Here is a 144,179-nt window from a genome sequence, read left to right as displayed (position 1 = left end):
TCTTACTCAGGTGCATGCCTCATCCCAGCTACCTGTTCCCCCCGGAAGGCGCCTTCACTGACCACACTGATCCGAATCAGGTTTCCCTCCCGGATACTCCCACAGCACCTTTTCATTCCTCAATAGTCACACTCAGTCACATCATGCCATAGCTGCTGATTTTCAGTGGATCCTAGAACTTATCACAGAGCAAGAAGACAGGAGAAATGGATTCAGGTGAATTGTGCTCATACATGACATGTAGACACTATAGTCTCCGGATAGCATTCTCCTTGGCCGGTTCTTTCGGATTTGTCCAGGATGGCTGCCAAGGCTACAGGACACGCAAAGACACTTTCCATCCATGGCCTTGCCTCACCCGACCCCCCACCTCATCATCATTTCCTTTCACAGAGAGGAAAAGGCGGAACAAATCTATGCAACTGGTCCTTCCCAGGGTCCTTCTTGATATTAAAGTGGAGGATTCCTGTGGACAGTTCAAAATAACACGCGACGCAGAGAATCAGTTTTCCCTGGCAATCTAAATAAAGCCTTGGATAATTTCATAATTTCCTCATTATATTCAATTCATGGCGTTTCAGTGAGATTTACGTGCCATTTGCAGAATACAAACTCTGAACCACCTAAATAAATGTTCCAAAAATGAACATGTCTTTTTTAATTTTCAAAACAAAAATAAATTTATAGCACTTTTCCCATTGGAAACTAAAATGTGCTCATTACACGTGTTCAAAAAAAAAAAAATACAGATTTATGCCTAAAAAAGAAAGTCAATAAAACTCAAAATTTCAAACTTCAAGCCAGGCTGAGCTTTGTTCAGTTCCTCCCATCAGGGTTTCTCTCAGACCTTTCCAAAAACAGTCCCTTTATCTAAAAGAAATGTTTGGTCCTTCTAACCCCCTGCCTTTGACCTTCCATGGTCCTAGCTTAGACATCATTATTGTTATTCATTATAATTAATTTTTAATTAATGATGTCATTGATGATGTGACATCGTGCAATGAAATACAGCAAATATAGTGCACCACAGTGCAATATAATCTAATAATTATTGGATGTCATATCCTCCAGGAAGTGCTCCTTGACTTCCCAGGGCAAGGGTAGTTGGCCCTCCCTTGTGCTCTCCTAGCACCAGCCCCAGTACAACTCACCCTGAAATAGTGCAATCACGATTGACTCTTCTCTTTCTCCCACGACTGTAGGCTCCACAGGGGAGGGGCCACTTCTATCTAATTCACTGCTATAATAAGTGCCCAGGGCACATCCACTACCTCTCTGACCAAGGGACAACTGTACATGCTGTTCCATAAACTGCCTTATTCCTTGACTGTAGATAGTGGATATATTTCTGTGTTAATCAAGATAGAGCTATCTCACTCTAAATGACTGCCTTCCATTGCTTGGAAATCACAACTTCTTTAGCCAGGCCTGTATTGACTGCTGCTATAACACTCATAACACTCTTTCAGAACTTTGGGTACAACAGGAATCACTGGACTGTGAATAAGAATCTAAGGAACTCAGGTATGAGGAAATTTTTTGAGAGAGAGGGTGCAAGTGGTACAAGTGAGTGGGGGGGAGGGGGGAGAGGGGGAGAGGGGGAGAGGGGGAGAGGGGAGAGAGAGAGAGAGAGAGAGAGAGAGAGAGAGAGAGAGAGAGAGAGAGAATGAATATCCCATGAGGGGCAGAAAGAGAGGGAGAGAGTGAAGCAGGACTCACCTGAAGTGGGGGCTGGAGCTCACCTGATGTGGGAACCGAACTCACGAACGGTGACATCATCACCTGAGCGGAAGTCAGAAGCTTAATGACTGAGCCACCCACGTGCTCCAGATGTGAGGACATTTAAAGCAAGAGTTTCCTTACTCTTTCCATCTGCTCCAGAGGTCTTTTGTTGTTTACTCCCTGGGTCTTAGCTACATTTTCATGGTTGATGTTGCCAGATCCATGACCTTCAGCTAAGTGTTGCAACACTGTTTCCAAACACTTGGTATTTTCTGAGCATCTGTACTCTGCTATTTTGTGATGTCAGCCTAGGAGAAAGATGCCATCCTGAGATAAACACTTTGTCTAAAAGAGACCATGAAATCCACATGCTGACAAAGTAAAATTGACCTTTTTGGTACATTACCCAAAATCCTCTAGGTCTTGAGCACATTCCCGCCCCGAAATAAAACAGTCCACCTATTTCCTATTACATTGGGTTTACAGAGCTCACCTTGGAGACCCAGGACCATGCTAGGTACTGCAAAGATGTTAAGTCATACTTGTAGCTCTGGGTAAGTTTACAGTCTCTTTTAATGACAAGATGTTTATATCGTAAGTTCCGGATGCCCAAAATTCAATGCACAGCCCCACAGATATACAAACACACTTGCATTTAAGAACAGACATGACCCACCTTCTCCTGGGAAAGGAGATGAGCCAGTATAATGAATGGCTCTCTGAAAAATAATTCAAGGACTTAGGGAAAAGTCACTAACTGTTGAGGACGGGGTCTTCAGGGCTACTCAGCCAAGACACGAGGAAGCTGAGCTGTAAGTATCGTCACTTTTTGCCATGTCAGGATGTAGACACACAGCTGAGTAGCGACTGGAGCTTCCAGGGCCATCAAACAGCTTGGCAATGTCAATACAAGTGGCAACTGGTGTTCCATCTTTGTAGTAGAGACCATGGGAGTCCAATAAGATTGGAAGCAAAAGTTGAACATGTAACCAACATGCATGTCTGACCCAACACGCTTTTTCCTCTGAACTCCGCTTACATTTTCTGCTTCTACTTCTGGTTTAGTTGCCTGCTGTGGCGAAAATAATTCGCGCTCACAAAATTCTCTATGTGTCCCCCAACTCTTCCCAGACTCCCTTAGAGTTGGGTCAGGACCGACTAAGTAGTCCCAGTCAGTAGACAATGAGCGGAGGCAAAGTGTGTCACTTCCGGGTCGAGGGAGTTACAAACAAACGCCTCTGCCATCACTCTTTCCCTTGTTGTATCAAGCCGGGAAGCCATGTGGTGAGATAGGGGCCTCACAAGATGGAGGGACAAGGGAGCATGGATCCAAGTCGCCAGATGGAGAACTCCACTTAACCTGTGTCAGACTCTGATTGTGAAGTCAACTTTTGTTGTGCCAAAGCCACCGGGAGGCTGGAGTTTCCTTGTCACCATAGCACAGCCCATCCTCTCCTGCCAGGTACTATCCACCAGCCACTTCTATCCCCTCCTTCCATCCTGGCAAAGTCTCAACATTATCCATGGTTCAGTCTCCATGGCCACATGATCAGAGTAAGTGGCTGCCTCTCCAGCCCCAGGAGGGTGAGTCATCCATTGATCTCAGCAGATTACAATGGTTACATTTACCTTGCCAGAGACTGATTTAGGCTTGGGCATGTGACACTGTTCTGGACCAGGAATTATAAGGGAAATCTCCCAGGAAATTCTGAGAAAGGCATTATTCACACATCTTTATGTCTCAAGATGCAACAAGAGTGATAAGGAGGTAATGCATGGCACCACTGCTGCCATTTTGCAACCATGAGGCAGAGGCCAAAACCAACATGGCGAAGATGGCAGAGAAGAAATGTGAAAATAACGCGGGTTCTTGCAATAACTGAGCCATATATTGACCAACTGTACAACCACTCTCTCCTTTTTATTATTTGAGATGTGAAAACCACCTGCCCCTCAAGTCAGCAGTTCTCAACCTGAAAAAGATGAGGAACATTTAAAACATTCCAATGCCCCATTTCCACGCCCAGAGATTCTGGCTTCATCAGACTATGGTGGAGCCCAGACATTGCTTTTTTAAGCTCTCAGGTGATTCTAATATTCAGTCAGAGTGACAGAACACTGCAGGAGTTTAACCTTCCTGAGGATAGGAACTACGTCTTTCTGATCGCTGATGTCCCTGTAAGCAGCAAACGTAAGGCCTGGTGTGCAAACAGGCTCTTCGGTAATTGAAAACAATAATCTATAAAGAGGACGACATGGGCTCATCTCTGCGGAGGTACGTTTCCTCACAAAGGAAAAACCGAGCTGCATCTTGGAAGGAGAGTAGCTGTGACTGGTCACAGGGGCCTGGGAACAGGGGTCAGGAGCGGCTGTCTGCTGTCTGTGTCCTTCACTTCCTGGCGCCCGCCTTGCTTCTCTGTGCCTTCAGTGTCCACTGCTCACACTTCCCCGGCCCGGACTGTTATCCTGATCAAGTCTGACTGGGTCTTTTCTACGTGTGTTTAAAGCCTGAGAGAATGAGGTTCGCCCATATTCCCACCATCCAACACAGAATCAACACCAATCTGGTGTTCCTTTCCTTTGAAGTATCCAGTTCCATAAAATAAATTATTACTTTACTTGATGCTAAGCGTTCAAAACCTGTACATCAAGTGAAGGCAGAGTCTGGAGACACCTGGGTGGCTCAGTCAGTTAAGCTTCCAACTTTGGCTCAGGTCATGATCTCACAGTTCGTGAGTTCAAGCCCCGCATTAGGCTCTGCGCTGACAGCTCAGAGCCTGGAGCCTGCTTGGGATTCTGTGTCTCCTTCTCTCTCTGCCCCTCCCTCTCTCTCTCTCTCAAAAGTACATAAACATTAAGAAAAATGAGAGGAAAAAAGAAAAGAAAAGAAACGAAAAGCAAAGCAGAGTCTGGGCTGCAGAGAGCAAAGAGCCACCCCGCTGGGCAGGCTTCCCTCCAAAGAGAGCTTCCTCCTTCCCTCTTCTACTTTCTCAGAAATGGGAGAGAAAGCCCTGCCTTCCATCCACCTACCCATATTTCCTCTCCCTCACAGAGGAGCCTAGAGGCTGAAACTCTCTACAGCTGTCTACCCATTACTGGCATACTCGCACAGAAGCACCCCTGCCCGTAAGAATAGCGACTGACGCCTATCACCACTTAGCATGCACAAGGCACTGGGTAAGAGCTTCACGAGCGTTGCTCTGAGATAACATTACAACACCCATTTTGCAGTCAAGGGAACAGGTACAGAAAAAATTAAGCAACATGTCCGTGATCTTGTCACTAATACAGCTGTTCGCTATGGCTGTTACAAAAAGCCCCAAAACTCCTTCAAAATTTAAGCAAGGCTCAACTATGCATTTCTTCCCCTCTTGGCTATGTTCCTTCCTCTTTGCCATCTACTATGTGGTGATGCTTCTGGATGTTTCTAGGTATCTCTGTTCCGGGCGGTAGGCTGGCTGTTGGCTAAGGAGCCTCCACTAGCCTCCACGTGGTCTCCCGTGCTCCAGCAGGCTGGCTCTGGCCTGCTCGCAGGGCAGACGCAGTGCTCCAAGTAAAAGTGGAAGTATGTAGGAACTCTTCCGGCCTAGCCTTGGAATTGACACAATAGCACTTTCCCTGCATTCTGTTGACTGGAACAGGTCACAGGCTAGCCCAGATTCATGGGGCAGGAGACAGACTCTGCTCCTCAACCAGAAGAGCTTAGACACATTGCAGAGGGCACAGATTTGGGGAAGCCATTAATCTACCACAGCTAACGGTGCTGGGACTGGATTGGAGCCCAGGAAGGGTGGATTGGAGCCCTGAGTTCTAACCACTGCATACTCAGGTAGCCGTTCACACTCCCAGATGTCCAGATTCTGTGGTTCTGGTTTGAGCTCCCCCGGTATTTTCCTTCCAAGTTAAACCTCCTGGTTAGTATGCAAACATATGTTCAATGCCACATCGATAAGCAATCATTTACAGCTTCGTCAGCTATTCCAAAAGCTGGAGCCAGTAGAAGGGGGAAGCCAGCCTCACTTCTACCTAAGGAAACACTGTCATTGTGAAAGCTCGGGCCCCAACACTCTGACAAACAACATCCACGGGATTATGTGCTATGGTAAAAAAGAAAAAGTGCTAAAAATTAAAGTGCCCACTTACATAGAAGCCCCTGAATGACGAAGAATCTTTAGAACAGCTGCTGTCCCCCTGGGGCGCTGCGAGTTCATCCGCAGCGGAGGACCCAGTCCCTGGACTGACAGCTCAGGACTCAGACTGTAATTTCCAAGAGAAATTTCACCCCAAACTCCATCATATAAAGACTGTTTGATGTTCTTGAACTCTCAGCACAAGAGAGCACACTTCATTTTTCTTCAAATTACCTCCAAACAATTACATTTGTATTGCGCTCATGTCCTGTCATCCAAACCCCATTCCTTCAAATTGTCTGCAATAAGAAACATGACTAACTCCTTCCCTGGGAGAATAGGGTTTTGTTTTTTTTGTTTTGTTTAGTGTTGGTGGTTTTTTTTTTTCTTTCTTTCTTTTTTTTTTTTTTTTTTCTGGACATGTGTGTTGACATCTTTTAAGCAGATTCTTACAAATTGAACTTGTTACACAGTCTGTAAATGCTACTTGGAATGTGTGAAGAAATCCTCCCTGCATCAACCCTGCCACTCCCGGAGAACATGAGCTCTTGCCCCTACCCTGCCCACTCCCCTCTTGGACCATATGGAAGTTCCCAGGTAAAGCTGGACATGCCCAGAGCACCTGTGCACACCCCTGTGTCTACTGTCCCTGCCCTGAGGGGTCCAGCTCCAGCAGATCGCTATTTGGTGAGCAGTTCTTAGACTTCTCAAGGTTTTCAAGGTAGAGGGAAATTTTGCCTGTTGCAAAAACACTTAGATCACCTTTCTCCCATCTTCCTTCTCTTTCCCCTAAATAAAAATATTAGAAAAAGGCTGGAAGCCTTATTTCATTGAGGGAGAAACAGGGAGGGAGGGAGATGACAATCGAGAACCCCTCCACCTGGGTGGCTCAATCGGTTAAGTGTCTGACTTCGGTTCAGGTCATGATCTCACAGTTCGTGAGTTCGAGCCCCATGTCAGGCTCTGTGCTGACAGCTCAGAGCCAGGAGCGTGCTTCGGATTCTGTGTCTCCCTCTCTCTGCCCCTCCCCTGCTTGCTTGCTCTCTCTCTCTCTTGCTCTCTCTCTCTCTCTCTCAAAAATAAAGATTAAAATTTAAAAAAAATGATAACCCCTCTTGGCGACCAAATGGATTTTAGTAACAAAGGATTTGAGTTATCTGGTGCTACAGATATTGTCCCTGATCTAAACACTCCCTTCAGCCCTTCCCTATTTCAGGCAGGTCATATGCTCCTAGCTCCATAGACCACCACCCATTTCCTCCCACTGTGCCTTTTTACAGAATGTTGGCCCATCCTGCAGCCTTCAGGAAGCCCCCACACACATACACCCCAAACCCTGACTCTTTGGCATGAAGCCTGACTCCCAGCTACCCACCGATGCTAAAGCGGCTTAGCTGCTCAAGTCCTGGCTACAGGCAAGGCCTGTGCTTCAGGGGAGCATCTCTCACACGCAGAGGATCTTCGGCACCTCTGAGGAAGCCCCTCAGATTTTCAGATTCCTGTCCTGACTCCGAATCTCCATGGCAGAGGGCTAGGCATATCTACCTCTAGAAGGCTCTCCTATCATTTTTTAAAAATTTTTTTAATGTTTATTTATTTTTGAAAGACAGAGAGCAGACCACGAGTGGGGGGGTGGGTGGACAGAGAGAGAGGGAGACACAGAATCTGAGGCAGGCTCCAGGCTCTGAGCTGTCAGCACAGAGCCCAATGTGGGGCTCGAACTCACAAACCATGATATCATGACCTGAGAGGAAGTTGGACGCTGAACCAACTGAGCCCCCAGGTGCCCCATCTCCTATCATTTTGTTGACTGGCCAAGTTTGAAATCAGTTAAGCAGAAAACCTTTGAGGAACCAGACTTTGCCAAAAAGACAGGAAGCAAGGACTTTGTCTTGGGAGGGCTCAGAGGGGCCTGCTTCCCTCAGGCACACACCACTGCCCAGACTTCATTATGAGGACCCTCATGGTCCACAAAAATGAGTCACTATCAATTGCCATCACTCTCTTTTTTTTTTTTTTTTTCATCTTAAATCCAAAATTTCCAGGGGCACATAGAAGAAAGCCCTCCAGTAGGACTCCACATTTTCAAATTGTTCTTTTTTTCTTTCTTTCTTTTTCTCGCTTATCAGTTTGTTATGACCTGAGAAATGACAAAGTTCCTCCTTCCCAGCAGCTCAAAGAATGACAGGGAAGTGTGATGGAGTTCACCACCATAGGTAGTCATGGTAACTTTTGATCCTGGTCTCTCTGCCTCCGTTGCCTAGAACGATGAAGGTTCGTTTGTGACGCCAGGAGACATGTGGCAGTGTCTGTAGACATTTTTGTTTGGCACAACTGGGGAGGTTCTACTGCTATCTAGTGGGTAGAGGCCAGGGATGCTGTTCAATATCTTCCATGCACGGGACAGCCCCCAGAACAAATTATCCAACCCAAAATGTCAAGAGCACCCAGACTGGGAAACCCTGGCTTAAAACAATGTTCTGAATAGTACTTAATCAGCAACTAATCAACCTCATTTAGTTCTAATTTTTTTTAATGTTCATTTATTTTTGAGAGAGAGAGAGAGAGAGAGAGGCAAAGAGAGAGGGAGACACAGAACCCAAAGCAGGCTCTAGTCTCCAAGGTGTCAGCACAGAGCCCAACACAGGGCTCAAACTCATGAACCGCGAGATCATGACCTGAGCTGAAGTCTGATGCTTAAGTGACTGAGCCACTCAGGTGCCCCAACTTCATTTAGTTCTAAATGAATGAATCCGTTTCTATCCTGATGGTGAAATAGTCAATATGACAGATGAAGAATACTGTAAACCTTATATTCGTTCACTCAGGGACTGTCTTAAGCAACCATTATATGTAAGCATTATGCTGGAAAGACAGTTCTAGAGCAAAGAAAACATGGTCCTGCCCTCATGGAGCTTACCTTCCACAGGCATAGTCTTCTGCTGACTCACCCCATTATGGCCATTGTTGGGGAGAGGGGCACGAGGCAGAGAATCACCTCAACCACAACTGTAAGCTATAAGGAAGTGAGAGAGTGAGCAAGTGCGGGGAAAGGGCTTGCCTGAGGAAATGTGGTTGGGCTGAGATCTGCAGGATGCATAGGAGTCCACGAGGGCCAGGGAGGTGAAAAGAGCTTTTTCCAGCAAAGGGAAGAGGATATCCGAAGGTCATAGAAGGAAGGAGTCAGGTGCATACCAGAGGCTAAGATATGTACACAGGAAATGAGAGGCTACAGTAGGAATGCAGAGCCCAAATCCTAAGAAACTTTCATTTAGGAGACATTAAAGGGGTTGGACTATATAAGTCTTTTAAACTGGAGCTTGGGGTTTATGAAGTGTTGAAGTACCTCCTAGTCCACTGGCCCCCAACTCTGTTTGCACATGAGAATTGCCTGGAGAAATTTTTAAAAATACATATCTTCAGGCCCCACCTCAAAACAATGAATCAGAATTTCTAGCGATGTTTCCCAGGCATTAGCAATTATTTAAAAGCTTGAGAAACAGTGTCCTAAACCATCACAAAACTCCAAATCCACATATACCTCTATAGCCTGTAATTTAGTCCATAAATCTATAATGTAGGATGAGTAAAGATTAAGTTACCCAGAGGCAGCTGGAAAATTCCATGATTGAGAAGTGATTCCACGCTAATGTTTGGGGGTTAGTCAAGCGTATTTATTAGCAAAGGGCCTCTCTCTAGCTTACCAGCCTATGATAGACACAATTCTAATTCTTATTTCTATAAAAGTACAAATAACTACAGTTGCTTTAGAATATAGTCAATCCCATGAGTTTGGAAATCTGCAAATGCCAAGGATCTGCTGTAATCAAAGGATGGAAATGCTAAGGCAGAAACCAGATTTACATGACACAGTGAAGCCATGGTAAAAGAAGGAAAAAGAAAAATTGAACCAAACAGCAGGCTCTGGTCACGTGCAGAGACGCTAGCTTTTCAAGTAATTTCCAGGGGAACAGGAATGGAGTTCATTTCTGAAGTGCGTAGTTTCAATGTTCACAAATAATTTATGAAGTTTAACGCGAGCTTACTCAACGTAGGACCCCCAAGCAAAGGGCGTAGTCTTCTGCTGACTCACCCCATTATGGACCAAAAAAGGCGCTTAAGTCTAACGGAACACGACAGAGATAATTGCACATCATATTAACATCTATCTTAAGCACCACCCTCATTAAAACCCACAAATTTTAAACTAAAAAAGACAAAGAAGTGGGAAGAATTTCAACACAACTTACTATGCCAAACAAGACAGATAACTCAATAAAACAACAGTGGTTCCATGCCATCGGCTTTGTGCCAGCAGATAAATTCATTTGCTTCAGTTCACCACGCATGCAGCACTATTTACTAGAGACACCTGGGAAATACAGCATGTCTCAGTAGAATTCATGATTGTTGCACCTTGTCAAGGCCACAGGCAGAATGAGTGAGAGGTTACCAATAATCCCTTTGGGATTGCTTATAGAAGAAAGGCGTGGGAAGGGGCAAAGGAAAGGAAGAAAATAATGCATTTGGCTACCCAGACCAAAGTCAGGCCCAAGTATCTCCAACTTTGTACACAGAAGATTAAAATAAACTGTGAATCCTTCCAGAAGATCCTATCTGAGGATGATCTCAAAGTAGTATGCTGAGCTAATATTCTATGATTCTGCAACACCGGAAATCTAAGATTAATGGAAACAAATAGAGCAACAGATAGTACCCAAGCCATGGAGACACTAAGAAATTTGGAATATTTTCACCAAAAGAAAGACTAATTTCTCGTTTCTAATTCCAATTCTTTGTAAAACCAAAAACAATGTGAAGCCCTTAGCAATCCAGTGATCTATACTCTCTCAAAGGCCAAACACCTCTAGTGAAATAAATTTCGCTGCCCATCTTTTCCATTCAGATGACACACGCTTGAGAACTAAAAAGGGTCAAACCACTGTTAGGATCATAGATTATAACATCACAACTTAAATGCTAAAAATTTCTCCAGGCAAGAGAACACATAATAAATATTTCATAGGAACTGTTCCTTTATTATTTTTTTTAACCGATTAATTGATTAATAGTGAGTGGTACCCAAGGCATTTTGGACTAAATGGCAAATTGTGACTTACAGCACTAATCAGGAAAACTCCATTTAATTATGGATATCTGCAAGATGTGCATTTGCACTGTTTGATTTACCTTTAAAACACATTCCTCTAAACTCAAAGATAGATGTGGATGGCATTTACAGAAGGTACACATTATTATTTCCAGACAGTGAAGTATTTTGTCTTTTTCGGATCAGATTTACAACTCCATCAGAAAATGGATAGATGGTGGGGTCATTTTGTTTTCAGTTTATTTATAGCTAAATGAAGCAAATAACTGGTAATGTTCCTAGAAGGGGGCCTATTTCCAACCAAACAGGCCAATGTCCTTTATATGTAGGAAAGCTTTTGCTCTGGACAAGAACAATTACCCCAAGAAACAGCAAGTCAAATAATAACCTTTTAATAAAACAACAAGCCTGCATACTCTGTATATGCTTCCTGAACAAAAAACTTTTAATCACTAACAGAACAGCATTGGGGATGGGAAAGAGAGGATAAATTCAGTGAAATATATAGAGTCTTGGTGAATAAGAATGTGATTGCTTAGCCCTGGGCAGAGGGAGGGGAGGGGACTGAATGATGCTGTTTACCAGGCTACACAGTATAGAAGGAGAAGAGAGGTGATAAGTTCATTTTCAGATATTTTAAACATCAGATTTCTACGGGACTTCTAAGTAGAGACATATGCAATAGGCTGACGGATGTAAGGTCAGAAGCGCTTACAACATGCACTTTTAAGAACAATAAAGGTAATAAACAATGGGAAAGGACACCTTGGGCTCTCTGATGGGCCAGTGTGGACGGCGCTACACGCCTGAAGAATGGGAGGCAGCCGCAGAAGGCGCATTCTCTACTTTCACCACATGGGGGCAGCACAGAGACTCCTCCTCCTTGGGGACCCGTTCTCCTCTGGCTTCCCGGTGGAGTTCAGTGCCTGATTGGTGGTGGCCCAGGATACACACGGTTTCCTGCAAGATGGTTTCCAAGGAGGCCCTAGCCATTTGCCCTTCCCTTCTTCAACAAGGAGACAGGCTGGCATAAGCAGTTTTCCTTTGAGCAAATTAGTCCTGACCATCTGAGCCCTGGTGACGGGTAAGTAAACTAGTTTCTCCTCTGTCTAAACACATCCGCTTATAGAGACCTAAAGTGTGCCAGAGGTGAAGTTTTCAAGGATGCCACGTGGACACTCAGTCATCAATAATTCTACATGCCCCTGCATGTTTTTGCCTTAAAGTATTTCACAGTTTATAATTTCATCTGTATGTGATTATTTGATTAACGTGTCCCTTGCTATTTCTGTAAGGGCCTGTATCTGTGTTGTCCATTGTATTCTTGTTAACATTTAGCATTCAAGAAAATAATATTAAATGCCTACTGTGTGCCAGAGGCAATGCTGGGTCCTATGGATATCCACTTGGCCGGGACCCAGTTTGTAATTTCAAGTTGCTTATAGCCAACTGTGACTCCAGTATTGTCCTCTTGGTTAGCCAAGAACATGGATTCTGACTCTGGTGAAAAAAAAAACCCTCTAGCCTCCCTGCACCAGCCCCTGAAGTGCCCCCTCTAGATCTGTCCCTAACGTTAAATCCAAAGACAGCACAGCGTGGGGAGAACAGAGCTCCCATAAGTCATCACACTAGGAGAAACCTGAGATGAATAAAACACTTCGGATTGCTCTTATAAATATAACATTTCCATCCTTAAGTGAGAGAGAAATTGTACTTGTTTCAAGAGTCTCATTTGTCCCCTTTCATTTGGAACTGTGAGATGCTTCCCCATTACCTCATAATCAGAAGGCGCTGTCCATTTCCCATGGCAAACATGGTCTCATACACCAACCCCCTCAAAGGTAGGATTTACAAATTTGTCCTCAAAATTAAGAATTTTCGATCTTTCTGCTCAATAACAGGAATTGTCCTGAATTAATATAAGGAATTAGAGACCGAACACATGATCTGAAGTGATTAGTCTGGCTTATGGGGAGAAAGACATTCTACCATTATTACTTTAATACTGAATATCTTCTTTGGCTACTTTCTACTCCTATCAGAGAATTCTGTCATTAGAACGCCCTTGATGTCAGATTCAGCTAGTTTTTCTGTCTGACTCTGTGTGTGTGTGTGTGTGTGTGTGTGTGTGTGTGTGTATACATATATATATATATATATACACCCATATATAACATACATGTATACACACACACATATAATTGTATATAATTGTATTATATATACATATATCATCATATTTTATATATTTACATATATAATTGTATGTTATATGCATATATAACTATATTATATATACATACATATATATGTTTGAGGTATAATTTACATATCATACAATTCACCCATTTAAAATGTGCAATTCAATGGTTTTTGGTATGCTCCCTAACTTGTGCAACTACCACCATTATCCAGTACATTTCATCACGCCACAAGGAAACCTCACAGAAATGAAATTATACAATATATAGTCTTTTGTGACAAGCTTCTCTCACTTAGCATAATCTTTTTAAGGTTAATCCACATTTTGTTTACCCATTTATAGTTGATAGACGTTTGGGTCCTTTCCAGTTTTTGCCTATTATGAATAAAGTTGTTATGAATATTCACACACAAATACTTGTGTAGACATGTGTTTATTTCTTTTTCATGTATATACCTAGGAGTAGAATTGCTGAGCCACGTGGAAACTCTACGTTTTGCCTTTCGAGGAAGAGCAAGACTGTTTTCCAAATCATTGCACCATGTTACATTCCCACCAGACGTGTTGGAGGGTTCTCCTTTCTCTGCACCCTCACCAACACTTGTTATGTCCGTTTTTCTTACTGTGGCCATCCTAGTGATTATTAAGTGGCATCTCATTGTGGTTTTATATTTCCCTTGTGGCTAACGAGGTCCATGGCTTTTTGAAGCTTAAAGTTGTGGAATGTGATTCAGACATCTCTGCCCCCAACATCAAAATAAAACCTATATTCTGAGGACATAAACAACTATATAAAGTCAAGGGATCTAGAAGGTCCCTATATTATTAATAGGACCTGAAAGTACCATCAGTGATTTCAGGGGAGACATTGGAAGATGTAATCAAGATGAATAGTGAATGGAAAATTATGTCCTTGGGCTTCCAGAAAGAAGGGAATCAAGAGCCCCATTCTAGTTCCAGCAAGAAAGGAGACACCAGCTGAGGATTTGCCAAGTAGGCACCGTCCCCATTTGTTCAATTCATGCCCTCATGTGGATGATCTCATGAGGAAAAACATCGTAACCTGATAAGATAAGTGGGAATTTGGTCTTGCTGACTTGCCTCGCGGTGAGATCTGGTTGGAGTTTGAGAGAGGCTTACACAAAGCCCCTTTATGATCTTGCTTTGATCCTGAAGGGGCTTTGGACCAACGATTGGACCACAAGAAGATGGTCCAAGGATGTAAATCAATGTGGGAAGGCTGTCCTGAGCCTTTCAGTCAGAAACATCTTGGACCCCAAACCAATTCTCACCACAGCTGTGGTCTTGGCCACTATTAAATACAGTACATGTCAGCGTGCTCCCCTCCCCTCCCCATCTCTCACTGGTGGCCTCACTGCAGGGAAGGAGGCACCGCAAAGCAGAAGGCAGAAGGTCAAGGTGGGCCTTCAAGTCCCTGAGGTTTGTGTGAGGCAGCTTGTGTTACGGGAAATCGCAGGAACCGCTGGGTTGGGTGACGGAAGGTTTAGAAGATACGCCAAGACCTGCTCTTGCTTTAAGAAGCTTAGATGTTAGAGGCGCTTGGGTGGCTCAGTCGGTTAAGCATCCGACTGCAGCACAGGTCACAATCTCGCGGTCTGTGAGTTCGAGCCCCGTGTTGGACTCTGTGCTGACAGCTCAGAGCCTGGAGCCTGCATCGGATTCTGTAACCGCCTTCCCACCCCTCCCCCACTCATGCTCTGTCTCTCAAAAGGAAACATTAAAAAAATTTTTTTCTAAGAAGCTTAGACATTAAAAAAGAAAGAAAAAAAGTGATGTTTTATGCTCATCTCTAGGACTTCATGTGGTATTTATCAGTAAATTCAACCCTGGAGTTTACTATTTTTTTAATCAGAAATCACCAGTTAGGATGTGATGACTATCAGTGAAATCAAATGGCCAGCCAAGCTTATTATAGAACAGATGGGAAATTAGGGGGGCAGGAATGCTTTGTGTGACCCCCCCCCCGATCAGCAAGCTTGTGGCTGTTCCGTGTGGAACAGCTCTCACTGTTCCATGTGGAACGAAAGAGATCAAGTTGCGCATCTGAATCCATCAAGAGCCTGTGAGGTTACCCCCCCCTCACCCCGCTTTGAGTGAGGCCCCTCCCTTACTCCCGGGCCATGCAGTTTGGGTGGGCCTGGCCTACACCTCCCGTTTGAGGGAAGCCTGGAACCCAGGACTGGCCCCTGAGACTCAAGTCAGGGCATAGGCTTGGACCGATGAGAAAGAGAAGACTTTTCATTCTTAGGACTTGAAGCAAGGCGCACTGGGCCCATCCTGCAGAGAACCCACCTCTGGGAGCGGCCAACAGAGGAAAGTATTGTCAAGAGAAACAGAGCCCTACTCCTATCCTTTGAGCTTCTTGACATTCTGTGCCTGAAATAAATTACCTCCGAATTTTCCATTAGGTTACTTAATGACCTTCACATACTCACTCTTGTTTTCTGCTTTGTTTTTTGTTTTGCTTAAATCAGTTTAAATTGAATTTTATGTTACTTACAAACAAAAGTCCCGATGGGTGCATGACTTAGAATTGTTTTTCCACAATCACCATCCAATCCGCATGGACCTCCTTCAGTACCAGGCTACTCTCTGAATATCCCTGTTTGTGCCTTGACCACACTTTTCTGATGTATGGATGAGGCAAATCACTGTCATGTTCCACTAAATATGCCAACTGTCTTCCCCACTGACTTGTCTTTTTTTTTTTTTTAATGTTTATTTATTTTTGAGAGAGAGACAGAGTGTGAGTGGGGAGGGGCAGAGAGAGAGGGAGACACAGAATCTGAAGCAAGCTCCAGGCTCTGAGCTGTCAGCACAGAGCCCGGCGCGGGGCTCCAACTAACGCACCATGAGATCATGACCCGAACTGAAGTTGGACACTTAAACAACTGAGCCAGCCAGGTGCCCCCACTGACTTGCCCTTAATGATGGATGCCACCCTCTTCTCTCTTGTGACAATTTGTAACCTGCCCACGACAGCACACGTCCCAAGCACTCACCATCCTGCTCCTTTACCATGATCTACTCAAGTGCACCTTCAGCTACCACACAATAACCTTGACACACCGATCATAGTGTGGCAGCATCTCATAAGGCATCCCTAGCTCATGGGCGCTCTGCAGGTACACTGGTCTCCTACTCCACTTCTCCTTGCATTTCTCTATTTCCAACCCACATCTAAATTAAGGGGTTTTTAACTACTCTAGCAGTGTGCTCATTAGCAGAAGCAAAACCATTCTAAATGATGCCTTTGCTTTTCCCCTACTTGCTAATCTTCAGGGAATAAAGCCAGGCACAGTGGGAGCCCTCCCAGCACCGTCCAACCCAAAGCTCCTATTATCCCATGGGGCTTGCTGGGGGTGTTTGTAAAAATTCACAAAGAGCTTTGCCAAAAACCTCCCAGTGGGGAAGGTGGGTCTATGTCTGAGCCCCATTCAGTGTCCTCTGGCCCTCGTCTTCACCACCACTTCCCCTGCTGCTCTTCTGTACTCCCTGGCACTCCAAAACTTTTTGAATAGGTGGGAACATGGACAAAGGAAGTGTCTGACCACACACCCTGGGTGGGACTTCATTCTTGTGCTGCTCCCAGAAGGCTGAGGTATCCTGGTCCTCCATCAGGGAGGCTTAGCTCAAAAAGCACCCCAATGTTTATAGCGGCACTATCAACAATAGCCAAAGTATGGAAAGAGCCCAAATATCCATCGATGGATGAATAAAGAAGATGTGGTGTGTGTGTGTGTGTGTGTGTGTGTGTGTATATATATATATATATATATATATATATATATATATAATGGAATATTACTCAGCAATCAAAAAGAATGAAATCTTGCCATTTGCAAGTACGTGGACAGAACTAGAGGGTATTATCCTAAGAGAAATTAGTCAGAGAAAGACAAATATCATATGACTTCACTCATATGAGGACTTTAAGATACTAAACAGAGGAACATAAGGGAAGGGAAGCAAAAATAATATAAAAACAGGGAGGGGGACAAAACAGAAGAGACTCTTAAATATGGAGAACAAACAGAGGGTGACTGGAGGGGTCGTGGGAGGGGGGATGAGATAAATGGGTAAGGGGCACCAAGGAATCTACTCCTGAAATCATTGTTGCACTATATGCTAACTAACTTGGATGTAAATTTAAAAAATAAATAAATAAAAATAAATAAAATAAATAAAAGCATCCCTTAATGCTTACTATAATTTGTTTTCACCTAAAATAGTATTTCCCTGGCATTTGGGCAAGGACTGGGGTGTATTTTTCAGGAAATGAGAAGAAACACGTATATATATGCAGCACAGTGATTTATAATGGGGTCTCTGGAGCCAGATTGTCCACGTTTAAATCCCAGGCCAACCGTTTGGACACAGGATTTAACACACACTTTTCTTGTTTGTTTCATAGGGATGATAACAGAAGCCACATCATAACGCTGCTGGGAATATCAAAAATGATCATCTATGCAAAGAACTCAGCACAGCGTTCTGCATAAAGCAAGAGCTCAATAAACATTCATTATTAAGAATGCTGACTTCCCAACACGACAAACCAGTCTGGTGGATCCTAGCTCCTCATGTCCAAATGGCTTCTCAGGAGTTGAGGGAACTTGGTGGACCTCCCTGTCCCGTGAGGGTGTGAGTTATGTGCTGCTGTGATGCTCCCCAACCTCCCACTCGAGAGACTTGCGTCTCTCTCAGGCTATTGCCAGGCTCAAAAGTCACCCAGCCATGGCTTCATTTAGAGGCATCTCTGCCTCAGTGGTGATGTGAACCCCTCTCTTCTAATGACCTCTTTGTGTTGATCGAAGCATGTGACTGCAAGCCCCGAGTGGAAGCACTGTCTATGGCAGTGGTTCTCAACCAGGGACAATTTTGCCCCGGGGGAAAATTGACAGCGTCTGGAGGCATTTCTGATTGTGCCAAGTGGGAGTTGGGGGCTGCTGCCAGGAGCACTGACGTGCTGCAAATCTCAGGGCCTCAAGGATGCCCGCGTCCCCTGCCCTCCCCTCCACAGTGATCTCCCCCCGTTCCTTCAGTGGGGGGGCCTTCACTGTGCACCAGGCCTAGAGCCGCGATTACACTGTAGCCACCCCTGTGGAAGGGAACATTTGGACTGAAACGTGTTCCCCTTAAGAAGAAGAAAGCACGTTTCACTCCACATTCACGTTCTGCAGAAGTGGATTCACAGGAATAATTTCCCTGCCGCTGGGGGAACGTGGCTCCGCCCAGCTGACTGGTGGAGGCCACACTGGGCGGGTACCCAGGAGATCACACGGCAGTCCTCGCGGTGCTGTTTGTGTCTCCCCCCTCTCTCTCCCTCTCCCCTGCTCGCCCTCTGTGTCTCTGTCTTTCAAAAATAAATTAAAAAATTTAAAAATTAAAAAAACAAAGACACTGAATCCTGGGATTTGGTGTTGGGACCTCTGAGAAGGAAAAAACTTGCTCGCTCTCTCTCTCTCTGTTACTATATTTGAAACTGAGAGGACATATACCTGAAGCTGCTGGGGCTAGCGCACCAAGAAAGCCCACCAACACAACAGAAAACACGACCAAGAGAATGAGTGGAGGCCTGACTGATGACATCGTTAAGACCCTAGATGCAGCTGGGTCTGAGGCCTTAGAATTTCTTATATAAATAAATTCCTCTCTATTTGCCTACACCAACCGGACCTGGATTCTTAACATTAGCAACCACAAGTCCTCAGTAATACACTCACTCGCCAAGCCTCTGTTTCTTCATATTACAGTGGAGATGGTATATATCAGTGCTTAGCCTCATATGGTTACGGTGAGGTTTAATTAAGAAACGGCAACAAGTATACAAGTGTTGGCCTTAATGCCAATTTCTCCTAAGGTAAAAAACTCGACTAGATTAAATGGTTGTGGCAGAACCGACCATGCTCCCCAAATACTCCATGTACTCTCAGCCTTTTTGCTTGTAAGAGAGGCTGTATGACCAGTCCTTGCCGATATAACTGACATAGAAGAGCCAATAATTGACCCTCCATCTGCCGTCTCCGGCCACTGTGACCGAGAAGCTTTATGAGGAGCTGATGGCACCGCAAGATCAAAGCAGCCAGAATTGCTGAGTTACTACATAAGGCACAACTGCACCAGGGAGTTGCGGGACCCACCTCCGCCGTGTTAAGTCATTGCGATTCAGGGGGAATGTTACTGTAGCATAGCCTATCCCATGTTAACGAACAGAAATTTCTTCTGAAGAAAGACCTCCACAGCCAGACAGATGAATGTAGTGAGCATCTGAGCCTGCATGAGGGGAACGAACCATCCAAGGAGGTGGACACTCCACCCCGAGACAAACTTCACACATGGCCTAATTTTGCAGGCTGTCTTTTCATTTTCCAAGTGTGAACTTTCATGGCATGTCCTACAGGAGTCTTCTTGACCTCTCTACTGAAAGCAAGTCCCCTCAGTATTGTCCCTCTCTGCTTCCTGTTTTTTTTTTCTCCTCCCCCCCCTCCCCCATACCTTCTTCTTCCTCTTCTTCTCCATCAACATAACTCACACTGACTGGTTGTTTTCTATGTGTTGCGAAGAAGTGTAAGCTCTCTGCATGGATTGTGTCATTGAACCCAGCCGCAACCCTCTGTATCCATCAGGAATCTTGAGTTCACGCAACAGAAATCAAGCCTATTTAAGCAGAAAATGCATTTACTGAAAGGGTATTGAGTAGCTCACAAAAGCAATACTGGATGGCCAGAATCCCGGCTCTGGTCAAACCACAGGCCAGGAACAACCACTGCCACTGCTGAATGTGGGTCACCATTGTTGTCACCACCAGCCCCACACCTGGGCACCCTCACGCTAGTTAGTCAACTCTAACTGCTCTTGTGTCTTTGAGCCACAACCTTACTCGAGTCAAAGCCTGAGGCAGAAGCACCCAATTTTCCAAGCCAAGGCCAAGCAAGGTCCTCCTCGCTGGGCTACTCCATCAGTTTCCATGAATGGCTGCCTAGTGAGATGCACAGTGGATCGCTCCCAAAGAACAAGAAGAAGATTTGGATGCTGTCTGGCTCTAAAAGCAAGTTCCCCACGTTCCTTGGGGCAGACAGAACATTCCAGTCACAATTTTTAAAACCCCTTGCTAACACCAATGCCACCCCCACTCCAAAAACAAACGAAAAAAAATGTTGAACAACTATTTAAAGACCATCCATTTGAAGAGGGGACGAATTATTAGCTTGACGAGGGCACCCACACTTTCCTGTCTCATTCTGCTGGTGAGGATGAGGAGAGAAGTTTCCCAGGTGACTTCTTATAACCTTAGTCTCTCACAGATTTGTAACTTCCCACAGCAGAGCCAGGCCTCTAAGCCTTCCAAGTCCTGCTACACAAAGTGTGGCCCTGGAACCGGACAGCGCGTATCACCTGGGAGCTTATTAGCCCCAGGCCCCACCACCGTCCTACTGAATCAAAACCTGCATTTTCTCAAAGTCCCCAGTGATTCACGTCTGCGTGAAAGTTTGAGATGTCCTATTCTTACGCAGTGATTCTCAACCTCACCCACACAAGGAAATCACATGGGCAAGTTTTACAAAGTACTGAGGCCTCATCTCATCCCCAGAGATTCTGCCGTAATTGTTCTGAGGTGTGGTCTGTGCACTGAAATGTTGAAAATCTCCCCAGATAACTCCGAGGAAAAGCCAAGGTCAAGAACGACTTAGAAAGACGTGATTAATCCAATCCAGAGCACCCTCAGAATGAAAAATTATTCTCATGAAAGCTGTGTCAGTCCAGGATCATTTCCCAACATTTCCCTCAGAGAGGGTCCCAGAGTGTCGTCACTCACTAAAGTTGATTCCTGGAGAAGTGATTTTTGAAACCACTGCCATTCTGAGCTTCTTACTCTAGATCTCAGTGGGTTTTTTTTCCTATAAGAGTTGAAGCTCTAAAAAGCATTTTTACCCGAGAGGTCAGACGGTCTAATGCTCTCATGTTACAGTTGAGGAAACTGAGGCACAGAGAGAGGAACTGAGCTTTCAGGCACAACCAAGGACCTTAACTCCGACCTTCCAATGTCAAGGGCAGTCCCTTTCTGCCACATGCACCGTGTGCTTCTCCAGGAAAGCATGCTTATGAGGAAAGATGTTCAATGAGGGCATGGTCAAAAGTTCATCGCCAAAATGTTTATTATTAATAATGAGGCTACAAGCTTTGAAGCCAATCCCGTGCCAGTAGCTCCCACAAAAGCCATTTTTTCAGTTTGCTCTCATCTAATTACCGGTAGGTACAGTAATTGGAAACAGGCTATCTCCGATGGGCAGGGTTTCAGGAAATGGAACCCTCTAATACAATTCTGCCTGGGAAGAGTCTGCGTCCACCGTCACGTGCAGCTGGGACTCTCGCAAGGCCCGCCCTGGGGAGAAGGAAAGAGGACACGTTCCAGGAGGAGTGGGGAAAACAGGACTAAAAGACCAGATTACCGAGGTCTGGGAGAGTGACAGTCTCACGAGGAAGGCAAGCACCTGGCCCCTGCGCTGTGGGGACTCTGTGCTGTGCCAGTGCCCGAGGGGCCGTTATGTGTCATGGGCCACGCAAGCCTGGCATGAGGATGGTTGGTTGTAGTCTCCAAGTTATACTTACTGGATAGGTACCCCTAGTCTCACAGGTCGGGGCGGAGCCAGGATTGGGGTCCAAGGTCATCTGACCCCAGGGCTCCGGTACCCACTGTGCTCCACCATCCAGCCCTGCTGCTTGCAGCAGCCTCCATTCTTCATCGCGACCAGCCGGACCCTTAGAGAGGGAACTAAGCACAAGCACTCGTGCCGCCAGAGCAGAGGGGCAGAGGCTGGCCAGAGGAGAGTGGCCATCGGAAGGAAGAAAATGGCATTCACGTAGTGAACAGATGCACCTCTCAAATGCTCTGGGAGTGCCAGCAACATGAGTCCAGCTGACCCAGGAGCTGCCCACGCAGGCCGGGGCCGCGGGACCACCACCCCCATTTGCGCCATCTGGGCTTCCAGGGGCAGAGATGCTGCCACCGTCTGCAGCCGAGTGTAAGATGATCAGGTCTCCAGTGAATACCACTTAACAAGTTGATGGCTCAGTGGCTCCCAAGATGGATTACCCGAAGCCCCTTGCTTCAGAAGCCAGATTTTCCGCAAAGCCGGCTGCAGGTGGTTTCTCATGGTTGCCATCAGCCTTGTTAACAGCACCTGATCTGCACATCATCGTTTCCCCATCTGCTGCCTACCAGCTGGGCTGCTGGCGGCTGGGGGATTGATTTTTCAATCCCTCTCCCTGCTTCCTCGCTTTCCCTCTCTCCCCTTCCTCTCTGCACTTCTATCCCAAGCCAAACTTTTCATTGGTTTAAAACCCCATATCCTATTTTGTCCCCATTTTCAAGCCCAACTTCAAATTTGTATCAGCGAGGTGAGGGGAGAGACACTCTTTTTTGCCTGGTTATGGTGGTGGAATAACACCGGCCAATCCAGGCCTACCCTCCTCTCGCCATGAGGTTGCCCAGGAGTTCCAGGAGGGCCGATGCAATGCTGAGGTGGGGGAGGGAGAAGGATTTTGACATCATCTCCCCTTGCCAGGTTGCTACCGTCATCCCCATTCTTGCCCCTGAGGTCCCTGTTGCCCTTGACCCTTCTGGAATAATCTGTTCTTTTTTTCACTTTAGGTCGGATAAAGGAGGCAATTCAGGGGCGCCTGGGTGGCGCAGTCGGTTAAGCGCCCGACTTCAGCCAGGTCACGATCTCGCGGTCCGTGAGTTCGAGCCCCGCGTCAGGCTCTGGGCTGATGGCTCGGAGCCAGGAGCCTGTTTCTGATTCTGTGTCTCCCTCTCTCTCTGCCCCTCCCCCGTTCATGCTCTGTCTCTCTCTGTCCCAAAAATAAATAAACGTTGAAAAAAAAAAAAAATTAAGGAGGCAATTCAGTGAATTCTTTATCAAGACTCATTAGGGTGTCCTTTCCCCCTGAGGCCATGCTGCCTCTGTGGAAGACAGACACAAGTCTCCTCTGCCCTCAGGCACATCTGGCAAGGTGGCTCCTTCTCCAGGGCTCAGCCTGGGGAGCAGGAAGCCAAGCCCTGGTGAGGTCTCTCCGTGTCTACTCCTCCCCTACCTCCCTTCCAAGTTGCCTCCCCACCTGCAGCCCAGAGACTCTTTCTGGTCAGAGACGGGGGTGGGAAGAGGGTCTTGCTCTCGTGTATCTTGTTTCCTCTGACATGAGTCCTTTCTAGGCTACTGAAACTCAAAAGCCAGGAAGAGAGAATTTTCCCTTCTCCTTTCTGCTCTCGCGGGAAGGCATATGGAGAAAGACAGGACTCCCACTAATGGATGGAAGGAAGAGACGGGAAGGAAAAAGAAATAACCAGTTAATATTTTTTAAGTATCCCACCACAGATTAAGAGACAGGCTCAGAGACGTGCAGCATCTTGCCCAAAGACACCAAGCAAATGCTTATGGGAAAACCTGAACCAGGAGTTCGTAGCACGAATAGGAGACATAGAGGAGCGCCAGGGTGGCTCGGTCGGTTAAGCGTCCAACTCTTGGTTTTGACACAGGTCATGATCTCACAGGTCATGAGGTGGAGCCCCACATCGGGCTTGGTGCTGAAATCACAGAGACTGCTTTGAATTTATCTTGCTTGCCTCTCTCTCTGTCTCTCTCTCTCTCTCTGCTCCTCCCCAGCTCACTTGCTCTTTCTCTCAAAAAATAAACATTCATTTTTTTTTTTTTTTAAAGGATAGGAGATACAGGAGAAAATCCAAACTCCTTTTAATTCAGTGGGTCAGGCTAGGAGTCAAAACAACCTGGTCACACATGGGGAATCTGACTCTAACATGAGAGCTCCAGGAAATTAAAGAGTTATCTGTACTCTTCAGAAACCATTTTCCAGATGAAGACACCATGGCCCAGAATAGGTAACTGATAATCTACCTACTTGCAAAGAAATTGAGGCCGTCCACAACAAGTTCATGGCATCAAGACTAGAACATGATGCTGGGCCCAGTTTCCTTCTTCCAGAAACCAGCCCATTGTCTATCCTCCATCCTGTTTACTCCTGGGAAAGAAAACATTTTATCCATAGATATAGATATAGATATAGATATAGATATAGATATAGATATAGATATAGATATAGATATAGATATAGATATAGATATAGATATAGATATAGATATACACATATATATATTTTACCATTTGTAATCAATTTATTCCCAAAAATTATCTAGAAGGCCAATCAGGTTGGGAGAGAAAGGGAAGAGTCTGTGCTCAGGTGTGACTGCCGTGAGCAAGAGGGCTATTAGTACGTACTCAGCACTCAGTTGTCCCACCCAGGGGGTGTGTACACGTGTTTGGAGCAAGTGGGCTCAACAAAATCTGAAAATACTAATCTGACCGGTAATTAATTACTAGATCAGTCCTAAGAAATATTGGACAACATCATAATTCTTTCGGTCAAATAATAATTGAATGCCTCCTGTGCGCCCATCCCCATGCTCAGACAGGGCACGGAGGTATCATCTATCTCATATAATGTCCCTACACTCGGGGAATTTACACTTTTATAGGGAGATAGGCCGAAACAAAAGTAAACATGAAAATAGGTAAAGTGATTCTTTTATGTGAAAAATGGCAACATTATGTGAAAAAGCTTAGGCTGGGCTAAAACAGGAGTCGGTAAGTTTTTTTTGTTTTTTTTTTTCTAAAAAGGGCCAGATGGTAAATATTTTTATGCTTTGTGAACCATACAGCCTGTGTCTCCACCTCTCGGCTCTGCCCTTACAACCCCAAGGCAGCCGAACAGGTAAAGGAACAGGTGCGGCTGTGTTCCAATAAACTTCATTTATGAAATCAGGCTGCAGTCAGATTTGGCCCACGAGCTTGGTGACCCCTGAGCATGATGCATGGGGGCAGGAAGGTCGAGGGGATGTCCCGAAGAGGGTAATGTGTAAGCCAAGTCTTGAAGGGGCAGAAAGAGGACAGAGCCTCCCCGCACAGGGAACCCAGGGCAGGGGCGGGCTGTGAGCGAGCGTGGAGACAACAGAACAGTGGAGAGAGGAGGTGCGGGGCTAAAGGGGCTGTTGGCACCAGCAGGGGGCACCCACGTGGGCGGGCCCTCCCTGTGGGCCCTACAAAGGGTCAGAATTTTACTCCAAGCGCAACAGAAAGCCACTGACAGTTTTTTTTTTTTTTTTTCAACGTTTATTTATTTTTGGGACAGAGAGAGACAGAGCATGAATGGGCGAGGGGCAGAGAGAGAGGGAGACACAGAATCGGAAACAGGCTCCAGGCTCCGAGCCATCAGCCCAGAGCCCGACGCGGGGCTCGAACTCCCGGACCGCGAGATGGTGACCTGGCTGAAGTTGGACGCTTAACCGACTGCGCCACCCAGGCGCCCCGCCACTGACAGTTTTAAGCAGAGGGTTAACACGATTTGAGTGTGTTTTGTCTTAAAGCATGGCCCCTCGTAAAGCTGCTTTGTGAAACATGAAGTACATGGGAGGCAAGGGTGGCAGCGGGGACGGGGGGTGGGGGGAAGGGCGTCTTTCGGGAGCTGGGTGGGGATGGCCATGGTAATGGAGAGCAGGGGGGCATTTGAGACACACTGGAGTGATCGAGCCCACAGCTCTTACAGGTGGAGGCCATGCAGAGGGGAGCAAAGGAAAGACTCAAGAATGACTAACAGGTTTCTGATCGGAGCAGGTGGGTGGAAAGGGCCCCCAGGCCCTCTTAGCTCTGAGAGGCTCCATTTCTCTAAGTGGGGAGACGGCGATAATGCAGAGGAGGGGGCAGATCACAAAAAGGATCACCTGGCCTGCAGGTACTCGTGCCATCCCTGGCTGTTCGTTGCATCCATCCACCTTAATTAGGCACCACTGTGTGCCCAACACAAAGCCAGGTTTGCAGGTCCCACCTGGATGCAGTTGGCAGTCTCATGAGAAATGAGGACAGGTGAATGAGGTCGCAGGCCTCCTCTGTGCCGGTGACACTCGGCCCCCCTCCACCCACGTCTGTCTCCAGTTCCCAGGCATCAAAGAATCAAAAGGGCAGCGGAGGCTGAGGAAGAGCATCTGTGACCTATCAGCACCCGCTCCACTGGCGGAAAACTGAGAAGTTTTAAAAAGCTTAACTTTTTTTTATTTATTTATTTATTTATTTATTTATTTATTTATTTATTTATTTATTTTTCAACGTTTTTTATTTATTTTTGGGACAGAGAGAGACAGAGCATGAACGGGGGAGGGGCAGAGAGAGAGGGAGACACAGAATCGGAAACAGGCTCCAGGCTCTGAGCCATCAGCCCAGAGCCCGACGCGGGGCTCGAACTCATGGACCGCGAGATCGTGACCTGGCTGAAGTCGGACGCTTAACCGACTGCGCCACCCAGGCGCCCCAAAAAGCTTAACTTTTAAATGAAATAAAACTGTCACCTTTATTACCTGTAGGCAAAAGCTGGGCCAGATGAAGTGATTGAAATGCCAGCCTCCCAGCGAGCATGGGGGATGGGGATGGTTTTCTACTTGGTTTTGACTGGTTTCCTGAGGAAAGTCCCCAGGGGAGTCCGGGATAGTCCAAGGACAGCTGGATTCCAGTCCTGCCCTGCCCCAGGGAGGATGCCCGTATTTGACCCCGAGCAAGTCATGTGCCTTCCCAGGGCCTCAGTGGACCCACCTGTGAACTTGGGGCAGATGCTCTTGGAGGCTCTGGTGTCTTGCCTGGGCCATAAATCTCCTCTGCTGGGTGATGTAATTCACCATAGGCACTGCCCCAAAGGGTCTGTGGCTCCTGTAAATCATGATCACCTGCCCTCTGCCTGGGCCCCATAAATCACAGCACACGGGGCTGAAAGGCCTTCCCTGCTCAGACTCAGGGCTCTCCTCACCAGCCAGCAGGGCCAAGTTCTGTCCATTTGGCAGAGGAGTCTGGCACATCGTGACAAGCATGTGGCACCCCAGAGTTCACAAGGAAACATAGATGCTGGCACTGACCCACCTTCATCAATATGTCCTACCCAGGGCCTGTGGATTGGGTCATTCCTGACCTCCCCCAGACTCGCAGCCACCACCCCCCCCCCCCCCCCGCCCCCGGCCTCACTGACTGGTTCTCCACCTAGCCTCATCCCATGAAATATTTTCACTTGTGTACATTGGGTTCTTTTACTCCACAAATATTTGCAAAGCCCTTACAAGGTATCAGGCCCAGTATGAAGAGCTAGGGATACAGGACAAAAAGACAGACACGCATGTTTGTCGATCTGGTCGGGAAACGGCATCACAGTCTATTTAAATTATAACTTGCGGGGCGCCTGGGTGGCTCAGTGGGTTAAGCACCTGACTTCGGCTCAGGTCATGATCTCATGGTTCGTGGGTTCAAGCCCAGTGCTGACAGCTCAGAGCCTGGAGTCTGCTTTCGATTCTGTGTCTCCTTCTCTCTCTGTCCCTCCCCCACTCGTGCTCTGTCTCTCTTTCTCTCTCTCAAATGTGAATAAACATTAAAAAAATTTTAAGTAAATTATAACTTGTAATAAGTGCTAAGAAGGAAGTTACAACAGAAAGATATGAGACAGACAGACAGGTGCTAATGTTGGTTAGCGCAGGGTCAGGGGGAGGAGGCTGTTCTGGAAAGGCCACTCTGGGAAACGACACTTGAAGGGAAGCCTATTCCACTTGTCAGGAGGAGCACGGGCCTGGCGGCAGGACAGGATGGGCCACCTTATTCTAGGTGATTTCGAAAGCCATTTCTTAAGGGTTTGTATTAGTTGCCTGGGGCCATCATAACAAAGTACCACAAACTGGCTTAAAACAGCTGACCTGTTTCCTTTCACAGTCCTAGAGGCTACAATCCTGAACTCTAGGAGTGGGCAGGGCCATGCTCCCTCTGAAAGCTCCAGGGAAGAATCCTTCCATGCTTTTTCCCGGCTTCTGGTGTGGCCGGCAATCTTTGCTATTTGTTGGCTTGTAGACATCACTCCAGTCCACCTGCCTTCTCCACAGAGAAGACCTCTCCTCTTCTTTTAAGGATGCCAGTCATTGGGTTTATGGCCCACCTTCAACCAGGAAGACCTTATTTAAACCACATATGCAACAAATCTATTTCCAAATAAGGTCACATTCTGAGGTCCCAGGTAGACGCGAGTTTTAGGGAAACCAGTCAACCCACTACAAGATTTGAGGCAGGGGACAGGTATGATGGGATCTGTATTTCAAACCTATGGCTCTGGCTGCCATCTGAGGAATGGACTAGGGTGGGAAAGTAAGAGTCTGAGGAGCAGAGGGGAGATGAGGGAGGTGGGGGCTGGGCTGGGGGAGATTGGAGAGAAGACGACAAATTCTACATCTGTTTTGGAGGTTGAGTTGACACCGTTGGCCATGGATGATGGGATGTGAGAGACAAAGGAGAGGGATCAAGAATGCCTCCCCATGGTTTGGCCACGGGACCAAACACACTTTGAAGGTATAAAAAGATACTTTCTTCCCCCCTGGGTATTTCTTCCCAAATACCCGTGTGTTGGTGGATGGTTCAGTTCTGTTCCCAGGACAGAAATCCTAGGAGGTGAGCACCAGGCCTCTTCCTCCACTTTGCAGCTGTCCCCTCCAGGCACTGTCTTCGGCTTACGTGAGGGTTTCCATCCCGTAGGAGAGAGAGTAGACCCGTGCTCCCTGATCTACCCTCCTGCCCTCCTCCTGTTTCCAGGGCACCCTGGGTGTTGGGGTGATCACTGTCACTTCAGCTTTCACGCCATCTCTGCCACATCAGCCCATGAGACCTTTGGGCCAGAAGCAGAGGCTCACATCTAACTTCTCAACTTTGGCAAAGAGTCAGCACTGAATAATGGGGGTGGGGAGGGGGAGGAGAAAGCTGGGTTCTCAGAACTTTCAGGGTCCCTGACAGGAAGGACCCTACGTCAAAATATGAGCCACAAAATGAGGCAACAGGAGCAGACCAGAGTGCAGACATCACAAAGAATTGTGTCCCCCCGAAGAAGGCTTTTTCGAGGTAGCATCCCAGGGACCGACTTTGAGAAAGGGGATATTTTCTACAGTTCCTGGCCTTCATTTTGGCAAGTAGCCTTGAAGCAGCTTTGCAATCTTGAGAGAAGCCTGGGAACATCAGAAAACAGTGGCTTCTGGGAAGTGGCCAAAGGGGGAAGAAAGTAGCCCATAGGTAAATGCACATGTGTGTGCACACACTGGAAAACACACACACATTGCTCAACAGGCTGCCTTTCGATTTTGTGCTTTAAGAAAGCCAGAGACACAGGCGTGCCTGGGTGGCTCAGTCGGTTTAGCACCCAACTTCCACTCAGGTCATGATCTCACAGCTCAAGGGTTCGAGCCCTGCATGGGGTTCTGCACTGACAGCTCAAAGCCTGCTTCAGATTCCCTATCTCCGTCTCTCTCTGCCCCTCCTCTGTTCACACTCTCTCTCTCAAAAATAAACATTAAAATTAAAACAAAAAGAATGCCAGAGACACAAAAATTGCACCTGAATAGGATCAAGCTCCAGATCCAAGTTCCAGATTTCCAGATTACAGGCAATACAGAGGACAGAGGAACATGTTATACAGGACATCGAGGATGCCAATGACAAGAACCAGGTGTGGGAAACCACGGAGTAACGCACCCGGTGTCTTAACACATTCATTGCGAGGAGGAAAAAACGAGAGAGAAAAAGTACAGCTCAAAAGAAACTTAAAAGACCTCATTGCTTGCCGTGTGTGGCTCCTACTTGGATCCTGACTTGAACAAACAAGCTGTTAAAAAAAAAAAAATTGAGGTAATTGAACATCGAACACCAACTAGAATGACTGCTGTTTTTAGGTGCGATCATGCTATTGTGATTATGTTTTTAAAGAGTCATTATCCTTTAGAGCTGCCTGCTGAAATATTTATGGAGAAAATGATCCGATGTCAGGGATTTGCTTTGAAATAATCCAGAGGTGGGGGAGCAGGAAGAAAACAGATGAAACGGAATTGGCCCGAAGTTGGCGGTGGTTGAAGCTGGCTGATGTAAGCGTGGGGTTTTGTGGCACGAGTCTCTCCACTGTCGTATGTGTTTGAAATTTTCCATGATGAACAGGAATTTTTTTTTTTTTTTAAAGGAAAGAAAAAGTCCCCTGTTCAGCAGACTCCCAGCCTCCACTGACCAGCTGGGGGCCCCTGGCCGCTCCCAGCCAGTCCCCTCAGGGTATGGATTCCTGCTTTGCAGGACCAGCGTCTAAGAACTCCATCTAGTCAGTTATCTCTGCTACGTATTTGTCTTTTTGTTAGTGTGTCCTCTCTGATTCTCTTGGGACATTCTCAATGGGGTGTCTAATTCCTGGATTATCCTCCAACAGAGCTCCACTATCTTTCACTTCCTCTAAGAAGTCTGGCTTGGTCCCCAACTCAGCCAAGGTGAGTCCTTCCTCTGAGTCACCCTGACACCCTGCCGGGCCTTCCCACACAGTGTACCCATCATCCTTATGTGGTAATGGCCCATCCACTTGTCCTCATCCCCCATCAGACCCTGAGCTAGCCTCAACAACTAGCATGCAGGGGGGGCTTGAAGATTATTTGACCAACTGAATACACGAAACCAACCACCTTTCCGTGTCTCATTTTGCAGAAAGAACTCCGAAGCTCTAGAGGCAGAAGAAATCTGCCTTCTGAGCCTTGCTCTGTCTCTGCTTTGCTGTGTGGCCCTTGGCAGGAATCTAAGCCTCTCTGAGCCTCTCCTCTAATAAAGTCACACTACGATCACGTTGCAACACAGAATGAATGGAAATCTGGCCGCGGCTCACTGCCGCCTGGTTTCTGGCGAACCCGCGTTGGTAACACAACCCCTGTATCCGTCCATCTTTGCCTTCAGAAGCAACACCACCACCTCCAACCCACTGGCCCTCCCTTCATCAGACTCCATCCTGTTCCACCCCGGCTCCCCAAGAGTCCTCAGGCTCTGGACAATTTCCGTCGCTAAGGCTCTCTTTAGGATGGAAATCATCTACCAATGACATTTAAAACCAAATATATGAATATTTCAGACAAGCCCTAGACACAAAGAGGGTTTATTTTCAGACCCAAGAAATGGCTGCTGGAGATTGACAAACGAGCAATGTCCTCCAGCTGCCAGCGCGGAAGCTGTATCCGCTGGGGGAAGAGAAGGCCACCTGCCCAGGGTGTCTACAGCCCACACCGCGAAGGCGGCAGACCCAAGAACTTGAGGCAGCGTCACACGCGGTCGGTGATGTTCGGAGATGCCGGCAGCAAGACTCGCCAACCGAAACCGCTGCAAACAAGACACCTGTGCCCGCAGCTGTCAGGGCCTCAGTGGCCCCCGGGGAGCACAAAGGCAGCCTTGGATGGTGGGTCTCCCCGGGTCCTCCAGAGAGCTGGGCCCTGTGCTTAAAGGGAAACATCCCTGCGCCCCAGCGCAGAGCAGCCTGGAGGAGACAGCTTTGGGGGTAGAAGCAGAGCTGGCTTAATGGGTTGCTTCTCGAACAGTGACAGGCCACGGTGGCCACCGGGCCAAACCTTCTCTGGATATAGATCCTCCCTGCCTGTCTGAGCCCTCCTCCGCCCTCCCCTGCCTCCTCCTACCCCACTTCCTCCTCTAGGTGCTGTGGTCCCACCTCCCCCCTCCTTCCGGCTCAGCCCTCCTCCCTCACTCAGTGTCCCCTCACCCCGCAGGCAGGACCCGCGGAGCCCCAGCCTCCTCACCCCCTCGTTGCTTCCCAAGGCATTGCCTCCGCCCCAGCCAGCAGTGTGCAGGAGCGGACCCGTGTAGACACACAGGTCTAGTGCATTTGATGAGCTCCTATTGAGTGCCACAGCCAGCCAGGCCTGAAGGGCGGGGGGGGGGGGGGGGGGGGGGGGACAGTGACAGGCCCACGGCAGGTTCTCCCCCAGGAAACTCACCCCGTAGGGAGGAGGCTGGAGGCCCTCACAGGTTCCTGGACAGGAAGACCCATCTACACACACTGGACCCAACTCGGGGAGCCCTTCTAATGTTCACCACAGCGTCCCAAAGCCCCGAGGGCCCTGGCCAGAAGTCCCCACTCCCAGGGCTCCCATGGCCAGTTGTGGGGCCACAGCTGGTCTGCAACAGGCCCAAGGAAGCAGCAGCCATGTCTGAGCACCAGAGTGGAGGAGGGAGCCCAGAGGATGCGAGACAGCAGTTCCAGGCACTACAGTATTTCCATATGAGGTCCCCGAGACACCCCTGAATTCTCCCACCAGCGGCTTTCAAGCCTACAGACAACTCCGGGCCACACTGACGGGGGCTGGCGCCCTCTAGCGGTGGAAGTGCCGAAGGTCCTATTCCGCAGCGCCTGCCGTCTCCAGGGGCAGGAGCTGCTTCTCTCTGGGCGGGAGGGCGGTTCACGTTCGGGGTCCCAGAGGGGCACGACCAGAGCAAAACTGGGAAGCGCGGCGCACCAGCCGTCAGGCCCGAGTCCCTCCCTCCGCCCCTCCTCAGCGTTTGCCCATCTTCCCGCAGGTCCCGGACCCAAAGTCACACTTCCTCGCTAGCCCCTTACAGCTTGCTCTGAAAAGTTCACTAAAGGTGCAAAATTTACACTGTAAAGGAGACCTAATAGGGTAGCCTTCTCAGGAGGAAGGAGTTTAGAGCCAGCGAAATCTTCGTTAGGAGTGAAGTTCTGACACGATTCAGACATCCAGGATGTGTTTCTGGGTGGCATGGGAGGGACACCCACTGTCCCTTCTGCAGGCCCATCTATCTGCTCTGCAGGACTCCTGAGGCACCCCACTTTCCGGAGGTGAAGAAGCATGCAGGTGGGCCACAACGGAGAACAGGAGGGATCTGGAGCTGTCTGCTTAAGCAATAGCCGTGAGGGCCTAGTGGGCTCAGAGGCCCCTGGCACAGAGCAAAGGGGACAAGAGACAGCCCAGCCTGGCCCCTCACTGTCTGCAGCCATTACAAGCATTCCTCGGCCAGCCAGTGGCAAGAAGAGATGGGGGGACCCTGCTTCAGCCCTGTTGGCACCCGTATCCCCAATGGTTTCAAATATTTATGCTTGTTTTGCCAAACGGAGCCCCCCCCCCCCCAGGAAACGCTTTTGGGGACACAACTATTAATCAAGCACAGTTCCTGCCTTCCTGAAGTTTTGAGTCTATGCATCAAATGTCACATCATCCTTCCAGGCCACACTGCCCTCCTGCACTCCCCCCAGGGCTGGCTGCAACCCGCGTCGGGTTCTGTGCTGACATCCCAGAGCCTGGAGCCTGCTTCGGATTCTGTATCTCCCTCTCTCTCTGCCCCTCCCCCACGCGTGCTCGGTTTCTCTCTGTCTCTCAAAAATAAATCAATGTTAATTAAAAAAAAAAAAGTCTTAAACCTTGGGGGCGCCTGAGTGGCTCAGTTGGTTAAGCTTCTGACTTCGGCCCAAGTCATGATCCCACAGTTTGTGAGTTAGAGCCCCGTGTCCAGCTGTCGGCTGTCAGCACAGAACCTGCTTCAGATCCTCTGTGTCCCCCTCTCTCTCTGCCCCTGACTGGCTCGCGCTCTCTGTGTGTGTGTGTGTGTGTGTGTGTGTGTGTGTGTCTCAAATAAATAAACATTTAAAAAAAGAACCAGAGGAAAAGTCTTAAACCCTGTGGATTTCCCTTCCATGGCTTCCTACCTTGTGCTCTGGTGCTGGGTTCCAGCCTTCTTCCAGCTTCTCTACAGCCCAGTATCTTCCCATCCCAGCACCCTACTTGTGCTGTCCCCTAGGCAGGAACGACCCACTCCTGAGCCCCTTGCAAAGCTGGCTCTTTGTCAGACTTAAGTCTCTCAGCTTAACTGTCAACTTGCTCAGAGAAGTCTCCCCCAGTCCACACCCCACAGTTACACTCTCTCACAGCACAGCACCCCATTAGCTTCGTTCACTGTGCTCATCCTAGTCTACACTCCCATTTACTCCTTCCCGACCTATCTCACAGACTGGAATGCAAGCTCCCTGAGGGCCGGCATGTCATTACCGTTCACCATTGCATCCCCAGCACCTTGTTGCATGTAGTAGGTGCCGGAGAACACCGGGATGAAAGGATCAAAGAGTCCAGGGCCACGGGAGGGATGCAATGAGGCTTCAGAAGAAGGAACAATCACAAGACAAAAGGGAGACAAGAGACCCAGGGTTGCACGAACCACACCCAGTGCTGCTCCTTATATCCCACCCCTCTCCATTTCTGTCCCTTCCCTTCCCTTTCCTCCACCTGGAGGCTCCATCCTGAGGTCTCATCTGTGACAGTCATTGCTAAAGTGCATAAGGAGCCTTCTCCAAGCCCTCCTGGAAGCACATGCTATAGTCCTGAGGTCTGGGCGGTGGCCGGACTTTTTTTCAGTGCCGGGTCTGGGAGCCCTAGATGAAGTTCTAGCACCACCTAGTGGACAGAGCTAGAATGCGCGGCATGGCCCCAGCCTGCATCAGATTCAAGCAAACTGGCCTCTGAGACTTCATCAGGAAGGCTAAGGAGGCTAGGGAAACACTACTCCCGAACACGGGTGTCCCAGCGTGTGGCTGGCATAGCCTTTTCAGAGTATCCCGGAGATCGCTGGCGGAGGGAGAGAGTGGGCAGGTGGAAGTAGAAAAAGCAGAGGGTCCGCGGGAAGGTTTCTGAGTCATCTGGAAAGGGACAGACCCTTTACAGAGCTAACACTTATAACGCATTTTCCATATGCCAGACCTGATGCTAAGTGCTTCCTAAACATTTGTTATTTCATTATATCCCCGATGGGTGGAGGAGGTTAATCAAGAAATAACTGCAAGGTCTCTGGGCTGGTGAGTAGGGAGCTGGGATTTGAACCCAGGTAAGCCTAGGCAGATTCTAGGCATGGATTGAATCACAAAGCTATGAATGCTTCAACAGCAGTCACGTCACGAAGACAGTTAACCCAGAAGCCCCCAGATTCCCACAGGGGACTCTACCTGCTCAAAACTATGTTGGCAGTTCACGGCTCTGTACCCAAAGAAAGCCACGAAAAGGGAGTCACCTGTGACTTCCTGGTCATGGCCTTCTTTTTCCTCATCCAGAGGCCCCAGACTTGGGATTGACCCGTCTGTCAATGGGTCAACACCAGCCCTCACGTCCCCCCCCCCCCCCCCCCAGCAACAGCAGCAGCCTCTCTGTCCCTGAGTGGGCGAATTTAACCCCTGAGGCAGACGTGCAGGTCCTGGGAGCAGGACTTCAAATCATAGGGGTGACCCTAAGACCCCACCTCCAGGTGCGTCACCCTTCTCTCCCTCCCACTACCCCCAGCCCTACCACACCCCCGAATGTGGTGACAGACTTACCACACCCAGATCCTGACATTCAAACACTCAGGAAGAAGCTCATGGTCAAGGAAACCCTGGCACTCGGTGGAAAGAGCAGAGGTTTGAGGACCAGGCTGACCACGCTTCCCTGAAGAAACTTGAGGCGTTTCCCAAGATGTTCACGCCTCCACTTCTTCATCTGTAAAATGGGGAGTGGCTGGCTGTGCCTGTGAATCTGTTAGCTCAGCGACTGGCAATTAGTTTGCGCTCAATATGTACCACGTTTTCTCCCCTGAAAATAACAAATTTCCCATCTGCACACTCAGATGGCTTTCTTTTTTGTCATTTTAAGCACAAACACGCATTTAGAGACATTGCTGTCTATTTGGGGGGAAAAAGAAGAAACTGCAAGCCCGGTGGTTCAGTGACCCCTGACCCTGAGGCGGATGCCACAGGATAATCCGGTGGGGGGGGGCGGGGCGCAGAGAGCTGTAGCAAACTAAAAGGCACACGCCTCATCTAAATAACCTCTACTGATTATCAACCCCCTGTTCCTGGTAGAATGCAGGCCCACGGCTGCCAGATCTTCTAGTAATCCTAACAAAAGCTAGAATTTTACTCGAACTTCAGAATTTAGAAAACTTTTGATAATCTTAAACACTGACTCCATTTGTCTGGCATTTCAAGTTACCAAACGAGGCAGGTCTGTGGGCTGAATTAAGCCTACAGGGCACACGTGTGCACGGGTCTGCACATGCGCACTTCATAGTTCAGTGAAATTTGGGGCACCTGGGTGGTTCAGGCGGTTAAGCATCCGACTTTGGCTCAGGGCACGAGCTAGCAGTTCGTGAGTTCGAGCCTCACATCGGGCTCTCTGCTGTCAGTGCAGAGGCCGCTTTGGATCCTCTGGCCTCCTGTCTCTGCCCCTGCCCAACTTGCACTCTCTCTCTCAAAAATAAATAAACAATGAGGCACCTGGGTGGCTCGGTCTGTTAAACGTCTGACTTCGGCTCAGGTCATGATCTCAGGGTCTGTGGGTTTGAGCCCCACGTCCGGCTCTGTGCTGACAGCTCAGAGCCTGGGGCCTGCTTTGGATTCTGTGTCTCCCTCTCTCTCTGCCCCTCCCCTGCTCATGCTCTGTCTCTGTCTCTCTCTCTCTCTCTCTCAAAAATAAGCATTAAAAAAAAAAAATAAGTAAATAAATAAACATTTTTTTTTTTTAAAATAGTTTGATAAAATTTAATTATCAAGTGAGATTTTGTAAGGATTCCTGTCCCCACCATCCGGTTCTCACCCTTCCTTCCAGGTCCAACTGAAGACTGATTGCCATGTATCCCCCTCAGTCACCACCCGATCTCCCACAGCCATTTCTGTATTTGCCTCCAGGTGACTTTTGTTGGGAAAAGTCCTGCGTCCCCTAGGAGACAGACACCATACTTTATGCTTTGTATCCTTTCTCCTGCCTATTAAACTCTGTCAGTGGTGGCTACTGATAACAGTAACACTCCCTCAGCATTTACCACCCTGAATTCTAATCTCTCCAAACACCGTGTTGATCTCTCTCACTGGCAACCAGCAAAAGAGGCAGGGCGATGTTTATAGATGGTTCCTCATCGCCATCATTGAGCGTGGATCTCAAACTGGGAATTAGAGATGTCGGGTTCTCTCTTTCTCTCTCTCTAATTGTTCGGCTGGCTAGTATGTCAGTGCACTGGTAGGTCCAATTTCACAGTCTTTGGAAACACTCTTAACATCGCTTGTAGCTCAGCATCTAGTCAATGAATAGTCATGAGGGTTGTCTTAGTTTGGGTTCCCCTAAAAGCAGCTCGTGAGACAAGAATTTGCCTTCAAGTCATTTATGTGTGAGCTGACGCCAGGAAGCAGGGATGACCAAAGGGACACAGTCGGAAGAGGGAAAGCCAAGAAAAAAGTATAATGAGTGGGTGACTGCCATGGCCAGTTGGAGCTTAATCCCATTGGGGATCATCTGAACTGTGCCAACGAGGGGCAAAAAAGCCAACTATTTATCTCCTGGGTCCAACCCCTTCTTGGTTGACTCATGGGATGTTAGCACCCCAGCGCTTCTGGCTTGCTCTGTGGTCCCCCCATGCTTCCCAGTCAGAGAAAGCCCTCAGCAGGGAGATCTAGGTAGACAAGGGGTGCAGGAATGTCCTTGGGTGACCCCCAGGTGGCCACGAGAGTATAGGCAGAGTCCTAGAGAATCTACTGCAAGGACTCTGCCTCCAGAAAACACAGTTCCATGACCCTAAGAGAATAAATTATACTTTCAAAGCATCGCCCACAGGCTCATTTTGGTTTCCTGTGATAGGTTTCATTTCTCGGTGCTGTCATTTACAAAGGGGAGAAATCAAGCGTTTGCCCAGATGAATATAAACAGTAACTGACTCTAATTTGCAGACTTGATGAACTTTCTATCACTAAAGACCTTGCCAGGAGATTACTTTACATAGAAAAGCATTTCATCCTTCCAAACTATTTTATAACTTTTAGAGTTGATTTTCTCACATCTTTTCAGGAATTTGTCTGGTTCTCGGTGTCATCTGTCTTTGTGTGCTTGTGGGTCGTCTCTGCTACAGGAACCCCCATATTCAGTGTCTGCCGTATCCTGGCCCCTTCCAGTGTCATGAGACCCGGATGCCCTTTCTGACAAATACTCTTTCAATCTCTACATTTCCTCTTTATTTATGTAAAGCTATTTTCTGGGTACTGACAGAATTCTATTGTTAATAAAACTGAATTAAAACAGTGACCATGGACACACCATTCTGCTGATGCTCCCGGTACAACAGACTAGAGAGCACAGTGAATTTTCATCGAGGATGGCCTCAAATGGAAGGTTGTTGCCAATAAAAATTAAGCTTCGTCCTGATCAAAGACAATGGCTGTGTTCCACCGCCCATTTGAAACATTCTTTCCAAATTAATTTCCTGCTCTGTGCTTACGGGGAGAGGGCACTTCAGTGGGGACAGTTAATGAGGCTGGAAGGCCCCTACAAAACAGATTCTGTAAAACTTCCCAATCCAGAGATAGAGACAAACTTTCTATAAAAACTGACTAGCGGTTTTGAGCCTTACACCATTAGGTAGCTATGACCCTGTTAATATCATTACTGACCCAGGAGTGCAGGTTCAGAAGTGTTTTACTCGGTGCTTTGTAGGGGAGGGGGTATCTCCTGACCCCAGATGGAGGGGCCAGGACTGCAGACTGCAGCGGGGGAGGACAGGTGGAAATACCACCTCTTCCCTCCACATGAGACAGTGACTTTTCCAACCCAGTGAACACAGTGGAAGACTTCAGAGTGAGCCCAACCAAAGTCTGCCTTGTGCTCAAAACACCTCCCAGATAAATGCAATCTGCAGATTCTGTTTCAGTGTTATTTGTTCTCTCTTCCAGACACGGACCCACCAGGGAGGCGGAGTGCCTCCACTGAGCATTTGTAAAACACAGTGCTGAAGATCGAGTCTGAAAACGAGCCCCACAGCCTGCGAGAAACATGACCTTGAGTAATTGCTTACATTCAGTTTCCCCTTAGGGTCTTTTGGACTACCACCAAGGGATCCGCGTGGTTCTGGACATGCGTGATAATCAAAAGGCTATCGTATGATCAGTTCACAAACTGGCCCTTGTACACGAAGGGCAGGAGACACCAAAGAAAGAGGCAGACCACTCCAGATTGGTAGGTGGTGGACTTAAATAAGCAAGGGAACTTACGAGGCTTATCCTGGGCAGCTGCAAGACAGGGAGATCTCTGCACCCGCGTGTCGGGATCTTAAAAGTTCACAGACAGACCCTAACTGGGATCAGTGCCAGAAATTGGTCTGAACAACACCTTCCTCTGCCAACACTTCCATCCCTCAAATGGCTGTTAGCGCGGGAATAATGGGCGAAATGTACATTCCACGGACAGGGGAGAGGGTGAGGACCTCCCACCGCCCCGGTTCAGCTTGCGGGTCAAGTGGAGGTCACATTCTCTCGATAACCTCCTCCAACACATGCGGTTAATCATTGCCGAGTTTTGGCTCTGTCTTGTATCAAATAATAAATGGTAGCCAGTTCTGGCCATCTCACAACCTCAAAAGCTCTCCTCCTGCTCAACTCTGTTGCAAACAGCACAGTGGAAACAGGGCTTCTGCAAAATCCTCTGAGCAAGTCACAGCACCTCAGGGAGCATGGCTGTCCTCTCTATTGTGTGAGGGTGACCTCACAATGGATCCTCGAAGAAGCAATTCATTGGAATGAATGTGGAAGTGCTTTGTAAATTTTAAAGGCTTGCAATTGGGTGGTATTTGCTGTTCCATACATCCACTTTAGGACAGAAGGTTTGGCTCTGAAAGGGAAATTAGGCGTCACCTAGCATCCGGCCGCCAAGCGTTACAGAGGAGAAAATTGCCCGCGTTCACACAGTTAAGTCGATGACAGGATCTAGAACAGAAGCGTCGTTGTTTGACCACCGGCCAAACGGAGTGCAAACGAGTAAGTAAAATGATCAAACTGCCACGCAGCGATGTAGAGACAATTTACCCATTTAGTGCGGAACTTAGAAAATTACATGAAGATGTGAAACTACAAGAAAGTTGATTGGCTCCAGCAAAACAATGTGTTAGACATTTATTAAAAATAATTTTTATGACAAATAATAAAAACTGGGACAGCTGGCTGGCTCAGTCGGTTAAGCATCCAACTTCGGCTCAGGTCATGATTTCTCAGTGTGCGAATCGAGCCCCATGTCAGGCTCTGTGCTGACAGCTCAGAGCCTGGAACCTGCTTCGGATTCTGTGTCTCCCTCTCTCTCTGCCCCTGCCCCACTTGTGCTCTGTGTCTGTCTCTCAAAAATAAATAAAAGTTAAAAAAAATTAAAAAAAATAATGACAAACATTGATTTCAAGGGCTCTATAAAATTCACACACAGAACAACACTTGGGCATGCCTTTCTTTTCATAAATTGAGTGCTGAGAACCACCCAGGTGACAAGTCACACAAGGCAGGAGGTATGCCTGTCCTCATCTAGAGACCGCTAAGCGATGACCAGCCTCACTATTACCGTTTCCCAATGCAGATGTGCCTCAACATGCATAGAGTCCAAGCTCTGTCATCCCATAGCCCAATTCAGTCAAGTTTACTTGATGGCTTTCATACTTTCCCGAGAAGAAGGCTTTTGGAAAGGGTATTTATTACCAATCTCTGTCCCCTCGTTTCCACTTCCTGATTAAAATGTGCACAAGTGTGACACTTCAATTTTTGCCAAGGCAGTGTGTCTGGAGCTTCTCAAAGGTCTCCAAAAGAGCTTCTCAGACCAATGAGGGTTTGTTAAAACACCGCTGGGCACTGGGGTGCGGCCAAAAGTATTTGCTTTTCCAACAAGTTCCCAAGTGGTGCTGATGTTGCTTGTCTGGCGATCACCCTAGAGAACCACCAATCAACAGAGAGCAACCGTATTCATTCCCTCCTTGAAATCCTGATCCTGGGCCCCATGCCGCTGTGGTTTTCCTTATTAGGTGAAGGGAGACAGGTAGCTCTCTTCCCCACCATGCACACCTAGAGTCATACAAAGAGAAGCAGGGTATTTTGCTCACCATTTTAACAGTGGTATTTAACAGGGAAATGACAAAGCATGCAGATTTGGCCTCAAACCCTCCAAAAGTACTAACAGAGATGCACTTTGGGGGATCCTGAAAAACGGAAAGATTAGAGAGCATCGGCGTTGTGTCTCTGCTGTCCCCCCATAAGTGCTCAGATTCGCTCAAGAGGCGGCAGTTAGATGTTTATAAACATTTCCTTACAAGCAAATTTGAAGTTGGTAAAGTTCTCAAATGGTAAACATCTGAGTATATTTAAAAAAAAAAAAATGTAGTCAAGTCCAAACTATAACAGCCGGAGTCATGGCAGGACAGCCATTTAGAAAGTCTCAGAAAGTCTCTTCCCTTGAGGACGCCTGGGTGGCTCAGTTGGTTGAGCTTTGACTCTTGATTTCAGCTCACGTCATGATCCCAGTGTCGTGGGATCGAGCCCTGCCTAGAGCTCCACACTGAGCATGGAGCCTGCTTAAGGTTCTCTCTCCTTCTCCCTCTCCTCGTCTCGTGCTCTCTTTAAAATAAAATGTAAAAAACTTTTTAGAAAAGAGTTTTTTCCCCTCTCTGACGGAGTTTTAGTTGAAAAGAGAGCAGCCAAAACTGTAACAGAGACATCATGCTTCCGAAAAAGTCTCAAGGAACAATACTGCAAGCAACAGTGGTAGCAATACCACCGGAGTGGATCAGACTCTAAAAGCAAAGGGTGGAGAGATTCCCCGTGAACACTGGAGATAGTTCTTCTCCTAGAATATGGAGGCACCAAAGTAGTTCAGATGACACGGATTATTTGAGAGATGGTGACAATATCGGAGAGGACGCAGACTGAAAGAAATCATTATTGAAACAGCATCAAGCAAAGCTGCCCATTCCAGTGAAATCGTCCACCATGCAAATAACGTCCATGTCTTTTATAATAAACTAATGGTATCCCAACAAAGTAGCTTCTTTCTCCGGGCTAGCAGGAGGATCCTCTCTGTCACTGACCGGCAGATGTGTATCCCCATGGATACAGTGACCACATGACCTATGATCTGCACCTAGTCTCTTCTGAGAGCCAAAAGGGCATTATTCATAGTTAGGAAGGGACCACAGCAGGCAAACGGGGGTCTAGGTATAGGATCAGCTCACCAACGAAGAACCCCAGAGGAGGTCTTTGCTGTATGCGGGCACCTCACTGAGTTCTCTACCTTGGCTACGCAACTTGAGGACTTTCGGCAGGTGTTTGACAGAGTATCTGTACGGATTCTTTGCCTTCTAATTTCCAACTGACCTGCAATGCGAAGGTGGCAAGACGTCTTCCCAGAAGGCTGGAAATTGAGCTTGTGAATTTATTCTAATCACTTCCTGTCAGAAGCAGCTTTTGCACTAACACCAAAGCCAACGCCTGTGGCAACACTGACTTGTTTGGACGTGCACTTTCCTCGACGTGGGCATGGAAATGAGCCCAACATCAAAGGCCGACTCAGAGGCCCATTGCCTGCCTGGTTAAACACTAGCCAGTGGTCATCATCAAAGCCTTGGTTTGAGACTTCATCCCTGCCGAACTCAGAGGAGCAAGGTCAACCTTCTCCCAACAATGGATCGCCCTCTGGCTCTTGGAAGGGGCCTCTGGAACTGGTGCTTTCGTAACTGCTTTCGGCCAGGCCAGAAGGCGTGAACTGGCAGCTGCCAAGATCTACGCGGTCCTGGGAAGCCGTGTACACCATCCACACAGTTTGTCGCACCACCATGTAAAAACCAGGTGCTTTCATATTAAAAAAAACAAATAAAAATTTCGGACAAAATTCACTTTTTTTTTTTTTAACTCAGAGGTTCCCGAAACAATACCAGGACCATCTGATAAAGGGTGGGGGGCAAGGAAGAGGTGAAGGGTGGAATCCTGAAGAGACAGAAGACCAGAGGGCCATGGAAACTGGAAGAACAAGAGAGCATCTCAGTGAGAAGACAGGCTGTGGCAGGGACAACACCACAGATGCTGTGGACAAGTAGGAAAATGACTTTGTATTCATCAAGGAGGGACATTAGAATTTTACTAGATAGGTGTGAGGACTGCAAGGTGTGAAAAGGGGGAATAAACAGGACTAAAATGAGTGAGCACAGAATTGAACTTTAAGAGATGAGACTTCAAAATCAATTAACATCCATTTAGAGTAAGTGGTTGTAAAAAATGGAACTTTGTATGATAAGGGGAAGGTCACGTTGGGCGGCAGCAAGAAAGTCGCCAATGCAAAGAATGAACGCACCAGAAGGCAAGGATATAGTCCTGGCAAGAACCTTCCAGAGCAAATCAGAGGGGACAAGGTACCAAGTTCAGATAGAGGGTCTGGTGGAGAGCAGGGTTCGTGGTCTGGGGTGCCAGGGTCACAGACACGTCATGTACCCGAAGGGCATGGCTGCATGGTCCAGGCACGTGGTCGCCACCCTTTGTGGAGGGCACACTCTCGAGAAGGCTGCATTTGAAGGCTTTCGAAGGATCCACAGAAAATAGTGCTCTAAGAAAATACTTGCCTTGTCAAAAAAGTAATTTCTGAGCAACTATTATGAACTAGTGGAAAAAACCTAACACTTCAGTATAGAAAGATATGACAGAAGCACCAGGTTTAAAGGAATCTTTACAGAAACTCAAAGTAGATCTCTGTGATACGAATATTTATTAAGGAGATAAAAAGCTTGATCAAATTTGAAGAGGTCTGGGTCAGTGATAAAAACCATCCACTGGGGGTCCATAAATTTATGCAAGGCTATTTCCTATGAACATTTTATTAAAGTCCTATGTAAAGTCCAACAAGAGCAATGGTATAATAACCTATTAGGGAACTTTCAACTACGAATTTGAGATATCAAGAATATATTCATTTTTTGGTTTATTAAAACAAAACTACACTTCTGTGCTTCTGACAATACATTAACAGGCATAAAAATCAATCAACGTTTCCAAATAAGTTTCGTTCACAAAATCACATAGTATTATTTCACAGTACTTTATAGTAAGCCTCTTTACAACAATTTAACATTTCTTTGTACAACAGGAAAATAACACCTTCCATCAAGGCATTTCAGAGCTTTAGATGTTTAGAAATAAAGACAAAATTCTTCCAAATGCGATCATTAGTTTGTATTAAACTAGAATGCCAGATGCCAAGTCTCAAGTTCCTAAAAAGAGTGTTTTAAAAAACAGATTTACATCCAAATTAGGTCTTATAAACTTCAGTGATAGGTCTTATCATTTCTAAACACTAGAACTATCTGTGGATAAAAATCTGCATTCAGTTGTGCAATATTTTCCTCTAGATCTGAATTAAAATCTTCATTATTTACCCCAGTTAATCCTTGTGTTAATTTTGCTACTTTCAGGGAAAAACCCAGGATCATTGACAGCTGATCTTTCCATCAAAGGAAAGATATCGGACTACCTATATTACAGTTTTCTGTGCTTACTGTCTCCAGGGGAGGAAATGTACACCCATTAACTAGAACATTAGATTATACAAAATGCGTGCAAATTCTGCCTCCCTGCTGTTACTGTTTAACGTAGTGCTTCTCAAAATGTTTTCCATGGCTTCGTGGAGGTTCGTAGGGGTGTAAAGGGGTTTTGAAAAAGATCCTGGGGTCACAATAGTTTGGAAATGCTGGGTTAAACAGGCTTGGGACCGGCACACCCTGAGCCCTTGCTACACTAGAGCAAACCATGAGTTTCTAAAAAAAGAGGATTCGCGTACACTTTTATTTTACCCAGCAACACTTCTACAAAACACCAATGAGCATCTCACAGCGCACTCAGATTACATGGAGAACCACGGGATGTGCTTTTCCCCTTTGGGGGACCGCAAGTTCCACAATCTGAGTTTACATTCATTGCAATCCGCTCACCTCTCTGACTTCCAGAGACGACAAATCCGAGAAGGAAGATTCGGAATACTTTCTGTTACTAGTGCTACACGGTTCACACTAGTGCCTTCCCTTTGTTTTTCTTCAAAGCTAAGCGAGCAGAAATTCCTTCCCCTTTTCTGAAATCACTTAGGACATTGGTAATTTGAAAGCGTGCAGTTTCGTATTGCTTGTTATTGGATTTTGTTTTTTAATTTGACTCACAGTCTTCCCCTGGAGGGCATGCATTTCAGGTTTACAGAAATGCAATAGAGTAAACTGTAATAAATTATTTACAAGCACCTAGTTTGTTTATTCTTACATGGAAGCCATTCGCTTTTGGAAAACAGTGAGAATAAATCTTTAAGCAAAACAGTGCTATCTGGAAGCCTTACTGTGATGATGTATGTTGTTTTCAGTAATGAGGCACTGAAGAATGAGTTGTGCTAAAATTAACTCAGGGTCAGCTTGTGTGGATGAGCATAACTTTGGTTGAGATTTTTCTTCCTTAAAAAAGGTTTTCAAAGCACCAGTTAATTACAAAAAGCATGCATATTTATTCTCACAGTGAGTTAAGTTGCAAGAGAGCTAGCAAATCATACGTTGCATTCCCCAAAGCATCTGATTAGATTTCTAGAAGACAAACCAACTGAAAAGGGAAATGAAGCCAGAGAAGCCATTGTTTCCTGCTTGGGCGGGCATGGCGGGAGCTCTTAGCAGAAGTCACAGGCAGTGCAGCCGATTCCACTCATGGTCAGTCCCAGCCTTGACCCTCCAGGTAAGTAAGAGAGAGCCTGAGTAATCCTTGATCTATAATTTAGAAGGGGAATGAGAGAGATGAGTGCAATGACTGCCTGCCTAGAAAAGGGCCACTCACGGGGAATAAGACAGCCTCCGTGGGTGTTCCCCATGTGCACAGCTCCAGCCAAAAGAAGACACGTCCCTCTCTCCCGGTTAGCAAAATGGAGTGCTACAAGGTGAAGAGCCCACTCCGCACCAGAGCCGCTACAACACTGACGATGGCTTAAGGGTACATGAGTTCTGACAAAGAACGAACATATTTTAAACGTGGAATTTGAGAAGACTGGAAAAAGATCGCAACGGCACAGCGTTATTGCTAGGAGTTTCAAACGAGCTATTTCACACACTGTGAAATACCAACCAGTACCCTTCCCTCTCCCGACACGCACGGGATATTTATGAGATACTATTAGTGTTTAAAGTCCAAGCTTATAAAAGTACAAACTTAATTCTCAGTACCTTTAAATTCAAAGACTATATGCCATATTCATCAGGAAAAATTCCTAATTCCATAATACCGTGAACAGAAAGAACAATAAGCTGTTAGAAAATGTTTTAATATCACATGATCTTTATGAAATCCACACCATCACTACAACAAATAATTATGCTCCTGCTCATAAAAAGGCACCTACCCATTACGAGCAATTTTTCATCATAGTTTGCCACTATGTGGCCTCAGGGTTTCGGCACATTAGCCCATACACGTTTTTAAAAACCCATCGTTTTTCCTCGCAGCTAAAACTCCATAAATGCCTTCAATCATTTGCCTGTCGAGGGGGCCACCACATGCTGTATACCACACAGCCTGAGTGGGTACCAGTCACCTGGACTGGGGCAGTGCACAACCTGTACGCAGTACATGAGAGCCCCGGGTCGGCAGCCTAGAGCCCCGATACTTAACACTATCACAGTCCATCAGGCCAAGCTAATCAAGTTAGGCCAGGTGCTATTTAGCGGAAAGATCTCTAAGAAGTAGCTGCACCTGTTGAGAGGCAGGTGCCAAGAGGGGTGGGAGACAGTGCAGAAATAAAACAGGACTTGTTCCTAAATACTTGCTGGTCATTTAAAACTCAATGGCACTTTTTATATGGGCAGAAGTGTTCAAAGTCAGTGCTCTGGCAAAGTTTACCTTGAATTTTGCCAGCCAAATTTACTTCCTGATGTTAACTGTTTGATCACATTAGCTCTATTTCTGACCTAACCTCATGTTTTCATGTAGTTCTTAAAACACTTTCTAAATCTGACTGCAAAGGACAGCACAGTGATACCTGGGTGTGATACTGATCAGCCCGTTCATTTGTAAAGCACTTTGGGATGAAAGGTGTCCCCTTTAAAATTTAGCTACTATTGACAAATATAAAACTGGAAAAAAACAAAACAAACAAACAAAAAAAAAAACCACACACAGTGAATGGATGACCCGATCATGTTTAAAGGAAGCATTAACTGTTAATCAGAAAATATACCGACGAATTATCCAACAGTATTAGGTACACTATACAAGATTCGGTTCTAGAATGAATCTATGTTTTTGTGCCCATCACAGGAATTAGTTCTTAACAGTTATGCTTAAAGATGAATCTCTAATAGACTCCAAGATGATTTTTTGATATCTCATTGTGTCATCTACCGACGATTTGCAAGCGGAGGCAGAGGCCCCAGTGTCACCTGCACGGGGGCTGCTGTGTCATCTCAGGGTGGGAGAAGCACAGGCCCTCGGAGGGGAAGGCACTTGTGTTCCTGCAGGTCACATCAGGACAGGTCAGGCCTGACCACACGCCGGCGCCTTCAACTCTCGAGCCAGAGGCTGGAGCCCACGAGGGACATGCCCCACTCCCTTCACTCGCCACGGGGCCAGGAGTCACCTACAGCACCACGAAGCTCAGAATGTATTCTAGGAGTTTTTGCCGGTTGCACTGAGGTAGAAACGTGCTGCTGAGTTCTAAAACAGACACTCTCTTTTGTTTGGTCTCTTTGAAAACCTAGAGAGAAAGTTGAAATTAAAGACAAACCGAAGAAAGGAGACATTTCTGGCACCAACCCTGACCTGTGTCCTAGACCCCGAGAGGCAGGAAGGCACATAAAATCATATCCTGGCTTTAAGCAAATGTGCATGTGGGTGTTTACGAGTACGGGGGGTGGGGAGGTTATGGACGTGGGTGTGGTGTTCTTGGGCAGAGTCCAATCAGTATACTTTAAAATTTGTGTTAGAATGAAGTCACAAATAAGTCCCTTACAAAGGCTATCAGTACCTCCATGGAACTCATGTCCCACAGCAAGGTAAAGTACACTGGACAATACTTCTGGCAATACCAGCAAAAACACAACAACTGAAAATCATATGGCTTCATTAACATCCCTACCAAAACTGTATTAGCAGCTTGAAACACCCCAACACCTGTTGTATGTGAACGGTTTGGGGATGAAGAAGAAAATCAGCAAAGTTCTGGAACATCCAAATAAGTCTGTACCGATGGGCCTCACCTGCAGCATAACCCGCCCTCTCTCAATCCCCAGAAACGCTGTCATGATTCGTCCAGCAGAAACTGCTTTTCTCAGGGCCCACCCCAAACATAGGTGGCTCAGATAGACTAGATCTGGGCGGAAAGAGAACAGAAGACACAACTTTGTACTGTAAGTGGTGGGCACTCACCCCAATATCCTTGAACATTTTCACAGCATTCTTCACAAGGCAGTAAGTGGCACTCTCAGCTGTAGAGACAGGATAAGACCTTGTCAAAAAGTTCAGCAAACACAAAAATGCCAACATCCACAGTAAGAAAGTGTGGGAGGTGCTGGAGGCCTTGCGCACATCAGCAGACTGGGGCCAAGCTCCATTTCTGCTACTGCAACCCGTGAGGTCTCAAAGGATCTGCTGTTTCCTTAAACTTGCTCTGTCATCTTTTAAGGAAAAAACAGCAAGAAGACAGAAAGAGAGAGGGAGGGAGGAAACGAGAGAGAAAACGAAAAGAAGAAGAAACACCAACAACCATCTTGAAAGGTTCTTGAGAGAGGCAACCAAGACAGGGTGTAGAAATTCTGTTAAACCGCACAGTGACGCACAGACGATGCTCACATCAGTGGAACCAGAATGGGCACAAATCTAGAGGTTAGAAGAAGAGAATTCTGGACCCGGGTTTGCCCATTAACTAGCTATGTGATCTACGATAGTTTCCTCATCTATTAAGTGGGTGGCTCTATCTCTAGATATTCATCTATATGGATATGGAGAGACAGAGAGAGATGCCTAGAGAGAAATTATCTCTAGATCCCTTCCGGCTCTAGAAAATATCGATTCCAAGCAGTGTCAGTCCTAAGCCGTTAACTATATAAAACACTATTCACACCAGATCACACTTCTTATACAGCGAATGCCAGCCGGGTGTGGAGCACTGGAAACACGCGGCTGCTGGAGTGCAAATGGGCACGACCACCCAGGAATCACCTGGAGTGCTTACTGAAGCTGCCAGACGACTGCTAGATGCACCTAGTGTACAAGTGGGCATGTGTTTGCCCAGGACGTAGGACACATTCACAGTGGCGCCTGTCAGAGTAGCTCCGAAGTGCAGACAACCCAACTATCCATCGGTGATGGATAGAAATTATATGCAAGAAGTATTTATATGGTGGAGTACTATAAGGCAACAGAAGGAACAACCGCCCACATGCACTAACATGTACGAACCTCACTTACGATGTTAGGTGAAAAAAGCCGGACATAAGACTGTGTAACTGTATCATTCCGTTTATATAACGTACAAAAACAGACACTAACAGGAGTCTATGAAGTCGGAGGTCAGGTGAAGTGTGCAATTTTTCCTAACTGTCTACAATTAGCAGATTCCTATAATCGAAAGAGGCACAGCTTTTAAAAGAAGCCACGGTGGCGACACACGTACCATACACAGCGACGCTTCTTTCTGTCCTGGCGATCAGGTATTTGTGCAACTTCTGCAGATACTCTGGTTCCGGAACCGGGCCGGCGAAGTTGTGGATGAAGATGGCGGCGGAGCTGTAGGCCTCCAGCAGGGGCCCCAGGAGCCTCTGCAGGAAGGTGATGAACTGCTGGTGCTCCTTGGACTGGCTCACCTGGGAGTGCGAGAGCGGGCCATGCTGTCACCCGGCGGGAGAGAAGAAGCAAGCGCGCGGACACAGGGGCCTCCCGAGAGGCGGCAACTGAGACGGCGGCCTCTCACTAGTCACCCCCCAGAAGCAGCCTGCCACTCCGGGGGCACAGACCCTCTGCCGGAAAGGACTCTGGATGTGAAATGAGTTCTTCACGACAGTCCTCTTTCCTGCAGTACTTTAGATTTACATTCACTTCTGCCTGGAAGAACCAGTCATACTTAAATGACAGAATTATGACATTTTGCCATCACTGAAAATAGCGGGTCCCAAAGCTGGGCCCTCCAGGGTTCAAAGCCCAGCTCCACAGCACTCGAGTGTGAAAGAAGGCACCTGGCAAGACCACCAAGGTCACCTCGGTCCTTCCCAGCCTGCACTGGCTGCCACCACTAAGTGGCCTCGGGCCCACATGGTAACACAGTGGGGATGACAGTAGTGGTGACGAGGTGCGTGTGGCAGATGTGGCTCTCACTGCACCCACCCCTAACAGGCCAGCTCGGACAAGCCCCTGGCAGTGCCGAGGTAAGACCACTCCCCCTCTTAAAACCATGAACACTCAAAATGGAAAAACTTCTAAAGGTCATTTCGACTCTCCAAAAGCTACACCTCCTGAGTCTGTGTGGTGTGTGTGTGTGTGTGTGTGTGTGTGTGTGTGTAAATTGGAGGTACATACCACTGCAAAAAGAGTAAACTACTTAGTGCCAGGCCACCTGGGTGGCTCAGCTGGTTACGCAGCTGACTCTGGCTCAGGTCATGATCTTGCAGTTCATGAGTTCGAGCCCTGCGTTGGGCTCTGTGCTGACAGCTCAGAGCCTGGGGCCTGCTTTGGATTCTGTGTCTCCCCCTCTCTCTGCCCCTCCTCTGTTCACGTTCAGTCTCTCTCTCTCTCTCTTTCAAGAATAAACATTAAAAAAATTTTTTTAAAGAGTAATCCACTTAAAATACTCAGAAAAACATGGGTCATCAACTTATAAAATTACAAACCAGAGACAATCAATCTCTTAGAAATCTAAATTTTCTCCTCTGATGATCCGGATTTGTTTTAACTGAAGGCAAAGACCTCAATGTATGAAATTCTGGGAGGGTTGGCAAGACTGAGAATGACTCAGAAAGAGTCACCGGCCAGTGACAGCCGAATAGAAATCCCTCCCCAACTCTGGGCACTGCCTGGCTTTACTGATGACTGAAAGTCCTCCCTCTTCAGGAGTGAGCGTAAGTGTAGGGAAACACATTTGCACCTGTGCATTCTGATGACAGAGCTGTGACAGGTCTCCTTCCCGACGTTCATCTTCCTGAATTTGCACTTCTGTGTCCTTTTCCATTGCCTACACCCAAACTGAACCACTGGGGGGGTATTCATTCACCTCAAACATTTGAGTATCTTTACCAGGCAGAAAGCACTGTGGCTGGTTTATGGGTGCTAGAGATAGGAATAAGCCACCCGAGTCCCGTTTATAAGAACCTCACTACCTAAGGGCAACATAAACCCCAACTCTTCAGTGTAACATCCACCAGAATTCTTCACCGAAGTACCTTCAGGTAGCAATCTCGCTGCTCCTCACCAAAATCACTGTCTTCATCTTCTTCATCGCTTCTCCAAGACAAAGTCTCTGGAAGCTTCTTGTCCCACTGCTGCTCAGCGAGACCAGGACTAGTATCTTCTTGGTCATCTTGCTATGCCAAAGAGACGACCAACAGGAAATAAATACGTGCAGGCACACAAGACATCTGCCTGGCTGGACAGCAGACAAAGTATCCTCTCTCACTGCCCTCCCCTACTCCTGTTAGCCATCCACAGCATCCACAGAGCACCTCCCTCTCCAAACTCAGAATCACTTGGGAGACAGCAGGGAAGGAAACAAGAAAGACACAGCGGGGAAGCTACCAGACAGAGCAAATAATAACACCCCCACCTCCTCTAAATTGGTATCTACTTTCCCAGGCCGTACTTGCTGTCCTAAATCTACAAAACTTAAAATCTCAAAAGAGAAAAACGCGTGTGTGCAAACCACAAGCACTGATATGTAAAACATCTCATCTTGGAATGAAAACTTCTGGGTATCACAGAATCAAGTCACGATGGGTTCTGGACAAGACCAGTGACACAAAAGAAACCAAAGTATTAAAAACAATCCCCAAAGACATTTACTCTCCCTATCCTTACTTTTCTTTTCATGTGGGCTTGACTATATACCAAATGTGATTACTGGCTGAAATAACTGCCTGTAACATTAGTTAAAATAATCGGGAGGAAAGAGAAGGAAGAGTGAGAACCTAAGCAAAGGCGAATAAAGCAAAGCCACCTCTCACCTCTGCCACTGTGAGAATGCCATACTGGATAAACCTTCCTACTGTCTCGTGGCAAATTTGGTAAAATGTCTGGCAGGGCTGAAAAGAAAAGGCATTTAAATATAAATGTCGCCGACTTTTCTAAAGACAGAAACACGGTACAAGGTGACTGCCAAATGCTTCCGTATCAACCCCCTCACGCCACTGGGAAGCCTTAAGATCCCCGTTGCCCACCCTCTCGCTAAATGCCTGGTCAAAGGCAAAGCCCATGAAGAGCCCTCGTTCTGTCAGAGCACCCAGGGTGCCACCACGTGCAAAGGGTGCCACCACGTGCAAAGGGTGCCCCGAGCTCAGCGTCTCCCGCAGGGGAGCAAGTCCTCATCAGGACTGCCTGTCGGGCCCTACCACCTATTTCTTTTTCTTTCTGAGACAATTTCTCTGCAAATGCTACCTCACAGTAAATATTGTACATAAAAGTGGTAGATGAGGAAAGACAATACTCAAATAGCTCAAAAATGACTCAGGAAAAGGACAAGGTCAATCCTGGGAGCTTTACCTACCCCATTCCATCCTGCTGTCCAAAGTTCATGCAAAACAGATTCCCCAACGGGACGACAATATACCACACACAAATAATGCTGCTATGGAGGAGGGCTGTACTCACAATACATGTACTCATAAATGTTCCAGGACACGTTCAAATGAGTGGGAAAGAGTATTAGACTTTAAATAGAATACGAGTTCTTTTTGTTGATGATTTTGAGGAAACAGAATCTATTGCCTAATATGTATGTCTCATTGTGAATGTCTAGAAGTGCCTGAATAGAACATAAATGTTCATCAGTACTGCTGGGTCTTAGTTTTCCCATTCGTAAAATGATAAGGGCTTGCAAAGATGATTTTTAAGACTGTTTCTAGCTCTTATCTTCTGGGCATGTTAATAATTTACAAACCTATGACCCAGTGTCTTATGTACAATAAGAGCTCAGTAACTTTGGATCTGACTGATGGAGAACGTTGAGCCATCTGTCCCATCACGCCTCCCAGCTGCATGAAAGGTTCACTGGAGCAGTGACCCCAACAGCAAACAAAGATAGTACACAACATGTTGACCGGATGGTCACTGAGACCCAGGAGTAGAGCGTACAACTTTAAAAACAGACCAAACAGCCTCTGAGACAAAAACACAAAGGTGGCTCGTGTTTTCACAAAAATGCTCGAGAAAAAGAACAGGCAACACGAAGGACTGTTCACTTACGAGAGCTATGATGCCTTCATTAGAGAGCAGATAGCACAGGCTGGCGGCCTTCCGCACAAGCTGCTCCTGGCTGATCAAGTTAGGGGACGTTCCCGCAGACCCTCCGGAGCCCCTCTTGTGCAGAACCGCATAAAGGCTGCAGGCTAAGGAAAGAGATGCGTCAATGAAGCCAACAGCCTTACAGCTCCAAGAATTTCCATAAATCCCTTCAGGATCCAGGGCTCATGATTCCATGGGATCCCAACTCCATCAAACACGTTCCTCAGGCACTTCCGACCCTCCTGCTCTCCTTCTCCTCTGCCCCCTCTTGATCGCAACTGAGCGCCCTACACTCATTTTACTGCTATGTGTAGTGCTGTCTCAGTCACGTTTCCAGCTCCTGAGAGCAAAACATGTTCCCTCTCCTCCTCAGTAATAAGTATACTATGCAAACAGTAATTCAGTAACTACTTGCTGATAAATGTATGAATAAGCTATAGTGATAGAGATTCTATTTTTATTTGAAAACTGAAAATACAGCAACACATTCCCTTAAACAAGGGGCTACCATCCAAATCAACACCACTCTGTGCTTTAGGCCCTTTTCCTGCCCATGAGGGTACCCCGGGGCAGGCCATACCTATGATGGCCTCCATGATGAAGACGTGGAGTACCCCGTTGCTGTAGAAGTTGAGTTCAAAGACTGACGGGACAGTTGTGCTAGGAGTAATAAAAAACTCATCGTTCCTGCTGGTGTGAGTGATCGTGACACAATTTCCCAGCAGCTGGATGGCGTGCATAACTACGTCTTCGGAGTTTCCTGAGAACCCCAGGTCAAAATCTCGAGCCAGGACTTCCTCCTTCATCACAAAGAAGTCCTCCACCAATGTGGAGAGATCAATTCCCTAGAGAAACAGACAGAAATGGTCTCACGACAGTGGAAAACCTACGTCCCAAAAGGCCATGAGGCCATTCCGAGGAGTTTTCTCCTTGCCTTGGCTTTCCTGCAGCCTGCTGTTGGCACATACAGGAAAAGGGCCAGAATATCAGTGCACAGGTGGTCAGAAAACTGGTGAAAAGGCCGGTCCTCCAGAAAGCCAAGATATTCACATCCAGAGAACACTCTGGCCACCACACGTGATAGGAGCATATAAGGTGACAAAGGGAAGCAGCAGCCATCTAAAAGTAAGAAGTGCTTATTTCTTAGCAGTAATTTCCCTCATTTTAAATATTTATCTGACAACTACTTATTTGGTGCATATGTATACACACACACACACACACACACACACACACACAGGCACTATGTTTGGTGTTGAGAAATGACTGTGAATGGGACAGACACACTCTCCTGTCACAGGGCTTAGACAGACGCATTAAGGGAAGATGGTCCTAAATACAAATCAAATAGCTTGGAAACCGTCAGCTGTCAGAACACTTACTGCACATCAATGCGATATGCCTTATTTACGTGAACTGTATTACTCAAGGCATGTCTTACTGCCACATATATCATGCAGTCTCTGAGGTTTCTTTTCACATGGACTTTCTCCATCAGAGTTGTAAGCTCCTGTGGGCAGGCTGCTTAGCTTATTTTACTGCGTATCTCATGAGCACAAGCCGGAACTGGGCCAGACTTATTAGCGAGCGAGTATCTGGACAGCTGCCCAAGCCTTCTCGTGCTTTCTCAACTCCAGTAACACTGCAGACATACCTGCCTGTGTCTGTAGAGGAGCAGGCAGGCCACGATGTGTGTTGACATAATGGCACAGGACTTGCTAGCAGCTGGAAGGCAAACACAAAGCTTTAGGTTCCCTTCTCTTTTAATATAGCTGGAAGTTTCTAAAAGTACCTAAATCTTTTATTTATTTTCAAAGAGAGAGAGAGAGAAAGAGTATGAGCGAGCAGGGGAGGGGCAGAGAGAGAGAGGGAGAGAAGGAATCCCAAGCAGGCTCTGCACTGTCAGCATGGAGCCTGACACGGGGCTCGATCCCACAAACCATGAGATCATAACCCGAGCTGTAATCAAGAGTCGGGCACTTAACCAACTAAGCCACCCCGGTGCCCCTCAAAGTACCTAAACCTCGAACAGGAGTATTTAAAACTCTAAATACCTCCACATCTACCACATTTCCCGTAACTATGATTTATTGAAGGGAAATTACAACATTATACCATGTTCTGGGCCCACAGAACCTCACTAGAGATCACTATTATAACAGAAACTAGCCTAAGATGGCTCCACCTTCCAAACAGGCCAGTGGAACTTTGTTACTGAATGACTGAGAGACACCTTTAGGGAAATACCAAGACCCAAATTATACGCCTGTTCTGGTGGTTCTATGGGGCATCACACTTGCGTGTTTCTGGACTTGTTCCCAGCTGCAGTCCACAAGAACTGTGCCTCCTGCTCTCCTGGTGCAGGCAGATTCACCATCACAGTAAAAGAAAGGTGTAGTGGGAGAAGAGGGTAGTAGGCTTGAAGTCAGAAAATTTGGACTCAAATCCTAATTCCTACACTAATTTCATAACTTGGGGGAAATCGCTTCCACCCCCATGCCACAGCTTCCGCACTGCTAAGATGAAATGTGCCGCGTGCACTGGACTGAGGGTGCATGATCAACCTTCCAGGTCAGAGGGAGGGAGGGAGAGGACAGAAGTGTATCTGAGAGTTACTATGGCCCCTAACCCAGTACTCTGAGTTCGTAGAAAATTATCATCATATAAGTCAAATAAGTATCTATGGAATATTCCGAAATAAACACACCGCTTGTGAACATTCTGAGATAACGAATTCATGAATACTCCACTCACAGTGTTATCTCCAGTGTTTGAAAAACAAAGTACCAAGTACCATATTTATTGCCATTAAAAAGAATATTTGTCAAGAGTTTTTTAAAAACACAAATATGTGTGTTACAACTGGAAAACAGCACTATATAAACCTGTAAAAAATACTTTTTTTTTTTTTTTTTAATTTTTTTTTTTCAACGTTTATTTATTTTTGGGACAGAGAGAGACAGAGCATGAATGGGGGAGGGGCAGAGAGAGAGGGAGACACAGAATCGGAAACAGGCTCCAGGCTCTGAGCCATCAGCCCAGAGCCCGATGCGGGGCTCGAACTCACGGACCGCGAGATCGTGACCTGGCTGAAGTCGGACGCTTAACCGACTGCGCCACCCAGGCGCCCCTAAAAAATACTTTTAAAGACCAGATGGCAACATCCCTGGTTATCTGGGCAGTGGGTTTTATCTTTATCTCCCAACTTCCCAACATTATGCACGTATTATTTTGAGCACACGGAACTTAAGCAGGAGAGAGACACAGACGGGAGCTTAAGAAAGGAGACTCCGCCCTCTTGTGAAGCAGGAGGGCAGGAGCGAGGCTGGGCGAGGAAGCCCCCACGGTGGCGCCACCAGGAGGGGCTGAGAGTCTGGCCTGACTCACGGTGAGGCTCGGGGAAGGGCAGGGACAGCCCACCTGGGCTGTGCACTAAGGGACCACAGCACTGCCTGCCACAGGACGGCCAAGCAGATTCTACAACATGACACACGTTGCCACTTGGGACTTAGAGGAGGCGGATTCTGTACCCCCACTCTCTCTACCCCGGCTCAGTCCCACTTGAATTATTTGTGCACAACTGTGCCACCAGGAGCAGCACAAGCTCGTACAGAACTGCTAATTATTCAGTTTGTATTCCCCACAGCGAAAACAAAGCTTTACACATACATGATGGCCCCTCGATATCTGCTGGGTGAAAATAAGCATGGGGTCAGCAGGCAAAGGGACACGCGACTCTAAAATTAGATGCCATACTGCTAGTTAGTTCAAACAAACAAGTTCGTGAGCAAAAGAGGCAACAGATCATCCTGACGGTACTACTTTTTAGAAAGCAGAAGACCTACCACATGAGCACCTAATTACCAGGCGCTGTGCGTGAGGTTTTCCTCGATCCGTTCAGATGCCCACAGCATCCCCTTTCTAATAACATGCCATCACCACCCCTGTAGCAGGTGATGCCACCAGAGGTACAGATGTCTCCAAAACCAGTGTGGTCTGCCCTGCATGTGCTGAGTCTGCAAGGCAGGATTATAAAGAGTCTGGCGTTGGACTTACTGAAGAGGATGTGCTCGGCCAGATTGGCAATTAATCTTCTTCGGAAGGATTCACCTGTTGCATTTCTGGGCTCGGTAACGGATGTGTCTGCACCTTCATCAGCAGCATCACTGGGTCTGAAAAGATTTTTTTTTAATTAGACTCTACAACCACACTCTTTTATAAGCAAACCATCTAGAACTAAGGTGTAAATGTATCAGACACTTCCAACCACTACACAGTCTACATTTAAACCACCAACAGATTATTTCTGTGCATTGTCTTCCTCCATAATATACTTTATTGGGTTTAACACACTCTCCTGACCAAAAGACTTTTATCGAGTTAGGACTAGTCTATTGGTACATCACCCCCAAAACCCACTGGCTGGTCAAAAAAACTGCATAAAGCAAGATATCTCATTTCATTATCATTATTTTTTTTTTTGAGAGAGAGAGAAAGAGCACAAGTGGGGGAGGGGGAGGGAGAATTCCAAGCAGGCTCCGTACTGAGCACGGAGCCTCATGCGGGCTTCATCCCATGATCATGTGAGATCATGACCTGGGCCAAAATCAAGAGTCAGACGCTTAACTGACTGGGCCACCCAGGTGCACTGATACCTCATTTTATTTTTGATTTTTTTTTAATCTTTTAAAAATGTTTATTTATTTTGAGAGAGAGAGAGCGAGAGAGCGTGTGCGCACAAGTGGGGGAGGTAGGAAGAGAGAGAGAATCTCAAGCAGGCTCCATGCTATCAGAGCAGATCCCAACGCGGGGCTCAATCTCACAGACCATGAGATCGTGACCCAAGCCGAAATCAAGAGTCTGCTGCTTAACCGACTAAGCCACCTAGGTGCCCCCCGATACCTCATTTTGAAACATTTCTAAAATTTCAACACTTGAACACATTAAGGGAAGGGCTTAATATTTAATTTCTCTAAGTTACAATTCAATTTGAGTTCTGGAAAACTGACATAGGAAAACTCTTTCATGCTCTGCACTAACAATATACATAACCTAAGCTACTACCAAAAGGAATTCAGTTCCCACATTCAAAAGCATAAATCAAATAAGAACTCTTACCCGATTCATACATTCAAAAAGATTTTATAAGGCAAATAATCAGAAACCTCCAGACTAATATGAAAACCCATCACTTCACTATCCTTTATCAAACCAAGAGAAAAGTTCCTCAAAGTGAGGAAGTGAAAACGAGAACATGCACATTCTTCAGAAAAGTAACCTATTTTTCTATGCCGTGGAGGGAACAACAGATACTTGTTGGTTTCGTTAGTATACCACATTTCCCCAAATCTTACCTTGGAGGAAGGATGGCTGGTAGCAATGCCTGCTCCAGGGAGAGTGGAGCAGATGCGGGTTTCTGACTCTGGCTTTCCAAATATTCCTGGAGCCATGGGGGAATACAACACAATCATTAACTCTCATTGTCTTGCTTACATAAACATACATAAAATACAATTTGCTCTTCAAAAAGTAAAAAGGGAATAGTTTATAAAATGAGCCACGCTACAGGGCAGAAGTACCACACTCAAGGAACTTCAGAAGCGCGGACTCACCCCAGAATGCTGGCAAGCGCAAAATCGAAAGACTGATTATAGAAAGGATGGGACAGTGATGCTTAAGCTCAATTATTTAAAAGTTAAAGGAATGAGAAAGAATGAAATATGGCCTTTTGTAGCAACGTGGATGGAACTGGAGAGTGTCATGCTAAGTGAAATAAGTCATACAGAGAAAGACAGATACCATATGTGTTCACTCTTATGTGGATCCTGAGAAACTTAACAGAAGACCATGGGGGAGGGGAAAAGAAAAAAAAAAAAAAAAAAAGAGAGGGAGAGAGCCAAACCATAAGAGACTCTTAAAAACTGAGAACAAACTGAGGGTTGATGGGGGGGGGGGGGGGGGGGGGGGGGAGGAGTGGGTGATGGGCATTGAGAAGGGTACCTGTTGGGATGAGCACTGGGCGTTGTATGGAAACCAATTTGACAATAAATTTCATATTAAAAAAATAAAATAAAAATAAATAAAAGTTAAAGGAAAACTCATAACTTCTCTCACATCTACATGAAATTATTTGACATTCCCAATTATTACTATTAGTGATAATCAACACAACCATGCTTTTTAAAGGAAATCTGACAACCTGAGGGTTACGTAATAGTCAAAAGAACCTCCATCCAAAAGCAAATCCTAACAATACAGGGAAGATGTGCAATGGTTTTGAAAAAGACAAAATGGAAAGAAATGGCAAGGCTCCTAGAAGGTGAAAGCGTGTAAGGCCAGGAAGCGTCCAGCCCGGCAGTTAGAATCTTTAAAGTAAAGGTATGAAAAAGGAAAAAGCAGGACTTCTGCTCCCTACCCCTGGGCTCCCAATTTCCATACTCATCCTTCTCCTTCTTTACCAACTTGAAAATCTTAGGAATTTAAAACTGCCAGGACCCCAGGGACCCACCAGCCCCAGGCTCCTCCATAAGAACAGCACTATCCCTTTGAATGTGCGGGTGTGAGATTCCACTCAGTAGAACAGAACATCATCCTGGACTGTCAACTGTACCCTACTTTAGGGGCTAGGTTTTGAAATTTTTCCATAAAGGCAATTTTAGAACATAATATAAAATAGCAACATATATTATGAAGCAACATGCAAAATTCCCGCGAACTAAAAAAAATAATAAATACGGACCCCGCTACTTCCCAAAGATAGACATTTAGTATCATGCCAACAGGCATACTTTGGTGGGATAATTTAGGAAATGCCATTCTTGACATAGTCCTCATTTTACAAGAGAAGAAACTGAGGTCACACATACAGGAGGCAACAGAGGCAGGGGCAGAGGCCACATCTTCTGACTCGGAGCTACGCCAAGGCTTTAACAGAGCCTCATTCCAACACTCACCTTTAAGGAAAATGGTTGTGCAAAATCCACTCTGACACATCCGTAGTTTTTTCGTAACATTCTGATAACGCCTCTAGCTACGCTCCAAAGGCTCTCGTTCTTCTTAGGTTTTCCCTAAATTCCAATTTTCAAAAGAATAGTGTGGATAAGAGATAAAGCTAACAGGTATTCTGCTATACAAAAACTACCAGTTATTTTTATGGAAACTGGAGGTTTGTATTGAAAAGGACAACACTGAATAAAGAGGGAAAGTACGTATTCATTGACTGAGACCTGTCAGAAAATGGTCAGCATGCAAGATGCTACAAGATGTAATCCTTTCATTAGGGGAGGCAGTTTGGTCAACGAAAAACAGAACACTTAACGCTAATTCATTTAGTACACTTCACACCATTCACAAAAACACCACTACAAACTATGGTGCTGGCACAAAAATAAAAACATAGATCAATGGAACAGAGTACAAAGTCCAGAAATAAACCCACAATTATATGGTCAATTAATCTTTGACAAAGGAGGAAAGAATATGCAATAGGAAAAAGACAGCCTCTTCAACAAACAGCGTTGGGAAAACTGGACAGCAGCAAGCAAAGAATGAAAAACGGACCACATTCTTTCACCACACACAAACATAAACTTGAAATGGATTAAAAACCTAAATGTGAGACCTGAAACCATAAAAATCCCTGAAGAGAGCACAAGTAGTAATTTCTCTGACATCAGCCATAGCAACATTTTTCTAGATAGGTCTCCTGGGGCGAGGGCAAAAAAGCAAAAATAAACTATTGGGACTACATCAAAATAAAAAGTTTTTGCATAACAAAAGAAACATTTAACAAAACTAAAAGACGTCCTACTGAATGGGAGAAGATATTTGCGAACAAAATATGTGAAAAAGGTTAGTGTTAAAATATACAAAGAAGTGATACAACTTAACACCAGAAAAAACAAATAATCCAATTAAAAAATGGGCAGAAGACATGAACAGAGAAGTCTCCAAAGAAGACTTACAGATGGCCAATACATGAAAAAATGCTGAACATCACTCATCAACAGGGAAATGCAAATCAAAACTACAATGAGATATCACCTCACATCTGTCAGAATGGCTAAAATCAAAAACACAAGAAATAACAAGTGTTGGCGACGATGTGGAGAAAAAGAATCCCTCTCGTGCACTGCTGGTGGGAATGCAAACTGGTGCAGCCACTGTGGCAAACGGTATGGAGGTTCCTCAAAAAGTCAAAAACAGAACTACCCTATGATCCAGGAATCGCACTACTGGGTATTTACCCAAAAATCAAAAAAAAAAAAAAAAGGCTTTAAAGGGATACACGCACCCCTATTTTATTGCAGTATTTACAACAGCCAAATTATGGAAGGAGCCCAAGTGTCCATTGACAGATGAATGGATACAGATGTGGTGCATACATACACAATGGAATATTACTCGGCCACAAAAAGTATGAAATCTTGCCATTTGCGGTGACAGAGAGAGAACTAGAGAGTATAATGCTGAGCAAAATAAACCCACTCAGAGAAACACAAATACCATATGATTTCACTTATATGTGGAATTCAAGAAACAAAACAAATAACAAAGGAAAAGAGAGAGAAACCAAGAAACAGACTCAAAACTATAGAGAACAAACAGATGGATACCAGAGGGGGTAACCTGGTAACCTGGGGGTGTAGGAAACAGGTGAAGGGGGTGAAGACTGCACTTGCAATGAGCACTGAGTAATGTAGAGAATTGTTGAGTCACTATCTTGTACACCTGAAACTAACATAACACTGTTTAACTGTACTGGAACTAAAATTTAAAGCTTGAAAAAGAAAAAAAAAATACCACTGCAAATCAACGAAAGATAAAACTGGTGCAACAGGAAGGAGAACGGTTTGCAGTTCTGAGAAAAATAAGATGTCAAAGAAGCCACTTAATATGAAGTCTGATGATCACCAGTGTCCAAATATCTAACATTAGGCAACTGAACGCCAAATCCAGCCCCACGGTGGCCTTTAACCCTATTATTCATTTAGTAACATTTCCTGAACATTAATTTACATAAGGCACAATGACAGGCATATAAGGGACACAGGACTCTGATATGGCCTCATGAGACAGGGTGAGTGGTGCACACCTTCAAGACAGACAAATATACACAAGGAGGGGTCTCCTAAGAGAAACTCAGGTAACAGTTCAGCTCATCACTTCATTCGTAAATTATCCATTCATTCTAATTATCCAGTGTCCTTCAGCTTCTGGCATGCTTCCACACTAAACAAGAGCAAAACAAAATCTCTCTGGAACTCTCACAATGCAGGTAGGAATGGGAAGTTGGTAAGAGCACTCTCGAAAACTCAGTATCTACTAAAGCTGAACATATGTATACTTTATGACCCAACCATTTCCACTCCTAGGTACATACCTAACAAAATGCATACCTGTGTTCATCAAGATAAATATACAAGATTGACCATAGTCAAAAAACTAGAAACCAAACTGTTTTCAACTGAATAAACCATAGTACACGCATACACTGGAATACTACATGACTATGAGAATGAACACACTCTAACTATATGCAGCATGGATGAATCCCACCAACACCTACTTGAGCAAGGAAAACCAGAAGACCACACACTACACAATTTCATTTAGGTAAGAGTCCAAAAATAGGCAAAACCAATCTATTCTGTAAGAAGTCAAGATAAACAGTTACCCTTGAGGGGACAGTGAAGAAAGGGGCACAAGGGGGGCTCCTAGGGGCTAATAATATTGTCCCTTGCTGTGCGTGATTCCTCGGGCATGTTCACTTTGGGATAGGATAATTCAAGCTACAGGCTTATGATCTGTGCATTCTTCTGCAACTTACTATACTCACTTCAATAAAAAGTTTACTAAGAAGTTACTGCCACCTACCAAGTTAATTTATTCTAAATTGCTTTATCAACATGATCTCAGCATTTCGTCAGGCTGAACTTACAATTTATACACAAACTACAACCCCGGGGAAAACGACATATATATAACCCTCCAGGCAGAGATGGCAACATGGGGCCAAGTGTTCTCCCATTTCCCGATCCCACGATCGAGGCCAGCACTGAAGAATCTAGCCACACCACTCCCTCCGAGAGCAGGGAAGCGCCACATTAGCACTACCCATCAGGCGGGCACAAAAGATGAAAACTACTCACCATGCCCATTCTACATGTATCCTGTTTTAAACAGTACCAGAAACCCTCCTCATTCCAAAAGCACTTCTCTAAAAGCAAAAGACTTGAAAGTGAAGAAGACTTTTGGGTGGGCAATCCTCTTACCAGTTGTTCGCCATTGTAGTGACCTTCAATAATGCGATCGTAGGAGATTCCAACAGGTATGATCAAGATGTCTGGGATGGTATTGGTAGACAGCGTATCAACCACAACTGACAAAAGTCCTGCCCGAGCACAGGAGGTTTTCCCACTCCTAGAGCGTGTGCCTTCCAGAAAAATCTCTAAGAATTGCTGCTGTCGAAGTAGTTCAACTATATGCTGGAACAGGAGGAGAATGTAAACATGAAATCAAGCCCGCTCCACTTAGAACAAGCTCAGCCAAGTTAAATCTTCCAACAAATGAAAACCTAGAACTTCACTACTGACAAAGTGTTTCACTCACGTAAATAATAGCAAGACAGCTCCTCCAAGCTCTATTTTGGTGATTACAAAAATAATCATCAAACCCATACCCAAACAATACCACTCAAATAATTACACAGACAACATTCTTTTTTTTTTTTTTTTAAATCTCAAAGTCTCTTTTTCTTCTACTGTGGAATAACGACTATAACTGCTTTAAGGACACTGAGACAGCATACATACCCCGTGGAGCAAAGCTCTATAGAGAATATCCTTCCGCCCATCTGGCGTTTCATCTAGCTTTCGTCGGATGAAAAAGCCCCCAAGCTTATGGATCAAGGTACTAGATATTGAAGAATGCGTTAGTTATTTACATAGAAAAATATACGAATACTTAAATTCCAACTTACTTCAAAACATACACCATATGAATATAAACCATGTGTCGTTTGAGCTGCTGACATTTTTCCACTTTCCATATTACTGATGTTTCAGTCGCTTACATCATTCATCAGCCTTCAGAACATCACTTTGTGTACTGAAGCCCTATTAATGTCTGTTCACAACCAAAAGAAGTGTGTACGATATCCCTGCAAAGGTGGTGTTACAGATTTTAAGAGGATTATGAAATACTGCTAAATTTTAAAACCCTGTCAAGGGTCTCAGGGCACCAACCATTAGACATCCTGAAATGTGCTTCTGGCACATGAACTACAAAATGAATATGAGGTTACAAAAGCTCCTATGGGGACATTTTTTCAAGAAAGTACGGCTTAGAGAGTATCTCTGTGAGCCCATAATTTTATCAAACCCAAACCAAGCATAACCAATTTTCTAAAACGTGAAACAAGAATGTGCTTCATGTACACTTACACAGGGATAAAGCGATTCTTTTCTCAATCTCTTGTTTCTTTCTACAACATTGATGGATTTTTATATTACGATGAAATTTTATAATATGCAAGTCAACCTTTCCAAACGCAGAGCCTCTTCCTAATTCTTCTCTAATAGAGTGATATTAAAATAGCAATATCAACACATATTTCCAGTATCTTCTGTAGTCAGGATAAGGAGGCAACAGTAAGATGTCCCCAGAGCTAAATATCACTCTCTGAGAACAAGACTGCAGAGAAGTTCATAGCGAATGTGAGATGAGGCACCCACGGAACAACCCACCCCAGAAAGTGACTTGTGAATGTATAGGTTGGCACGTAACAAAAGAAAGCTGCAAATCAACAGGTAAGGTCACTGACTGGCTGTCACGTATGAAGGAAAGACGAGCTAAGCAACGACTGGCATAGAGTTCATGAAAAGAAAAGTTGGATTATGTGAAATTATCAATTTTTAACATGCATTTCCATGGGATCCTTCCAGGAGCACTTCCAAGCTGAGAACCTGGAGGGAATGATTACAGGAGTTATTCTCATTGTAGGAAAGGCAAACTGTACAGGGCAGGGCCTCCCTAGAGCCCGAAGGGAACACTCCTCTTGGCTCTAAATCTATGCCGGCCAACAACTTTCTGATGACACTCTTCCCCTCCAGTGGGCTTCATGCCCAGTGCGAAGCCCAACATGGGGCTTGAACTCACAACCCTAAGATCAAGACCTGAGCTGAGATCAAGAGTTGGACGCTTAACTGACTGAGCTGCCCAGACACCCCAACTTTCTGGTGACTTTCTAATGCAACTTCCCAGGTTCCTCAATACTGGGAAGAGGTGTGCAGAAGAGTAAACAGATGTTCTAGTCCCTAGAAAAGCATGTCTGCCCCGTACGGGTATATCACATTGTATTAGAGCTATTTGTCCACATTCCCCAGTAGATTACGAGCAATTTGAAGGAAAGGACACAGCACTTCTTCACTCTTGTCTAAAGTATAGCTGGGTAAGAATCAGCTGACTGAATGAATGAATGGCTCCGCTCATTCACATGAGTCTGGTTAGCCACAGACCCATTCACATGAATCTGGTTAGCCACAGAACTCTGAGCCCAGCAATTAGGAAGGAGCTCCTTGGACTGTGAGACTGAGGAAAGGGAGATGACTGCCACTTTGTGAGACCCTGTGTGCACAACCCACAAGCCCACTTCCCGTCCTGTTACTGTAAGTCTATCCTCCTCATACTCCCTACTGCTTGCTCAGAGCTGACCTCAGGGGTGCTCTATGCTTTGAAATTTGAGCCTTCAATATCCCAAACCAACTAAACCTACTCCTTGTTCATTCCCCATTGGTGCTCAGCTCCACTATGTACCTAGTACCCTGGCGGTAAAGATCAAGGAGTGTCCCTCCCTCATCAACCTCTCCCACTCTGGACTAGCATTTGGTCTTATAAATTCACCTTACTAAATACTTTTCAAATCTATGCCCTCCTCACCAAGAGCACCACTACAAATTTTAATCTAAGCCTTCGTTATCTTTTGCCTGAACTCTTACAATACAGTCAGAATGGTTCTAACTCCCTCTAATCGAGAGTGACTTTTCAAAATGCAAATCTGACCACTTCTCAACTACAGGATACACTCTAAACTCTCGGCTTAAAAATTGTTCTGACCCAGCTCTCACTCCCTACGCAATGGCCACCTCTGGCCTCTGACCCTTCCCACCGTATCCTGCACTCTAACCCTAACCCTATTGAACTGTCTGCCGCTTCCTAACCGTACGACACACTTGAAACTTTCTGCATCTTCACATGCTATTTCCTCTGAACGGAACCCACCGCATCCTCTGAAAACTTCTAAAATACACCTTTTGCGTCATGCTGAAATCATTACATGTTTCTAGTGTTACTAAATTACGAGGTCAAAGTTAACAGGTGTGGTTCTTCTCACCTACTTTGTACCAACACCACCGTCCACCCCCACCCCCATCTTCCCTACTGCCAACCCTGATACAGTAATTTGCTATGTGGTCTAATTGCCTTTCAGCCATTTGATAAATATTGCCCATGAAGTTGAGGTATTCACAGTTCACCAAGCATTCCATACAGAACACAGGAAGAACGGTGATAGTCTTATAGCTTTTTTGTACTTTTCAACTTTTCCACAATAAATTTTTATAATGAAAGTAAAGCAGCTCATGTCATCTTTACAGTAACGTGGTTCAAACCATAAAAGGAAAAAAAAGAAAAATTTAAGATACAATCTTTTCCATACCTTACATTTCAAAACAAGCTGATCTTACCTGAAGATGGGAATGTTGAGATTGTTGCCGGAAGCGATGTATGGCGCCTTGATGTTATGGCAGAAGAGAATGAACGTGAGCAGCAGATAATCAATGTGTGATCTGTGAACTGGTAGAAACAGAAGTGGCAAATTCATCTAGTAAAAGAAAAAAATGCCAAAGTTCAAACTCAAACGCGAACTTGGATCACACTCTGCAACTTCATATTTGGTCAGAATCACTCAAACACAGGCTGATCAACGACTCGTTCTTGAAAAACATTTTCCGGTAACATGCATTGTAATACTTCCGCGGCTGAAAACCACCAGAGCCACAATAAAAAGGAGCTGGGGAAGGAGAAGCACAATGGAGAGTTCAAGTGGACTCTCTCTGTCTTCTGAGAGGCAGCCCTGATTATGTTTAAAAAAAAAAAAAAAAAAGAAAAGAAAAAAGGCAAAGGGTTGAGAGGCAAGCCTGGTTTGGCTTGAAATCACAGGCGATCATTTACCAGCCAGGACTGGAAAATCTTAATCTGTCTGTGCTTTATATTTCCTCATTTATAAATAGGGATTATTCCACCTGCTCTCAGAGTTGTTGCAAAGCAACCCACCCAAGGAATCCTGCACAGCTGGCAGGTCCCCCTTCACCCACCTCTCAGCCCCTCACCAAATGCCACTGCGGTACATCTCTCAGGGGGGGCATCTGCTGAACGGGCAGGAATGCACACAGCACACAAAAGAACATTTCCATACAGAAGAGCTCTAACATCATCCACAAACATGGGGAAAATGGAATGACAGATCACAGAAACTCTTGCCTCAGTTGCAGCTTTAACCATCTCAAGTTGGCCTTTGTGAATCTGAATATTCCAAAAGAAGCTGTTGAACAGTTTGAGCAACACCCATCCCGTCAGTCTAAGGGGGAGGGGGGAGAGAAGAAAAGGAATTTAAATGCATCTACATACATTTATATAGACGTTGACTTTTATCTATTCAAGTTTCTGAACCTACAACCTAAAAGTGCTTTCAAGTGACTTAGTGTCTGTATCTGCATCTGAACTTTTACATATAGACTCATAGATACAGATTACTTATTACAGACTAAAATCTTCCATTTTTATTTTACAGACTAAAATCTTCATTTCACTCAAAGAGCAGACTTTACACATCAGAAACAAATGATCAAATGAACATTTAGGTGAGCAGAATGCCATATAAAACCACTCCCTTTAAGATATGGGTGTGTGAACCCTGGCTCACAAGTCTAGAGAGAGGTCAGCAGTAATTCAGTGGCTGTTATTAGTTAACAAAGATTAAGGAACCTTAAAATCTACCACAGTGCTACTTCCCACATAATTTGAATACAAATATAAAAATAAAAAGGAGTTAGTTTTCCCATCAGATTATGTCCAATTTCTTTTGGACCAAAACCACTGTGCTAGGAAAGCCCAATGGTTCAGTCCCTGTTTGCTCAAAACAGCTCTCATTGAAAGCTCTTTGCTTTGCCTTTTAATACCTGATCATCGTTGGTGAGACAGTGGCAACCATTTCTTGAAGGATCCTTTTGGCTTTCTTTTTCACTTTATTGACGGCTTTTGACTGCTGCTGGGCAGAACCATCAGGATTTAATTCAGCAGCCACTTCTGCAATTGCCTCCTGTACTCTGAATTGAAAGCAGAAAGACAATGTAACTGTTTCTATGTGACATCCTGCATTCAGTATTTTCTAAATCATAGATATAAATCACAAAACAAAACTTATCTTCTCTTTAATATGTGATTAACACAATAAGCTCAAGTTAGATGTGTTTTGTTTGGCTGCCTACTGAATATTAGGGATATTATATTCCCGAATCAATGAATCCCTGAGGAATCTGGAAGGCAGATTTAAGAATTTAACTCAAATTCAATGGGTAACAACGACATCAATTGAAACGTTCCAGATATGCTGTGAGGGACACAAAGTTGCACTCTAGCAGAGGGGAGAGAAAGAAAGGTTATCCCTTTAGGCATATAGTTCAGAGGTATCCAAAGCTCACTGCCAAAGTAACATGAGATTTTTCTTTTGAAGATCTAATTTATTACTCATTTATACTGTGACTTTATTAGAACTATATGTAAAACTCTCTAGGAGGGATCAAAGAGGGGCATAGATATTTACAAGCGTTTTCCATTTTAAACCAGTAATGTAAGAAAGGCGCCACTCAAGATTAAAACAACACACAACAATAAACAGTGAAGTTAAGAGAGAAGATTTAATCCAGTTTGGTAAATCTTCCACGTGACTTGGGGAAGAACATACGAGATTAAACCTCCTTAAATCACTTTTAATATTCTAGTTACTAGTCAAAACACCTGGGTGGGATAAAACATACTTGGAGGTTTTTACCTAGAAAATAGAATATATAATAACCCAAAGGAGTTTCAAATAATTCCTTTTTCTCCCACTGTTGCCACTGATTTTAGACCAGCACGGAGCAAAGCTCCACATAGCCCCATAACTCATCAATACAAAAGACCAATTCCACAGGACACTGATGCCTTTAATACCTTTATTTCAATCTGGCCAGGAATGTTTTTACAAGTAATTGACAAGATAATTAAATCTCCATTATCAACTATTTACTCATTCATTCAATAAATACTTACTGAGTACCTACCATGGGCCACCACTGTTCAGGTCTTCATAGCCACACTACAGGATCTGCATTTCTTTTATTTTTTTTAAATTTTTTTAATGTTTATTTATTTTTGAGACAGGGAGAGACAGAGCATGAACGGGGGAGGGTCAGAGAGAGGGAGAAACAGAATCTGAAGCACGCTCCAGGCTCTGAGCTGTCAGCACAGAGCCCGATGCAGGGCTCGAACTCACAAACCGTGAGATCATGACCTGAGCCGAAGTCAGACACTTAACCCACTGAGCCACCCAGGCGTCCCCAGATCTACATTTCTAAGCAGTCTTTTCAAACCACTGCAGTCTCTGGCTCCCCAAATCAAGGTAGATGTCCACCACAGGCCACACCAATGAGGCAGAGTAGAGACTGATCTTCATGCAAACTCCCATATTCTAATGCCTAAACTTGAGAATGACTTCTTTCCCTGTTCGATCTGATTTCAAGCCAGTCTCTGCTATTTTCTAAGCAAGTTCCTCTGAGAGCAAGGACAGGCATATAGTTCAGAGGTATCTTATTCTCTTAAAATTTCTAGTAATGATTTTCTAGTACAAGAATTTGTGCCTACATCCTCAAAAATTATTTGACAGAAATATCAAACATGCTTCTCTTTTGGTTATAAAATAGGAAACACAAGGGGCACCTGGGTGGCTCAGTCGGTTAAGCACCTGACTTCGGCTCAGGTCATGGTCTCATGGTTCATGAGTTCGAGCCCAGCATCGGGCTCTGTGCAGACAGCTCCGAGCCTGGAGCCTGCTTCCGATTCTGGGTCTCCGTCTCTCTCTGCCCCACCCCCACTTGCACTCTGTGTCTCTCTCTCTCAAAAATTAATAAACATTAAAAAAATTTTTTATGAAGTAGCAAGTTTAAAAAACAAGTAACAAATAAAACAGGAAAACACAAGGTCCCAAACATTTATATTACAGAAAACAGAGAACTGGAAATATGTGCATCTCTGAATTCCAACTCTCCTTTCATATATTAGAAACCCATTCATTCAATCGTTAATGCATAAAACAAGACTGCTATTCCCACATGGCACTGCTCACCAAAACCATCTGTTCTCCTGCCTTTCCTTGCTTTCCTTTGGAGTTTAATATCTGACATTTGGAAATGGAAACCCCTCTTGAGACAGAGTCCCAGAGTCCCAAGGTTAATAAAGGCAATACTGCCCTGCCCCACCTCCCTTCCCTGTCTCTTCCTTTTACAACAGCATCCCCACCCTTACCTACTGCTGTTCAGGACATTTTCCGTCACGTTGGCGGCAAACATGCCTGTATGGACATCTCGCTCTTGAACAAAAAGCACATAAGAAAGACGTCTTGCAAGCCATCCTCGATGCCTGCAACGTGAAAGGGAAAAAAAAAAAAAAAAAAGACTTAGGAACACCTAAAATGAACCGCTTAAATTATACAGCTGTTTCCCTGATGTAGAAACAAAGCTTCATTTCATCTATTCCTGCTATCTGGTGTTATCCTATAGCAAATTCTCCTTGGCAGTTCAAGATGATTTGTGGCAATTTCACTCACAATTTCTTTCATGTACTCTCAACTAAAATTTAAACTTGGAATTTGAGTACTAAAATGCCTGAATAGTGTACTCTGCAAATAATAAACCAAATACAAAAAGAAAAATGCCTTATTTTATTACTACATTTTTTAAAAGTAAGTTCAATGCGGGGCGCCTGGGTGGCGCAGTCGGTTGAGCGTCCGACTTCAGCCAGGTCACGATCTCGCGGTCCGTGAGTTCGAGCCCCGCGTCGGGCTCTGGGCTGATGGCTCAGAGCCTGGAGCCTGTTTCCAATTCTGTGTCTCCCTCTCTCTCTGCCCCTCCCCCGTTCATGCTCTGTCTCTCTCTGTCCCAAAAATAAATAAACGTTGAAAAAAAAAAAAATTAAAAAAAAAGTAAGTTCAATGCTGTATATATAAGCAATATAGCTTACAGCTGTGGGCTATAAAGAGATAATTTGGAAGTCTTTTCCTACCATAAAGGGCTTTTTTGTTATTATAGTAATTCTTCTAAGATAATCGCTAACTCTCAAATTGAGTGGACAAGGTGAATTAGTCAAGGGAAGTCAAGGATAACTAAAGTATGGCCTGAACACCTATATACAGGGCTCATGAGGCCAGAAGTTCTTTCCCTTTTTCTTCCCCCACATTTGACATTTCTAAGGGATAGGACATATGCACACCAATGTTGGTGGCTATGTGTTATTTATATGGGGGCTTGGGGACAGAGAACTCAGAAAAAGAAGGTTAGAAACCTTCATATGCAATATTTTGAAACCATGTGTAATGATTGTGTAATGCCTCATTATCATTTCCCCCTTAAGGACATTCAAATGGCCAGATTTCAAATATAAATTCATGAACTCTGAAAAGCCTTCAGTTGAAGAAATTTGAGGAAGAACTATGGAATCACTCGTTCCTTCATCTTTTTTGCTGGCATTCTCTTTTTCTTCCTCCTTTCCTAGTTGTCTGCAAATTTGGTCCAATAGGATAAGTATTTAATTCTAAATTCTTCCTTGAGTGAATACTTTCAGAACTGTTATTAGAATGTACAGTCTCAGGGGTGCCTGGGTGGCTCTGTCGGTTGAGCGTCTGACTTCGGCTCAGGTCATGATCTCGCGGTCTGTCGGTTTGAGCCCTGCTTCGGGCTCTGTGCTGACAGCTCAGAGCCTGGAGCCAGTTTCTGATTCTGTGTCTCCCTCTCTCTCTGACCCTCCCCCGTTCATGTTCTGTCTCTGTCTCAAAAAATAAATAAACGTTAAAAAAAAAATTAAAAAAAAAAAAAAAAAGAATGCACAAAGTCCCAGTTCTTGATGAAATCCTTTTGTAATGGACTGAAAGCTGTGTGTGTGTGTGTGTGTGTGTGTGTGTGTGTGTGTGTGTGTGTATAAAAACGTCTACCCTTCACTTCATGTAACACACAGAGCAGCCAAACAGCCAGCTCAACCACACAGGCAGTTTATTACACCGAACGGTTTCATATCACCGAGTCATTATCACATTGAATGGTTTCATATCACTGAGTCAATATGGCATATGCTTTTTTTTTCTTAACTGCCTCCAACTGAGGACAACAAATGAACCCTCTGACTTTATACATAAAATGTCTACTTACATAAACAAGAAGAGGCTCTCTATGAGATCCCTTTTCTTAGGATCTTAATCAAGTCAAAAAGGGGAAAAAAAAAAAAAATCAGTGGCCCAGAATTTCTCCTCTCTCCTTTAAATGTAAGATAGAGACAGAAGGGTAGCATGGGAATGGGAAAAAATATGTCCCTTGATTTTAGTTCTATTAAAAAAAAAAAGGCATTTAATATATATGCAAGTATTGTCATTCTCAATTATGATCTCATGACCAAAATATGATTAGTAATTCCAGAAAGCCTTCAAATTTAAGTATTTGACTTCTTAGATAAATTTTCACAGAATTTAAAGCATTTCTCATCACCTGAGCCTACTACTGACCTATCCCAGGCATTTACTCTTAGAATTATAAGGACTGGTAGCATTTTTGGCTGCCATTCTCTCCCGCCTCACAGACTTTCACACAATCTTCCCTCCCCCCTCCCTTATCCCCTAGCCTAGATTCACTAAAACAAAGCCTCTTTTCTCTCACTCAGATGCCCAACAGCCCATCCCCATGTGTCTGAAGTCTGGAGGAATTCTAAAAAAAGTCTTAAGCTAATAATAAATGAAAGAGCATTTGCTCAATATAGGAAAATATCTTCTAAAACTCCATAGATCAGGCTGATTTCAATTTTTAAGTATAAAATAATAATAATTTGTAAGCCATTCAACCCTACCCTTTCCTCAGATAAATCTTTACCATGTTTTGTCACACTTCAGATATAAAATCAGTATACAGGGGCCCCTGGGTGGCTCGGTTGGTTGAGCATCCAACTCTTGATTTCAGCTTAGGTCATGGTCTCACGGTCCATGGGATCAAGCCCCTCATCAGGCTTTGCCCTGGCAGCACGGAGCCTGCTTGGGATTCTCTCTCCCTCTCTCTGCCCCTCCCCCACTCACTCTCTCTCAAAATAAATGAATAAGCTTTAAAAATATATATATACTGGGACGCCTGGGTGGCTTAGTTAAGCGTTCGACTTCAGCTCAGGTCATGATCTCATAGTTCATGAGTTCAAGCCCCGTGTCGGACTCTGTGCTGACAGCTCAAAGCCTGGAGCCTGCTTCAGATTCTGTCTCCCTCTCTCTCTACCCACCCCCCCCACACACACACCCTGCTCATACTCGGTCTCTCTCTCTCTTTCAAAAATAAATAAAACATTAAAAAAAATTTTTTTTAATAAAAATATATATACAAATGGGGCGCCTGGGTGGCTCAGTTGGTTGAGCGTCTGACTTTGGCTCAGGTCATGATCTCGTGGTTTGTGAGTTTGAGGCCCACATTGGGCTCTGTGCTGACAGCTCAGAGCCTAGAGCCTGCTTCGGGTTCTGTGTCTCCCTCTCTGTCTGCCCCTTCCCTGCTGGTACTCTGTCTTTCCATGTCTCTCAAAAAATAAAATAAAACATCAAAAAATTAAAATGTACACAAACACACACACAAACAAAAAGAGAAAGCTATAGGTGATATCTACACCCTCATGAAATAGTTACCATGTAATTACATAGCAGTAATAGTAACAGATCTCTCAGGTGGCTGTACTGCTTCCAATTTTTAGATAAAGCCTCTTGTGTCACAAGCTCAATTCTATTAACTCAAAAACATGAAGAGATTCATCTTAAGGTACAGGCACTGATTATGACAGTTCTTCTTTTGAGATGTATTAGAAATATAAGAAATTTCTGTTTACCTTGTGTGAGTTTCATTGATATAAATAACATTCCGCAAACCCAAAGATGGGATACTGGAGTTGAAAAATTTATCCTACATGAAACGAAATACACACAGACATAAATACACAATTGGATTTCTGGCAAAGAGCTCACATTACCACTTCTTGATAACTTTTATAACTCAAGTATGAAGTTAGGCATTGCAAAAATCTAAGTGATGAAGAAAAATTACATTTTATTGAGAAAAGTACTTTTTGGCCTTCAGAGAAGGTCACAAACTTGCAAAGGAAATTGTGCCTCCCTGTCCTGCCTCATTCCCCACCCTCAATCCAAAAGAGTTAAAGCTACAGAGAGCTTAAATCAACGACAGGAACACTGAAGATTTCAGTGTTTCCCACATGTAAAAATACCGTGCTAAGTACCATAGTTATCTTTAGGTTACTAAATCTGGCAATAATGCTGACACAGTAATTATTATCCCCATTTTACAGACAGAAAAATTGAGACTGACAGGGGTTTTTAATATTCAAATCTACATCTTGCTCTAAATGTTTACTTCATTAGAAAACGTATGGCTGAAGGGGACTCTCTTTACAGGAAACCTTAAGGGATAATTCAGAGAGAGTTCTGCTCAAAAGAGAAAGTCTATAGCTTTATCAGTGTGGACAAAAAGGTAAGCTTTCCACAGATAAATGTTGGGAAAGCATAATGTACCTTCAATAAAAGATATAAAAATATTTAAGTGAATCTCTTTAGAGATCAGGAAAACAGGGTATCAGAGAAAGGGTAGCAAATATCAAAAAAATATTATTTAAATTTTTTTTAAATAGGGACACCTGGGTGGCTCAGTTGGTTGACCATCCGACTTTGGATTTCAGCTCGGGTCATGATCTCACTGGTCACGGGATTGAGTCCCATGTCAGGCTCTGCGCGGAAGGTATGGAGCCTGCTTGGGATTTTCTCTCTCCCTCTCTCTCCTCCTCTCTCTGCCCCTCCCCTACTCACGTTCTCTAGTAAGTATTTTAAAAATCATTTTAAATAAACATGCCATGGAAGAACATCAAAGATCAAGTTCAGCTCCAACAGGAACTGTATTTAAGCAAAAATCAATTATATACTATACTACTGACCTATTCCTACCCCAAACCACTCCTATCACCACCACCAAGTAATTTCCTATATTCTCTTCTGACTTAAGAACACATTAGAGTCAAGGTATTATTTTGATCTTTTAAGCATTTGAAATTAGAATTAGATAAGATGCCAGGTCTAAAAAGAAAGCCACATGATCATCTATTTAAATTTGTATTTCTACTGGCCTATTAACCTGAACTGGCCATACTCCCGGACCGCAAATTATCATGACCGTTCCATTCTACCAACATAGCACTTCTGTTCTAAAAGGAACAATATTTATGATTAAGACATTCTTGAGCAGACCTGAATATTTAACATAAACTGCTTGGGTCCCACACAAATCTTTTCCAAGTTAGTAAATCCCTTTATACCAGACTCAGAATTCTACTTCCTGCCAAGCCAACCCAGAATAGAACATTCACGCAGTACAGCTAGATATTTATACAGATTACAAGCAATCTCTATAAATGACAGGCACTTAGATGGCAGAATTTCTGTCCTGATAACTGGCCCATCCCAGAGAGAGCTGAACGTCCAGGCATACCTTTTAAAAGGCAACTCTACTGCCGGAGAACACAGCCACATTAGATTCTAAATTCCTGTGCTAACTCATCCCTCTAGCAAACTGCCAACAGAGGCTGACCACTCATTCGAGTGACTTTTCAAATACTACACTGTAATATGGATGATTTTGCATGACTTGTGTCTGTTTCACCAAGATACAAACAACAAGCCCATATACACTCTATTTAAAATATTCATCCTTGGGGCGCCTGGGTGGCGCAGTCGGTTAAGCGTCCGACTTCAGCCAGGTCACGATCTCGCCGTCCGTGAGTTCGAGCCCCGCGTCGGGCTCTGGGCTGATGGCTCAGAGCCTGGAGCCTGTTTCCGATTCTGTGTCTCCCTCTCTCTCTGCCCCTCCCCCGTTCATGCTCTGTCTCTCTCTGTCCCAAAAATAAATAAACGTTGAAAAAAAAAATAAAATAAAATAAAATAAAATAAAATAAAATAAAATAAAATAAAATATTCATCCTTGAGGCACCTGGGTGGCCCTCACCTGGGAGGCAACTGGCCCTAGTTAAGTACCTTACACTTGATTTCAGGTCAGGTCATGATCTCATGGTGATTAGATGGAGCTCCATGGGGGGCTCTGACCTGGGTATGGAGCCTGCTTGGGATTCTCTCTCTGCCTTTCCCTCTGCCCCTCCCCCACGTGCTTGCACTCTCTCTCAAAAAAATAAATTAAATCTTCATCCTAACATTTAGTAACCATCCTTCACTATCATAGTCAACAGATACCCTCCATCCCTACTCACCCTCCCCCAACAGAAACTTACCAAAAGGAGAGTAGGGCAAAGCCATAGTTTTGAAGCTTTAAAACTCTCTCCTGCTACCCCTTGCTCATCTTGCTAGAAGTTGAACATTGAGTTAAAAGTTCAACATGTAGAAGTTACATGAAGGTTCCCACCAACTCTTAGTTATCTAAAAGTAAGATCTACTCTTCCCCTAAAGTCATACTAAACTAAAACAACCAAATTATCACTTAGCATCAACTGTTTAACCAATATTTACTGAATAAATGAATGGAAAGACAAATTGAGTCAACGTCATTACTTGCAATAATTTGGTTTATAAACATGGGCCTAAGTTCTTAAAATGAATTAAGTCCATTAAGACTACCCAGCAATAAGATTCACACAAAGTTGGAATTTCATTCTGTTTATTAAAGGTCAACAAGCAGTAACACACTTACCCAGCTCTGGGGAGTACAGGAATAACAACATCTTCCAACAAATGGCCTTTTCCGGCTCATTAGGCTTTCTTTCCATTTTAAGGTTGCAGATCTGAAGACAGTAGGTCTGAAACCACACTCACCCTAATAAATGTTAAGGGGAAAAAGTGTCTGAATGGCAAGAAAACTATACTTGTCCACTTTCTCTCTAAAACTAAGATATTTCAGAAGAGAAACTTAGTACTTCGATTTCTTTTGGTAGTATAAGTTCCTCAGTGTAATTTCCCTTCATGGTACTCCCCTCCATCATCAACACTTGGAACAAAACTTGGAACATAAGCAAAAATTGAACACCGAAGAATGATAATGGCTAGCAAGGATGTCTGCACACTCAGAGGTTCAAAGGCAAGATTAAACAGCCCATGACAGTAGCAGGTAAATAAAATCAGGCTCCTGGGTCCATACAGGGAACAGTTAATCTTATTCCTCTTCAATCACAGACGCCCACAAAAGCACTACAAAGTCTTACATAGTAAGCAAGTTGTTACATACAACTTGAAATATTTTAAATTAAAAAACAAGGTAAACTTATGTAACATTCCTTTATCCTGGCTGGAATTTAAATTATAGCTGTACTACTGTCCAGTTAGGGTCAAATTCTGCTCCTGTTTTAAACATTTTGTTCATTGAGTTCATTAGTTGCTCAAATACCAGACAAAACATTCTCAAAACTTAGCAGAAAAACCCCCCAAAACTCTGATATCATTTTTATATAAAGCAGAGTGTTCAAGAAATATTTTAAACAAGGCATGTTATGTCAAAATGGGGGGGGGGGGGACACAATACAAGAAAATGCATATCCTTTGAATTGAGATTCATACTAAAATTTATTTCCCATATAGAAGAAAAAAAAACCCTTTATTTCCATTACAAAATTCATACTTATTACATTATGGAAAACAGATACAGAAAGTACACCATCCAAAACAACTCCTAGGTTTTTTTTTTCTATGCAAAGTATTTTGCTTTTTAACATAATCACTGTGCTTAAATATCCTACCCAACTGTCTGTTCCCAATTAACATAAAACCATAAGAATTTTTAAATATGAGGTCTCATAGGCATACCTTCTAACAGCTGGAGGCAGTTTCTTTAGATATTAACCTCTACACGATATTATGTCGCTTCCAGTTCTCCACCTTCATAAACAACATTAAAATGAACATCTTTGAATGTTTTTAACCCCTATTCAACTTACCCATTCCTCGTTTGCATGCTTACATCGACCAACACTGTATTCTGATGAATTTGGCAGGTAAGAAACATCTATTGTGCCAAGGGTCAGTGCAGATTCATCCATGTCACAAGGGGTAACTCCCAGATCATGTGCTATAAAAAAAAAGATATATACACCATTTAAATTAATAAGCCAGACAGTAGACAACAAAACTCAAAATTCTGACCTTGACGTTATTTTGTTCCATCATACAATGTCAAATGACCTCTGATGGGCTTCCACCATGTTTAGTTGATGTGTAAAAACAGTGTTTGATGTGTTTAAACTCAACAACATCTCCGGTAGACTGTTCTTTTTTTTTTTTTTTAAATCAACATCTGCATCTTTAGACTTCTTGAATAAAACAGCCATGAAAGGGCAACGTAAATAATAGCTTATTTCAGGTAGGTGACGAAGAATTATTTTATTTGCATTAATAACTGAATAGTTCCTGGGAGAATGGAGGCCATGTGTTTATTTGATTAAATATAAGTTACATGTATGCACACAAATAGGTAATTTTCCTTAATTATGTGCTGGTAATTTTTGGTCATACATACTATGCAATGGAAGCATGGGTAAAGGCAAGAGCCTTTTAGAGAGAGCGCCTCTAAAGTTCCCCACTTAAACTGAATTGAGCTCTCAATTTTCTCGTGATGTCTTAAATGCAATGGCATTTGCACTTTTAATACATCTACAAAGCTTTAAATCAAAACCATACCATCTTGAAATATCGGATTTAAAAGCTTTCACCCTTTTCGATGTCTTTTCATACCCTAAGGGAAAATGTTCACTAACGGTGCACTGCTAAAGAAAACAGAGATTAACCTAAAATATAAAAACTCCCTAATTCTCAAATTGCTTCAGCTTTTGTCTATTTCTCACCTGGCCTTAAATTATTCCTTTAAAATTCTGAAAGGTCACGTCCAGGGTAACTGTTATTTGGAGCGTATATTCTGATTTCGTTATAATCCCCATACGGGTTTGCTGCGGCAACTACTGTCCTCAGCACAACCATCATATAGCAGCACATCCTTAACAATTTAACATGGCATCAACCTAACCTAACAGGCCAGGAGAAAATAGGAAAGCAATACACCTGGCATGAAAGCTCGTCACGATTGTAAAATAAATCAGCTATCAGTTTCCCATGCAGAATGTAGCTAAAACATGGGGAGCCCCGCTGCGGCCCGAGAAAAAGTCCCTGGTGGTCCTAGAGCTGGAGGAGTGGAAGAAGAGAGAGCGGATTGCCAATAGGAAGTCACGGCTTCGCTCCTCCCTCCCTACAGCGTTGATCCGAGGTCCATAACTAAATCAAAATCTGGAGGCGCCAGACTATCGGCTGAGGGGAACCAACTCTGGGTTTTGTAAGAACAGCGATCGGAGGAGGCTCACCTCGGAAGCCAAACATACACGAATTCAAACCACCCACTGCTGACCATCTGTGTGACTTTGAACAAGTTGGTTAACTTCTATGCCTGGGTTTCCCCATCTGGAAAATGGGCATAATGCTAGATCCTACCTCCTGGGGGTTGCTGGGAGGGCTGGATTGTACCTATAAAGTGCCTAACCCAGCGTCTGACACACGGTGCACGCTGAGACCAATCAATGGTCATGTGCCATCGGACTGTTCTCAGCACCAGCTGCTTGCAGAGCACCCCAGCAGCCTCAAAGGCAATGAGGTGCGTAGGCTACTCAGTCCACGGGAACTTCCCTCCTCCTCCAGGGGAGCCCACACCGCGGCCGGGTCTCCCAGGGAGAGAACCATCCCGACCCCCCACCCAGCACGAGCCGGGCCCACTTCTCAGGAGGAACCCCGGAGCTCGGGGGATAAGAACAACCTGCCGGCGTCGCGCCGGGTCCAGCGGAGAGGGCGACGACGCCCTTGGCGCGGCGCTCCGGGCCCGAGCAGCCTCCCGCAGCCGCTCTCGCCCTCGCGGTCCGCACCCGGCAGCTGCGCCGGCTTCGGCTGCGGCTGCTGCAGCTGCCGGCACTTCAAGTCTCCGCCGGTGCTGCTGCAACGTCGCGTCTCGATGACGCAGGCGGCGCCCGCGAGTGAGCGGAGCCGGAGGCAGTGGGCCGACCTCAGACGTGGGCGGGGGGGGGGGCGGGGGGAAGAAGGGGGCGGCGCCCGGGCTCCGCGTTCGGATCGCAATAGAACGTGCGCACACAAGGGGGCCGGTGGGGCCAATAACGGAGCGCGAGCGCGTAATCGGAAGGTTACTCTTCCACGGCGCAGAGTCACGTGTGCGCGCGCCTGCGCGTTGCTGCACGTGCGCCTGAGGCACCATTGTGTCAACTCTGCCCATCTGCAGGTCTGTACCCCCGCCTCGCTCTTTGGGGAGTGTTAGCCTGGGCCGTTTGGTTCACTTGTGCGTGTGTGGGGGGTTAGGAAATTTATACGACTCTGCAGAAATTGTCAGGGTTGGGGGAGCTGCGGATCGGGAGCGGCCCTGTTGTGTAATGTCTGTTAACGGTGGCTGAGTGCCTTTTCCTTGCAATGGAAGAAAATGAGTTGAAAGAAAAATAAATAAGGCTTAAAAGAGCCCGAGTCCAAATCTGCCTACCTCTCACCCTTCAAACAAAATAACTTGGGGTCACAAGGAAGTTCTTTCACAATATTTGTCATGCCATTGACAAGGCCAGTGGTTATCAAGAACATTAGCAATTCGGAAGGCAAAAGATAACGTTTTACCCGCACCTTAACAACAAACATTGTTTGAACTGGCAGATGGGAATACGAAGGTGATTAAGACGGAGCAGAGTCCGTGGTCTCACACCTCTGCTGCCAGTCCTCATCTCCTCTAGGAACGTTAACCCCACTTCTATCGAAACATGCCCTCCGCGTCCCCCCATCAAAAACCATCCAGAGCTCTCCACAGTCCACATGCCGGAGCCTGGCACGTAGGCCTCCAACAGATAGGCCTCGACTTTTCCCGCAGTCGCCAAGAGGATCTCCTACAGCAACCTCTCTGGTTGTCCCTAGTCAAAACACGGGCTCCCGTAGTCTTAATCGTGCCCACACCACTCTTTTCTAAATTCTATCATTCTTTCCTGAACTAGGTCCCCTAGCCTTTCCTAACTTCTCCAGCCCTCAGTAATCACACCCTTCTGTGAAAGCTCACAGATTTACCCAGGTGCCACATTCTGGGTCTTTATCAATTTGTGTCATTCTTCCACAAGAGTACGAACTCATCACTCATCATCAATGTCAGTGACTTTTCTGGGTCTCAGTAAAAACAGCACTCCTTTATGGTAAACCCTCAATAGCTACTCTTGAAGCTGAGGAACAAGAAGAAAAACAAGAGTTCCTTTTCTTGAACTTTCTGCTTCTATTTCTAAATTCATCTCAGAATTCAGGGGGGGGTCCTTCTTTTAAAACAATCCAAAACTGTAGGAGTGGCGATGCAAGAAAAAAAAAAAAAAAAGATTGAGCTGCTTGAAGTCCAAATTCCTGTCTTTATTCAAACCCACACACACCTTAACTCCAAGCACACACCTAAGTCTTCAAAGGCTATGTTGACTAGAATACCATGAATTCAAATCCCAAAACATCATGACATTTTGTGTATAGATTTCTGGTCCCTGACCAAAAAGAAAAAAAAAAGAAAACAGAGGAACGTCTCAGGGTTTGAAGTCACAGCTAAAGAGAAAGTAATGTGAAATGAAAGAGAGAGAGCATTACAGGAATGGAAATGGAAGCCAGAGGGGAAAATTACATTCTCTTTCACAGAGTTTATTTGTAGTTACTCTTCTGTAACATCCATTGCACAAGGATGAACTGTACTTGCAGGAGATGTGGATTGCAATGCAAGGTGTTTCAGGTTACGTAAGGAGAGTTGTTTCAGAAACAGCTGACAATCTCAGCAATCTGTTTAATCAACAGAACAACAATAATTTATAGTAATCCAGCAGCTAAGGCAGCTAAGATGGAACAACATTGACTGAATTTACTCTCCTACTAAAACAACTAAAGAAATAAAATAGGCAGCAGGGCAGGGCAGGGCAGACCATAAGAGAGAGCAGACAAATAAGGTGGGCACTCCGCTTACTAAGGCAGGTGCCAGACAGCAGTGCAGAGAGGGGGATCCAGAAAAAGCTAGACAGACTCCCTGAGATGAGGAGATAGAATCGGGAGACCAGGGAAGCCCAAACAGCTGGAGCTGGGAGTAGAGACCTAGAGAGAAGAGAACTACACGTGTTAGGAGGAGCTGTGAAGACCTACAGGTCGTGCTCCAGTCTTCAGCTGATTAGCACGTGAATGGGAGGAAACTAACCAAGGCCAGGGAAAGAGCCACCTAGACAGAGCGAACAATCACCAAAGGTTGCATGGGGCAGGGAATTGGTTCTGTTCCCACAAGTCAGAGTGGAAAGGTACCCAGCGATCATACAGGACCAGGAACAGGACCTGATCCTGGCACCCAGATCAGAAACCTCATAATTTATGACTCAGTAGGTCTTGCCTTGGGAGTGGAGTAAAAATAACCTTAGGGTAATTGCTGTTCTGGTCCTACCTAACAAATCTTAAATGCTAGCCCCAAAAGGATCAAACCGATTCCAAGAACAGTGTCCCAAAACAAGGCCCAAGAGTACTTGGAAATCAGAAAAGGAAATGAAATTCCTTTTCTGAAGGAAATCAGAAAAATCCAGCACCCAATTCACAATGTCTGGCAACCAACTGAAAATGATCAGGCATACAAAAAAAAAAAGTGGGAAAAAATGGTCCATATACGGAGAAAAACGAATCAATTGAAAGAATCACAGAAATGACAGAGATTACAGACTCAGTAAACTAGGACATTAAAAAACAATTCAAGGGGCACCTGGGTGGCTCAGTCCGTTAAGCGTCCGACTTCAGCTCAGGTCATGATCTCACACTCCATGAGTTCGAGCCCCACCTCGGGCTCTGTGCTGACAGCTTAGAGCCTGGAGCCTGCTTCTGATTCTGTCTCCCTCTCTCTCTGCCCCTCCCCTGCTCATGCTCTCTCTCTCTGTCTCAAAAATAAATAAAAACATTTAAAAAATTTAAAAAAAATAATTAGATCTGTATTCTATGTGGCCAAAAGAAGTAGAGACATGGAATCTTTTTAAAAGACCCAAAGAAACGCCTAGAAATTAAAAGAACGTTGTCTGAGATTTTTAACACCCACAGCCCTACATTTCTTTCAGATTAAATATTACTGAAAAAAAAAACAAAAGTTAAAGAACCTGAAAACATTGCAATAAAAAACTATCCCAAATGAAATACAGAAGGAATAAAAAGACTGAAAATATAAGCAGAGTATCCATGAGCTTAACATACATGCAGGTGGAATCCCTGAAGCAAATATGAGAGTGAGGAGGAGTCAGCACAGGCAGAAAAAAAATTCCAAGACATAGTGTCTGGAAACTTCCCAATTTTGGTAAAAACTATCAACTCACAAATCCCAGAAGCTCAACAAGCACTAAGTGGAAATACATAGAAAACTATACTAAGGAACATCACCACTAAATTGCTTAAAACCAGTGCTAAAGTGAAAATCTTAAAAGAGTGGGAAAAAAGGGACGCCTGGGTGGCTCAGTGTGTTGACCTTTTGACTTCAGCTCAGGTCATGATCGCATGGTTCGTGGGTTTGAGCCTTGCGTCGGACTCTGGGCTGACAGCTCAGAGCCTGGAGCCTGCTTCGGATTCTGTGTCTCCCTTTCTCTCTGTCTCTCTCTCTCTCTCTCAAAAATAAATATTTTAAAAATTAAGAGGCGCAGTCGGTTAGGCGTCCAACTTGGGCTCAGGTCATGATCTCACGGTTTGTTGGTTCAGGTCCTGCATCGGGCTCTATGCTGACAGCGCAGAGCCTGGAACCTGCTTCAGATTCTATGTCTCATTCTCTCTCTGCCCCTCCCCCACTTGTGCTCTGTCTCTCAAACATAAATAAATGTAAAAAAATTTTTTTAATTAAAAAAAAGATGCATATCTATGTAAAGAGACAAAGATAAAATGACAGCAGATGTCTCAACAGAAGTTTGCAAACAAGTCAGGAAAGTAGCACCTTTTAAGTACTCAAAGAAAAACTCAATCTAGAATTCTTTTCCCCAAATAGATGTATTTCAAAAATAAGACAAAATAAAGGCATGCTCTGACATACATAGTCCAGCTATCCATTACAGCCAAGATGGTCATGTGACCCAGTTCTGGGCAATGAGACCTAAGAGAAAGTCAAATTCGAGGATTTCCAGAGAAGCTTTTCTTTCTTGGTAAAAGGGAACAGGGAGCTGGCACGGCTTCTTTTTCACTTTTTTCCCCCATTTGTTCCGTAACTTGATGTCCAAACCCAATGCCACCAATCACATACCTCTGCATTTTGTTAAATCTCTATCTGTTTAAACCACTATAATCTTTCTTTCTGTTACTCACAAGCAAATGAGTGTCTGACTCATATTTAATTTTGAGCACAATTCTAGCCACTATAATGACTCAAATATATGGGGGTGGGGGGAGAGAGAAAGAGTTAAGATATAGTCCCTGCCAATTTAAGATACAAAACAGATGAACATAAGGGAAGGGAAGCAAAATTAATATAAAAACAGAGAGGGAAACAAACCATAAGACCCTCTTAAATACAGAGAACAAACTGAAGGTTGCTGGCTGGGTGTTGGGTGGGGGGATGGGCCAAACGGGGAAGGGGCATTAAGAAGGACACTTGGGATGAGCACTGGGTGATACATGTAAGGGATGAATCACTAAATTCTGTTCCTGAAATCATTATTACACTATATGTTAACTAACTTGGATTTAAATTAAAAAATAATAAAAATTAAAAAAAAAAAAAAAAGTCCCTGCCAGTGTATCTTGTGGGGGCTTGTAGCAATGGAAGTGGCCTCAGAGCCAGACATTTAGAAAGAATCCTAGACCAGAAGAGAATGGAACCCCTCTGACTCAAGTTTACCACATTTGTGGCAGAATAAGGAGTTCAATTCATCTAAAAACTGCTTTAGTAGTAAATTAAGCCACAAACTTCAAATGGCCCAAGCAGGAGGCAGTCAGGCTTCTGGAAGATCTGTCTTGGCATCTCCTACAGGATGGGCTACCTGACAGCTACCCAGCCCCCTACCCCCAAGGGGCTACCCAGCCCCACCCCCAGCCCCCTACCCCCAAGAAGGAAGGCCAGAAGGAACTAGGTGGGGATCCAGACTTTGTTTCAGCCATGAGCTATGCCTCAGGGCAGGGCACCGGCTCCAGAAGGGATCTGGGGCACTGGATCAGGCAACTAGTAGAGCAGGCTAATTAAGAAAGAGCTTACAAGTCACCTTTTTTTCTTTTTTTACAATTTGTCAGTTCATTCTTAAGAAATGAAAGGTATTTTTCCCCTTCTCCCAGGAGTGTAGCCAGGCTCCTTGGTTGAAGACCCTGGATTCCCCAAGCCCTTAAGGGAGGCTAAGTAATTGCAATTAGCAGCCTTTTTGTTGCTGAAAGCCAAAAAAAAAAAAAAACAAAAACACAACAACAACAACAACAACAAAAAAAACCAGTAACTAATGATTGGGTTGGCCACCAAGAAGACAAAACCTGAATGGGCCCTTTGTTTTTCCTGTGGAAGTAAGCTGGATTGTGTGAGAAGAGGTTGTCTGAGAACGGGTTGGGGACCAGCACGGCGCTGAGGAGGGGTTAGGTGTTGAGGATACTGGTTCTGGATTCCGTCTGAGATTGCTTCATGGAGGGCCTTGGAGGTGGCCGGTCTCCAGAAGGAGAGTGACCCCAGGAAGACTGAGAGGGCTGAATGTAGAGTCTTGGGAGACTCAGTGAAGATCCCAGTGGCCGAGCGTGTTGTGAAGGGGATGGAGGTCCATACACTACGTGGGGCCTGGGCAGGGAGCAGTGGTCAAGGAGACTGGATTTCAAGCTTTCTGCATAAGTGCCTGGGTAAGGGAGAGGAGGAGGACCCCAAAAATCATCACTGTTGGACTTCTACGAACCCTTGACATGAGATTATTTCAGCATCTTTTCTTTTGTGACATACTGACCAAGAGTGCCTTTAAGACAGTCTTTCCTAGTCGCTGAGGATACAAGATGAAGATATGGGGATGTCACACATAGGTCCTGCCCTTGTGGGGTTAAAAGTCTAATGGTGTGTGGCATGTTGGGACAGAGACAAGTCGTGGAAAGTACAATGAAGATCCAAACTGCCTCTGTCACAGAGGTCAACAGCAGTGAGCAGCAGTAGAGAAGGTGGTCAGGGAGGACCTCTAAGGAGGGAGCAGCTACCCCGAGGCTGTGGTGTGCGAAGGACCTTGTCTGAAAGGAGCCCAGAAAAGACCCTTCCAAGAAGGGAGAATTCCATGTGCCAAAGCCCTGCAGGAGGACAGAGTTGACAGACACAAGTGAGCGCTGTGGGCTGCAGTGGAGGAAGGGGGAATGGGGCAGAGGGAGGTGTTGGCCAGCCAAGCCTCCTTTATCCCAAGATGAAGCAGTGCTTTCTTAGCCACAGTAAGAAGTTTTGAAAATTAAAAACAACACTGTGACATGAGTCAAAAATGTCATGGAGGAATTCGCATGCCCTTTATTCTGTAAAAATTAGAGTAGGATGAATCAAAACAGAAGCCCAGGTCCACAGACCTGGCCAGCCTGGAAGAAGGAGGACGGGGCACGACTCAGAGGCTATCATGCAGGCAGGCGCCTGCCTGGGGCAAACTGGCCACAGAGTATGTCCCTAAGAGGAAAGTGAGCACATTTTGTAAGCTACCTTTGTTTGAGCACTTTTTATGTGCCAAGCCCTGTTCTAAATACTTCACGGGCATTATCTCAAACAATCCTCTAAATCAGCCATGGCACAATCTAGAAAACAGCTCGGGCCAGACCACTGGAAGTGGGACTTTCATACAGAATCCTTCTTAGAAAGGTCTTGGAAAAGCTGAAAGAACAAAAGGGGACTGTGAGGCAGCCCAGAGATTTCCAACAGCAGACACCATCCTAGGGCTGGAACAACAAAGGAAGATATTAACAGAAACGGGAGCCAGAGACCAAGGAAAGACGGGCTGCCTAGGAGGAGCCAAAACCACAGAGCTGCCCCTGCTGGAGGAGCCACCTGAAAAACGGAGGGACACCCTCCCTGGCTTCCTCCTCTTTCTGCCCTCCCACCACCTGCAAGCCCCTCCTATTGGCTGAAGCAAGCTGCAGAGAAGCCTAAGGAATGAGATTGCAGGGTCCACTCCTCTCCCAGACGTAAAGTAGAGCAGGGAAGGATGGAGAGGGCATCTGAGAACAAACAGAAAAACAAGGGCAGCCCCAGAAGCCAGGAAGGATTATTACCCCCGTTGTTCAGATGGGGAAACTGATGCACAGCAAGAGCTTAAGCGAATCTAGTACCTGGTAGAACCCCAGTTTGAATTCAGATCTATCTGATTCTAAAGCACAAACACAGGGGCACCTGGGTGGCTCAGTTGGTTGAGCATCCCACTTTGGCTCAGGTCATGATCTCGCAGTTTGTGGGTTCAAGCCCTCCATTGGGCTCTGCGCTGACAACTCAGAGCCTCGAGCCTGCTTCGGATTCTGTGTCTCCCCCACTCTCTGCCCCTTCCCTGCTCATGCTCTTTTTCTCTCCAGCTCTCAATAATAAATAAATAAACGTTAAAAAAAAAATTGTTTTTAAAAAGCACAAACACATAACATACATTTCAGCCAGCTTAGGTAAGAGCCTGATAGCTAAGAATAGTCACGTCCCATGTCTGAAAAGCATATGTTTTAAACCCCACTCTATAAAACACTCAGTTTAAGAACTGAGCTGTGAGTCAGGACACCAGTAGGCCAACCCTGAACCTTCTAGCAGAATGAGAACTCTGCAAGGACTTTGGAGCCAGACAACCTGGGTTCCAATCTTGGTTCTGCCATCTACCAGCTGTGTGACCCTGGGCAATCTATTTAACCTCTCTAGGCCTCAATTCTCTCATTTTTAAAGTGGATTTGCTCATGTCCACTTCCTTATTGGGTTAATTTTAGATAAAATAGAATCATGTATGCTGCAAGATTATTAGCACAGTCCCTGCTGCATGGTTAAGAGTTACTAAACAGTAGCTATTACTATGATTGGTAATAGTCTCCTCTTGCAGAGACTCAGGAGACAAAGGACAGATCCTATTTGTTTGAGCTTGCCTGGCAAAGAATTTGTTCTAAAATCTTTGGAACTCATATGAACTCTTAAGGTCACTTTGTTCTGGAAAGGGTGTCTCTATATCAGTCAGGATGGGCTAGGTTATGATACAGTAACAAACATCTCAGAGTCTTAAGACAACAAAGTTTATTTCTTGCCTATGATACATGTAAACTACAGGTTATTATAGGAGCTCTGCTCATAAAGGACACTGAGGGAAGCTCTTTATTGACATGCACTTCCTTATTTGCTGAGGCCAGGAATGGAGAGTGGAAACCAGGTACTGGCTCTTAATCCAGACTTAACTTCTGTTCCCATTTCATTAGGTAAAGCATTATATAAAGCAACTGGGTAAAGAAATGTAATCCTGTCGTGTGTCCAAAGCAAGCTAACCAAACATTTATGAACAGCCCTAATGACTATCAGAACAACCTCAGAGAACCTTCTGGTTGGGCTAGATAAAGCAAAGTTCCCAATCTGGAATGAAGAGCTTTAGGAGCTTCTGATAGGCCAGCCCCATATGATATCATAAAAGTTTGTCTTTGCTGTGCCTTTGTTGCATTTATGATGACAGCATGTTGGTTTAGGAAAACTGTTTGTTCCTAAATATTTCTTAAGTCATTTCTCTGAAAATCACTCTTGGTTTTTGGAAGGTATTGTCCAAGGTGGTTTGTGGAGTTGTGAGACTAGCTGGAAACAAAGTACCTTGTCTTTTGGAAGAGGGATCCTAACGTGGACTAGATCATGAGTGCCCAGACCTACCCAGAGCCCCTCTACTGTTGTACAGCTTGATGTCAGATTATTGGATACTGATGGTTTGTTGAGCAAGTTCAAGCTCTAGGGGAAGGAGCAAGACCTTTCCTCTGCTTTCACAATCCCACACTTCCTGGATTTCTTTCTCCCTACCTAGATGTTTTTCCTTGGCAACTTTTACTGGCTCAAAGGCCTCCTTCATCTCTCTCCTTACTCTCTTCTCAGCAAACCAGGAGCCTAGGAGTCATTTTTAACCTCTTCCTGCCTCTAATCCAACAGTAACTTCTAGCAATTTTGCCTTCTAAATAGCTTTAAGCCCATCACCCGTTTACCTCCTCGCTATCTGCATTGTCCTAATGCAGGCCACCACCACCTTCCCTGGAAGGCACAAAACTTACTACCCGGACTCCTTATGTCAGCTCCCCACCCCCCACCCTCCCAAACTCCCCACACATCCTCCAGAGCAAACATTTGAAAATGCAACACTGAGCATTTCTAACACCCCCATTTCTCTGCCTGATCCCCACTGCAGGTGATTAAAATTCTTTAAATTGTTCCTTGCAGTCTTTAGGACAAAGGCCTTGGACTTTTAGGATAGGGACTTTTAGAAAAAAGTCTTCAACATGGCCTCTAATACCTGGTATTAAGTAACCTCACCACCCTTATCTTGCTAGCCTCACCGCCTCATCTTCTCTCACTTGCCCTTTCTCTCTGACTTTGGCTACACTGGCTGGCTTTCAGTTCCTTAAGAAAAATGCCTCTGCCCTTCTCTTGCACTGCCCTTCTCTTCCCCTGCTGGCAGTGGTCCCTACTACAACCCCCTGTTTTCTCTACAACTCATGCTTCATAACACAGTTCAGGTCTCACCTCCTCATGACGACTTTCATTGATTCCCAGACTAGGTCAGAACCCCTTGTTGTATGCTTCTCCCCCATGGGACTTACCACAATTATAATTGAAGACTCCATTGTAGAATTAGCCATTTAATGTCTGCCTGTCCCTCTTAAATTCTTGACTTCTCCCATTCCCATCTTGATTTCCTAGCATCTAACAGTGCCTTGCACAAAACAGATGCTCAAGGTGTTTGTTGCATGTCTATAAGTACAAGATGAGATTGATCAACTATTTAATAAAAGAGAACGTGAATGGCTGTTACAACTGTCAACAATCCTGGACAAGCATAACGTTAAGAATAGAAGGATTCAAGGAGGGATCTATGAACCACAGAGCTTTAGGGGCTCAGGATTCTATGGGTCTTGGAGAAGCATGTGTTCAAGCTTGGTAGAGAGGTAGGAAGCAGATTACCCATTCTTCTCCCACTCCCAATCTTTGGGTCAGAGGGGAGGGAACACTATGAATAAGGAGGCAAACATGCGTGTGCCCAGTACACTTGAAAGAAGGAATTTGAAAATACTTGAGAGCTAGACATGGCTGGAGATAGACTTATTTTTATTTGTCCTCCTCAGGATCAGTTTTTGTCAAAAAGGAAAAAAAAAATTCACAACGAAGGCAAGGAGAAGCAGAACTACTTTGCATTGAAAGTATTCTTTTTTCTAAGAGAAGAAAGTACGTTAGAGCTTCACGTATTAAGTCTCAACAGGAAGAAGCTTAATCTAAGTTCAATTAAGTCTCGATTTAGAAAACTTTTAAAGAAATTTAGTTTTATTACTTTTGAGGACGTAGAGGCTCCAAGATTTTCCTTCAGAAATGCATTCTCTTGAGTGCTCTAAACATACTCCTTTTAACTATCTTTAGCTTTTAACTTACAGATTTCCCAACAGAAAAGGTTTTCAAAGAGTAATACCAACCCAGTTTCCAATTATCTAAATTACCTGGTATAAAGCAAAACTCGAATAAGCATAATAATACAACTGACTATGATTACTACCAAATCTTTTCTGACAGCCATCATATTATTCCATAAAATATTTGAAATGGATTACAAGGACGATCTCCAACATGAAAGTAAGATATTGTATAATAGGCTTTCCATAATCCAGAGTCACAGGGTACAATCCCCTCTCCTAGCCCTACTTGGTTAATACCACTGATTGAGCAGGTCACTGAGCCCAATCCTTCACCCAGGCTGACTTACACCTCACCCATTGCACCCTCTTGCACATCCAGTTCTGCTTAGGAGACGGCAAAACATGTGTCCCCTTTATCAAATTATTTTATAGTTACTTTTTCCAAAGGCTGTCAGTTCTGGTCCAGAGTTCCTACTTTACCTCTACAAATCATAGGCACATATATGTAAATTTAGCACGCATCCACAAATTGTAGAATTCCTAGCAACCATTATGGGTTACATATGGGATTAAAGAAACCTTAATATCCACAATGTTGGTTTTCTCTAGGTTAATTATAAACGATGCTTTTAGAGGATAGTCTGTAAGCTCCTAGGTCACCTGCTCATTAACTATTAAATATATAGAATCTAGGTAAAGGGTGCATTATATCTAAAGCCCCATAAATTGATCATATCCTGGAATGAATGGAATTTTGACCTCCCAGAGATAAGGTTTAGTTAACTTTAAGCTCTACAGGGTCATGGCATGCCTTATGTTCATGGCATGAATTTTTTAGTGGTGATAATAGTCCCAATAAAATTATCTACTAGGTCAGTAACCCCATTTTATAAACCACAGGACGCTTAGACAAATTCTAATTAAAAGAGGAGTCAGCTGGGCGTCCTCTGCACATAACCTACAATCTGTTCTTATTCACAAAACCAGAGTGGCACATAAGGGAATCCTATTATTGATTAGGCACGGGCTTGAAGATTACAACACGGCCACCATTCAGCCATATCCGAAATGGTAATTATTCTGAACAATTAATTACAGCTTGACAAACTACATTATCCAGAACTATGAAGGGTCTTGGAATGTTGAGTGCAAACTCAGTCTATGGTTTTAATCTCTCTGTGCCTCATTTTCCTCATCTGTAAAACAAGACTAATAACAGTATCTACTTTATACGGTAGATGTGAGGATTAAGAGTTAAAATATGGAAGGCACTGGGACACTACCTGGCACAAAGCAGGCAATACGTAATGTTTGCTATTATCCTAAGAGTTCCTGAGAAAATGTCTAATCCCTTAAAAAGAGAGGCCTCATTTGATCCAGGTATCAATCCCACTTGCCTTCACAGGCTATAATTGATCAATGTGGTGTTTCAGAATCGCAGGCTTCCCCAGCTCCAACCCCAACAACTTCCCATTTCCAGTTACAAATCCGCATAGAGTTTTCCTTCAATGACTATACTACGGATTGTGTCACTAAAGTCTTGCAAGCCGTCGTTCCTAACTTTTTGGAGTCAGGGAACGCTGAGAGTCAGATGAAGCTCTAAATTCTCTCCCAATGGCGGGGGGGGGGGGGGGGGAAGGCACATGTAGAAGTTTGCATTTGATTTCAGGGGGTTCATAACCCTCCACTCTGCGGTCATTCAGGGACCCCAGAGTAAGACTCGGCGTCAGTTTGAAAGCATGGCTTGGAAGACAGCCACATGTGGGATCTTGTTCTTCTAACAATGTCTAAAGCAAGAGGAGACCGAAACACATTTCTGCACACTGTAAAGGAAGTACGAGTTACTATCAGCCAGCTAAGTACTTTCCAGTAAGGGGTTTTGGTGAGGATGAGGATGATGAAGAAAGGGGAGAATGAAGATAAAGGCAGACTTTTAAGTAGCTAGGTATGCAGCAGGGCTTTGAAACTGGGAACTGCAGCCTGGCTGTTCCTATTAGCAACTCGAAAGGCAGTTTGGGTAACTGATGATATCGACAGCTTTCTTTAAAACCTCCAAAAGGCAAAATATTATCACTGGGGCTCTTCACGCCTGTTCAATGATTCAGACACAAAAGAAATGCTAATTGTGGGATCTGAGCTGTGAATTCTGAGTGAGCCTAGGGACAAAGTGATTATCTGGTGGTCTTATGTTGCTGGAAATTTATTAGAGTGTTTTAAGATTACATTAACTGGTTTTCACCGTAAGTGCTCTGCCTGGAGAAGCATTAAAGGCTCCTGATAAGAAAGATTTCAAAGAGGTAATAGCATCGGCCAGAAGATCTTTTGGGTGAGTCAGGGGTACTGTAAGGAGAAAAGCCCAAATGAGGGGGCCGGGATCAGCCGGGGTGGTGGGATGGACTTGCGACAACCAAAAGCTTCCACTCTGCCGAGGGTCCCCAAGGTCCCTTCTCGTTTCTGGTTTCCAACAGCAACAAATGCCAGAGACCAAAGAGGAAGGATCATATATTTACAACAAACGTCGTAGAATGAGGCCAAGGACTTCATTTCTGCTCCATTATGGTCTCAGATTGCACCCCTGCCTCTCAAGTCTTCTCAAGACCTGCAAGTGTCAACATGCTGTTACCCTTGCCAACCTCTGTCATCCCCCTCTCCATCACCGCCCCAGTCCCCGAGGCCACCTGTCTTCCTGGACCATCCCAAGCTCATCCCTGGTTCAGGGACTCCTTACTCCCTGTCCCTGCTGTGGAGAATATTTCTTCTCTGGATATGCACATGGCTGATTCATTCTTATGTTCAGGTCTTAGCTTGGTTAGCAATTTTCTGTTCCCTGCCTCGTCATTTTCTTGTATGTCGTCCTATTTGATTCTATTTACAGCGCTCATCACTATTTGATAATGATCTCTAGTTCATTTTCTTTATGCTGCCTCTCTTCTCCATTAGAACGTGAGCTCTCTGAGAGGCAGAACTGTCTGTGTCAAGCATTGCTGTGGCCCCCACCCCAGGTGTGGCACAGAGAAACCACTAGATATACATTTGTTGGCTAAAGGAATGAATGTTCAGGAATAGCTACTATTTATGGAGCATTTGTTCTGTGCCAGGCACAGGGCTGTAGTTTTTACAAATACTATCCCACTGAATTCTCACACCAACCCTGCAAGGTAGTAGGTATTTATCTATTATCTCCATGGTACAGCTTATGTTTCAGAGAAGTCACATAGCTTTCCCAATGTCAAAGCTAGCTTGTTACACGCTAATGAGTAACCTAGACCTCATTTGAACCTAGGCATGTTTGACCCCAACACTCATACTCTAAATCAGGAATCGGCACAATTTTTCTGTAAAGGGCTAGCTACTAAGTATTTAAGGCTTTGGGCATATGGTCTCTATCACAACTACTCCATTCTGTAGTAGTATGAGAGCAGACATAGATAATAAATACATAAATGAATGGATGTGGCTGTGTGCCAATAAAACTTTATTTATAAAACAAGTGGTGGACAGGACTTGGCCCAGGAGCCGTAATCTGCAGAGCCATCCTTTAAATCATCAGTTGACATGTGCTATGCCAGAAAGGGGTTAAACAAAAGAGGGGGAGGGGAGTAAAAGAAAAGCATTAAAATGTGTATTCTGTGCGTGGTGAGCCTCTTCTTCAGATAAGAAGGACACCCACTTTCAGTTAAATTTTAATTTAGTTTAAAAAAAAGTGAAATAGGAGATAGAATTCTGGTAGGAAACAGGACTCTACTGATTCAACCTCTTGACTGAATTATGACCATTCTTTAAGACTACAGTAGAGCTTAAAGCAAATGAGTTATTCCATTTATACCATGGTTCCACTTACTGTGTAATGACACGTGATGTGGCATCATGTGAATTATCATGATGTCAGAACCCGAACAGAACCACATAACCTCCATTGCAAGCAGGCCCCAAATAGTCAATATTGAAGGACCAAGTGCGGCAAGACACTCTGTTAAAATTCTTCCTCTTTGAACAATGAGCCTAAAACCTTCAGTCTTTTCTTCTCAAGCAAGCCCATGATTTATTGGCAAGAGGTGAAAGATAAGATATGAGTCACAGGTCTGAGCCAGCCCAGAGAAATCTCTTGCAGCCTCGTTGGGAAGGGAAACGCTATTTGTGCTCAGTTATATAGTCATTCATGGTGGCTCTCGAGACCAAGTATCAGCATTAAGGCAAAAGATGAACTCACCAGGCCCTTGGGTCTGGGCTGGGAGGTAAGGGCTGAACTTTGAGAAGGTGGGAGATGGAGGGATGAAGGCAATAATTGCTAGAGTGCTTGGTGGTATGTAAGGACCGGCTGGTGTAGCTGGAGCCTTGGGTGGCTAGGTACGCCCGCTCAAACCTTGGTTGTCTCTAGGGCAGCCCTAGGTCATCAGAACCCCATTAAATGATATTTATTTCTCTCTTACTCTGAAGAAGAAATCCCTCTGAAAACAGCACATGGTACTTAAACCAACTGGTGCATTTTCCTCAATTTGTATGCAATTTTCTAAACTTGGCCATTAAATGATCAAGCAGGTGACAAAAATTCAAACTTTAGTCAGTCTCCCGAACCTTCTCCTAGGCCCATCCATGCACCTCCTTGTAAAATCCAGTATTCGCAAGAATGCTGCTAAGTCAGTTTAGCCAGAGCCCCAACCTTCGATATCTGATCAGGTTCCTAGCCCTCCACCATTCCCCAGGTGTTGTCTGACCACCCCAACCTGTGTTCAGGGAAGAATCATGTTAGGTCGGTTTACCCAGAGTCCCCCTTAACCTTGTTGTCTCCTTTTAGTACTTTTCCATCCAAGGCCCCCACCCTGTTTCTTGCCCATGCTGTATTTGGAGTTGAGTCCAGTCTGTCTTCTATACTGTAAAATCCCCATTGTGGTCGTGCCTATACCTCTGGTGAGAGTCCTGAATAGTCTGCCATATCATGTTACAATTGTTATTGAGTAATTTCTTCTTTAATACAGGAAAGCAACCCCAGGACAGTAGAACCAGCATCTAGAGGGGAATCTAGAGATGTAAGATCTGCCCCAGCTCTGCCATTAACCTGGGTACCCTTCCCCTTGCTTCCCCTTCTGAGCCCGTTTTCTCATCAGTAATGAAACAAGTCAATCTCATACATACCTTTTCATCCACCCAAATCCATCTTTTTGTTATGCAATACCTATCATATTTCTTACTGCTTATAGTTACTCTTTAAGATGACACATATTATTAATTAAAGTGGATTTCTATTGAGCACTTAATATTTTCCAGGATTCAGAGCAGTCGATTAAGCATCCAACTCTTGACTTCAGCTCAGCTCATGATTGCATGGTCATGAGATTGAGCCCCACATCGGGCTCTGTGCTGAGCGTGGAGCCTGCTTAAGATTCTCTCTCTCTGCCCCTTCCCTACACTTGCTTGTGCGCTCTCTCTCTCTCTCTCTCTCTCTCTCAAAAAAATGACCAGGATTGTACCATATGCTTTCCACATATTCTATTATTTAATACAACCTCCAAATGAAGAGGGACCCTTATGATTGCAGACTTTTCAGCTATGACAGCCAAGGTTCAGAGTAGTAACATACATTTCCCAAGGCCAAACAGAGAGTGACAGAGCTGGGATTTGAGCCTGAACCTATTTTTTCCAAGAGTTACACTGTCTTCATGTTCTCCATAGCCCCTGGTCAGTGTCTGACCCGAGAAGAAAGTACAGATTCAAACTCCCTTGCCCTGAACTGCTTACTACTGCACCATGATGCTTCTCACCATATCAGGCTACAAAATACCAACATGTGTTCCCTGGAGGAGGTGGTGTAGGAGCTCCCATGGAAGTCCCACGCAGGATCTTTGCCCCTGAGACACTCAGAACCCATGATAAAACCCATGGCCCAATCGGTGACCCAGGAGAAGCAGTGTTGATGACTCAAAGAGGAGGACCTGGGACTTCCTCAGTTCCTTATTGTCACTGTGCAAAAGCAAACACAAAACAATGGCCTCTGCTCATCTCTGGTTATTCTCTGGAGAATCTTTTTCTTCACTAGGGAGAGGCAACTCCTTCAAAAATGCACCAAGTTAATAATCTGGCAATAGAAGACATTAGGGGTGGGGTGGGGGCTCTCCTTGAAACATATAGTTGGAGTTTTTTTTTAATGTTTGTTTATTTTTGAGACACAGAGAGCAAGCAGGGGAGGGGCAGAGAGAGAGTGAGACTGAGGAGCCAAAGCAGGCTCTACACTGACAGCAGAGAGCCAGATGCGGGTTTCAAACCCACGGAACTCTGAGATCATGACCTGAGCTGAAGTCAGACCCACCCAGTTGGAGATTTTCAAAAGGACATATCAGTATTGGCCTGCCTGGGGAGCAGATTGGGGGCATGTGGTAGGAGAAGGGTAGATTCCTAGAGATAGCAGAGCAAAGCTGATAATGGTTTGTGCAGATCTGATTCTCTCAGGGGTGAGGAAGAAGAAAGGAGAATGAGGTTAATTACTGAATGTCTACTATCATTTAAGGTCTTTCATATACACTAAGCATCAGGTCCTGACAACAATGTATAAGGTTGATGTTTTATAGATGAGGATAGTAAGAGTCCAAATAGAGATTCTCTCTTTTCTTCATTCTACCTCAGTGCCCCTGTAGACGCCATTCTAGCTCTAATTCAGAGTTTCATGAAGTAGATGGCACTTACTCAATGGAATAGCTGTACAAAATACTGAGGCTACAAAACCTAATATAATGCCTAGCTTATGGTAGGTGTTTGATAAAACAGGATGGATTAACAACTCACTGTGGCTTCAGAGACAGAGGTAAATATAATCTGATCCAATAGTTCTCAACTGGGGATGACTTTGCCCTTAGGAAGACATTTGGAAGTGTCCAAATGTCTTTTGGTCGTTACAAAAGAGGGGAAGAGCACCACTGGCATCTAGTGGGTAGAAGCCAGGATGCCGCTAGGCATCCTACAAAGCAGAGGACAGTCAGCCCCCCAACCAAAACTTATCTTACCCATAATGTCGCCAGTGCCAAGGTTGAGAAATTCTGATCTATTCCAACATGGTTCACAGGCCATGGTTCACATGACCCAGGGAGACAGATGACTTGCCCAGGGCCATATAACTGAGCAATGGCAAAGCTAGGATGACAAACTTCCCTAAACCTTCTAGATTATTCTCTTCAGACCTCAGGCTGCTGACCAGCCAGAGGGCTGCCTGCCACAAGAAGGGTGAGTTAAGTGGAAAAGACTGTGTTGGCCAAATTGCCCAGGCAAACCAAATACAATTATGCAAGGTCAAATGGACCATGCCTGTTGCTCCCCAGACCCTGACTAAGCAGCCAATGGAGGTTCCAGAAAACTAGGTACCAAGGCTTGGAACACAAACTGCTCACTAGAGGTCTTTGATGCCCGCCATATGCCCACTTCTTCCTTTTTGTAGGGTTGCAAACCAAAACAGAATTGTCAAGTCAAAGAATTTTCTTCTAATAATTCAATAGGCAAGTTGAAAAAAAAATGAATGATTAAGTGATCATATTAGGCCCAGGTAGAAACTGCCAGAAATGAATTCTCTCCAAAATATATCAGGCATTTGCATTATTGGTATCACAACAACAATTTTTTGACATCTTATGTGCCAAGAGATGTGTTTGGTCCCAGCAGAGAGATAGACAGAAGTAGAAGAATGTGTTCACTAATAGCATACACAAGGCACACCCTTGACCTCAAGAAGCACTCAGTCCAAACATGAGAATCTCCTTTGCAATTGCCATCACAAAGTAAAACCAACATTGCAGAATGGTAAAGCAAAACCCTCCTTGCAGCTAAATTATCTAATGAGGCGCCTGGGTGGCTCAGTCAATTAAGTATCTGACTTTAGCTTAGGTCACAATCTTGCGGTTCTTGAGTTCGAGCCCTGCATCAGGCTCTGTGCTGACAGCTCAGAAAATCTGGAGCCTGCTTCAGATTCTGTGTCTCCCTCTCTCTCTGCCCCTTCCCCGCTTTGTCTCTCTCTCCTTCTGTCTCTCAAAAATAAATAAATGTTAAAAATTTTTTAAAAATAAATTATCTAAGGGGCGCCTGGGTGGCGCAGTCGGTTAAGCGTCCGACTTCAGCCAGGTCACGATCTCGCGGTCCGTGAGTTCGAGCCCCGCGTCAGGCTCTGGGCTGATGGCTCGGAGCCTGGAGCCTGTTTCCGATTCTGTGTCTCCCTCTCTCTCTGCCCCTCCCCTGTTCATGCTCTGTCTCTCTCTGTCCCAAAAATAAATAAAAAAAAAAATGTTGAAAAAAAAAATTTGAAAAATAAAATAAAATAAATTATCTAAGCCTAGCATGAATCACTTATTTTAAACAATGGTTAACAGAAATGTTCAACCACAACCGAAGAGATTGAACTTTGCCATTTATATTACTGGGATCTGGCTTGCCTGATGGGCATTTTCTTCTATCCATCAAGCTTCATGGGGACTTCCAAAGCCCAAACCATATCTAAAATGGCAGGATAGGGGCGCCTGGGTGGCACAGTCGGTTAAGCGTCTGACTTCAGCCAGGTCACGATCTCGCGGTCCGTGGGTTCGAGTCCCGCGGCAGGCTCTGGGCTGATGGCTCAGAGCCTGGAGCCTGTTTCCGATTCTGTGTCTCTCTCTCTCTCGGCCCCTCCCCCGTTCATGCTCTGTCTCCCTCTGTCCCAAAAATAAATAAAAAACGTTGAAAAAAAAATTTTTTAAATGGCAGGATAACCTGATGTAGTATGGGACTTCAATGAACTATACCAGATCCTTCGACTCCTAAAAGGCTGCTCCAAGCCAGACTGGCATCTTTTCCAGCAGTTTCTAAGCTGCATATCAATGGAAGCCAAAGATCTGGGTTAACACAACTCTCAAGATCACCTTTTATCTTGAAATTTCAATGAAAAATTAAACATCCTGATAACACTGAGTACGAATTGCTTTTATTTCCATTGCAACTACTTTCGGAGACGGATAATTCCCCTTTAGATTTTCATGAGTTTGGCCCAGAAATTGGATACTCAAGGCATTAAACATACAGCAGCCTGGGACGCCAAGAAAACAGGAGCGTCCATTTAAGGATTTGGCCACTACAGCCAGCTAAGTGTCTTGGGGAAGTGAGTTGAATTTGAATACATCAGCTCTGCCAGTCTGCCACAGACTGGGAAATCAGACACTAAGAAAGACACCCCAGGGGCTCCCGCTTGAGTTTGGACATAGGTGTTAACCTTGGTGACAAGCAGTTTTTAGGCAATGCTTCCCAGACTTTGAGCTATCACAGTGCAGTAAACAATGGATCCTAACTTTTTTTTCCTGCCCAATGGTAATATTAAAATTAAATTCAACCTGAGTTGACATCTACAAATACCATCCTTTCATAAATGAAAGAATGTTTCAACATCTCGACAGACAGACAGAAGGGATAGCCTCTCCAAACGAAGGCAAGTTCCTCAAACTGAATACACACAGCTGTACCAAAGCCTGGCTATTCTGTCCTTAGTTCTTAAGTCACCCTGGATTGGAAAAACGTCATAGGCCAGCACTCATCTGCAGTCTGGAATATGGGTACTGTGAGGAGCCACTGGAGTTGCTGGGAGAAGAATTAGGCTTGTGACCCAGATGGAACAGAGAAGATGTTGCAGGGTAAGGAGAGGGAGAGGTAAGGGTAGGATTGGAGGGACTGAAGTTGCCCCGAGAATAAACCTCGCTTCTCTTTGGTGGCGGTCTTCCACATGGTGACGTTACCCTAAATTGCTTGATTACTCATCTCTTCCACTGGGCTTTGAGTTCCTTGAGAGCAGTGGCTGTGCCTTGTTGCCCTGAGTCAAGGAGCTAGTTAGTCGTGGGGCAGGCCTGGTAGTATAGCAAGGCAGATTGTGAAGGAGCAATGGCAAAGCACCAGGAACACACAATGCTGCTTCACGAACCCGCACAGTCTGACGATCAGAGGGCACATTTCTATTACCTAATCATGCGTGCTGTTTGCGGCTGGTGCAGTGGACGAGGGGCCCCACCTGCAACCTACCCACAGGCTAGCCCTGAGCATCATCCCTCAAGATAATTAAAATGAGCCCCAAGGGGAGTGTGATGGGGGTTAGGGCTGCTGCTGCCCCGGGAGGTGCCAGGGGACTACCGAGTAACGGCTCAGCTCCTCTCCCAAGTCCCCTGAGCTGTCTGGGCTGAAGCAGGGCTGGGGTGTGGAACAGCCAGCCTCCAGCCTGCCTGCTGCTTGATCCCACTGGTACTGCCATTGCCAAGTCAGAGAAGAGCTCTCAGCCCCAGGGTGTTCCATTTTCCCAGGCCCCAGTGCCTCACAGTCACTTCTGATTCGGAATTGACAGAAAGAAAACATCAGCCACACTGTTACTAAGTAGTCCGCCCCCCTGACCCCCCACCTCCGCCCATGTCAAGAGCCACAAAAACTGCTCTTCCCTGCAGAGAAAGTCCAGCTCATTGGGAAAAGGATGTTTTCTTTTAAAACTCATTTTGGGTAGTTTTGGATTTTTTTTTTTTTTTTTGGGGGGTCAACCTGACTGGCAGGGTGTTGAAGCCCAATGCACAGAGTCAACCTCAGCTAAACTTCCCACCAGACCCACAGGGCAGGTTAGAGAAAGGCCAAATGCAAAGCTCAGTAAGTAAAACACACAGAGGCAAGGAGAGAGGATGGGGTGGGGAGAGGGTTCCTGTTGCCCTGCTGCTTGAGAGATCAGGAGTGATGGAGTATTTTCATTAGTACTGGCTCAGCAGGACAACTTGGAGCCCCAATACACATCTGAAATGCCGCTCCTGGCTGCAGAACCAGGCTTCCCCTTGGCAAGATTAGCAAGGCTACAGGTTCTGGGGACCGAATGGTGAGGGTGGGCTTCCCACTGCAAATATCCTGCCACTTTCCTTTTATGACCTGTTGGGGAGAGTTTGCCTCTGGGTACAACTTGCTATTCCATGTCTCTTTGGAAATGCTCTTGGGGAGCCTGGGTTGCTCAGTTGGTTAAGTGCCAGCCTCTTGACTTCAGCTCAGGTAATGACCTCACAGTTTTTGAGTCCGAGACTCCCACTGAGCTCTCTCTCTACTCCCCCCCCCCTTTCTCAAAATAAATAAATAAACTTTAAAAAAAGGAAACACTCTGGTACAACGTATTATCTATTGCACAGCATTTCTGATCCTTTCTCAACATCCATCTAATCTTTGACTCCCCAACCAAACAAAGGTTTTCAAATCCTGAGCTCATGTGAAGACAGTTATGTCCCTTGAGTTATCAAATCTATAGCCTGCCTTCCCACCATCATTGCTCCCTTAGGCATCGCTGGCTAAAACCTGTCCCTGGGAGGTCCTACTAAGCATTGTGGACAGTAAGCAGTAGGTGGGGATTGGTTAACAGACAGCTGAAGGCAAGAGTTAGGCCCCAGGTAAGGAAGAGGAGATGGAAAGAGAGTCGATATGCCCTTGGAGGTCAAGGGGACAGGGTCCCCCGTGGGGAAGGTGGAACAGAATTGAAGACCATTCTTTCAGGAGCCTGAAACTGATCATTTCCTTTCAACACACTTGGCAAGCTTAGCCTTCCCATCACCTCCCAGAGTTTCTGGCTTTGTCTGGAAAAAATGCTAACCAGTTCTTCACAAGAGCTGTCACTAAGTCCCTGGCCGCAGAGCTCACAAAAGACACTGTGTGCAGTGCAAAAGGAACATGGTGCTCCTGGGGGAGGAAGCTGAGTGGGTGGGGAAGGGGGCAGCCTTGGGAGCACTCATGGGCAGCCAAGGAAGATGATGGGCCCGTCCCCACATCCTCAGCTCTCTGCTCCCTGCCCCAGCCTGCCTGTGCTTGGAATTGCACCACCAGAGATGATTGCCCCAGGTGGGTTAATCATCCAGGCTGGATGTGTAGGAACCTGGGGGACAAGGACAGAGAGAACCTCTTCTCCATTCCTGGGAAAGGGCTTAGGGATTTCTGTCTAGTGGGAGCGACCATAGGGGAGTGAAGATGCTGAGCTCTAGCTGGGGAAGAGAGGGAGGCACTAGAGAAAGGGGTTTCTGGGAGACAGAATTAGCCAAGCCTTCCCCCTGGCCTTCTTGAGCTTGGACTCAGACTCTCTCTATCCATGGAGATAGCTGGGTAGAAGAGTACTGGACAGGAAGTCAGGGGAGTCTCCTTTAATCTGACTCTGTCTTGCTATGGAATTATAAATACCAGAGATGGACAACCAGAGATGGAATTATAAATACCAGAGATGGACAACTCAGCCTTAGGAAGCATTCGGTCCACCCCCCTCACTTTATACTCACAGCCTCTGAATCCTAGAGTTACAGGTGGTTGGCCAGGGTCACACGTCCTGAGCATTCTTGCTCATGATGGCGTGTTAGGTGCTCAGATGCTATCGGTTCACCAGGGAGGTCTTGCCTGACGAGCTTTCCTCCCCTACCTAAATATGGTCCTTTTTTTTTTTTTTTCTCATCACAAATGGGAATGACTTATTTATTTGTGTGTGTGTGTGTGTGTGTGTTTTGTTCTTGTTTTTGTTTTAATGCTTATTGTCTCCTATTCAACTGTAACTTCCACAAGGGCAGGGATCTTTCTCGACCTCATTCTCCACTGTTCCTCACACATGGCAGGCACACACCTGCATTTAGTGAACAGAACAGTTCTATTCTCAAAGTAACAGCACCAGGGGCATCTGGGTGGCTCAGTTGGTTGGGCGTCCGACTTCGGCTCGGGTCATGATCTCACGGCTGGTGGGTTCAAGCCCCACATCGTGCTCTGTGCGGATGGCTCAGAGCCTGGAGCCTGCTCTGGATTCTGTGTCTCCTTCTTTCTCTCTGCCCCTTCCCCACTCACACTCTGTCTCTTCATCTCTTAAAAATAAAACAACATTAAAAAAAAATTCAAGGTAACCACACCAGAGACATATGATACCCATTTTACAGATAAGGAAACTGGGGCTTAGACAACAATAAATAACAAGTGGAGAAAGCAAAATTCATCAGTGGATCTGAATGACATCCCCCCCGCCCCCATGCTGTACTACTTTTCTAAGAAAGGTCTTCAGAGGGGCGCCTGGGTAGCTCAGTCGGTTAAGCGTCCGACTTCGGCTCAGGTCACGACCTCGCGGTCCGTGAGTTCGAGCCCCGCGTCGGGCTCTGGGCTGATGGCTCAGAGCCTGGAGCCTGCTTCCGATTCTGTGTCTCCCTCTCTCTCTGCCCCTCCCCCGTTCATGCTCTGTCTCTCTCTGTCTCAAAAATAAAATAAAAAACATTAAAAAAAATTTTTTTTTAAAAATAAAAAAAAAAAAAGAAAGGTCTTCAGATTTTGGAGTTTCCCTTAAGCTGGGGGCCTTGGTTTAGGCTTTTTGGCTGTGATGTTCTAGGACCAGATGCTCCCAAACCAGTCCCTGGTCTTGTGAAGCTCGGGGCTAGATTGTGGTCCAGGCAGGAAAGATAATGCTGAAGATCACATAGCAGTGAGGAGGTCCCCACACAGCAACTGGAGAAGCAGACAGTGAAACAGAAATATCTGCCTGAATTCCAGAGGGGACCAGTCACCAGGAGGCAGTGAGCCCAGAGCTAAGTGTTTATGAAACCCCCTGGTATGCAGGTATGAGGCTGGATACATCAGAGTCTCAGCTGCTGCACTTACCAGCTTGGGAACGTTAGTTCTCTTAGCCTTAACTTGTTCCTCTAAGACATAGGATGATGCTAACCCCCTCCCTCACAAGGAGGGTAAATGAACTAAGGCAGGGAAAGCCCTTAGCACAATGCCCGATCTGCTGCAAGCATCCAGGCAGTGCTAGTTTCTATAAGTGCTTCCTTCAAGGAGGGACCAAATTCCTGACTTGGAGCCCCTCTCAGTCATGAGGTCAGAGCCCATAAGTGATTAAAACAAAGGTAGGTGAGAGGCTGACGGAGAAAGCAGATCCTGACAGAGAGGACGTAGCTCAAAACTAAAGTGAACTCAGGTCAGGGTCTGCGCCCATTTCCTACCATATCCTCAGAGCCTTGCGCACAACCTGCGGTTCATGTGCAGTAGACTGAGTGAAAGGGTCCAACAGAGCAGATGGGAGAGTGGCCTAGTGTTCTATTCATTACCCCACTATCATTCGTTTTTCACGGATTCATTCGGCACCAGATTGGCATTGTGGCATAGGAGTGAAAGCATGGGCTCTGAAGTCCACTGTTTACTAGGTTAACTCCTTTCTTTTCTTTTTTTTTTTTTTTTGGTGGGGGCAGGGAATGGAGAGGGAGGGAGGGAGGGAGGGAGGGAGAGAGGATGGAGCATGGAGCCCAATGTGGGGCTTGATCCCACCACCCTGGGGTCATGAACTGAGCCGAAATCAGAAGTTGGACACTCAACCAAAGGAGCCAGCCAGGTGCCCCAACTTGTTTCTTTATACAGTTCCCTTGTCTGTTAAATGGGTTGACACCTCCCAGTTTGAGGACTGAGTTAAAAAGCGTAAGAGGGGCGCCTGGGTGGCGCAGTCGGTTAAGCGTCCGACTTCAGCCAGGTCACGATCTCGCGGTCCGTGAGTTCGAGCCCCGCGTCAGGCTCTGGGCTGATGGCTCAGAGCCTGGAGCCTGTTTCCAATTCTGTGTCTCCCTCTCTCTCTGCCCCTCCCCCGTTCATGCTGTGTCTCTCTCTGTCCCAAAAATAAATAAACGTTGAAAAAAAAAATTTTAAATATCTTTAAAAAAAAAAAAAAAAAAGCGTAAGAGCCCTCGGAACAGTGCCAGGCAGCTAGAAGGTGCTCCGTCAGTGTTACCTGTTATTGCCAGTAAGAGTCTCTTGGGTGCCGGACACTGCTGGGCTGGAAGCAAGGCCCCTGGCTTCACAGAGCTGCCAGTGGGAGGCAGTGGATGACGAAACAAGCCATCATGAGACGACGCGATTGGGGGCTCAGTGAGGTGAGGTCCAGGGGATCCTAACCTAGTCCCAGAGGAAGAAGCTTTACTCAGAGACCTCACTAATCTGTTGACTTGGCCGGAGCAGGGGGCAGGGAAGGGAGGAAGTGCTCCGAGCAGAAAGGGTAACATGCAAGAAGGCCGCCATGGTGGGTGCAAAGAATGAGTGTCCGTGTGGAGAACAGAGATGGGAGAACAGTGAGAGAGGAGGAGCAGACTCAGGCCATCCGGATGATGGTAAAGGGAGAAAGTGCTCCCAAAAGAGCAGGAAGGAACCAGGTCCAGGAGGTACAACTCCCCGCTCTGGGTTTGTCCTCCCTCTTGCCATTTCCCTTAAAATTGTGAGGGGGGAGGGGAGTTACTTTGACAAGCGCCTCAGACCATTACCCCAAATAGTCTCAGGAAATCCAATGGGGCCTCTGCCGAGAAAATCTCCCTCCCCCCCCCACGCCGCCCTCCCGCAGAGCTGGTTTGTGGGGCGGGGGGTGGGGGGGCAAAGCCAGGAAAACAGCCTGCCAAAGCTGACACAGCACAAGCAACCCAGGTACAACAGTTCACAATGAAGACAACCTGGATGGAAACGTGTGGAAATTAAGACAACCACTACGGCCAGAGAGAGGAAATGCAGTAATCGAAAATGCACAGCAAAAAAACAAAAAGAAAGAGAGAGAAAAAAACCAACAATTTTAATGCTGATTTACTATGAAAGCGTTGTTTTCCACCCAAATAAAATGATGTTTTCCTTGTCTTGCATCATACCCTCCCCTCCTCGGGCACCTCCAGCCAAATGTAACAATTAGAGGGGACGTTTCCATCCTCTTCCCAGGTGGGTAAATCCCTGCTGGCATCATGTGGAGCCCAGAGCCCAGCTTGCATTCTTAGCGAGGAAGCCCTTTGACTTGACCTCTCAGCCCAAGCGCGGAAAACATTGCCGAGCTGGGGCCATGAGGGGCGTGAGAACCGAGAGTGCACATCACACACAGATCCCAGGCAAAGCGGGAAACAAATTCTCATAAATGAGATGCTCGGCCCCATTTTTCTCTCTGTGGTCAACATCACAAGGATTGGTGTCACCAAGCAGAACCTTCAGGGGACCTTGTCCCATTTGCAAACCACATCAGACAATGTTTCAAGCTAAAGCCACCAGATTCTCATAATGCCCAAAACCCTACTGGGACTTTGGGGTTCTGAGCCAGGGGGAAGGATGACAGACATACCAAGGGAGTGGACAGACCTGGAGAAAGGTTTCCCAGGGAGCAAAAGCCTGCAGATGTGAATGATACATCGCGATCATGCTCACGCCTCTCTCCAGCTGCAAATAACTCACACCTTGGCCTTGCCTTTTGTAGAATTTCAAGATTTCTTTTTTCTTGCACATTCTTTTTCCATTTCCTCTGCCTCTCCTGCTCTCCACTCTGCACCCCAGACCTCCACCCTACCCCCTTTTCGAATGCCATGACATCCTAGGAAATTAGACACCCCCCCCACCCCGCCAAATTACCTTTAATACCTGTATCCTTGACTCTGTGGTGTTTAAGGAATTATTTTCAACCAGCTGATTAGCAAAGCTGATGGAGACTCTGGAGAACACAGCCCCCGCCTGGGTATGGAAGTGGACAAAGCTCCTCTGGGTGTCTGTTTGTATAGCTGGAGACTGAAGGACTTTGGGTGTTCTGTAGTAACCTCAGAAAAAGTCCCTAGGCAGCAGTAAACTCTCCCAGCATGGTTTTGAAACACCGCAGGAGGAGGCCTCTTTAATCAAATAATAACTAGTCGGAGATAAGGCCTGCTAGTCTGAGCTCAGCCAGCCAATCAGCTGCTTCCTTCCGACTGCAAGGACAAACAGACCCAGGCTTCTGGAGTGAGTTTCAGGGCTTGTTATAATTTAATGATTCTGTGGGTGGTGTCTTCTTGGCTTAGCCTGATGAGGATTTTCTGACCAGGGAGTGAGCCTCAGGAGCTCAGGAGCCTCATTCTCACTGGATGAGCCTGACGCAAGTTGCTGTCACTGAATATCCTGAGCGATCACGTGGGGCCCCCAGTTCCCAGACTGGATGCTTCCATGTTGCCAAGAGAGTTCTCGCTGCGGCCAAGAAAGCAAGCCTGAGTGGGTCTGAGCAGGGCTGGCTCATGGGGGGTAAGCATATTTGGCACCAGATGAGCAACTCACGGACTGTGACCCTGAAGAAGTCATGTGAAGACGCTAGTGACCTGCTCCCACGTGTTGGAGATGCTTTACATGCATTTTCTTGGACCCTTAATTGGCAGGGACTTTGAGTTTCTCTATAATCTTCATCCTTCCGTGCCCCCCCTCCCCTCTCATGCTGTCAGTTCTCGGTTGGGCCTCTGAGGCCTCATGAAGAGGGTGGGTGCTGGGAGTTAAGCAAGACTGAGAGTGGATAATGGCCCTGCAGCTTTCTAGCCCTGTGACTTTGAACCTGTCACTCAGCCCCTTCCGGGCTAAATGACTTCAAGGATTCAATGGGAGAAGGTCCCGTCAGATTCTTATCTGCCCCTAAGAAATGTAAAAAGACCCTTAAATGGTATTGACCTACTAGAGCTCCATAGGTAAAGGAAATTCAGGGGGACCCCTTTGTTATGCCAATAACGCTTAGCCACCAGCGGAAAGAAACCCCTTCCCATTAGCAGTCATTCCGCCTTAGAACCCCACCCCCACCTCCTCCATCAACCTTTCATTCAACAGATGTTTACTTTGATCTACTGTATCAAAGACTGAATTAATCACTGGGAGGAGGGGGACGGGAAGGAGCACCCTGGTGGACTCCCCTGCCCTCAGGAAACTGTCACAGCTCAGGAGGCAGGAGTTTATTATAAAGAGTCTTTTGTGCAATCAAGCCAAAGGAAGGGGCCAGTGAAGGCAGCTTGTCACAGAGGGTTTGGGCCTGTCCAAGGGCAGCAGGGGAAAGCCAGCAATGGTGGACAGGAAGTGGACTCAAGTTAGAGGGCCAAATAGAGCCAAACCATCTCCAAGGGAACTCCCTACAGGGCTCCGACTAGGGGAAAAAAGAGGAAAAGCAAAGGTGTGTGTGTGTGTGTGTATCAGCCTCCTTAATATATAATTTACATCCCATACAATTCAACCATTTAGATGATATAATTCAATGATTTCTAGCATATCCACATAGCTGTGTGGTCATCGGCAGAATCAATTCGAGAACAGTCCATCACCCCAAAGAGAAACCCCTTCCCATTAGCAGTCATTCTTCATCCCATGCCCCTTCCTCACCTCTACCAATTCTAGATAACCACTGATCTACTTAGTGTCTCCTATGGACTTGCCTATTCTGAACATTTCATGTAAAGGAATTACATACTATGTGGCCTTTGCGACTGGCTTCTTCCACTTGGCATCACATTTTCAAGTTTCACTTCATTCCTCTTTATTACTGAATAATATTCCATTGTGAAAATACACCACAATTTGTTTATCCATTCATTCATGGGCATTTGGATAGTTTCCACATTTTTGCTGTTACGAACAATGCTGCTATGGACATTCATGTACAAGTCTGCACTCCCCTTTAGCCACAAATTCACAACCCCATAGCGGAAAACCAAGAAGACAACAAAGCAGGTGAGAGAGCTAGCCTTCGAAGGGTTTGTCTCCAGCTAGAAGTTAGGATATTCTAGCAGTAGCTGAGTCTGATATGTGCACAGGTTTTTACAATGTGGAAGCACCATCACACATTGCCACTTGTGTAATTGCCCTCACGATCCTAGGTATGAGGGAGGCATTATTTTTATTGCCATTTTAAAGATGACACCATAAGAAATAAAGTTTCAGTAACTTGCCAAAAGTCACCCATCCAAAAATCGAAGCCAGAATTAAGTCCTATGTTTTTTTCTAGCTCCAGCTCTTCGCACACAAAATGGGTCTTTAATCTTCTCTTACATTCTCAGTCTGGCTTCCAAGATGTACTTCAAGGAGGAAAAAAAAAGGAAGGAAGGAAGGAAGGAAGGAAGGAAGGAAGGAAGGAAGGAAGGAAGGAAGGAAGGAAGGAAGGAAGGAAGGAAAAAAGAGCTTAGTTATTATTTATAGAGAAAATGGCAATTAGACCAACAAATAGGTGCTATCATCCGCATTTTAAAAATGTATACATTCCACTCAGAAAAATTAAATATCTTTTCTAAAGACACAGACCTATTCAAAGGCAGATACGTGATTCCCAAACATGGGCGAGATCAGCTTGCTTCCTTGCTAACATTTAACTGAGAGCAGTAGAGGTCTTAATTGTTCAGGTGGGAGGAAGGGTAACCTTGGAGGAGGCACCGCAGGTTAGGATAGACCTAGGTGAGGGAGATGCCATGCATCACGGGGTAGATTAGGGAACATGAAAGCCTGAAGATGAGGAGAAAAGATGGCTGTGAAGACAAGAGTGGGAGATAAAACAGAGAGAAGGTGGGGAGAGTCCTGTTGAAAGGTTGGCCATGTTCCCAGCTTTCCTGTGGCCAGCAATGTTTCATCCAAACCCTAAGGTCACTTGATAAACAATACAAACAGATGTTCTGGATAGAATGATGTGGGGAAACATGAGCCAGGAACAGCAAGTGTGGTGATAGGGCTACAGAGCCCACCCAGCTTCTTATCACCTGTCTAGCCCCAGCCAAAGAGCACAGACCTTGCAAGCACCACCTACGGGGGATCCTCCCAGAAGCAGGAGGGCAAAGCTCCCCATGGGGAGAGAGGAGGCAAAGCCGGTGATGGGCATGGCCATAGCTCACCTCTGAAGTAGAGATTCCAATGCAAAGTGCTTCGACCTGAGAGTCGGGATCATGGGATGAACAGAAGGGGTGTGAAAGGACAGGAAGTATGGAACCAGCCAGGAACCTCATGGCTTCTAGATCTTGACCCATTGCAGCAAGATCGTGCCAACTGCACTTGGTTTCCTTGGGCCCATTATTTGCGGACTGTAGTACAACACCAGGAAAACTGCCAGAAAGAGCCAGTTAGAAAACTCTCCAAGATATCAAGCGGTGCCAAGCCAGTTCCAGGCCCCTCATATCTCTGAGCTATCTACAGGACCCACTCATGGAAGATGAAAGGGTATCTTTAGATCGGCTCCCACTTCAGGGGGAGAACCAGAGAATACTGGGCATCAGGAAAAACAAGGCAAGCACCTATCAGTAGGTTCAACTTGGTGAAAACAATATCTGTTGTCACCTACCATGAGCCAGGTCCTGGAAAACCCTATAGGGTAGGAATATGTACACCCATCTCAGAGAATGAAATAGTAGAGCTCAGAGAGGTTAACTAAGTTGAAGTCATGCACTCAATATGTGGTCCAGTAGGGACTTAAGCCTAAGGCCATCTGACTCCAAAAACCCATGATCTTTCTGGGAGTTCACGTTAGCACTCATAAGAGAGTTCTTTTTAATTTTAATGTAATCTTATTTATTTGAGAGAGAGAGAGAGAGAGAAAGCACAAGTTGGGGAAGAGGGGCAGAGGGAGGAAGAGGGAGAGAATCTCAAGCAGGCTCCATGCTTAGTAGCATGGAGCCCGACATAGGTCTTGATCCCACAACCCAGGATCATGACCTGAGCCAAAACCAAGAGTCAGACACTCAGCCGACTGAGCCATGCAGGCACCTTAAGAGAGTTCTTAGATTCATTGCCTTTTTGTCTCTCACAAGCTGCCACTTATTCCCATTCTCCCTCAGTGATTTTTCCAGCATTCCCAAAATCATATGTGTGTGTTGGCGTATAACATGTGCATCTAGATCTATACTCATACATATCTGGGAGAATACAGATCTGTGCACATATTCATGCATGTGTTTCCTTGCTTTTAGCTACATGTGTTCTGTTGCCTTCAGAGAAGGGCACAAGTAGATTTAGTTTTAATTTCCTCAAGGCTATGTAAAAGTCTGTCCTTACATAGGGGGTTGATGGCTGTCTTCCTATTTACGTCGGCCCTTGAGTAGAGAAACTGGCTCCTGTGACCAGGTAGCTTTTCCTACTTCAGGCATCTTCTGAGTACCTAGTTCCGGGATGGGTGTTTCATCTCTGAGAAGATCTGTACAAACTTCCATTAATAAGCTACCCATTGATGCCTACCATTGATGTCTGTGTCGTAGCCAAACAAAAATCCTGTTTGATTCGGGCTTGATCTATCTGCACCACACAAGGGCAGAACACACACACACACACACACACACACACACACACTTGCCAATGGAGTTGGGGAGACTGTCCAGTATATATCACAAACCCAAAAGCATCTTAGCACCAGGCAGGTAATGTAAACAAGAAGAAACAGGTTAGCTGTAATTAATAGGGAGTAGTGGGGGCTGAGGTCAAATGCAGGGTACACACCCCATCTAAGGACATCTACCACCTTCAGCCAAATATTACATGGGGAAATGTAGGCCATGCTGCCAGATTTATTTTCAAGAGAGGCTGGAAATAGAGATTTTAATGTGGAATCTCCAAAATTTAAAAAAAAATTTGGCAACTGTTCCGGCCAAAAAATCCCCACAGATCTTCAAGATAAAGTCAGTCTATGCACAGGTAGTTTTTTGCTCCATAATGTAGACAAAATACCCATTCACATACATGTACATACTAACTCTCTTTCACAGTGGCCAAAGCTTCTAAATAGACTGTAAGAGCTGATCCTCCAAGGGGCTTGTGGGTTTCTCTCTCTTGCTTCCCTACTCAAGAGTCAGTAATGTGTGGTCACAGAGGACCCCTTTATCAGAAGGCTCCAGGTACTTAAGAAGCATACAGATCTCCAGGCATCACCCAGGGAACCCGAGGGACGGAAACCAAGAAGCGCCCATTGTTTGCGTCTTGCTGTGAATAGCAGCAGGTTTCTAGTCATTAGGAGTCTCACACAAACCCACGCGCCTTTCTGTAGATTTGTTTTTGTTTTTTTTAATGACTCATCGGTGTCTACAAGGCCCCTCAATATCAAAAGCTGGTTTATGGCCAGGGACCCACATAATCACAATACCTGGCACAGAGCCTAGTCCCTGCTCGGTACTCAGTGAATGCTGAATGGGTGGAGGCAACACGTGGGTGTGGGCAAGGCTGTGTTGACACAGAACGCCCAGCATACATGCCTATCCTAATGCCTAATGAGACTATCCCAAGCTTCCCCCCAAGGATGCCTCTTTGAACCACCACTACACTTGGTTCCTCACGATCTCAGACTGCTCCGTCACTCTCCTTTCACTACCGGCTTCGTCGTTATTTAATGCACATTCCCTGTCCGGGTGTGCGGATTGGTCTTCCCGGCTAGATCCTGAGCTCCCTGGTGATGGCAAAGATGTTCCTCGGATTCCTGTAGCTTCCAGGCCTGCCATAGAACCTGGCAAGGGTGTGCAGGCAAACAATGCATGCCGTGGCACTGTAGAGGTGTACTGAGCAGCTTCCCCTCTGGAGAACCTACTGCAGGAGCCTAGTTGATGAACATCCTCCAGATACTGCCTCTTTGCATCCATGACATATTTCAGCCAAGACCGCATTTCCCCAGGCTGCTGCTGGTCAATGGCTGGGCATGATAGAGGGCCAGAGCCAATCCTTTTCTGCCCATGCAACATCACTCCATCAGCCCAGCAGTGACGTTTTCAGAGCTGCACCGCTGTCCTCTGTGGCTCCTCCTTCCTTCTTTCTCTCCCTTCCCAGCTCAGACCTGCATCATGGTCCAAGGCCCACCTACTGCTGCTTCCTCCCTCTCCATCCTCCGAAAGCATTTCCCCCAATAAAGCTCTTGCACACCTACTCATTTCGGCACCTGCTTCTTGGAGAACCCAAAGTGTTGAACAATCAAAGTACCTAAACCCCACCAATAGCCATGTCCCTTTCTTGCACATGAAAAAATAATAATCCATTGACCTCATTTGAACACATGGTGTGAAATTCTTACCTTAGAACCAACTGAATAAATTCTGCTCTGAACTAAGATGTTCTCTTCTATGCAGAAGCAATGAGTTGCAGTGGAATGAATCAGGGCCCCTGGAGATCTATATAACTGTAGATGGCTTTGTGACCTTAAGCACGGGCCTTTCTTTTGGGGTGTCTCATTGGCTTAAGAAGGCTAATAAGATCTTCCTTAAATTGAAGTACATTTCTAGGCCCCAGATGGAGATGTTCCTGCCCAGGACGCCACATCAACATGTCAAATCTTTGATAACTTTCATCTCCCTGTAATTGCTCTGCTCCGCCGAAAACACAGTATATCCAATCGGCTAATCCTTAGGTGTAAAGTTAACTCTGGGCTCTACACTTCCTTTCTCTTTCCTTCTTCATTTTATATTTGTCTCTTCCCTATACCTTATTCTTTATCGTAGAAAAGCTTCCTGACTTCCATCCACTGTGCAGTTCTCTGGACCCTTGGTCCAGAGACTGCCTGCTTCATGAAGTATTAAATAAATTTCGCCTGTAATCAACTCAATTGTCTCTCTCAGTAATTGCTAACTCTTACCTTCCGGGATGTATATTTGAAAAACATGTCTTAAGTGCCGTAAAGCAAAATTAGCAAACTTGTTCTGTAAAGAACTAAATAGTAAATATTTAGGCTTTGTGGGTCTTACGATGCCTGTCACAGCTACTCAACTGCCATGTCGACAAAAGCTGCCATAGAGAATATGTAAAAGCAGTGTGACTGTGTTTCAACAAAACTTTATTTTTTTAATGGTTTTATTTATTTTTGTGAGAGAGAGAGACAGAGCATGAGCCAGAGAGACGCAGAGAGAGAGGGAGTCACAGAATCTGAAGCAGGCTCCGGACTCCGCTGAGCAGTCAGCACAGAGCCTGTCGTGGGGCTTGAACCCACAAACCGCAGGATCATGACCTGAGCCAAAGTCAGACGGCCCAACTGACTGAGCCAGCCAGGTGCCCCTCAACAAAACTTTATTTAAATAAAAATGTGTAGTAGACTGCGGTGGGTCCAAGGGCTGTAACCTTGCCGACCCTTGCCCTCATCACAGAATCTTATGGCTGGAAAAGGCAATAAACATTGTGAGGTTCAGGGCACCAACAACCTTCCTCCTACATTCATGGCAGAGCTGACCAATCAGGAAGCATCTTCTTGCAAAGCTTGCAAGTGACCTCAGAACCCTTAACACAGGGCTGTAGATGAACCTCAATTGGCAGGTACAGTGATGTCCTTCACTTTCCCCTGATCCTGTTTAGTCCCCACAAGTCCTAAATGAGAAAACTGAGGCCAGTGATTCAAAAACAATAAACATAAAAGTATTTTAGGGGCGCCTAGGTGGCTCAGCTAGTTAAGCTTCTGACCCTTGATTTCGGCTCAGGTCGTGATCTAATGGTTTGTGAGCTGGAGCTTTGTGTCAGGCTCTGGGCTGACAGCGCAGAGCATGCTTGGGATCCTCTCTCCCTCTGCCTCTCTCTCTCTCAAATAAATAGATTTATAAAAAAGTATTTTAAAATGTGTGACGCACTTCTTCAATGCAAAATGCACTGATATGGGGCTAAAAATTAGCCATTTAAAACAAAGTGCAAATAATAATAAATTAAATCATTGCATACAAAATGATCATGATCTTCTGCAGCAGGAACAATTGGGTTGGAAATTTCTATTGCCCAATTCCTACCTCATGGAAAGTAGGGATTCACCATTTTAGTTTGTACAGATAAATGTTTGCTGTTTTCTCCCACTGGCAGAAAACGTGCTGGGCTCCCCGGTCCTGGGCTGCAGCCAGGAGACAGGTCTGCATCTTGCCCTAGCAAGACCACACAGGTGCTGGAACACAGTTGCAAGCGGTCTTAGATTTCCTCCAAGCAAGTGTCTGTTCAAAGCAGCGTCCACATGGGCACCTCCAGGTGCTCCTCTGGCGGGTGTCTCCTTGAAGTGGTTTTGTCATGGCTTTCTGGGAGGGCAACCTTGACATTTCTTCTCTCTGCTCGACTCGTTGATCAGAAAGATCAAAGCCTTTCGTGAAATACGCAACTGTTCAGGATTCGTGATATTGTGAGTTTCTTTTTAATAAGAAATGTATGTTTTGGTCTTCGTTCCCATTCCTGGCACAGAGTTCCTAAAACCCTTGAAATTTCTGAAGGGAAAAGGCGGTGAAGGATAAAGTTGCCTTTTAGTTTTCCTAACAAGCCCCTTTCAACCACACTGCAGTTCATGTTAAAATGAGGTGATTCTTGGAAAGCCCCTAAGGATGGGGGGCTGGTGGCCAGGGGGAACCTCCATTAGTTGGTTGGAACTTTAGCTCCACCTCCCGACCTCGCAGGGAGAGAGGAAGGGCTGGAGATTTGAGTTCAATCACCAATGGCCCATTGGCCATTAATCACTCACACTTATGCAATGAAGCTTGCATGGAAACCCAGAAGGACTGGGTTGGGAGTGCTTCCAGACTGGTGAGCTCACTGAGGGTTCCGGTTCAGTGGGACACTCAGAGAAGGTGTGGAAGCTCCTTGCCCCTTCCCACACACCTTGCCCTCCCCACCTCTTCCACCTGGCTGTTCTTGAGTTGTATCTTTTATAACAAGTCAATAAGTAGACTGTTTTCCTGAGTTCTGTGAGCCACTCTAGGAAACTAGTTGAACCAGAGGAGTGGGTCTTGAGAACCTCTCATTTACAGAAATACAGGTGTAACTTGGATTTAAGATTGGCATCTCAAGTAGAAGGAAGGTAGTCTTGTGGGACAGAGCCCATAAACTACAGGATCTGACACCAATTCCAGATAATGTCAGAATCGAGTTTAACTGTAGGACACCAGGCTGGTATCACTGAATTTCTTACTGTGTGGGACACCCACATGTCTGGTGTTGTAGTGAGTGCTGAGAGTAGAGACACACAGGAGAGTGACTTTGCCTTTACAGGACTGACAGTTTACCTCCCCATGCCTAAGAAGCCAAGTTCCCTCATACACATTACATAGGTGAACTCCACCATTGAGAGCAACTGCCGTTTTAGAGTCCGATGATAGCCCCGGACCTTCTCCACAGGAAAGGCACATGCCCCATGGTCACCCCAAGTTTCCCAGTCTTCAGGATCACCTCCTTATTTATATCCAAACAATAGTCCCAGACTATCGATAGCATAATCATTGCACAGAATACAAATGGTCCTCTGTATCATTAAGCAGAACGCGTAACATCTCAGTTTGGAGCACAGTCCTTAGGATGACTTTGCCTGATTAGGGCCTCTCTGGGGATCTCGTGTGGATGCCAACCTCACAGCTGCCGGACAGAGAAGTGCCCCAGGGATCCCTCCCAGAACAGGTGGATCTGTTCCCTCCTTGAACAGATCTCAGCTTCCAGTCTAGAACACAGAATGCTCTACATCTCCACAGGACAGCACTTTCCAGGTTCCTGATACGCACAGGCACAAATCTGTCTACAACTTTATAATCTCAGAGGAGAGCCCAGCATTGGATAAGCTATAGTAACCCACCTGGGGGACACTGGCTTCTGGAGGGCAAGTCGGGGCCTGAGGTTCAAAGCTTCAGGACACTCAGCCACCTGGCCCAGGTGTCACTGCCATACCTTTCCACACCATAATTTCACCCTCCCAGCTCTGCCGCCAGCCAGCCTAATTTCACTACCAGGACATCTATGTGGGGAAGTGAAGGAAAAAGAACGTTCTACGGAGCAATGGCTTGAGGGTGGGAGGATTCTGGGTAGGATGCCCGAGCACTGTGATCTCTCATAGAACAGGACACGCTTCTCTTTTCTTAAATGAAGCCTTCTCTGACCTCTATGTAAATAATGGCCACTCTCTCCCCACCGAGAAGAATGTCTGGCTCAAGGAATACTCTGTTCAATATGTTTAATATATAACGAAAGAAATCACAAGTGGTCATGTTTTTGGAGGCTGGCTGAGGCTCCACCCCTTCTGGAAACCTCCGCTGAGTACTCTGAGGATCGCACCATTTTTCATGTGGACACTCGTTCATTTGTTTTCGACAGATTCGTATTGAGCACCTACAATGTACCAGATCATATAGCAGGCCCTGGATTTGCAGGAGAGACTAAAGGAAAGCCCCTGCCTTCAAACAGGTCACAATATAGTTTAGTACTTACAAAGCATCCAGTTTGGGTTTCCAGTTGCTTCTGATAGCTTTTTCTCCCCAAAGAGCAAGAGGATGCTGGAGAAGGGGGAGGGCTGACACTGCCTGAGCACTGGCACATTCCCAGTCTTGTGATATGTGCTTTTCTGCAACCAGATGGTCTGACCCTGGAAGAGGGACCTCAATAAGGAGATGATGGGAGAGGAACAGAGAAGAGATGTGCAGAGCACAGGAGTCAGAGCCCAGAGGTTGAAGGGCTGTGGACAGCTGTTCCCCATTGGAACTATAAAAGGAGGCTCAGAAAGGATGGAGGGAAAGACCACCAGGCCTGGTGAAAAGAAGCCAGGTTGCATCCAGAACCCATGTGACCTTGGGCACACCACCTTCTTGTCTTGGCATTTCCACATCAGTAAAGGCAAATGGTGGCCCAAACAACCTCCAAATCTCTTTATGTGCAAACATCTATGATCCTTGCTAACCTACACATCTTCCTCCTTTATTTCCTGTGGACCTTCTTCTAATACCTCCTTATAAGAAATGACTTAGGGGCGCCTGGGTGGCTCAGTCGTTGAGCGTCCGACTTTGGCTCGGGTCATGATCTCATGGTTTGTGAGTTCGAGCCCCACATCGGGCTCTATGCTGACAGCTCAGAGCCTGGAGCCTGCTTTGGATTCTGTGTCTCCCTCTCTCTCTGCTCCTCCCCCGCTCATGTTCTCTCTCTCTCTCTCTCTCTCCCTTTCAAAAAAATAAATAAAACCATTAATTAAAAAAAATGAAAAAAAAGAAAAAGAAATGACTTAATGGTGCTTCCATAAATGTGATCTTTGTATAAGGGAGGGCCCATTAAACCTGAACTTTTAATTCTTTTTTTTTTAAGTTTATTATTTACTTAGAGAGCGAGAGTTCATGCACACAAGTGAGGGAGGGGCGGAGAGAGAGAGGGAGAGAATCCCAAGTAGGCTCCACACGGTCAGCACAGAGCCCCATGCGGGGCTTGAACTTGTAAATCATGAGATCATAACCTGAGCTGAAGTCGGACGCTTAACCAACTGAGCCACCCAAGTGCCCCAGAACTTTTAATTCTTGAGGAAAATTAATTTGGGGAATGAAGGAGAATAAAAGAGCTCAGTGGTTTCTCCATTCTCCTCTTTCCAAGCGCTGTCCTTCATGCTTCACCTCCTCCTCTGGCACCACTCAATCCTGGAGCTCAGCCACTGGCTGTGCGGGTTCTTCTCTTGCTCAGGTGACTCACCTGACTGGCTGTGCGGCCAGAGCCCAATAGGCTCCTGCAGTCACCAAGAGGCCTTGGCCTCTGGCCCTCCGGCCTCCCATTGGGAAGAGACCAACAAGACTGTCCTCCCGAGTGACATTTTCCTCATTGTGCTGGCCCCCTGGGCTCAAGAAGATGGGTTGAGACAGGTAAATGAAGGTAAAGGAAGATGCGAGCCGAAGACCCTCATTAAGGTTCTCATCCTGCTGTTGCAAATGCAGAAGCAGAGATCAAGGTTCCTGCCCCACCCTAGCCACTGACCAATCACATACTGAGAACTGCATGATGAGTACCTGGTGCCTTTTGGAACCACAAACAGTCTGGGTCAGTGTTTCAAAAGCTCATTTGGCAACCATACTGCTCTCTTCTCTCTGTCTGCCTCGTCATGAGGCTCCTGCTGACCCACCACCTGTTGAAACAGGCAAAAAAACCTACCCCTCAATTACAAGGGTCTGGGTACACTGAGCACAGTGCAACTAATTAACCACATTCCGTTTGCAATCATGAGATGATATGAGCAGAACCATAGCCTCCTCACTAATCATTTCCAGGTCTTTCAAAATACAACCTCTTTTTCAAAAGGATAATCTTATCACTGGGCTAAGTTGCTGATAATAATAATTACTAAATGATGGAAGATGGGCAGCTGAAAATATTCCATAAACAATAGTATGACAGTATCATCTTGATTATTCTGCTTAACATCTTAAAAAACAAACATCATTTTGTGTTTCTGGGTCCCGTAAAGATGTCTAAATCAATAGTCTCAGAAATCCTTACATATTCTGTAATCAAGAAACCAGAGAGTTCAAATCGGACCATCAAACCACTAATATTTGTTGAGTATCTACCACTCACAAAACACTGTGACACACAGAAACATAAAGCTCAGCCTTTGACTTGGGGATGCAAGGTGGTCACTGAAGAGGGTTTAAGGAATGGAAAAATTAGAAAGCTACACAAAAATAATTGAGTAGCCAGGCATTAGGAACTCACACTGAAATGACCATCTGAAATAAGTACTTGGCTGGATTATTATCAATACAGCCTGACCAAGTTCTGATGTGAGAGTTGGTAATTTTACATGGAGTATAAAAAGATAAATGACAGACAGGAATAATACTGGATTTTATATGCGTCTCCAATCAGTTGGAAGGGCATTCAGCTGCAAGTGACAGGAAACTCACAAATGGTGATTTAAACCAGCCTGGGGCATGTTTTTCCTCAATAAGAATTCCAAAGGTAGACAGCTCAGAGCTGGAGAAGTTGTCATGAAAATCATCAATAGCTTCTACTATTTCCTGCCATACTGTCTTTTGTGGACTGTGTCCTCATGTACTCAAAATGGCTGCTGCACCCCAGGTATCATATTCACATTCCATTAAGAAAAAAAGAGGGAAATATAAATGGCAAAAGTCTTCTCTTTTTAAATTTATTTGGGAAGAGAAGCCTTCCTCAGGTATCTGCCTTCATCTCATTGACCAGAACAAATCATAGGGCCGTCCCTAGCTGCAAGGGACCTGGGCATTTTTTACTTTCCAGGCTCTACAGTAGAGAAAGGCAAGGGAGAAGGCGATTTAAATAGATTTCATTGAGCCTACAGTATGAACTGTACTTGATGAAAAAATTTTTTTAATGTTTATTTATTTTTGAGACAGAGACAGAGACAGAGTGCAAGCAGGGGAGGAGCAGAGAGAGGGAGACCCAGAATCCGAAGCAGTCTCCAGGCTCTGAGCTGTCAGCACAGAGCCCGATGGGGGCTCAAACTCATAATGGAACCGTGAGATCATGACCTGAGCTGAAGCCGGATGCTTAACCAACTGAACCACCCAGGCAGTCCTGTACTTGATTTTAAATAGCCATATTATAAGAGACTATTTCCCTGGACTCACTGACTATACAACATGCCCTATTTTTACCTTTTTAAGAATAGGTTTTTAAATTTAATTGTGTTTTTAAGAATAAGTTTTCAAAGAATAATTAGATACATATTTTATAGTGATTACCTCCGAGAATGATGAAATTCAATTTTTTAACAATTTATTTCCTGTGCTATTTTTTAAACTTAATTTTATTTGTTAGTTTTCTCTAACAAAAGTATATTATCTTGTAATCAAGAAATATTTTTTTCTTAAAGAACATTCATGATTGCTTGTGATATATTGTCAAGTGAAAAAGCAGTGTATGACATGTTCCCGCTTTTCATAAATACATACAAGAGAAACCAATATATATGAGAGAAACAAACAGCTGGAGAGTTGCCTCTGAGTGCTGGAACTATAGATTGTTTTCATTTTTTTCCTTTTTCCTTTTGGTATTTTCTGAATGGGTCCCAGTAAGGAATATTCGGAAAACACAGCAACACTCCAGTCTTGAGTGTACCCTGAACAATAGGCTTTGAGGATGAAAATTTGAGCAAAAAAAAGAAAGAAAAAGAGAGAGAGAGAGAGAGAGAACAAAACATTCTCCTGAGGAACAGGCCTTATTTGTTAAGACCAAAAAGGATACAGGAAAATGCCTCCCTGGGTCCCTATTTCCTTTCTCCTAAAGCACTTTCTGCTAAGAAACATTAAACCCCCTTAACATTCTTCAGGGGATTCTCAAGTCCAAGGCTCAGAGACCCACAGAGGGCTATTTGTTCCTTCCTGGTGAGTCAGCTGGGAAATGTGGCTCATTGTTTTCTAGCCAATATGGCCACGGGAAGGGCCCTTTCATGGCCTCTTTTCTTCCCAGGAGGCTGGAAAAGCTGAGGAGCAGAAAGATGGCCGATGGCTCCTTTGACTCTCAGGTGGCCCAGTCTCTGTACAACCCAGCAGCCATTTTCTTTCCCTTGTGTGTTTTTTTTTTTCTTTCTACTAAACACTCAGCTTTCTCCCAGAAAGCAAGAGCATCTGTAAGTCTCCTGAGTTTGCAGAGCAAGAGGCCATACTACCAAAGAACTGGGAAATTAATAATCTGGTGAAAGGTTTCTCCTACCAGACCAACCTCAAAGACAGACAGTCCATTCCTTAGGCATTCATTCATTCATTCACTCACTCACTCACTCATGCATCCATCTATCCATCCATTCAGCAAGAGTGCCTGGCTTGAGGATATAGTGAGAACCAGACATATTAAACATGGCCTTTAGGGGTATGTTTATTATACTGGGGGCACATGGGGTGGGGTAGACAAAAAAATAAGAAAAAAGGAAACACACAATAAATACTTTCAGAAAGTCAGCACAGGTTCTAAAGAATATGAAGCAGAGGAAGATTCTAGAGAGTCACAGAGGAGCAGGGTGGGTAGTGAGGAAAGGGTCTTTTGGGAGATGACGTTTGAATCGAACGTAGGAGGAGACTTGAGTGACAGGAAGGAGGGAGCCGTGAGCAGCTCCAGCACAGTAGAGGCAGACACCTGCAGAGGAGGGAAGCTGTAGAAGCATGGGCTCTCAGGGGCTATAGGGAGGGGGACAAGTGGCCATCATCAGGGTGTGACCCGCCAGAGTGAAGGGTTGCAAACAGCCATCCAGCCATCCGCAACTATGTTCCAGTCCTGCTGGATGAGAACATAGACAATTTGATGAAAAGCTTCTTCTTTTCTAGGAGCTTCCAGTCTAGGCCTAGAACCAGAAACAACTAACACCATTGCGGAAGAAATCAGGGCTAAGTTGCGTGGTGCTGATTCTACACAAAGGCATTTGGAGAAGGCAAGATCGCTGTGAGCAGAAGCAGAGGCTTTCACTGGGGAGGAGCGAGCCAGACCTAGGTGGGGGGAAGGATGGCACCAGCATGGCTAAGCTTTCACGGCACATGCTCACTCCTCCTGCTGCAAACACCTCGAACCACTTTCTGTCCCACAAACCTTGGTCTCAAAAACCTTCTCAAACTAGCATTCCAGGCAGATGCCTCCAGAGAATCAGACTTAGCAAGGAAGAGAAATCTCAAACCGAGCCAGAGAGCGTGGGTCAGGGAAATCGACAGGGGAAAATGCCTCCCAAAAAGAGAGGCCCAAAGATCAAGTAGGAGTTACCTAAGAGAAGCTGGCCAAGATGGTGGGTGGAGCCACAAGAACAGCAGGTGCAAAGGGCTGGAGGTGGACAGTATGGGGCAAGTGGCTCCATGTGGCCAGAGTTATAAAGGGCAGACAAGATTATCACAGAGGGCAGTGGGAGCCACGGGGGGAGCTCGGGTTTAGGGGAAGCAGCGCAGAAGCTTTGAGAGGCTTCAACCAAGGAGGAGTGTGATACTTGTCCAGCTCTAAGCATCACGCTAGCTGCTCCGCAAACCAGGGGAGACAAGGCTAGGGAGGCTGTTACAGGAACCCGGGGGACAGCACTAGGGTGGTACCCAGGGGAATGCAGACAGGTAGGTGGCTCGGAGACAATTTAGGACACGAAATTGCTCGAAACTGGTGATCCGCTGGGGGGCAGGGAAGGGAGCCAAGGATAGAGTGCAGCTTCCTCATGGGAGTTCCCAGACACCCCCCCCCACCCCTCCCCTTCACCAACCAGGGAGAGATGAGAATTGACAAGGTCAACTGAGCTGTGCATCCTGACCTAAAGTACCCACAGGAAGCGATCGGCGCCCAAAAGCTTTGTCAAAAGACGTCTACATCTTCCCTGAGAACTCGATACCCCCAGACACGCAGCTGTTTGTCACTTCTGCATTAGGTCTCAGACAAATGGTACACAAAGGCTTTTCCATCCAGGGCCTCTCTCGAATGGCACTGAGCAGTAGCCCAACCTTTGAAAACCACTTCCTACTCTAATTTGCTGGTGTCGCTTCTTTGCAGAAGACAATCCAAAGGCTCAGAGAGGTTGGGAATGTGATTCAAGGCCACACTGCAGGTTGGCGATGAATAGAGTTAGAACCAGACTGTCCCAATGTGTTAGACCCTTCGCTGCTCAGGCTCCGAACAAATCCTAAGTTAGGTCACTGCCCACCTTAGCATAGGGAAGCACCCTCTGAACACTGTGTCAGCACCTCTGGTCAAGCCCCTTCCCGCTTGTAGGCAAACCTCAGGGCGAGGCCTAGAGGCGGCACCTCTGAATCTCAGTTCTCACCTGAGCACCTACTGTGTGTAGATGCCACCATCGGCACTGTGCACGGGTTCCCTATGTGCACTTCTGTTGAGTGAGGCCTCTGATAAGCACTTTTTGCAGAACAGGAAAAAAAAGATTTTTAAAGTTTGCCTTCCCTTGAGCTCTCTTGAACCCCTCTTGGCTGGCCTCTTCGTGTGGGGCATGCAAATTCAAATTCAAAGGAGCTGAACTGCTCTGCAAAAGTTAGAGACATCTGGAGATCTGGGGGCGGGGGGGGGGGGAGGGAGGGGCAGGGGATGCAGGAGTCTCAGAGACTGGAAGCACCCAAGATTGGAAACCCCCAGGAGTTGGGGTGGGAAGGCAGTGAATAAGGTGAGCTGGACAATACAGGCCCTCCTCATCCCTCACATCTTCATTCATTCATTCACTCATTCATTCATCCTACAGTTACTTATGAAACACCTTCTAAAGTGTTCTGGGTGCTGGATGTTATGCTAGGTGAAAAATGTCAGGCAGAGAAAGACAAATACCATATGATTTTACTCATAGGTGGAATTTAAGAAACAAAACAAGTGAACAAAGGAAAAAAAAAGAAACAAACAAAGAGGCTCTTAAATCCAGAGACCACACTGATGGTTACCAGAGGGGAGGGGAGTGGAGGGATGTGTGAAATAAAGGGGATTAAGGGCACATTTATCATGATGAGCACTGAGAAATGTACAGAATGTTGCATCATGTTGTACACGTGAAACTAATATAACACTGTATATTAATGACACTTGAATAAGAAATTTTTAAAAATAAAGTGCCCTGGGGGCTGGGACTATAATAGCAAAGTCAACAGACAAAGTCTGTCCACATGCAGTCAGCACAGGGGTAGGGGAGACGGTCGGTGAGAAAGGACATCAGATGTCAGGGTGAGATATGCACTAGGGAGAACGCCCAAGCCTGGGAAGGAGACACACAGACTGGGTGGTAGGTGAGAGAGGCTCAGCGGTGGTACTGGGGAGGCCAGGGAAGGCTGCAGGGAGGAGGTGAGTTTTCATCAAAGACTAAGGGAAATGAGGGAGCTAGGGCAAGAGCAGTGATCCGGGCAGTCCCCACGTCTGAGACCCCACACCACCTCCAGGGCGGCCTTCCCACCACAGGGTTCCTCCCATGTCTCTCCTGAAACAAAACCCAAACCAACCAACCAGCCCGCAAAACAAGTCTCCCCATTCCTCCTCAATTCAGTAAGAGTTTTTGTGCTGGATCTGCCCACCCGAGTGGTTCTAAACTCCATTTAAAGATACATTGATGGACTCTCCCCCATGTGAGTAGTTTTCTCTTTCCAGAGTCTGTGGACCGACAAATAGCTGCTATGACGTCAGTAACACTTTTTTTAAAATTTTTAGTGCTTATTTATTTTTGAGAGAGAGAGAGAGAGAGAGAGAGCGAGCATGAGATGGGAAGGGCAGAGGGAGAGAGAGAGAGGGAGACACAGAATCCAAAGCAGGCTCCAGGCTCTGAGCTGTCAGCACAGAGCCCGACGCAGGGCTCGAACCCATGAGATCATCACCTGAGTGGGAGCTAACCGACTGAGCCCCCCAGGCATCCCTAGTTCGGTAACACTTTCAAATGAATGGCATGTCTTCTTCATCAGCTCCCCCTGTGCTTCAAAAATACCACCCACTGGGAGCTGCCACGTGATTTGCTACACGTAGATTCATTGACTTGCAGGGACTTCACAGGCCCCAGGGCTGGTCGCCCACAGAAACCACCGATGAAGGTCAAAATGAAAACTTTATTGAGCAGCAAACTGAAGCCAAAGGAAGACTAGAAGGATTTCCCAAAGCCACACCATGAGAGGTGAGGCAGAGACCTGAGCCCTCAGCTTCTAATGACCCGTGTATCACTCTCTACCGCAGAATACTCAAGACTCTCCTATCCGGGGCACCTGCGTGGCTCAGGCGGTCGAGCGTCTGACTCTTGGTTTCAGCTCAGGTCACAATCCCAGGGTTGTGGGACCGAGCCTCGTGTTGCGCTTCGCGCTGAGACTGGAGACTGCTTAAGATTCTCTCTCTCATGGCGCTTGGGGGGCTTAACCGATGAAGCGGCCCACTCGTGATTTCAGTTCAGGTTACGATTTCACAGTTCATGAGTTAGAGCCCCATGTCCGGTTCTGCGCTGACAGTGCAGAGCCTGCTTGAGATTCTCTCTCCCTCCCTCTCTTATCTGCCTCTCCATCGCTCTTGTTCTCTCTCTCTCAAAATAAATAAATAAAAACTTCAAAAAAAAAAAAAAAAGATTCTCTCCCCCGCTGCCTCTGCCCTCCTCCCCCAAGTTAAATTAAAACAAAACAAAACAAAGCAAAACAAAACAAAACAAAACCTAGGGGCTCCTGGGTGGCTCGGTCGGTAAAGTGTCCGACTTCACCTCGGGTCATGATCTCGCGGTTTGTGAGTTCAAGCCCCGCTTCGGGCTCTCAGCTGACAGCTCAGAGCCTGGAGCCTGCTTTGGATTCTGTGTCTGCCTCTCTCTCTGCTCCTCCCCTGCTCATTCTCTGTCTGTCTCTGTGTCTCAATAATAAATAAATGTTAAAAAAAATAAATTTTAAAAAAACCTCATAAAAAAAAAGATTTAAAAAAAAAAAGGCTCTCTTATCAGGCCACACCCACCTCTGCGTATTTGTGTGGTATCACCTCCCCATAAGCACCAACATGCCTGATAAAATTGATCACTCACACCATAATTCCCCTGGGAGAGAGAATAATGGCCTCCAAAGCTGTCCGTGTCCTAATCTCCAGAACTTGTGAGTATGACACTTTACATGGCAAAGGGAACTCTGCAGATATGATGAAGTTAATCATATGGTTAGGGAATTATTCAGGCCGGCCCGATGTAATCCTATAACGTTGGTAAAAGGGTGATAGGCCATAGGAGAGTCAGACGGGGAGATGCGAGGATGGGAGCAGAGGTCAGAGTGAGGCAGGGCTGGGAGCAGGGATGCAGGCAGCCTCCAGAATCTGCAAAAGAGCAGAGGCAAGAGCCTCCAGAACGAACGCGGCCCTGCTGACGCCCCCTTGAGGCCGGATTTTGGATTCCTGATCCAGGTTCTTGGCCACTAAGGTAGTGGTAACCGTCACAGAAGCAGGGCGCAGGTAATATACCCTTGCACATCTGTGATAGTTTGAGCCAAATTTTACACTGCGTATGTGCGCATTTACAGGTGAAGGGAAAAGAAAACACACCAAAATATTAATAGTGATCAGCTCTGAGTGTGGGATTATTGGTGCTTATATTTTTATCCTTCTGTGTTTACAACATTTCTACGATAAACATACGCTGCTTTTATGATCAGAACAATAAAAAGACTTCAAAAGCCTTACCCATTCTTGAAAACCCATCTCGAGCGCCAGATTAGCAAAGACTTTCACTCTCCCAGAGCAGAGTGAGAGTGATTTCCCCTAGTGATTTGCTCCTCCCTGGTGCTTATCTTACGCTGCCTTTTATTGGCAGTTATTTATTTACTTTTCTTATCATTCCATCTTTGCGGAGAGTGCTTCAGAAGTGAGCTTTATTTATCTGGAGTGTAGCGAGCACACACAACGCATACTTGTGACATATAATTGCGTTGGCTATGTTGTGCTAATACCTTCCAAACACACCGGGGGTGAGACCGCCTCTCCCACCTCAGCCGTAACTGTTGGTCCAACCCTACGACCCAGCAATACTCTGGCCACTGGTACCACTTTGCTTCCAGGGGACCAAATGAAATCAAGCCAGCACCCAAAAAGGCTCGGAAAGATTTTTCTCAATAGCTCCTGGTTAAGGAAATTCTATCCAACCCGCTGACTCTTACCTTCTGGACTGATTTTTCCAACCATCTTTGAGGCTCAGAGAAATTAAGAAACTGGCCTGAGGAAATCCAGGCAGTAACTGTGGAGCCAGGGTTCCCAGCCAGGTCCCCCCTCCCACCCCCGCCACCCCGCTCCCAGAAACACTGGATGTGGGCCCTTGGGGTGAGATTGAACAGCCAGCATTGTCCGAGTACTCACCCTGCCTGGACTCCTGCTCTCAGTCTCCCTCACAGGAACCAAGGGCAGGAACTCGGCCCCAGCTTCCCCTCCTCTTACCTGAGCACCACCTGAACCCACCAGGTGCCCTGCCTGCTGCGAATGCCCGTGATCATCATCAGCTGTCCCCTCACTGGACCTTGAAATTGCTCTATTCTGGTATTACTGTCTGTACTTCCTAGTGGACAAAAGACACCTTGAAGGCAGAGCCTGTGTGGAATATGTCTTTGTGTCCCCCGTGGCATCTGGCATAAAGCCTTTGTGGGTTTTTTTTTTAAGTTTATTTATTTATTTTGAGAAAGAGAGAGAGAAGACAAATGGGGGAGGGGCCGAGAGCTAGAGGTTCCCAAGCACGCTCCAAGCTGATAGCGTGGGGCTCGAGCCCGTGAACCGTGAGATCATGACCTGAGCCAAAATCAAGAGTGGGATACCAGGGGCACCTGGGTGGCTCAGTCAGTTAAGGGCCTGACTTCGGCTCAGGTCATGATCTCACAGTTCGTGGGTTCGAGCCCTGTGCTGGGCTCTGTATTGACAGCTCAGAGCCTGGGGCCTGCTTTGGATTCTGTGTCTCCCTCTCTCTCTACTCCTGCCCCGCTCACACTCTGTCTCTCTCTCAAAAAATAAACATTGAAAAAAAAAAAAAAGAGTTGGACACTTAACTGACTGAGCCACCCAGGTGCCCCGGTATAAAACCTTTCTTATTAAAGCTTGAGGAGAAATGAATTTCCTGTAGGTGCCATGAAAATGGTAAAGAGAAGCAAACTTTACTTCATTACCAGAAAATCCTTGTCGATCCTTCAATGATTGGGCTGTGAAGTTCAAGGTTAAGTACTAAGCAACTAGGTTATGAGTGACTTGGGAACAGAAACTGATTCAAGGTTGAACCCTTAGATCAAAAGCTCTTCACTTGAAGCCCATGACCTCAATGGACAGACTTGAGTAGGTCCAATAACACCCCAAAAATGTATGTAAATATTTGTCTGCCACAAGGATCCATACCTTTCATCAAATTCCCAGAGCGGGTGAAGGCTATTTCCTAAGTCTCACTCACACCTCCAAGGAGTGTGGAACGAGCACTTCCTCAACAACCATTTGCTATATGGATTAACAAATTAAGGAAAAGAAGTAAACAGGAGGCAGGCTTTTAAGCATGGGTCTATTTATTTCACTGGTCTTAGTGAAAGCCTTTGGAGTCCTCCCACGTGGTCAAATTCTTCTTCTCAGTTAGAGGATCCCTTAAGTCAACACTCACAGGCCAAATCTTAAAAAGTGGCAACGTGACACAAGTTTTGGACTGGAAACCCGGAGACGTGAATTCTGATTCAAGTGGTTACTAATCAGTCAGAGTGGCCTTGCGCAAGTCCCTGAAGGCAAGGTGGTTTGTGACTGTTCTTAAACGTATTCTGCCACAGCCAAATGACAGATGATTGTCCCATAGGGAAACAAGGAGTACTTTTTTTAAATTTTTTTAATGTTTATTTATTTTTGAGGGAGAGAGACGGAGCGCGAGTGGGGGAAGGGCAGAGAGAGAGAGGGAGCCACAGAATCTGAAACGGGCTCCAGGCTCTGAGCTGTCAGCACAGAACCCACCATGGGGCTCAAACTGGCCAACGGCGAGTTTGACCTAGGCCGAAGTCGGACACTTAACCAACCGAGCCACCCAGGTGCCCCAAAGTACTTGTTGATGTATTCAAAAGTAAAATGTGACAATAATTCATAAACACTATGCATATATTAACAGCATATTCCAGAACATTCTTTATAACACCACACACCCCCATCTTTCCATGCCCCTATACTCCTCACCCACTTGTAGCCTCCCTTTCATTTCCACCCGAGAAAGCATATAAGCAGGCGAACCACAGCAATTCCTCCTAATATAATCTAAAAGTTCATTGTTTCCAGACACGAGCGCTTTGATGAGTGTATGTTACAAACTCCTCTGACATATCTCCGGGCAGATCATAAGCATATTGAGCTCAAGGACTACAGCGGAGGTGGAGAGACCCCTGCTTTACCATCACATCAATTGGAAAGCAAATCTTAACTCTGCTAACGGGCTGTGTGACTTTGGGAAGTTTAATGACTTCTCTGAGCCCCTATTGCTCCAACTGAAAAAATAGAGATGATACCCCTTATTCACAGGGTTGTGGGGATTAACAAGGTGGAAAGGGCTTTGTAGCCCTGTGCTCAGCTTATGATAATTTTAATGCCTGTCTCATCCTGATTCCCCTCCTGGACCCCAGGTTCATAGTCATCAGGAGGAGAGGATCAGATTAGACCTATGTTGGTTCCCCTCACCTCCTACCTTTAGCTTAGCTACCAGGTACCTTGGAAGGAAATTCTTATTAAGAAGAAGAAAAAACACAGAAACCTTGTTAGTAAAATAATGCCTCAAACATTTGCAACGTAAGTATCAGCTAATATTATCAAGAGAAACCTGTTTGCTGTTGCTTCTCTGAAGGACAGGAAATATCAGCCTTCATTCGCCCCTCTAGCAGCCGCAAAGGGAAAACTGTAGGGAGTGGCGCGTCCAGGCCTTCCATACTCTGCAGAATTAGGTGGAATTGGGTGCTTCTCAGATTCAGGGACTGGCGGGGCGCCTGGGTGGCTCAGCTGGTTGGGCATCTGACTTCAGCTCACGTCATGATCTCATGGTTTGTGAGTTCGAGCCCCGGGTCGGACTCTGTGGCCACAGCCCAGAGCCTGGACCATGCTTTGGATTCTGTGTCTCCCTCTCTCTGCCCCTTCCCCGCGCACGCTCTCAAAAATAAATAAGCATTAAAAAACATTCAAGGGGCGCCTGGGTGGCTCAGTCAGGTAAGCGTCCAACTTCAGCTCAGGTCATGATCTAACAGTTTGTGGGTTCTAGTCCCGCGTGGGGCTCTGTACTGACAGCTCAGAGCCTGGAGCCTGTTTCAGATTCTGTGTCTCCCTCTCTCTCTGCCCCTCCCCTGTTCACGCTCTGTCTCAGTCTCAAGAATAAATAAACATTTAAAAAAAAATTTAAAAAAACATTCAAATTCAGAGACTGGTACCCTCGTGGGAATGAAGCAGGGGCTAAAGACACAGACAGAGTGAGCCAGCCCGTCTTCCTAAGACACCAGGCTTCTTCCAATTTTTTTTTTTTAATTTTTATTTTTCATGCTAAATTTTTCAAGCGGCAATATAAAACCTTATTTTTGCTTTCATTAAAATAAACGGAAATATTATGGTGTCACAAGGCTTTTATGAATTCTGAAGATGGGGGGGAGGGGGTACAATCTAGTCCCATCCTTTACCATGAGGGAGAAGTTTCAGAAACTTGGAACAGGATGATCTCCCTAAAATCTCATGTGGTTGTGTATTTGCATCAGCTCCAGACCTGCCTCAGACTGTCACAGCTTAGCAAAAACAAACAAATAAATTAAAATGTAAAACTAAGGGAGAAAATTCAAGTTCACCTCGAAAAGAATTACCTTCCAAGGCAAGCAAGCCAGGGACAGCCCATGAACCAACAGCTCCCTGCTGTCAGCGTGCAGGGCTGCATGATCCTGGGAGAATGTTCCCAACTTACGCCAAGAACAGAAGGCACTCCCGGACATGCCCTGGGCTGAGGCAAGTGCTCCTATGATAGATGTTAAAGGCAGGGAGGGAATGGACCAGCCATTCTTCCTGTGTGTGAAAGGAAACCCGGAAACTGTAAACGTTCCCATAAAAGAAAGCTCACACGTCAACCGAGCATCAAGAAGGACAAAATTCTTGACATTTCTGGGCATTGCTCGCATTTTGAAAGCAATTCATTTTATCATATAAAATTGAGGGAGTACTGGCAAGTGCCAACCAGAAGTAAAAGTTACACATAATCCCTGTCTTTGTCAGGTGGGGCTGCTCTAACGGAGTATCAGATCCTGGGTTGGTTGTAAATGACAGAAATTTATTTCTAATGGTTCCAGAGGCCGGGAAGCCCAACGTCAAGGTGTCAGCAGATTTGATGTCAGGTGATGGGCCACCTCCTGGTTCACGGGTGTCATCTTTTTGCTGCGTCATCAACGATGGAAGGGGAGAGAGCTCTCTGGGCATCAACCCCATTCACGAGGGCTCTGTCCTCATGATGCAATCTTCTCCCAAAGGCCCCATCAGTGAGGGGGGGGGGGTAGGATTTCAACATATGAATTTTGAGGGAACACAAACATTCGTTTCATAAAATCAGCCTTCCCCGAGATAATAAGTGAATAACTGTTACCACCTTTGTATAGCTTTTCATAGATGCATGTTCTTTGCATTTGCAATTGTCCTATAAGCAATGTTTTGTAGGCTTTTCTATCACTAAACATTAAATTATCAGCATTTCCCCCATGTAATTATTCTGCAAAATTATGGTTTCTATAAGTCATTATATTTCATTGAATATAATATACATATTCAATACACATACAGACCTTCCTCCACTTACGTTAGGGTCGCATCTTGATAAACCCATTGCGACTTGAAAAAAGAAGTCGAAGTGTATTTAACGTGCCTGACCTACTGAGCCTCACAGCTCAGCCCAACCCATTCTAAATGTGCTCAGAATGCTTACATTAGCCTACAGTTGGGCAAAATGATCTAACGTAAAGTCTGTTTTTTTGGAAAGTGTTAAATGTCTCTTGTCGCTTATTGAAGAGCGTGCTGAAAGTGAAGGACAGAATGGCTGTAAGTGTGTGGGTTGTTTGCCCTCACGGTCGCGTGGCTGACGGGACTGTAGCTGCCACCATTTTCCAGCATCACAAGAATCATACTGCATATCACTAGTGCAGGAAAAGATCACAATTCAAAATCTGAAGTACCATTTGTAATAAATGCGTGTTACTTTTACACCACTGTAAAGTCAAAAAATCATTAAGTCAAATCGCCATAGTTGGGGAACCATCTGTGTAGTCAGACAATATATATGTATATATATGTGTATATATATATTTTTTCAATTGCACAGTTATGTATACATTTAAATATACGTATCTGTGTATATATGATTAACTAAACAGTGTTATTAATTTATTTCTAATTTTTCACTATTATAAACAATAGGAGCAAAAATAGCTCATTTTTATTGTGTTAAATGCTCAGACTGAGCTACCCAGGCGCCCCTTTATTATTAAGTTTCACAACAATGCCATGAGGTGGGTATTATCAGCCCCATTTTATAGATGAGGAAATAGAGGCAGAGAGAAAGAAGTAGATTGTCCCAAGTCACAGGGCTAGTAAGAGACACAGCCAGAATTTAGACCCAGGCAGCCTCTTAACCATTCGGAAATCTGACTGGGTCTCAGTTTCCTTCTCAGTAAAAGGAGACTGTTGTGGCCACTGGTCTATAAGGTCCCTTCCAACTACACATTGCATTTAATCCATTCCATTCCTAGGAGAGATATAACAGTGGAGAAAGCAGAGGTTTTGAAGCCAGGTTAGTCTGAGCACATAATCCGAGCTCTACTGTCCCCCAGCCTAAACTCCTCAGGCTTAGGGCCCTCATCTGAGAGGGTGATGGGAGTCCTACTTCATTGGATTGCCCTGAAAAATTAATCAGATGATACCTGCTAAGTGCTTCAATGTTCCACAACGAAAAGTTTAGTTCCACTACTAAAAGGCGAGCGGTTTTGCAGTTACCACCATTGAGGTCTTGACAAAGGATGGCGACTTCTATTATTCTAGAAGGTAGAAATGAATTCAGGCAACATTCCAGGAATGGAATTATATTCACATCACACCAGGAACCTCACCTGAATTTTACCATGTACCAGCTGGGACTTGGCAAAGGATGTCTCTGGGAAACTTCAGGCCAGATTTGATGGTCAGCCCCTCCCCTGCAGACCAGACATGGACGGAAGTGAGTTCTCTGCCCTCCCGGAGGCCAGGCTGGCCAGTCATGGACCCACACAGGGAAACCTGGCCCCTGTGGCTAAGATCCAGGATGAAGTCCTTGCAGAGGGTCCCAGAGAGGCAAGGAGCCCCTGGCCGGGGATATGAGGTTAGGGACAAGGAGGCATCAATCACAACCTATGGCTTCTCAAAGGTCTCCAGAACAACCCAGCCATAGTCTCTATTTCCAAAAAAAGGAGCTTTTATTTGGTTTTACTTCTAACCGGTAAGAGAAATGAAGAGATTTACCATCCCAGGGAGGGCACCAGCCAGGGGTTTATCCAGAAAGTGTCGTAGGATGGTATCATCCATAAGAAACGATGAGGCAAAGGGGCGCCTGGGTAGCTCAGTCTATTAAGAGTCAGACTCTTAATTTCGGCTCAGGTTCTGACCTTGCTGTTTGTGAGTTCGAGCCCCACATCTAGCTCCTCGCTGACAGTGTGGAGCCTCCCTGGGATTCTCTCTGTGCCCCTCCTCTGCTCACTTTTGTGATCTCTCTCTCTCTCAAAATAAATAAGTAGACTTAAAAAAAAAAAGAAATGATAAGACATCACTCTCAACATACACGAAACAACACACCTGTTGCTGAACCAACTTACCAACACCTTGTTTTTCTCAATCACTCCGAACCTTCCTGAAAAGGTAGGAGCAGGAGTATTATAGGAGGTTGTAAAACCACTCTGGTTCATGGCCCCAACTTCTCCACCTCGCCCACCTCTCTACTGCTTTCACAAATCTGATAAAAATCCCTTTTTCTTGCTTCCAGTTTCTCATGTTTTCTTCCAACAGAAAAGGCCGTTTCAGAGGTTGGAAAATGGCCAGTTTTACCAAGAACCTCCCCGGCCCTCCCACCCACCTCTGAAAAGAGCTTTCTGTTTGAAGCCAATGAAGACCCCTCTCCATTTGGCCCCGAGAAAGAGGGGAGAGGGGTCGGCTGAGGAGAGATGAGAGAACAAACCACACCTGTCAACATCTCCTGGGGACCCTTCCTCTCTACCGCAGCCTTTGGAGAGGAAAACAAACTTTTTTGGAAGGCAGTAGAAAGCAACAAAAAGCTCCTTGGAACAGCGCTTTGTTACAAGATTCCTCTAATAATATTAGGACGGGAACCAGGTGATACCAGAATGGAATGTTCCATATGTTCTCACACATCCTCCCCGTTTGCAGGAAAGAAAACAAAATGCCCAAAGTATTATTGTTACCACACTTCCTGCCCTCAGTCTACCAAACCTGAACAGGATGGATAGGTTAGGCTTCTAGAGAACCTGATTGTTTTTCATGCAAAACACTTCCGTTGTTTTGTGTGTTTTCTATTTGTTTGTTTCAGCTTACTGTTTGTTAGAGCACAGACTCCTGGATAGATAAACTTTTAAAAACAAACCACAGTACCCACCCTGTTTGTAATCAACTGTTGACTCTGTGAAGTATCTTTTCAGAACCTTCCTGCCAAACCCCTTGTTCTTCAAGCAACATACCTGCGTCTGGGGGAGACATGACTTACTCGGGGTCAGACAAGGCCACGATGACCAGGAAAGGGAGATGGCTCCTCAGCAACTGTTGACCAGACCAGGGCTGTGACAATGACCTCGGCCAAGCACAAGCATCCCCCACTCCCTCCACCACCCTCAGAGAGAGTGTTTTTAAAGAATTTGTTATTTTAGATTTCCAAAAGAGCATTAAAAATTCAGAACTACATTGGATTCTTGATTTTTTTTTTTTTTTTTTGCCATACACTGTTTATATTTTGAATTGCAAGTAGGAGAGGGGGGACACATGAGTATTTGGGGCTTAGGGACTCTGCACTGCCCACTGTAGCTTTGCTCTGTGTCACCTCCCCAAGCCCCCCTGCTTGTATCTCAAACATCTACCTCCCTTTCCCCAAAAGTCACATTCGCAACCCACTCGGGCTGTGACATTTTTCCCTTTCAAGAGGCTGCACGTGATTCTCTCATTGACCTTTAGCTGTTGGAAGTTGGAGGACAGCAAGAGAAGAGGAAGGTACATCTATTTCCCCTAGTTGCCCCGAGTGGGAGGGGATTAGAATTAATTCCACACAGAGAGAAATGAAAGCTAGGCCAGGCTCACTGGCTTCCCTTCTCCCATTGCACAGATGAGGGAACTAAAACCCAAGGGAAGGACTCAAATGCCCTGGCGGCAGTCCAGACCCAATCCAGGACTCTGCAGTCCTGCATCAGTGCTGTGCCCACCTCAAACCCCAGGCAGCTGAATAGAACACCTGCTCCACGGACTCTAACGTCTTTTGAAGGGTAAGTAACCTTTGAAAATAAATAACTGGAGTTAGGGTTAAGCAATAGCTCTCAGGTAGAAATTTTAGACTCCAACAAAGACAGAGAGAGAGAGAGAATTTAGAGGCAAGGCTAGTGGAGCCCTGTCAATCATATTGTGAGCATGTTGGGTAGAGGCCAGAGGGGCTCTTCTGGAGTAAGCATCTTTGCCCATATTCCTTACCCCATCCCCTCTGAACCTACCTAACTTGGGAGAGAAAGTTCCTTGACACGGTATTGATACATAAAACCCTCTCCTCCAATGGTGCTGGTAAGAATAACAAGCCCAGCCCCTTAACCTCCTCCTGTTCCCCCTCCATGCCCCCTCCCCTGGTGCTGAGGATTTCCTGTAAACAACACCATCCGTGAGGGGATGACCCAGGAGAATGGCTGACAAGATGTGTCCTGAGGCCTTTTGAAGGTTGTCACACCCATTAGCTGGTTACCTTCTGCCAGGTTCCCAATTCCTGTGCCGGCCCCACCCCCAGCTCCAGGATCGGTCTTCCCCTTTCGACACACAGGCCCAGAAGGATCCAAAAAGGATTCTCTTTAGTTCCTTTCAGCACAGCTAAAATCAAGTAGCATTGTCGCTTACAAAGAAAACAATAAAAACCTTTGGAATACCATGGAGAAGCAAAAAAGAAAGAACTCCCCAAAATACAGAGTAACTATCACCACATTGTATACCAAAATGTCATGGTCTCCATGGAGGTCATGAAATGCTTTGCTGACAACCGAATACATTCACCCAAGGATGCAAACGCGCGTCAGGCATTTTGTTACTTCCAATTCGATGTTCATAGGAGACATCACTAAGTCAAGCACAGCATTTTATCCAAATGTCGATGTGCTGATCTGAGAATCTATTTCAGCACAGCATTCTAGACAGCCACAACCAATTGGTCTGAGTTGGCACAGGAGATAAAGCCCATATGCCATGCCTGCTCTTGCCAAAATAGATGGGAGAACAAGAGAGCGCCTTGTCCAGTTTCTTCCCTCCTAATTCCATTTTTCTTTGGACCAAGAGGTCTTCGTCTTGATTTCTTTTTCCCCAGGAGATGGTCTCACAGTCACTTTCAGCTAATTCCCAGTGCGTCCCTCATTGAAGCAAACTAGCCATGTTACAACAGACCATGGAACGTAGGAATCTCCACTAGTTCTGTCTCCAGGCTGAGCAAATCTTGTCTTCCCTGATTGGCTTAAATGCAGTGCTGGTCCCACTGAGTGAGTCAGGCTAGCCCCTTTGTCATCTTTATTGTTACATGAATTTTGAGATGGACTCATCCTGACATCTCCCTTCTCCCCCAACTTCTCTCAGTGTCTGACTTCCACAGTTAGAAAAGCATTCCTTGTGTTCCAGAGGCCTGCGAGCCCTTTAGAGGAAGCCCCACTATGGATGTGGTTGAGTCCAGTCTTGGGAGCCACTCAGGCTGACACTTGAGCCATGAGACATTGGGTGAATCACTTCACCTCTCTTGAGATCAATTTGTACATGTGTTAAATGGATGAGCTGGAGATCTGTTTGTCTTCCCAATCTCATTTCCAGCCTGTTCTCTGCCCCAGGTGTGTGACCTCTATGAACCACTTCAATGAGCTCCTTTGTCCTCTGCTTCCCCTTGGGTTCGTCATTGGAGAGACAAGCATGAGATTGGAGGGAGGAGAATAAGGTTGGGGTAAGTAATCCTCCCTGCATCCCTCCCCAGTGCCATGTCAGCTGGGTGTTTCTCTTCCCTGCCAGGGTAACCCATCCTCATAGCCCTCTTTGTCCCCAAGTTCCCTTGTCTGCCCTTTCTTTCACTTCTGCAGTCCTAGTAGTACCAATCTCAGGGTCCCGCACTATTCCCTGAAGTTTTCCTATATCCTGCCCACCCCTGGGAAAATACTCCCTTATTAATCCTTCTCTGAACTATTCATATTGCTTCAGGGCTCTGACTGACACAATGGGCATAAAAGACTTAGGGCTTTGGTGAAGAATAAAATAATGTAACGAATTCCAAGTTCACACATCCTATTCATGTTCACATTTGCAGTCAGATGCTGTGTTAGTTTCCTGGGGGCTGCCTTAACAAAGGATCACAAACTAGGTGGCAGAAAACAACAGAATTTTATTTTCTATAGTTCTGAAGGTAGAAGGGGTCAGCAAGGTCATATTCCCTCTGAAACTTGTAGAGAAGAATTCCTTTCCTGCCTCTTTGAACCTCTGATGGTCCCTGGCAATCCTTAGGGCTCCTTGGCTTGTAGAGCAGCATTTCAATCTCTGCCTCGTCGTCACACAGCCATCTTCTCCCTGGGTGTGTTGTCTTCTGTTGAAAGGATCCCAGGCATACTGGTTTAAGCGTCCTTGCGGCTCTAGTAGGAACTTGTCTTAACTAATTACATCTTATTTCCAAATAAGGTCACATTCTGAGGTACTGGTAGTTAGCACATCAATCTACCTTTTGGGGGGACACAATTCAACTCATTAAAGATGTCTAACAAGGTCATCAAATCTAACAGGCTCAAAATCTAGCTCTGAATTTCCCCCCACAGTCTATTTTTCTCATGGTCTTGCCTGCATCAGTCGATGGAAACTCCATTCTTCTAATTGCAGAGTAAAAGCCTGGGCAATTAGGACCCCTGAGTCCTCCCTTTCTTCCACATCTCCCATCTCGCCCCTCACTGCCTGTCCCTGTAAGTGCTGCAGAGACCATCCAGGATGGGGAAATTTAGGCTTTCCCCGCAAGATTGCAACCCAGATATCCTCTCCCACTCTGCAGTGTGATGTTCTAGGCGGTGCTTTCATTTGTCTTAGTAGTGCTTTGGAAGACTCTATGTATGTGTTTTCATGATTTATTATTGTAAAATTATGTTGTTTTACTTAAGGCAGGAGTTAAAAACACAAATGCCTGCAGAGTCCAGATGGAATATGAATTTGAGAAGCAGAAGCAGGTAGAAACATGCATACAACTGTCTGTGAATGGTAGGGACCATGACAACAGGGGGCATGTGACCTGTCAACCGCATGTGAGAGTCAGTCTATAAGCACAACTACCACTGTGCCGAAATGTGGGCACAGTATGGTCAGAGCGGTTATTCTTCAGATTGAGTTGAGATAAAGGTGGTTGTTACAGGTTATGTGAAATCTCCGAATTTTAAATGTTGGCTCAAATTCATAAAGTTTTCTGAGGGCCAAACAAGTCATGTAGTCTGCTGGTTGAATCAATCTATAGCCTGCCTATTCCTTTTTTTTTTAAATTAATTTTCTGGAGGGGAAGGGCAGAGAGAGAGAGAGGGAGACAGAATCTGAAGCAGGCTCCATGCTGTCAGCTCAAAGTCCGATGTGTGGCTCGAACCCACAAACCATGAGATCATGACCTGAGCCAAAATCAAGAGTCGGATGCTCAACCGACTGAGCCCCCAGGTGCCCCATGGCCTGCCTATTCCTAACCTCTGACCTAAGGAAAGGTACTTTTCCTTAGGTCAGCAAATAGTTATGTGTTAGGTGAGTAGTGGGAAGTGACCTGAAGAGAAAGTAAGGAAGGAGGTGGGGAGCCATTGCCAGCAGAGGAGGGGTTGTGGAACACAATGAAGAGACCACACTGAATCTACTAAATGGATGGAGAAAAAGGAATAAAACCTAGAAGGGCAAGTTAAGGGAGATCATTGAGGGGTCCCTCCAAGTATTGATACCCAGGGATTTGATTTTATCCTGGAAATCATAAGGAGCCATTAAACACATCTGAGCAAAACAGTGACTGACACTTGGTTGCAGAAAGATTTTACAAAATCCGGGCATCCCTAGGATGTCTTCTGAAGTGTGGCACTATCTCCCTCCCTTTGATGAAACTAGCAGGCTGCCATCAAAGGATGAGTAGCAGAGGGCTGAAACCTGTGCCCAAATCAGCTTCACCACTCACTGGTTTGGCTTTGTTCTTTTCTCCTAAAGCCACTTTCTTGTCCTTCTCTCACTTGCAATGTGTAAGCCACCTCTAACGGGCCACCTCGAAGTTACTCAATATGGGTTCCAAAAGGCCTGGGACAATGAGGCTGGCTCCAGGGGGGATGGCGCTATCAGCTCCCTTGAAATCACAAGTGTAGAAAAACAAGGATTGCCTGCTAGGATAATGGCTTTAGTGTGTTCACAAAAGGAGGCCCTGGCATGAAGTCATAGGCTTGAGTTATGCAGAGGAGAGAATTCTGATTCCACTCAGGATAAGCTCAAGTGCAGCGGGGAGAGGTCGACATTTGCATCTTTCCAGTGGCCATTTGATAGGAAACCTCTACTGGGCCCCATGAGAGATTCTGGGAGGGGGCAGCTTACGGTCACATTGCTTTATCCCCACCTCAATCCCTTTCACCAGCTGGAAAATAGAAGACTTTTGCTGTGGGTCTGCCCTCCCTGGATGGCAATGAGGCTAAGTGAGGTGATTCTCCAAGGTTGCAAGTCTCCAAATTCCACCTGGGAGAAGGTCAAGAAAGATGGATGAGAAACAGAATCTTGACTTGCCCTTCTTCAGCGGGCAGGGATCAGGACACCCTTGGTAGCCACAGTTGAATATTTGAGGTTTAAACTATTCACAAGTGACCCTGAAAGTCCAAGACATGGAATCATTTGTTCTTCTGGTCAAGTGGATTTGAGTTTCAAGCAGTCAAAGATTGGGTTCTGGGATCCAGTTCCATAGTCAGTAATGGAGCCACAGTCAACAGGCTACAGTAGAATACAGTTAGTGTCACAGATGTACGAGTTCACGGTAGGTAGTGGAAACTTATCCTGAACAGAGAGTCAACTGCTGGTGAAATGGGTGAGAGAAATTTTATTGAGGAAATTATACTCTATACCAGTGTTAGCAAATATGGGGATTCAAGAGGGTCCCAAGATCTATCCCTAGGGATCATAAAGGTTCTACTATGCTGCAATCAGAAATGGAGGTGGGCAGGATACCAAAATTTCATAAACCATAGGCTCTCAATGATGTCTGAAAAATGTACAGCTAACACAACAGTAACAACAACAATAAAAGAAAGGGAAAAATTCACAGTCTCCACAGGGGTTGCCTCAAGGAGATGGGATTATGCATTTTTCTCTGTGTCTTTAATATTTTCTAAACTTCCTAGACCATCTGCAATGAGCAAGTATAACTTCTTTAGTAAAAAAACCTAAAAATAAAAAGGGGAGTGAGGGCAGGAAAAGTGAAAGGAAAAGGTTGGTAAGCTCCCGAGGAAGTGTCTCAGCCTCACCGCCCACAGCTGTGCAAAAGCCACAGCTCGGAGCCACCACTCAAGACCCGTCCTCCACCTGCACAGCAAAGCAGTCTAATCGGCAGCCTTTCCTCCAGCTAAAAACACCATCAGCCACCAGACCAGCTTCACTATTAGAAAAGGTGGTCTCTACAAATACCCTATGATTTCACTCATATGTGGAATTTAAGAAACAAAATAGAGGAGCATATGGGAAGAGAGAGGAAAAGAGAAAGAGGGAAGCAAACCATGAAAGACTCTTAAAGATAGAGAACAGAGGGCTGATGGAGGGAGATGGGTGGGAGATGGGCTAGACAGGGGATGGGGTTAAGGAGGACACTTGTGATGAGCATTGGGTGTTGTATGTAAGTGATGAATCGCTGGATTCTACTCCGGAAACCAATATTGCATTGTATATTAACTAAAATTTAACTTAAAAAGTAATAAAAATTAAAATAATAATAATAAATTTAGAAAAGAAGAAATGGTGGTCTCTAGTAGGACCTTGCATGTATGTGTGATCTTAGAGTGTTGACAATGCACTCATGGGGCACCTGGGTGGCGCGTTAAGTTAAGCGTCCCACTTCAACTCAGGTCATGATTCTCGTGGTCAGTGAGTTCGAGCCCCGCATCCGTCTCTGTGCTGACAGCCCAGAGCCTGAAACCTGCTTCATATCCTGTGTCTTCCTCTCTCTCTGTCCCTCGCCGGCTCGCGCTCTGTCTCTGTTGCTCAAAAATGGATAAACATTTAAAAATATTAAAAAAAAAAGAAAAAGAAAAAAGAAAAGTCACTCATAACCTCCACCTACCTGTCTGCAGACTTTGCTTAGTAGCAAGAAATTATATCATTGCAATTATATACTTTGATATACAACTTCTAGTTTCTAAAACATTTTTTGATGCCTCTCCTCTGATCTTCATCATAACCTCGTAAGGAGCTTGATGCAAATGAATGGCCAGAGAAGTGGAGCCATTTGACCAAAAGCAGGACCAGAATGGGGGGTGCGGTGGATGTGGGATCGAAGTGCCCTCCAAACCCAAGCCCTCTGTTCTCCAAGGGAAGACTGTGTTGGGCTGTGCCTATCTCGGAGTGTGCATAGAGCCACAAATGGATTTCCTATCGGATTGAGCCATCTTTCACGTCCCTCTGGGAAGGATTGGTTTCCATAGCTTTTTAATCCATCTGTAAGAGAGCAGAGTTAGTTTCCAACCAGAAACTAAAGCAGTGTAAATGGTCTGAAGTAACCAGTAAGGGTCACAGGGCACAAAGGGCAGGGCACAAAGCCACAGAACTATCCGGCAATTGCAATACTTGAAAAAAAAATTGCAGGCCGGACTATGCAGCTGTCCAAGTTGCTCAGATTCAACATTTTGGGCTACTCTGTGTTGTTTTGTTTTGCTTTGCTTTAAAAAAAGTAAAGGGAAAAAAAAATCACCACACTAGATTCTCTCATAAAAGATCTTACAGCTGCATGTACATTCTGGATGGTCCCAGAACATTGATACAGGTTCCCTCCGCTATCTGAATGTAGAGTGTTCTTACGAAACCTTTAATAAGCTGAAAGAGTAAAAGCAAAGAAGCAATGACTATTAATTTACATGGGAAATTTTTTGAGCATCGCCAGGCCCAACAAATAACCTCTCTTAGGCTTTTTTGATACCTTAGGATACATCTTGCTAACGGATGCACAAAATAAATAGGGATAAAACACAGGTGCTCACAGACACAGTTCACAGCTCTGGAAGCTTCATGTGGAGATGCTGAGAGTCATTCTGGGGAAGGAGGTTGGCGGACCCCTCTTGCTGCCCGAGGTACATGCTGCCTCTCTGTAACAGCTCGCTGGGAAACAAACGCTGACTGCTATTTTTGCTTTTTTCCTTTTTTGTACAAGCAAAAATCCTCCTTGGATTTCTTTCAGTTAGTGGACAGGTACTAATGTAGATCTCTCGTAAAAGCAAAGTGGCAGAACGCAAACTTTTGAAAAGTGGAGGATACCCATATCGTTGTCTGGGCCAACCCGTTGGCTCACTGGGTCACTGTCAGATAACACCGTTTGATTGTGAATTGTTAAATATAACAAATATTCAGTGACCACAAAATCACTAAATCAATGGACTCTGTAAAGACAGACAATGAAGATAAAAGCAAATGGGAACAAAACCAGAAAGACACCTCACCTGTGTCCCAGTCCTGCAGGTGGAAGATGGTAGGGGGTTGACCCAAATT

General features: G+C 45.5%; 1 protein-coding gene and 1 pseudogene across 4 annotated transcripts; one reads left to right on the top strand and one right to left on the bottom strand.

Moving 5' to 3' along the window:
• The first annotated feature begins 41,307 nt into the window (after positions 1 to 41,307).
• On the top strand, positions 41,308 to 41,856 carry LOC115527386 (annotated as a pseudogene).
• Positions 41,857 to 43,630: 1,774 nt separating this feature from the next.
• GPAM (glycerol-3-phosphate acyltransferase, mitochondrial) lies at positions 43,631 to 107,945 on the bottom strand. Of its 4 annotated transcripts, none has more exons than XM_030334639.1 (21): positions 107,721 to 107,945; positions 78,704 to 78,834; positions 77,467 to 77,589; positions 74,594 to 74,667; positions 71,003 to 71,116; positions 68,620 to 68,766; positions 67,922 to 68,018; positions 67,126 to 67,262; positions 64,195 to 64,294; positions 63,655 to 63,867; positions 60,334 to 60,447; positions 58,735 to 58,820; positions 57,437 to 57,552; positions 55,035 to 55,105; positions 53,961 to 54,225; positions 53,342 to 53,484; positions 52,105 to 52,182; positions 51,328 to 51,468; positions 49,569 to 49,758; positions 48,323 to 48,381; positions 43,631 to 47,651 (listed from the first exon to the last, which is right to left on the bottom strand). In XM_030334639.1, the coding sequence occupies exons 2-21, from the start codon at positions 78,803 to 78,805 to the stop codon at positions 47,535 to 47,537; spliced, it is 2,487 nt and encodes an 828-aa protein (XP_030190499.1). In that variant the 5' UTR covers positions 78,806 to 78,834; positions 107,721 to 107,945; the 3' UTR covers positions 43,631 to 47,534. The 4 variants fall into 4 exon arrangements, with proteins under 4 accessions (XP_030190499.1, XP_030190501.1, XP_030190498.1 ...); XM_030334641.1 differs by having other exon boundaries at positions 107,730 to 107,945; XM_030334638.1 differs by lacking the exon at positions 107,721 to 107,945 and adding an exon at positions 106,081 to 106,289.
• Positions 107,946 to 144,179: the final 36,234 nt, after the last annotated feature.

This window comes from Lynx canadensis, chromosome D2 (assembly GCF_007474595.2).
Source record: "Lynx canadensis isolate LIC74 chromosome D2, mLynCan4.pri.v2, whole genome shotgun sequence".
Classification (NCBI taxonomy): domain Eukaryota; kingdom Metazoa; phylum Chordata; class Mammalia; order Carnivora; family Felidae; genus Lynx; species Lynx canadensis.
Note: the sequence above shows the minus strand (reverse complement) of the source record. Positions and strands in the feature narration are given on the sequence as shown.

Bases quoted from the DNA above. Each gene is read 5' to 3' on its own strand.
- GPAM (XM_030334639.1), bottom strand. From the start codon at position 78,805: ATGGATGAATCTGCACTGACCCTTGGCACAATAGATGTTTCTTACCTG. The intron at 57,553-58,734 runs GTAAGATTTGGG...AAATCTTTTCAG, and splicing joins CCAGCCATCCTTCCTCCAAG to ACCCAGTGATGCTGCTGATG. The intron at 51,469-52,104 runs GTGAGAGGTGGC...TCTTTGGCATAG, and splicing joins GCATTCTCACAGTGGCAGAG to CAAGATGACCAAGAAGATAC.